Source organism: Rhineura floridana, chromosome 16, assembly GCF_030035675.1.
Source record: "Rhineura floridana isolate rRhiFlo1 chromosome 16, rRhiFlo1.hap2, whole genome shotgun sequence".
In the NCBI taxonomy this organism is placed as follows: Eukaryota; Metazoa; Chordata; class Lepidosauria; order Squamata; family Rhineuridae; genus Rhineura; species Rhineura floridana.
In genome coordinates this window covers 16,124,694-16,263,874 of record NC_084495.1, presented here as the reverse complement: position 1 = coordinate 16,263,874, position 139,181 = coordinate 16,124,694, and the positions used below count along the sequence as shown (strand labels likewise).

Sequence of the window (139,181 nt, the reverse complement as noted above, 5' to 3'; positions counted from 1 at the left end):
ACTATAGCACATGCAATTCTCCTGCCTGAATGAATAATAGGAAAAGGCCTAGCAGGTTGAACAGCTCTGACATTACAGCATTTAAATATCTTGGTTTGGTTTGTTTTAACCTGAAGAACTGCATTGCATAGCGTCAAGTTTGACTCCATTTTGCTCCATCTCTTGCACCAGAAACCTTATGAGTTTCATCAAAATCTTGGCTGAGCTTAGGATCTACGGTGTTTATTCATTATTATTACAGCATTGGCTGACAAAGGACCCATTACATCACCCATTTGGAACAGAAAGCTTCTGCAGCTGCTTGCATGGTGAGATGGGGGTTTGGGTTAGTATCACTCTTTTTAAATAAAACATTTTTTTGTTTCATTCTTTCAGGACAATTTTCTTTTTAAATTGCTGAAAACTGTATGCTAAAGAGCTTTTGGAGGAGGGCAAAAGGAAGGAACAAAATGAAGCAGTTTTATTCTTTATCTCCCATTAAAAAAAAGACCTAAGGGGGAAAATAGCCCCATTACCCTGCATATCTTCTAGTTACTGTAGTGAAGCATGAAAAGCAAAGCACACTGTCATAGTAATGGCAGATGGCATAAAAAAAAATTAAAGGAATGAGGATGGCTGAGGCTCAGAAACGTTTGTTCTGTTCCTGACCTCAGAATGGGCCATGGTCCTAATTAGTCCAATAGCAGCATACAATTAAACTGATGGTAAGGGAAATGAGTGCATTTCCTCAACTAGCTGATTTGGAGTGCCAGCAATTTATTTATTTATTTATTTGCAGATAAAATGGCACGGAGCGCTGGTGGCTTGCATCCTGTTTCCTCTGGTTGAGTATCTGTGGCTTTTTGCACATGAATATTCCACATTTGGTGAAGGAGAGGTTTCAGCCTTCAGCTCCCAACATGTCAGACAGCACCAGCACCTTGAAATAACACTTCCATTCTGAGTAGTCTAATCAAGAACTCAAGCGTTCATGGGGGAATGACAGGCAGCTGTACATTTCACCAGCTTAGATGTTATTTTGTGTAGAGCACAAAACAGAGACTCAGCACTGAATTAAATGAGAACCATGAGGAAAGGAAATGGGTTTCTGAGGGCATCTGAATCCTTAAGTTAGGGTGTAAAAAAATGGTGCATCTCATTTGCCATCATTACAATATTTCACTTGGTCAGGCTTCAGCTTTTGCATCAAGTTCATTCTGTCCACCATCAAGTTCTGCGAGGAGGGTTACATTTCAAATTGTCTCCTCTGCCATTTTCAGTAGGAACAAGAATGATTTAAAAATGGATTTGGATGTAATAAAAACTAAAGAAGACTGCCAGAGTTTACAAGAAAAGAAATGCAGTCTGGATTCTCAGAAGCCAAATAAGAGTGTATGACACAAGGGGCAGTGTGCATGTGTTCTAGGGCACAATCCAGACCACTGCATACACTGCAAATTAAACCGCATGCAAGATGAAATACACACACACATGTATGTAAAGTAGGGAAGTTTGGGGGGGGAGGTTAGAGGCATAGCCAATCAGTGGGCTACCGCAGGTGTCCTACCTAAACTCTTCAAATATCTTGAGAAGAGGAAAGGTCCATAGGTAGGTAAAGAATACCAGCAGCTTCCTACATCCCTAAGGGAGGCTCCTCCCCACATCCCTTTAAATCCTTCCGAGGGAGCTATGCCAACATCTAAAAATTTAAAGGTGTCAGGAGGACATGTGTGTCCAAAGCACTTGGCTGTCTTCCATCTGTCAGAGTTATAAGCATTAGATCGAGTAAGTTGAACTACAGACAAGAAGGCCAGGCTGTGTAGGTGGCAAGGTTTCAGCTGTACCATACTGGATCCTTGTATGCTGTGAGAGGGCCCACTTCAGCCAGCAGCCAGCCTGAGACATCTTGCTTTTAGATCTTTTCATCTTTGGCCAAAAGCTGTATCTTTAGTGTCTTCACTACAGCAAACATGAATACATATTATTGTTATGCTAGCCTGTCCCCCCTTCTAGACCTACTTTCTTGATAATTCACCTCCGAAGCTGGGGATTGTCATGCCATGGATCCACTTGATTTTCTTTTAACGTCAGAAAGCATATCTGCTCTAAAAATATGCTGAATTAGTCAAAGGCCACCAGAATTCACACAAACCAAGTTTTTAACACTGAAATGGGAAATCCGGACAAATTAAAGGTAATAGTGAAAGATGGTACAGGAGAGATGACATTGGACATAGCCTTGGTTTCAAATCCTTGCTTAGACATTGATTACTGCATAACAATGGGGAAGCCACCAACTTCTGTCCCCAGTTTTCCCATCTGCAAAATGAAAGAGGGATGTTGTAAGGGTGAATTATAAAGATCTAGAAAGCCCTTTATAGCCTAGAAGCACTATATAAATTATTAAGAATTTAATGTGCAGTCATAAACCTACTATAATGCATTCCTCTTGTGATAAATATGAGCTAAACTTACACTAATCTTTAACTGGAAAAAAAAACTGACCGCAAGGGAAAGAATCCCTGAAGTCCTTCTGTGGGTTATTTCCTCTTAGCAATGAAACACACATCAATGTGTGTGTACATCAATAAAAAAAGGGTCAATAGAGAGAAAGAATCATGTGGTTGTACTTTCCAAGCTTGTGTCCCGCATTTATTTTATCATTTGAATGAATACTCATAGGAAGAAAATACTTTCACCACTATGAATATCCACCCTTTGCTTTCAGAATCAGCAACGCTGCCAGTTTGCGTAAAATTAGTTCAACTTGATCCTATGGGAGTAAAGAGATATTTACCTTTCTACCATAAACTCTGAATGAGAGTCTGTTTTCAAGAGAGATCTCTGCAGTTATCAAAACACTGCTGTAGTTTCACCCAATGACAATTTTAGAAACATTGCAAGCACCACACCACTTTTTTTTCAAAGCAGCCAAAGGGGAAAAACACCCACATGAGAACCAAATTAGATATGATGGCAGCAGCTTGGTGCTTTGGGGGCTGGAGACATGCAATGGAACTGAACTGTATAATCTTAGAATATGGCCTCAGAACTTAAGAAACACTTCTGTGAAACCATCCAGATAGGAATTTCATAGCAACAAGAGGATACCAAAGTCCAGCAAAACCTACAGCAAGAATGGGGAACCCGAGCTCCTCCAGATGTTGTTGGACTACAGGTCTCATCATCCCTGATTACTGCCCATGCTGGCTGAGATTGATGGAAATTATAGTCCAATAACATCTCGAGAACCACAAATTCCCCATCCATGGTCTAATAGGATGGTACTTGAACCTGAGAACTCAGCACTACAACCTGCTTCCCACTCTGCAATGAATAGATTCCCTCTGAACTGGCAGGTTCTATTATTTCATATCTTCTCTGACTCAGAGTGAGGCAATGGTAAACCCCCTCTGAATACTGTTTACCATGAAAACCCTATTCATAGGGTCGCCATAAGTCGGGATCGACTTGAAGGCAGTCCATTTCCATTTTCAACTCTGCTTTAAGCCAAAGCTACATGTAAGTGTGGCTGGTTTGAAGGATATTTTTATATACTTTTAAGCATCTGTATGTATTTCTGCAGAGCAGCCCTCCTGGGTTAGATCTAAGGTCTATCTAGACCAGTATTCTTCTCCTAAGGAGCCAGAACCCTCAGAGAAATTCCTAAGCAGGATATGAAAACAAGCCAACTTGACAGAGCTTTGTTTTGTATCCGTGCATAAAAACATTCAGTTCTTACAAAGATAGTTGCTTATATAGTACCAAAAAAAGAGGGAAAACATCACACACACAAAAAAAAAGTAAGAAAAAAGAAAAGAAGACAAAAGGGGGCGCTTTTTCACATAAAGTTTGTGTATGCTAATATATAGATGCCAATTAAGAAACAATTACTACAATTTAAATAAAAATACATCTTGCCATAGCGGGGAAGACTGTGCCTAGGGGAGCTGAGTGCCTGCTCAATCTCCTGTCCATGTGCTCACTGTTGATAGGCAACTTCAAGGCCCATTCTTGTGGTTCATTATCTTTAAATCAGACTTGGACTGGATGGCCTTTCAAATAGGGGACACCTTCAAATAGAGGGCTGTCCTCTATAAAGAAGGACAAATGACCATCTTACTTTTCGTCAACTACCTGACTTAATTTTTGGTATTGGTCATTACTGATCTCTGCTAAAGGTAAAGGTGTCCCCGCACTTATAGTGCAAGTCGTTTCCGACTCTTAGGGTGACGTCTTGCAACATTTACAAGGCAGACCGTATATATGGGGTGGGTTTGCCAGTTTCTTCCCCGGCCTTTCTTTACCCCCCAGCATATGCCGGGTACTCATTTTACCGACCACGGATGGATGGAAGACTGAGTGGACCTCAACCCCTTTTACCAGAGACTCGACTTCCTCCTTCCGTTGGAATCGAACTCCGGCCGTGAGCAGAGCTTCAGCTGCATTACCGCTGCTTACCACTCTGCACCACGGAGGATCCTTGATCTCTGCTACAACAGAAATAATAAGAATGCTGTATAACAGAGATGTGTTAATCACAAAAAAGAAGATACTTCTCACTGCAGAATTGATGTGCTTCAATTCTATCTTGCCCCACTATCTAAACACTTATTTTTAATGGAGAATAAATACAAAATTGAAAACGAAATAAAATGAGAGATCTTCACTAGTAATGAGAATATGAATTGAGTAGGATACAGCAGATGGGAGGGTGGTGTGTGGGCAAGTGTCTGGTTTCTGCAGCACAGCCTACATCTGCTACTAATGATGTTAATAGACTGATTTATTTCAGTTGCTGAAGTACAGAATCCTAGTAAATTAAGTCAGATGAGTAGGTTCTTTCTTTTCCAGCTTTTAGGGGCTAAAAGAGGAAGCAGCCAGCAGCTGACTGGTGATGCCATAGCAATAAACCCATATAACATACAAAAGGGTTTAAAGTTAAGATTGCAAATGTGGTTTAAGGGTTAGGTTAAAACTTTCTCTCTCATACACACACAGTACTAACCTCAGTTTTATAGAAAATATGTGAAACTAATCTATCCCCCCAAGTTCTGTTTAAATGTCACTGTTTTAATGAAAATGCAAACAAAACCAGACATTAGGAAACAAGTGGACTACAAGTGCAGAGTCTTTATGTTCCAATTGGTGGTATCTCCCACAGTGTTTCTCAAAGGCAGCGTTTCTCAAATAATGGGCTGGGACCCACCAGTAGGCCTTGGGCAACTTTCAGGTGGACCTCAGCATCACAGCCTGTCCAGTGCCTCTTCACTTGCCTACCCCACATTCCATAGCCTTCTGGTTGATTGCTCAATGCTGGCACCAGAAGCTCCTGACATGCTGAGTAAAAGGGGCTGGGAGACAGAGAAGTCTGAGGGATGATGCAGGAAGGAACATCTCCCTCCTCTGAGAGGAGAGGACCAGAGGAGGTGCTGAAGGAAACTAGAAAGTGAAATAAAAGATTAATATTATTGTTAATAACAAAACAACTACTACTACAACTACATACATAACTTGGGAATAGAAAGGAAGGGAGTAAGAGAGGGAACCTGTTATAGGAGGAAGATGTGAATGCAAAATAACCAGAGAAGAGGGATGAAAGACCCTGGCCAGTGGAGTTGGCAGGGAGAGGGTGAAAGGGTACAAGTCGAGTGTGAAATGAGAAAGCAAAAATTTTACTTACCGTGAATTGCTATTTGCAGACCAGAGTGGAGGACTCTCTGTTGACAGGGATGATTGCCTCTCGGGGAGTGACAGGCAGGGTCCTTTCCAATCTTCTTCCTCTTTTCTCCAGGACAAGGAGCCATCCCTCTCACCAGACCAACTGGCAGAGCAAGACAACCCCTAAACCCCCACCAAACCACACACAAAAAACACCCCAAACACACAAGGAACTCAGTAATACAAAACTGTAAATACAGAAAGTCAGAGGGCCCCCTTCCACAACCCACTCCAACTGAGTGATAACTACCCAGCTCAGCACCCACGAAGCAGAGGAAGTACGAGGTGGATTGAATATTGTCCATTTCAGTCTGCAAATAGCAATTTGCTGTAAGTAAAATTTCCACTTTTGCCAGACTGGAGTGGAGGACACTCTGTTGACAGGGATGTAACAGAGGAGTCCCATTCTAGGGTGAGCTTCCTCTGCAACATGCCTAAGTGAGAACAACCCTTTGCAACACCCTCCTTCTGAACACAGTGTCAGAAGAAGACAACACATCCACATGATACTGCCTTGAAAGGGTGCGCACAGAGGCCCAGGTAGCTTCTTTACATATATCTACAATGGAAACCCACTCCAGCCTGCAGCCGAGGTAGCCACTCCTCTCATTGAGTGAGCCAGTACCCCATTAGAGGCTACTTACCTAAGGTCTCATAGGCAATCCCAATAACCTCTCTGAACCACCTAGAAATAGAAGAGGTGGGAACTTTATTGCCAGCTGATGGCCCAGCAACAAAACAAACAGGAATTCCAATCTTCCTGGGTCCTATTTAAGCAGAACAGCAGGCCATGATGGATGTCCAGGGTATGCCACGTCCTTCTCCATGAAAAGGGAGGATTGGGACAGAATGTGGGTAACACCACCTCCTAGAAACAGTGGAACACCGAATTTATCTTTGGAATGAAGGAGGGATCAGGCTGCAGCACCACCAGACAGAGTACCCATTTCCAAAATGCGTCTAGCCGAGGTGATACACTAGAAAACACTGTTTTAAACGTCAGCAGTTTGAAGGAGCAACTCACTATGGGTTCAAAAAGGCAGACCCATAAGGGCAAGTATGACTTAACTGAGGTTCTAGTTAGGAAATCTAGGGACCACCTGCTTAAGTGCAAGACTTCTCCATTAATGAAGCATTTGTACAGGGGGAGTGAAGAAAGCGCTGGACCCCCAAGACTGGCCAGAACACTGCTGAACACTGTCACCTGGCGTTTGATAGTGCTACAGCTCAAGCCTTTCTCCACTCCAGCCTACAGAAATTCAAGCAGTTACCTAACATCCCAAGAGGTAGAGTCCACTCCTGATGTGAAGTGCCAGGATAATAAAACACACTACGTCAGTGACTATGCCCTATTTGTGGATGCCCAGCGGAAGGAAAACCGGGTCTCAAGAACACCCCCAGAAACAACCAGCTGCATCAGCCACCCCTTTCAACCTTCAAGCTCTCAGCTGGAAGAGATCTGCTCAAGGGTGAAGCCCTGGACCCTTTCAAACAGGTCCATCTTCACTGGAATTCTCCAAGACTCCCACACAGAGAGGTTGCGCAGATCTGGAAACCGTGCACAGAGAGGCCAATGAAGTGTTATCAGGATCACTTCCACTATGAACTGATGCACCCTCTTCAATGTTCAAGGTTCTGTTTTTGGTGTACAAAGCCCTATACAGCTTGGGACCAGGATACTTGAAAGACTGTCTTATCCCTTATATACCCAGTCGATCACTGAGCTCTGCAGTTGAGGGCCTCCTGCAGATACCATCTTATCAGGAGGTCCGTTCTGTACAACATAGGAAATGGACCTTTAGTGTGGCGGTACCTACCCTGTAGAACGCCCTACCCTTAAATATTAGACAGTCGCCATCTGTGTTATCTTTCTGGTGCCTATTGAAGACCTTCCTCTTTCAATAAGCCTTTTAAGTTTAAACCTTACTCTAGTCTGTGTTGGAATTGCATTTTAATATGTTTTTAAACCTTTTTTTAAAAAAAACCCCACAATATGTTTTTGATACTGCTATGCGTTCCAAGATGGCCGGGTCAGTTGCAGTTCACCGCTGCTGTGCTCTGGTATTTATCTCCTAAAACTTCCTTTTGCAGCTGTTTTTCTTCTATTTTAACTTTATTTTAATCTTAACTTCATTCTCAGCTGTGAAGCAGTCAGTGCGTGGGAGAGATTGTTTTTGCTTCGGCTTTTAAATGACTGTTTTCCTGCTTGACGTGAAGCCTTCACACTTTACTTTGGCTAGGGAGAGGCCTGGCTTTTCTCTCTGCATCCCCCCAAGACCCCTTAGTTTAGGGGGGCTCTTGCTGAAGTCTTTATTGCAAAAGAACTGCTACAGTTTATGACAAGAGAGGCAGAGTTAGAACAATGTGTAAACTATCCACTTTACTGTAGGCTTAGAACTCCACCCACTTTTAATCTGAAGATCTGGACCCGTAATTTACCTTGGCTTTCCTGGAGAGATTCTAGAGGTCCACTTTAATTACATCCCCATTAAGGAGTGACGGAATATCATGCTCACCAGGAAAAAGTGTAGAGACCTGGGGATTACTCCCAGCCTGCAGAACAGTCTTCCTGAAACACAGAAAAGGCAATTTAAAATCACTCAGTTCTTCAAGCAAGAGGGGGAGAAGGAGAACAATACCGAGCTGCATAAGTCAAAGCAAGATACAGTACTACCTATGGAACCTATGCAATCTATACTGGACTGGTCAGTAGACCTTAAAGGGACAATACAAGAGCCTAGCTTTATTATGCAATCGATAGGTCTAGCCTCAGAGCTGGACTCAGCAGAACAAATGCCTACTACAAAGGACCTGCAACAGATGGCCGTGGCTGAGCCACAAGATAAACCTGAAGCTGATCTGATAGATCTGCACTATATGCAGAGACAGATCCTCAAATTCGATGGTAATGTCTCAAACCTGAGATATAAATTCACCTCCACCCAAACAGAAGCAACAGCACAAGGTGATCCCCAAATCAAACGATGGCTCTCCATGATCTGTCAGGAACTGGGTCTCATTAAAAACTTTCTCTCAGAAAACAACAATTTGTTAACAACACTGGCTGAGAACTATAAAGTCTCAGGGAGAGGACCCTGGACAAAAGAAAATGAAAACTGCAGTACTCAGTTTGGGATAACAACTAAGAAAACCAAAAATCCACTCTAAGGACGCTAATAAAGAGAGTCTAAAAAGGGAGAGCATAAAACAAAACAAAAGAACATTAAAAATATTAAAAAGCGGGAGAAAAACGTCCACCGTTGCCGGAATAAACATCTAGAGAGGCTGGTTAAACTGCTAGACAGCAACTTAAATCCAGATCCTAACAAGACAGCACAGACAACCCCAAGGGAAAAAGGGAAAAGAAAACAAGATCACATAATGTTGCCAGTCGCAGCCGATAGATGAGGAAGAAGCTGGGGGAAAACATCAAACAGAAAATAAAGCAAACAAGTCATCTAAGCTGGAAGAGAAGCAGGATCCATGGGCAAATGCTCTCTGCACCAATGTGGGAAAGTTTGATGTCGATCCCTGCACCACTAAATCGGGACCCGTACGGAACCTCAGTTAGATACACATATGAGAAATGGCTGGAATTTAGTGATGATACCACAAAAGCTGGCATTCGTCAATTGCTCTAAACCAAAGGGTGTACTGACACAGCTGGAGCTCATATTACATCTTTTACATATCCTAAACAGAGCGCTGTTAGGAACACTGAGTCCAAAGGATATAACTCTTGTTGAATACCTGTATTTTAATGGAATCAGAGCTCGGGCTATAGTCACTTTCAAAGACTGGAATACAGCTGATTACGTCTACAGAGCCAGGGAGGCTTTTCCTAAATTTAATTTAGAGATCATAAGATTTATTGAAAATCAGGCCCATCCATCTCCCTTATGCGGTGACCCAACAGTTTATCATAAAGGAAGTATGAACATCTTATCGATTTAAACCAGACTCCAGACTCTGCCCCAATTCACATCCAACCAATCCCAGGGATTATATTTGAGATACCCAGCCCCTACCTGCTGCCTCTATCAAATCCCCATTCGAAGTGCCGAAACCTTTAAGGAGCAGGTTTTGCTAAACTCATTCTGGATGTTGCCTACTGCTGACCAGGCAGAGATTTTGGAAAGACTTGATTTATTAAGAAGCAGATTAAAGGAAACACAATTTTGTTTGGCAGACGAAAAGACGGATCTAAAGGAGAGAAAGGAGAAGTGCAGCCACTTGATTGTAGATAAAACAAGAGCTGGCAAACAAGACGTACCCCAATTAGGAGAAGAACTTGCAGATGGGGTATTTGACAGTAAAGAGATGGAAGAGACAGGTGGGGATATTCTAGTAGAAATAAACCCCATGGTAATAGACATAGGCTTAAACCAAGCCAGAAGAGATCACAGTGCACCAGCTAAGTATATAACAGGGGGCCAACTTAGTGATATAAATCGGCTGGAAATGAGATATCTTGAAGAGGATGAGTTGGGAAGCAAAAATGTAGGGCTCTCCCCAAACAGACATCATTTATCCGGTGAGATCCAATGATTAGCCCGCCTTTCCTGAGCTTTCCTTAAAAGTGCTTAAGACAGATTTCAACAATGCACATACATTGTCATTAAATGATATCACTTGCAGATCACCCAAGTTAGCACACAAATTAAAACTGAAAAGCAGCAGTGGAATAGAAAAAATAAGCAGAGATACCAAGATTCCCCCAACATTCTACCACAACATCAGAGAGTGAGATCTGAAAAGCCTACGTTTCAGAACAAAAAATGGAAATGGATTGCCTTCAAGTCGATCCCCACTTATGGTGACCCTATGAATAGGGTTTTCATGGTAAGCGGTATTCAGAGGGGGCTTACCATTGCCTCCCTCTGAGGCTAGTCCTCCCCAGCTGGCTAGGGCCTGCTCAGCTTGCCACAGCTCCACAAGCCAGCCCCTTCCTTGTCTGCAACTGCCAGCTGGGGGGCAACTGGGCTCCTTGGGACTATGCAGCTTGCCCACGGCTGCACAGGTGGCAGGGCATGTAACCCCTGAGCCACCCACTGTGGGGGTGATCTTTAGCTGGCCCTTGACACCCAGGAGACACGAGCAGGGATTTGAACTCACAGACTCTGGATTCCCAGCCAGGCTCAAAGGTCCTTAACCCTTCTCCAGCAAAACCAGAGAGCTTGATTTCAGAACCAAAACACCACAACAGAAAGGCCCTGCTGTACCATATTTACAGATCTAGGGTGGATGCAACAATGACCTGTCAGGGTTCAGCTCTGCCCAAACCTTGAACCTGAGAGAGGTTCTGGGGAGCAAGACCCTCCCAGCAGATCTCCACACTGCCAAGGACCCTGTGACTCCATTAGCAGCTTGTGCACAGCTGCACAGGTGGCAGGGCATGTAACCCCTGAGCCACTCACTGTGGGGGTGATCTTTAGGTGACCCTTGAAACCCAGGAGACACGAGCAGGGATTTGAACTCAAAGACTCTGGACTCCCAGCCAGGCTCTCCTCCCCACTGTACTATACCATTACAAGAACTACTATATAACTTAAATCATTGGTTCCCAAGCTTGCTTTTTTCTATCCACTCTCTGTCCCTTTTTCCTTTTGTTTTATGTTTTTCAGATTGTAAGCCCGTGGGAAGGGAGTGTTTTGTTTTAATTGATTATAAGTAAGCCACTCTGTGAGATCCTTTTGGCTGAAGAGCAGGGTGTAAAGGCTATAAGTAAGTAAGAGATGAGTTTGACAACCCCATGTATTCCACATAACATGTTATTCTGCCCTAAGAAAAGGTACTTGCTAAGCACTAATAGCAAAATAACTGTAATGAAAGTTGGAAGGGCTGTTCTAGACTCCCAGCAGAGAAATTGTGTTCATACAATACTACCAGGGCTGTCCGATGCTTCCAAGCAGAATGAATACCAAAAAAGTAAGGCAAATGCAGCAAGCAACACATTCCATGGCAACTCACTAACATGTGGCACATGAGGGCTACATCATATTCATGGATTTGTTGAAATTTTGGAATTGTTATATATGCTGAAATGTGTTCACAGCAATATACATCTTTACCTATTGCTGGAGGCAGGGCTACAAGGTGCCAAAAAAAATGGTTAGAGGGCACATTTTTCTGTAAAACATGTGCTCATGCTTTCTGTCATATAACAGGGGTGGGGAAATTTCTTCAGACCAAGGGCTACATCTCCTCATGAACAACCTTCCAGGGACCACATGCCAGTGGTGGGTGAGGCCAGAGGCAAAGAAAAGTGAAAAGAGCAACAAATGCAAATCTTACCTTTGTACAGTAAGCTACATTCCAGCTAGGGATGGGCGAGAAATTCAATTCAGTTTGCATTTCAAGCCGAATCTATCAAATTTGCACTTTCTGAAACATGGGTGATGCCACCCCAATTTCAGTGATTACAGGCAGAGGGAAATACAGCCATGGGGATGTGGTGAATTACCATAGAACACGAGGGCAAGGCTATCTACGCCTTGTTCCTTGCTGCCACTCCTCTCATGGATGGGTTCCTCATTGCTCATCTGCTGTGCCCAATGGCCTGTGTGTGGTGTTGTTTAACGCCAGATCAGTACACAGTAAGACCATTCTCATCCATGATTTGATTGTGGATGAAGGTGCCAATTTGGTGTGCATTACCGAGACCTGGGTGGGTGAGCTTGGAGGAGTTGATCTGACCCAACTTTGCCCACCTGGATACTCGGTGTAACACCAGCACAGGCTGCAGGGACGGGGGGGGGAGGAGTTGCTGTGGTCTACAGAACTTCCATCTCTGTCACCAGGAAACCACTCTGTTTTGGAGCTAGCTGTGAGGCCTACACCTGGTGTCAGGCTGAGGAGACAGTAAACTAGGGTTGCTGCTGGTGTATCATCCACCCTGCTGCCCGGCAGCTTCTCTGAGCAAACTGGCAGAGGCTCTCTCGGCTGTGGTGTCGGAGGAGCCCAGAATAGTGCTGGGTGATTTCAATGTCCATGCTGTGGCTGCCTCTAGTGTTCCGGCTCAGAACTTCATGGCCTCCATGACGACCATGGGGCTGTCTCAAGTTGTCAATGGCCCAACAGATAGGTCAGGGCACACCCTCGACTTGGTTTTTGCTCCAGATGGAGGAAGGGATGGTCTGGAGATAGGGGGGTGGATGTCACCCCATTGTCATAGTCAGATCACTTCCTGGCGAAGTTTAGACTCATGGCTCCGATCCTTCCCTGCAGGGATGGTGGACAGATTAAGATGGTCCATGCCCGGAGCCTAATGGAATCCACTGGATTCCTGAATGCCCTGGGGGAGTTCCCAGTAGATAGAGCAGGTGACCCTGTTGAAGCCCTTGTCATGCTGTGGAACTGCAAGGCGCGTCGTGTTCTTGACATGGTTGCCCCCGAGCGCCCTCTCTGGCACTGTGGAGCCCCAGTTTGCAGCTTGGTACACCGGTGAGCTAAGGGCAATGAAACAGCCTGGACGACAGCTAGAGTGCAAGTGGCGAAAGACGTGCTGCGAGGCTGATCAGGCATGAGTAAAACATCATAACCATGCCTACTGTGTGGCAGTGAGGGCGGCAAAGAACGCCCACTTCTCTGCCTCCATCGCATCAAGTAGCAGTCTGGTGGAGCTTTTCCGTATTGTCAGGGGTCTGTTGACATCAACTCCAGGAAATGGAGTTTTAGACCCTTTGGAGGCCCACTGTGAATTGTTTGCAAGGCACTTTGAGGGTAAAGTTGCTCGCCTCCGTAGCAGTGTTGATGCCCCATCCACATCTACTATAGTCCCCAATGAGGTGTCCACTGCAATGTCTGCTGCAACTTCTTGGGAACAGTTTCACTTGATGCGGCCAGATTACGTAGACAAGGCGCTTGCAATGATGCGGCCAGCAACGTGTCCTCTCAACCCTTGCCCTTCTTGGCTTATTAAAGCTTGCCAAGGGGGTTGACCGAGTGGATCCAGGATGTGATCAATGCATCATTGCAGGAGGCAGTGGTTCCAGTCACCTTGAAAGAGACGGTGATCCGATCACTCCTGAAAAAGCCCACCCTGGACCCAGTGGTTTGTGACAACTACCAACTGGTTGCAAATACCCCCTTTTTAGGGAACGTGATTGAGAGGGTTGTGGCGCAGTACTCTTGGATGAAACAGATTATCTTGGCCCATCCCAGTCTGGGTTCAGGCCTGGTTGTGGGACTGAATTGGCCTTGGTTGCCCTGATGGATGACCTTCATCGGGAGAAGGACAAGGGGAATGCGACCCTGTTATTCTTACCTGATCTCTCAGCGGCTATTGATACCATTGACCATGGTATCCTTCTGGGCCGACTTGGTGAGATGGGTACTGGAGGCACAGTTTTACAGTTCCAATCCTACCTCCAGAGTCACTCTCAGAGAATAGCATTGGGTGACCGCCTTTCAGCCCCCTGGCAGTTGTGCTGTGGGGTGCTGCAGGGTACCATCTTGTCCCCCATGCTGTTTTTAACATCTATATGAAGCCGTTGGGAGCAGTCATCAGGAGCTTTGGGGCGAGGTGCCAGCAGTATGCTGATGATACCCAGGTCTATTTCTCCGTAACATCTGAATCAGGAGAGGCTGTGCAAGCCCTGGACTGCTGCCTGGACTTGGTGGTAGACCGGATGAGGGCCAATAAACTGAGTCTGAATCCTAGCAAGACGGAGGCACTGTGGGTTGGTGGTTCCTGAGTTCGGATAATTGCTCAGTTGCCTGCTTTGGATGGGGTTGTACTCCCTCTGAAAGAGCAGGTCCGTAGTCTGGGGGTACTCCTGGATCCATCTTTGCCGCTAGACCGCCCAGGTGACCTCCGTGTCTAGGAGTGCCTTTTACCAGTCTCAGCTGGTAAGACAGCTGCGGCCATGTTTGGACTGGGATAGCCTGAGCACTGTTGTCCACACACTGGTAACCTCCAGGCTGGATTACTTGCAATGTGCTCTATGTGGGGCTGCCCTTGAGGTTGGTTCGGAAGCTGCAGCTGGTGCAAAATGCGAGATTCTGGGGGAGGGTATCGCCAACATGTTACCCCGCTGCTGAAAGAATTGCACTGGCTGCCCATTTGCTACCAGGCCAAGTTCAAGGTTCTAGTTTTGGTGTACAAAGCCCTATACAGCTCGGGACCAGGATATCTGAAAGACTGTCTTACCCCTTATATATCCAGTCGATCACTGCGCTCTACAGGTGAGGGCTTCCTGCAGATACCATCTTATCAGGAGGCTCATTCTGCACAATATAGGAAACGGACCTTTAGTGCGGTGGCACCTACCCTTGTGGAATTCCCTTCCCTTAAATATTAGGCAGGTGCCATCTCTGCTATCTTTTCGGTGCCTTTTGAAGACTTTCATCTTTCAACAGGCCTTTTAAGTTGAGACCTATCCCAGTCTGCATCTGTGTTAGAATTGCTTGTTAATGTTTTCTTTAATAATATGTGTTTAACCATTTTTTGTTTTTAAAGATGTTTTTAAAGCTTTCTAAAATGTTTTTAATGTTTTGTTTTAATGTGTTTTAAGGTCTTTTATGATGTTTTAAAGTATTTTTAGTGTTTCTGTTTGCCGCCCTGGGCTCCTGCTGGGAGGAAGGGCGGGATATAAATCAAATAATAAATAAATAGAATAAAGAAAAGAGAGCATCCATTCCCTTACCATTGAATAACCTTTACCTATTACATTATTTTTCCATATTTTACCCATGCTGAATCACATATTAAAATATATCATTTATAAAGCACACATATTTTATAACAAATTGTCTGAATTGTAAGAATCAAATATATTGCAGATATAAAATGAAGTGTGTACCCTCCTGTGGATCACCAGGACATAGAAGATACTGGCTGCCTAGCAGCTATGAGATTATAAATCCAGAGCAGAACAATTATACTGTGCCTCATAGGAGATGATTTTCTCCTTAATAGAATGAATGCCTTTCATAATTTGTAATAATAAATCTGTATTTTACAGACTTCAGAGCCTATATATTTCCACATAAGCAGACTGAACTGGAAACAGAACACACAAAGAAGAAAGCTCTTCCTGAAAAAGCAGCCTCTTGAATTCAGCCTTGACCTTCTAGAAGCAATTTTTGGTCATGGAGCTCCACCTAGGGGAAGTGCTTGCCTAATGCTGGATGGTAATGAATTGGTATCAGATTTAAAGCAAACAAAACAGCTGTGGTGGGAAAGCAGAATCCTCAGAATTTAGAAGATAGTAATGGCAGCTACATTAACCACGTTAAGGTGTGAATCCTGAAGGGGGCAGATTCATTCATGGAAGAACCATATGATGAAGAACCAGATGGCATACCAATAGAGTTGCTACAGACTACTGAGACTGAATCTATCCAAATTTTGAGAAAAAAAATTGTCAAGAAATATGGAAAACTAAACAATGGCCCACAGACTGGAAATGTTCAATATACATCCCAATTCCAAAGAAAGGGGATCCCAGGGAATGCAGTAATTATCAAACTATTGCTTTAATATCCCATGCAAGTAAAGTAATGCTCAAGATTCTACAACAAAGGCTCTTACCATATATGGAGCGAGAAATGCCAGATGTTCAAGCTGGATTTAGGAAGGGAAGAGGCACCAGAGATCATATCGCAAACATACGATGGATAATGGAATGGACCAAGGAATTTCAGAAGGAAATCACCCTGTGCTTTATAGATTACAGCAAAGCCTTTGACTGTGTAGATCATGGAAAACTATGGAACACTTTAAAAGAAATGGGCGTGCCACAGCACCTGATTGTCCTGATGTGCAAGCTATACTCTGGACAAGAGGTGACTGTAAGGACAGAATATGGAGAAACCGATTGGTCCCCAGTCGGAAAGGGTGTGAGACAGGGGTGTATTTTATCACTCTGTTTGTTTAATCTATACACAGAACATATCATATGGAAAGCAGGATTGGACCAAGATGAAGGAGATGTGAAAACTGGAGGGAGAAATATCAATAATTTAAGATATGCAGATGATACCATAGTACTAGCAGAAACCAGTAATGATTTGAAACGAATGATTTGAAACGAACGGCAGCTATAACACTGAGTGAGGCATAGTGCTGGAATACTGGAAGAGGATATAAAATTAAGGTAAGAGCATGAAAGGAATAGGAGACAGAACAAGGGGCTAATACTCTCATCACAAACTTGCTAGGCCAACCTTTGTCAATCTGGTGCTCTCCAAATATTTTAGGTAACATCTCTCACCAGCCCCAGCCAGCCCGTGCCAATGAAAGCTGTCATCCAAAACATCTGGAGGGCACTGGATTGACAGAAGCTGCCTTAGACAAGCCACAGTTCTCTCAGCCTCACCCCCATTTGCAATATGGGACAAAAATAATGACCTTACTATCTTACAGGGCTGATACAAGAGAAGGGGTAAGACACAATATATATGAAGCTCTTATTGAAAGCACTAAATATTACTGTCTCAAGGGCTGATGGAAGATCAGCACAGTATTGAGGAAGGCACGAAGATCAGGTATCCTTACTGCCAGACCCAATCTGTGCTGATCTAGGCCAGCTGGACCTCTGGGAAAGGTATGGCAACCATCCCCCCCATGGCTGAATACCAGCATAGCCACAAGAGTGGCTGTATACTATAGCCAGCATGGATTTTTCGCATTCCACAATGTTAAACTGAAATACCCCCCATGCCATTCTGATCCTTCCCATAAGCTCATTTCAAAACAAAATCTTACAAAACTTATAGCCCTAAACTCAGAAACGCTTGCTTAACAACCCTGTATATTTTCATGGTGATATACAAACCAGTCAGAGAGAATTGAGAGTTCAAAGTCTAAAAAGAGAAAAAAACCCAGACCCCTTTTGGACTTTTTTCTGTCAGAGTTCTCATAATCTGTTGAAATTAATTAAAAATCAGCCATGTTCACAGAGTACCTGTCATTCTATTAGTGACCTTGCACCATACTCTGACCTTCATCTTCTGCAGTTTAAAAAAGTGCCTGGCTGATTTTTTAATTAATTTAAGAAATTTTGTCTTGAACTCAATGATAATGTCGGGCATGCTCAATAAGAACCATCAGTGTTCTAAAAGCCAGACTCACAGCTGCTGGGCTTGCCTAATCAGGAGGCCACACCCACACCAGACTTTGATTTCACTTAAGACAGTCATGGATTCCCTCAGAGAATCCTGAGAAGTGTAGTTTGTGAAGGGTGCTGAGAGGAGACACCTATTCCCCTGACAGAGCTCCAGTGGCCAGAGGGGTTTAACAGTCAGTCGCTCTGACTGAAGCTCTGTGAGTGGAACAGGGCATTTCCTAGCAACTCTCAACACCCTTCACTAACTACACTTCCCAGGATTCTTTGGGAGAACCCATGACTGCCTAAAGTGAAACAACAGTCTGGTGTGGATGTGGCCAGGGACAGCTCTGGTTTAAATTTGGGTGGGAGGCTACATGTGCCTGCTGTAGAATAAAATGGTGGGGGAAACGCTGAAAAGCAATGATACTGTTTGCAACGTTTTCCTTTTAGAAAGGGGCTTCCCCTCTGCCCAGTGCCCACTCACCCCCTCCTCCTCCCTTCCCTCCCCCAGGTCAGTGTTAGACTACGGGTTCGAATACCCACACAGCTATGAAGCTCACTGAGTGACCTTGGGCCAGTCACTGCCTCTCAGCCTCAGAGGAAGGCAATGGTAAAACCACCTCTGAGCACCGTTTACCATGAAAACCCTATTCATAGGGTTGCCATAAGTCGGGATCAACTTGAAGGCAGTCCATTTTCATTTTCAATCATGATTGCATAGAAATAAATCCCATTGAACTCAAAAAGTATGCAAATGATCAAGCCCACCCTCCTTTCTCCTCTCCCCTATCCCCTCCCTCTTGCCTCTTCCCTCCCCCTTATCCCCTCCCTCTTGCCTCTTCCCATCCCCTTCCTCCTCCCCATGGTCAGTTTTACCAATCTTAAGCATGACTGCATGGGAGTAAATACCACTGAAATCTATAAGCATGCAAATGATCAAACCTGCCCTCCCCTCCCCCTTCCTTCCCCCCCTCCAATCTACTCCTTCCCCTTTCCCCTCCTCCATGGTCAGTTTTACCTATCCTAACCATGATTGCTTAGGAGTAAATCCCATTGAACTCAATAAGCATGCAAATGATCAGACCTGCCTTTCCTCTCCTTTCCCTTCCTCCTCCCCTCCCCTCCCCTCTTCCTTCCTCCTCCTCCCCTGCCCACTCCAGTCCTCCCTCCCTACCCCCGGTCATTTTTACTTATCCTAAGCATGATTGTATAGGAGTAAATCCCACTGAACTCAAACATACTGTAAACCCCCCAGAGAGCTTCGGCTATGGGGCGGTATATAAATACAATAAATAAATAAACATGCAAATGATCAAACCTGTCCTTCTCCTCCCCTCCCTCTCCTGCCTGCTCCCCTCCCCATCCCCTGTGGTCAGTTTCACCTATCCTAAGCATGATTGCAGGGGAGTAAATCCCACTGAACTCAATAAGCATGCAAATGATCAATCCATTCTCAACAAACTTGCACAGGATCCCATTTCCTGCCTCCCGGATTAAAAAGCAGGGAAATTCACTAATAGGCAAAAAACCTTGCGGTTTAAGAACGTACCTATAGCCAACAGATATTTCTATCAAACTTTAAAAAGCAGGAAAATTGGGCAGTTATAGTGAATGCACCAGAGAAGCAGGAGACCTGACCTCCTCTCTCAGATAGTGTACAGCCCTACAAACTTGTCAAAATGCAAACACAATTTGTGTTGATCTTTCACAGTCCAATCCACTTCCTGTGTAGCTTGGAAGAATTTGGTAACGTGCCTCTGAGCATATGGTGAGTGGTGGCAACACCTGCTATCTCCAAAGATGGAGAATTATATTTTTGTATGTTTGTTGTTTTTCTTACTTTGCTTCTTTCCTGTGTTACTAATGTTTCTACACAGAATCTAATATAGAAAATTTTATTTCCCTCATTATTCATCCTAGAAATCTGTGTCAAATTTATTTTTATTAATTTCAAAGCCTTTTTATTTTTAAATGCTACATTAGCTCACTGCTAATTATCAACCATTCACCCTGCCCTCGAGATCAGCAACAAATGTTTTCCTAGAAGTGCCCCATGTCAGACCATTAAGGGCACCTATCAGAGCCTTGAGATTATGGAATTTCTGCTCTTGGAGGCCTATCGAAATACAAGCCAAGCAATATTTTTGAGACAAAACCTGTGGTTTTATATTTAATTATAGCAGGCAGTGATAAGGAAACAGCTAATTTTTCTTCTTCTCATTTTTTAAAAATTTGTGTACTGTTTCACTGCAGTATCTTATGGCTGCAGTTTAATTAATTGCCTGTATTAATTTTTAATTGCCTGTATAAGCCCGACAGCATAGAAGTGTTTTCAGCAGGTGTTTAAAAATCAAAACAGAAGATGCCTGCTGTGGCATATTTCAAAACTCTAGCAACAGTGAGTTTTGCTACCCACAGCCACAGTGCCAAGATGTTTGTGTTTAAATGTTTCTTTTTCCAACAAGCATTTTTCTAGATAAGTATGAAATATAAGACAACTTCTAAAGCAATAGCTCCAAACAAACCTTGAGGATTTGCTGTTATTTTGAAACCCAGGAGTGTCTTATAATTTGCCATTAGCATCTTTCTTTAGAAACAAGAAAATTCACAGCATTTTTAGATTGGCCTTTAAATGTATGGGTTTTAAAGGGGAAAATAAACAGAATTCTACATGAACCTATTAAAATTTAAAACAGTGCTACAAGTAATCTGGAAATCTAATGAAATACCAACAGAATAGATGCTTTTGCATAGGCCAATGTGTTGGAGTATAATTTTATTTATTTATTATTTGATTTATATCCCGCCCTTCCTCCTAGCAGGGGCCCATAATGTATGAAAAATAATGGACACATATTTAGTAAAATTGTCAGCATACACTGGAAGAATGAAGCAAAGCAACTGAAGAAATATGATGGATTAAGAGATGGGGGATATTTTTTTAAAAAAATATGTATTTATATACATATTACTTGGAATCAATACTTCCTTACTTTTATTGCCTTCTTTCCAACTCCTTTCCTTTTCAGTATTCCTTGATGCTTCCTTTCCTAGTATTCCACACACCCATTCTATTCAGTACTGTAGTTGCTTTAAAAATGAAAATAGTTAAGTAAATAGGAGCAGCTTCTGATGCGGCATAGGGCAAAGAAATATTATTTTGGCTTGATCTTCTTATGCATTTCTCTGAACTCTTTGAGCAATTCCAAGAACCTAAGAAGAGCCTGCTGGATCAAGCTAACTGTCCATCAAGTCCAGCATCCTGTTCTCACTGTGGCCAGCCAGATGCCTATGGGAAGCCCACAAAGCAGGACCTGAGCACAACAGCACTCTCCCCTCTTGCGGTTTTCAGAAACTGGTAGTCCAAGTCCAAAAATATTTATTGTACTAGCCAAAGGCCATGACAAATACCTTAAAATACATTAAAATGTAAAAAAAACCCATGAAATGTAAAACATACAGAGACATATAAAATATACAAAGAACAAGTTGTTGCGACCTATATTATAAAAATTTCAGACTTAGGGTCGGCTAGTACAATTTAAGAATCAGAATCTCCTTGGCAGTTTATTGTTATTTTATCTAGTTCTTTCTTTCTAATCTTTTTTGCAGCAAGAGCGAAAAGAACCACTTTGTGAGTCACATGGCTGTTGGCATCACTCAGGAGATATTGTACTAATTCTGCTAAGGTATTCCTGCTTCCCTGAGACAACAAAGGTTTCAGGAATCTCTCTCTTAGGTGTCCATAAAGTGGGCACATTAGCATGTAATGAACAATGTCCTCCACCTGAGCTTGGTCACAGATACACAGTCTATTTTCAAATGGCACCTTTTGGTAGTGTCCGTCCAATACTGCAGTTGGCATAACTTGGAAACATAGATCCATAAAAGCATTTCTTAGGGAGAATGGCATTAATTTTGTCAAGTAACTGGCTCTAAAGTGTTCCGTTTTCACAGAAGCGAACCATGGAGAGAATCTGGAGGTCTTAATTAATTGCAAATCCCTTCTGGCATCAATCCAGAAGAGCCAGTCCCTTAGGTGCCTCTTATCCATACCCAAGAGGGAATTCAAATCGGGAAGGTGGTAACTATTTAAGAGCCTATGGGACTTTAACTTCCAGTTTTGGTTATTATTCATCTCCATGTAGCACAATGCTGGTAGGCGTTCATTTGTCTGAGTGGCTATTCGTTTAAGATAATTTAACTGTAGCTACTCCACTTTTATCTTTATTGACAGCCAACCAGATTCAGTTCTTGGAAAAGCTGCTGGAGTTCCTGGTGGAAGAGAATATAGCTTTCTAAAAAATTTATTCTGTGCTATTTGCAAGGTTTTTATGATATCTATATTAGACCCCCAAACTTCTGCGCCGTAGAGCATTTGTGTGACCACTTTGCTGCCAAAAATCTTTAAGTCAGGTTCAATCAACTGTCTTCCCTTATTATAGTAGAACTTCATTAAAGCCCCTATCGTTTTCTCTGCTTTCAGCTTCGTTGCCTCTCTGTGCCATTTCCATATGAGGGACTCACTGAAGATAATGCCCAAATATCTAAATGAATGGACTTGCTCTATGACCTGTTGGTCTAAAATCCATTTATGCTTTGGATTATGTTTACCAAAGACCATGGTTTTAGTCTTAGAGTAATTTATGGTCAAATGTTCATGTTTACAATAGGCACTAAATGCATCCAGAAGATTTTTGAGACCCAAGCGAGAAAGGGAGATGAGCACCAAATCATCCGCATACATTAGGATAAAGGTCTTTCTATTACTGATTGCTGGAGAAGGGGAGTCTACTCGGGCTAGCCAGGGCAACAAATCATTAATATATTAAAAAGAGTGGGAGCCAAAAGGCATCCCTGTTTCATGCCTCGTGTTGTTTTAAGGGCTTCTGTCAGAGCACCTTTTAAGCCAATTCTAACCCTCAGTTCTGTGTTGCTGTATAGTTCTTGAATCAACTGTAAGGGTCTGCAGTCAATGTTGGTACCTTGTAATTTCTCCCATAGCCTGGATCTGTTTATAGAGTCGAAAGCAGCAGATAGATAAAGGCGGTGTAAAGATGCTTTTTATTCTTGGTATATTTCTTTATGATGTAATTTAGGGTAAAGCATTGATCTATCGTACTATACCCTCTCCTAAATCCTACTTGTTCTTCGTGAATGATTTGATTTTCTTGCAGCCAATCTGTTAGTTTTTGGAGTAAATATCGGGCATAAAGCTTTGAAGGAATGTCTAACAGGCTAATTGGCCGATAATTTTGTGGGTCATTCCTGTCCCCTTTCTTATAGATTGGAAATATTATACTTGTTTTCCACCCGAGAGGCATTTGACCAGTGCTGTTTATTGTGGTGAATAATGCAGCTAAAATAGGCACCCATCAATCTGCGTTTTCTTTGAAAAGTTCTGGAGGAAGCATATCTTCTCCTGGTGCTTTCTTTGATTTCAAAGAAGAAATAAGAATCTTTACCTTGCAAGTGGTATCTGGTTGCCACTCAGGTAGGTTAAAAGGTAAAGGTGTCCCCGCACTTGTAGTGTGAGTCGTTTCCGACTCTTAGGGTGACGTCTTGCAAAATTTACTAGGCAGACCATATATATGGGGTGGGATTGCCAGTTCCGTCCCCGGCCTTTCTTTACCCCCCAGCATATGCCGGGTACTCATTTTACCGACCATGGATGGATGGAAAGCTGAGTGGACCTCAACCCCTTTTACCGGAGATCCGACTTCCTCCTTTCGTTGGAATCGAACTCCGGCCATGAGCAGAGCTTCGGCTGCGTTACCGCCGCTTACCACTCTGTCCAAGATCTGTATATACCTCTGTCTCTACCCTGTCATTAAGCTGTCCTCCGAATATATTTGAGAAGTGCTTAATCCATGAGGAGGCAGGGACTGCAGCCTCTAAAGTAGACCTTGTTTCTTTTAGACCACGGGAGACCAGCTCCCAGAATTTACCTTCATTCCGTTCCGTTACTGCTTGTCCCAGTTCCTGCCACTGGGTTTTTATGTATGCCCCTTTCTTATTTTTGAGTAATCTTTTGTATTTCATCCTATATTTAATTAAGTCTTTCATTGTTTCCTCTGATGATTTCTTGCGGGATTCTCTTATTTTTTTTTGCCAATACTTTCTTGGCCTTTTTACATTCGGCATCAAACCAGCCATAAGCAAGTTATCTGTGTACTTTTATCTTTAGATATTACAAAGCAGGGCTTAAGCTCTGTGGCAATTTGCTGGAAGATATCTATGTGATTCAAGGATTTATCCCAAAATAATTGTCCCTTGCTCAACAAATAATTATTTTGTAGTTTCTTCTGGATAGTGCTACTTAGTCTGCAGGACTATTTCAGTCTCCTCTCACCCAACATCTCCCCAATCAAGTTTATTGTTTCAGTTGGTGATACACGTTCAAGCAGTGCGCTTAAGGACACCGATATGGGGAAATGGTCACTTTCAGTTCGTCCAAGAATTTCAAAGGTATTTACTAATGGAAATAGTGAGGCAGAGACCATAATGTGGTCAATAGCACTAGCACCAAGTTTACTCAAGTAGGTGAAAAAACGTCTAGTTTTATCCAGTGAGCTCCCATGCAGCGAGTATAAATTCAGATGGTATATAAATGCTAAAAGTTTTAATCCTTGATGATTATATTTACTGTCCATAGAGATATGGGATGTAAGAAGAATATCTTCCAAATCTATGCCCAACTGTTGTAAGAAACCTTCAGAATTTGCCCCAATTCGGGCATTGAAGTCTCCACATATAAAAATATATGCTTGTGGGAACTTCTGATATATCTGCTCCAGCAAAAGAAATAGATCTTTCCATATCTTAGGGGCTATTAACAGGTAGGTAGTAGATGGAAAATAGGTGTTTATGCAAAAAAAAGGGATCTCCTGTCTGTTTTTAATTGTAGTGACAGAAGGTAGTTGTTCTGTAGTCCAAAGTTGGCCAATTGAGATTCTCCTGCTAATTCCAAAGATATGAAGGACACCAGGCCTCCACTACCTCAACCCTTCTTAGATTTCTTTATAGCTGGCTGGCTAAATGTTAAAAGAGGGGGGTTAGATTCATAAGTCCAGGTCTCTTGCAGGCAGACTATATCATATTGTTGAAACATTTCAATAAGTTCTTTATCTGCCATTTTATTTTCCCATCCCGCCACATTCCAAGAGATTATATTCAGCCCCTTGTGCTTTGTATCTAGTCAATTGGAATTGACTGAAAAAGTTTTAGGAAGCTGATCATTAAACCTTCTGTTACTATCCTTGGGCCAATATTTGTCTTGGGTAATAGACATATAATGATTTTTCTGATTTTCTTGTCTGTAGGTATACAACCTGCTATTATTCGGGTATGTGACGGAGGGTTCTTATTTCTCAAATTCTTCCATCCCCTACTTTTCCAGGTGCTGTTTTTAGGCAGTCTTTCTCTTTCTCTCTTAGATACCCATGATGGAGAGTTGCTATGCCCTTGATAGGACTTTTTTGGTAGTCTTTTCAACTCGAATAGTAACCCTCTATTGGAAAACCTATATAATAAAGACCAAAATTTACATCGTAGCTCCGGATCCTGGAATGTTAGTTCAATGCTGCCTCTCTGTCCATGAAAGGACAGGCATTTGCAGAAAACTCCTTTTCTTAGGTCCAAGGCTACCCCCAATGTGGATTGAATTTCAGTTAAGAGTTCCGTCTCAGATCTTATTCCTCCTCCTAGTTTTCTCACTGGCCAATTATGAATAACCGCTTGGAGTTCATCCGGAGGTCTCTCCCTGGATAAGCTCCTTTTTTTAAAATAGGGATTGAAATTGCTTTTCTCTATTTTCTTTGTTTTTTAGGAGATTTGATAGCCCTCCATACTCTACAGTTTCCTCCGGACTATGTTGCTGTACCGGGCAGGTGGATGGCCGATGTATTGTATCCAAACCTTCTTCTGCGGATAACATTTATGGGCTTTGTGTGATGACACTAGGCGAAATGCTCTTATGTTTCTCTTGTATTGAAGAAGAGGCCTTGTCTGAGTATTTATCTACTATTAACAGCCTTGGATCAGAAGGTGTAAAGTTTAAAATGAAAGAAGTATTATCAATGCTGAGGGCTTGCTCATTACTGCTGGCATGAGAGTAAATTTCTGAGTTCATTTTCCAATCTTCAAATATGTCGTTTAGTTGTTGGGTTAATGTATTTTTGTCTAATTCCTCAGTATCTGGTTTATCCCTGGCATGGTGTTCTTCCTGTCCTGCACTGTCCTCTATTCCTTGGGTAGGGCAACTTGTCTGAGAGGCTACAGTCAGGATTCCCAACTCTACGAAACCAACCAATGTTCCAATAGTGGCTTTCAAACCAGATACTTCCTGCTGCAACTTATCCATTTTGTAAAAAAATTCTTTCTGCTGTCTGCTTAGATAAAAAGCATTGATCTTGTAAAAGCTCCCACAAAGAGGGAGCTTCTTCCTCAGTTTCTCCTAAATCGGGCTTACCTATGCTTTGCTTGAGAATGTTTAATATTTCTTTATATGCAGAATACTGGATTTGCTTAGGTGATGAGGAATTGCCTTCTCTCAGGTCTGAGTTAATAGACCAATTTGTTGAGCCTTCACTAAAGGAGTGCATGTTTAAGTTTCTTCTATGGGCTGTGTTATCTCCTACCCCAGTTGTTAGACACTATCTAGAAAGCCCAAACTCTCCGTAGACGGCAATTCTGAGATTTCTTGGTCCATCCGGTGCTCTTTTGCTTTTGACTCATTTCCTTTCTTTTTTTTTCTCACAGTAGTCTAATATTGATTTTTGAACTAAGGTAGATGGTGAGCTATTAAATGTGGCACTACGATATTGAGCACGCATAGTAACCATATTAAAACTGGAGAGCAATCTAGTCTTCAATGAGTAAAACTATGGTCAGACAACTGTTTTCAATAGCTAAAATTAATAAAATTACACAAATACAAATAGATACAAAACTAAATTAAAACCAAGCTCTTAAACCCCCTTTTCCAAGCTGTGCCAGAAGGGGTGAGGAAAGGTTCAGACCAAATCCCGCCTTTGTTGCACGGGTATCTGTGTAGTTACTACTTTTAAGGACAGGCTTTTAAGCAATTTATCCTTTTATTTTGCCTAATTTAAGAGATAACCTGCAGTTGAGCTGGCCAAGCTGCACGCTCTATCTGTAAGCAGCTATTCACAGCAGAACCTCCAGCAGCATGGTCTCTTCACCATACTCTTCTTCCCCCTGGTACACTGTTTATGTCACGCTTTAAGTTCTTTTCACTGCTCTCTATTGCCACAAATTCAAAGGGGAAGAGCGTCACAACTGCCTTCATGGGGGGGCGGGCAGGCAGGAAAGGTACATACAGCAGGGCCCCGCTAATACAGCGGGTTAGGGACCAGGCCCCCACCGTAAAGCTGAAATCGCCGTAAAGCGGTGCCCCATAGACTATAATGGGCCGCATCGCAAAAAAATGACACAAAAACGCCGCAAAATCGGCTTTAAAACGGGGAATTTCCCCTGCTTGAAAGCCACTACATCAGCGGAACGCCGTAATGCAGAACGCCGTAAAGCGGGGCCCTACTGTAAAGTGCAAAAAATACAACGCCAGGCTTGCTGGTGTAGCTGTTTGGCAGTCAGTGTAGGTTATTCCCCCCTCCTTATTCTCTTTCGCTTTTCAATGCCCATAAGTGGCAGGGGAGGAGAGCTCAGGTTTATCTCGGCTTTCTTGCTCTTCCTCCTACGTGAATTCAATACTTCAAAGCTTCTCCATGTTTGCTGCTACTATATGAGTATTTAGGCTAGTTAGACGGAATACCAGGCAGCGTGGTGGTAAATAATAATAAATACCTGTCTATGTGGGCTGGGTTTTAGTCTGTTCAGCTGTGAGATCTTTTAGGGAAACAAGAGTCTTTCAGCTTCCAACTCCAAGAAGCTTAAACAAACGTAGATGTTTTCAGTTTCCTGCTCCAAGGGTTTCACTCCAGACGCCAGCGTGAACCGGTTCGTAACTTATCTCTCCAGTTCCCCTCCTCTTCTTTTCAAGATAAATCCCGCAAAATGCAATGCAATGGTTCAAGGTTCAGAGAATTCAGGAGCCCAGCAAAAGTAGAGGAGTCACCCAGCTCCAGTGATAATTCCACTTGTATTAGACAGCTCACAACCGCAGAAATGTAAAATTGATATAGGAGCAAAACACTCAACCAGCTCTGCCGCCCTTCAAAAACTGGTACAGTAGGGCCCCACTTATACGACGGGTTAGGAACCAGGCCCCCGCTGTAAAGCGGAACCCATTGACTATAATGGGTCGTGTCACGCGAAAATGCCGCAAAAATGCAAAATCAGCTTTAAAACGGGGAATTCCCCCTAATTGAAAGCTACCGCATCAGCGGAACGCCGGAAAATGGAATGCTGTAAAGTGGGGCCCTACTGTATTCAGAAACAAAGTGGCTCAGACCATGGAGCCAGAGCATAGCCACCATGGCTAGAGCCTTTGATATATAAATACATGGGAGATTAAGGCTAATATAGGGCCTTCTCGGTGGCAGCCCCTAGGCTGTGGAATGCTCTTCCTAGGGATATAAGAATGACCCCCTCCCTCCAGTCCTTCTGGCATCAAGCAAAGACTTTCCTATTCCAACAAGCTTTTGGTACTGACGGTTGCTAAAGTTGGGACTGCTGGGAACTGCACTACTAATGCTGAATTTTACTATTTTTAAATTGGTTTTGAATCCTTTTTATCTAGCAGTATGGTTTTAATATTGGATGTAGTTTAATTTCATTTTAATGTAGATTCTGTATGTTTTAATTATATGTGCTTTTATCTGGAAGCCGCTGCGAGTTCCAGTATTAGAAGGATGGCGGGATATAAATAAAGAATAACTACCTAGCTAACTAATATTTTAAAACCATCACTGCCTCCTGTAGGAGTGAATTCCATAGTTTAACTATGCACTGTATGAAGTACTTTAGTTTGTTCTGAATCTTCCAGCACTCAGCTTCACTGAATGTCCACAAGTTCTAGTGTTATGAAAAACTTCTCTCTATCCACATTCTCCATACCATGCATAATTTTATACACTTCTGTCATATCATCTCTTACTTGCCTTTTTTCTTAACTAGAGCCCTAAATGTTGCAACGTTTCCACATAGGGGAGTCACTCCACCCCATGATCATTTTGGTTGGCTTTTTCTGAACCTTTTTTACAACTCTACAATATCCTTTTTTTAGGTAGGACGACCAGAACTGTAAGCACTATTCCAAATGTGGTTGCACCATTGATTTGTATAACAGCATTTATGACATCTGCAGTCATATTTTCAGTTCCTTTCCTGATCCCTAGCATAGAATGTCTTTTTCACAGCTGCCACATATTGTCAACAACATCGAGCTATCTACTGTGACCCCAAGATCTTGTTCCTGATCAGCCAGTTCAGACCTCATGAGTGTATGTGAGATTAAGATTTTTTTTTTGCCTTGACATACATCACTTTACACTTGTTTACAATGAATTGCATTTGCCATTTTACCGCCCATTCACTCAGTTTGGAGAGGTCCTTCTGGAGCACTTCACAATCCTTTTGTTTTAACCTCCCTGAACAATTTAGTATTATCAGCAAACTTGGCCACCTCACTCCTAACTTTAGATCATTTATGAACAATTTAAAAAGCAGAGGTCCCAATACTGATCCATGGGGGACTCTACTGTGTACATCCCTCTATTGGGAAAACTGTCCATTTATTCCTATTCCCTGCTTTCCGTTACTTAACCAGTTCCTGATCCATAGGAGGAACTCTCCTCTTATTACATGACTACTAAGCATACTCATATTCATATAGATTTCAGTGTTTTAACATTCTATCCATTTTCTTCCCACTATTTACACATGGTATTTATATCAATGGTAGACCCTTAGAGACATTTGAGGCTTCCAATCCCAAGGATTTGAGGAGATAATGGAACATTTTCCCATACAGAAAATAGACAAGTTTAGACATTGATGAAAAACTATTTTTTAAAAAAAATCTAATATTCAAACTGTTTTCTGCCTATACATTATGTATTACTACAAAAGATCCTGAAAAGTTTTCCTTTTATGTTGGATTCAGAGGGCTCCAATCCACAAGTTATCATTTTGCTTGTGAAATTTGAATGCAATATATCCACTAATCACAGTGAATGTTCAGTGATGGATAGCACTTCTGGAATGTGGTTTTTCCCCCCTATTCATTCCCAATTTCCTGCTACAAGATCTGTTACTGGAGTTTTGCACCAGTAGACTGCTCTATAGAAAAACAGTGCCTAGAACTCAGGAGGAAAGCAAATTCACACAACATTTTTCAGTCTGGGATTTTTACTAAATAGGTTCTACAGTGGGTAAAGATGGGGGGGCACCTTAAAGGGAAAAGTGGATGCTACCATATTTTACATGAATCATAATAACTGTCATATTGCAGGGCATTGATTTTACCAGTTCCAGTTAAGCAATATGGATAAAAAACAGAAGGGTCGTGTATGTTTGCTAGACCAACTTTAACCAATGGGGTATTTTTTTTTGTCAGATGGTGCTGATTTATGTAGTATATAGCAAATTATTGTCATAAATTTGCTTTTAAAGGGCTCCTCATTCCTAGCTACTATGCAATAACAAGTCAATGAACAAATATTAGTTGAAAAAAGTACTGCCTTCAAGCCGATGCCAACTTATGGTGACCCTATGAATAGGATTTTCATGAGGCTGAGACGCAGTGACAGGCCCAAGGTCACCCAGTGAGCTTCACGGCTATGTGAGGATTCGAACCCTGATCTCCCCGGTCGTAGTCCAACACCTTAACCACTACACCACACTAGCTCTACTCTATTAGTTACCTAGATGAAAATGACATCCCCAGGAAACCAGGGCTGCTGCACATAATATGCATTTTAAGTATACATGTGAAGTACAAATATCACAAACAGATGTTTGAAAAAATGTATTCGTCATAATCAATTGCTAGAGAGCCAGGATTACTTGTGGCACACTGTTCAAGAACAAACCTATGTTTATTGCTATGTGCCATGTGAAATGGCCCATTGTAAACTGTTTTAGGGTACCTACCTCTTTGTGAGGTTAGCAAGACTAGGAGGAAGAAAAGGATTAAGGTGCTTAATAACACAGGTGGAACAGATTTCCATGACAGTAGAAGAGAGTAATAGTTGCATGCGAGCAACTTAATTTGGTGTATAAGTCAGGGACTAAATTAGTTCTTTTTCTGGCCACCCCTTAACTACTTCCTTATGTGGGTGGAGAAGCTGCAGTGCATGCCTGTCAATTCACAAGCACATATTGTTTCCTAACTGCTGGATATTCTGCATATGTAGAACAAATCATCCTTCACTTTCAAACTGTGTGGCCCATGTGTACATTAATACCTCTCTTGCCTCATTTCAAAAAATATACTTAACACACAAGTCTGCAAATATATCTGCTTCTATTTTAAATAGCAGCCTTGTAACATATCTGGTTTAGGAGCAAAGTGGTTAAATTTTTGAATGTTTTAATCTGTTGCAGCTTTACCTATGTCTAAATTAATTTGTGATGTCTGAATCTTAGCCCTCGTCTGTGAAGATATTTCTGAGCTACATAGATTTCAACTGTGGAGAAAGCACCCCCCACTAACCCAACAAGTTCCACTGAACCTCTTGGACAACACCTTTTGCTTGTATTTTTCACATCAGCAAATCACTACAAATCTGACCCAAAAGGCCAGCAGCCTCTTATCTAATCCTTACAAATCTAGATTTCTTCCCAATTTGCCTCAACAGAGGTTTAAAACTGCTTATACTTCCGACACAAAAGGTGAGCAGCCCCCATACACTTCTTTTGGAATTATATGCGCTTCAGCAGCAAAAAAGAGAAAAAAAGGCTGTTTCCATCGGGCACAGTACCTTTCAGGTACTCCTCTTATATTTATTTATTGTTATATTTATATCCCACCTTTCCTCCAAGAAGCTCAAGGTGGCATGCCTCACAACAACCCTGTGAGGTAGGTTAGGCTGAGACTATGACTAGCTTAAGGTCACCCAACAAACTTCATGGCCAAATGGGGATTTGAACCCTGGTCACCCTGGTTTTAGTCAGACACTGTAACCACTACAACACACTGGCACACTATATCCAAAATATTTAGGTTTTTATTGGCTGCGTTTGTTTCAACTAGCTTTAAGTTGCTTTGGGTCATTTCTGTGGGGAAATGCAACTAACAAATATAAATAATAATAACATCAATACCGGCCAACCCCCGGGTGTTTTGAGTGGTATTCAATGTTAGTCCTATTTAGAGGAGACCCACTGAAGTTAACAGACATGACTAACTTTGGCTCGTTAATTTCAACTGGTTTACTCTGTGCAGGACTTAGCTGAATACAACCCACCATGTCACAGAATGCCAGCACCAGCCCCCTAGTATATTTCAATCATGAAAAGGCAGCACCTCCATTTCTAACCTTTGTCTTACAAATAATATACCAGAGGCCCCTTCAACTCCTTCAATCTGTGATGGTAAGAACCACCATTTATTTATGCTCACACACCAGCAACCCTAAATATCCTACTGCACTCCAGTTTGGGAAATTCATCAGCCCCCTACGACAAACCACCCTCAAATCTTTCTCAAATTGAAAACTAAGAAACCCCCCTCCTCAAATATTTGCCATGAAAACCCTGTCATGTTCTTTGGCTATTTCTACCCCCTTCTAAAAAAATAACCCCTCAGCTTGGAATCAGAACATTTCTGAAATAAAGGGGTAGCAACAACCATCCAATGTTAGTCACAGCATGTATTTATGCCATCTCGAGGGGAAAAAGCGAGTCCTTCATTTATTTATTTATCAGATTTGTTAGAAGCCCATCTGGCAGAGGCTAATCTGCCACTCTGGGCGACTTGCAACCAAAATGTTGTACTACTTACATGAAAAACATCTAATTCACACTATACATACACGAGAACCAGTACTTCTCAGGATAGAGCCCATTCCCATCCTCGGAGATAAGTTGGGCTATACATGTCATAAAATAAAGCCAAGGCGCCCAGAAAACTCTGCTTTAGAATGGCCTATAAAGAGTGTCAAAGCAAAGTGCGGGCAAAGACGTTGGTAGTCTCGGCCCTGCAACACTTTTCTTTTTCGACCATGATAGGGTCACCCCATACGCGCGCTGCCCACAGCAAGTCTGGGAAGACCAAGTTCAAGTCCCCGGTTCGGCCACGACGCTCACTGAGCCAGCTACCCTCTTTCCATCTAACCTACCTCACAAAGCTGCTGTGCGAAAAAAGTGGGGGATGGAAAATTTGAAGAGAGAAAGAAAGAAGGAGAACAAGGTGGATACACCTTTCTGAGCTCTTTAAAAACAAAGGCTGGGGTTTAAAAACAACAAGAAATCGCGGTTTTTAAAAAACCTGCTAAAGAAAAGTAAGCAGCCTCCGCACACAGTCTTTCTGGAGTCAAAACCTATTTCGACAATGATCACCAGCACTACCCCGTAACGCGGGCTTAAAGCTCAGACTCCACAGCCACAAGGCTGGGAAGTTGGGAAAGGACAAGCTGCTCAGCGCCCCCATGGCACGCGGGCCCGGCTAGGCCCGAGTCTTCCCTTTCCCCCTTCCCCGCCTCTTCCGATAGCCGCCTCACATCACACACGCAGGCACTCCACAGACCAGCCCGCTCCATCGCCCCCGCGCGGCGGGAGGCTCCCTCGCCGCTTGGCTGCCTGCCTTCTTTCCCCCCCACCCCGGTCTCGCTGCCTTCTCTCTCCCCACCCCGAGCCGCTGTCTACCCCCTCTGCGTCCTTCTTCCTTTCCCTCAGGCAAGCAGCCCGTCTCAACGCCGGACCGGGCTCCGTCCCTTCTCCTTAGCGGGGCTCCATGGAGCCGTCGAGGCGGTGTCGGCGGCGGGCGGCAGCACCACCACCTCACAACCCCCGCCGCCGGGACTGCTCCGGGCGGTCGTAACAGGAGCCACTCCTCAGCCAGGCAGCCCAGTCGATCAGTCAGTCAGCCAGCCAGACCTTCCCCGGGGCCGGGGACCATCCCGGCGGCGCTGGGGCGCCCTTCTCCTCTGCCCCCGTCTTCCTTCCTGACGGGCCTTCTCCTCAGGACGGAGGATGGCGGCCCCGGCGGCCGCCCCGACCCAGCTGGAAGCCGGTGAGTTTCGGGCGCTCGTGAGCGCTAAGGCTGCCTCCTTGGGCTTCCCTCGCCCTGCTTTTCACCTGGCTTTTCTCTCTTCTCCCTCTCAGAGCTCTATTACCTGATCGCCCGCTTCCTCCAGTCCGGACCTTGCAAGAAATCCGCCCAGGTGAGACAGATCAGCAGACGAAGGCGCTGGAGATGGTCGGTTTGGGGTCGGCCGGTTTGGGGGGGGGATCTTATTCTGACTTGGAAGCCCCACTGCTCAGCGGGGATGTGGAAAAGAGACTTCGACTGCCTCCCCTCACGCCCTTTGTGTGTGTGCGTGTTCCTCTCTCCCTTCAGGTGCTGGTCGAGGAGCTGGAAGAACACCAGGTAATGTCCCAGCATGTGGCCAGAGTGAGATTATTTTTTTTGGGGGGGGGAGATTGAGATGGGAGGGGGGATTGATTCCTAATGAAGATATGCCTTCTCTTTAGCCTTTAAGAAGGGGTGGGGAGAGATCATCGCCCCCTCCCCACTTTGGTAGCTGTGTAAATGCTACCCTGCGTTTTCATCCCCCAAATTCCTGCTCCATATACCAACCAATGGGGACCTTCCTAGGATTGGTATTATTGATCCCCCCCCTTAGCAAAGAGGGTGCCGCTTCTCCCCTCCCTTTCATTTCATTTTAAAATTTTATTTCTCTGTCGAATGCTTGTCTTAAAGAGAGTTCTTCCTGAACTCCAATGCTTGCTTTTATTTGGTTTTTTTAAAGGTATTGCAGTACTGTCACTCTTGGATTTCTTACTCCCCTCTTTTTTTCCTAATGGGCCATCTCACAACCTGCAATTTTGGTGTGTTTAGGAAAGAGATATTTTTCCCCCCTGGCAGTATTTTCTTAAGGAACACTTTGCTGGGGGGGGGTCTGAAAGACTGACCATATTTTGGTCAGGGAGCTAGCGGGGGCTTCTTGGGACCACCAGATCGCCTCTCTGTTTCTGAAAAACGGTTCCAGGCCAACAAAGGAGAAGCTGCATGCAGAATCAAGGGCTCTTTCTCCCCACTAAGAGGGGCAGTGTTTATGTTTAAACCTATTTTCTTTTATCTTCTAAACTTTTTTTACACCCATCTGGTGGATGCAGGTGGCATGGGGGATGGAGTCTGTGCATGAGGATGTAAGAACCAGTGGGGGACTTGTGGGAGACGGGGGGGGGGAGCTATTCTCCCCACTCCACACACACTTTAACCCTCTGTCTCTTCCTCACACCACCATCCCCAGTTGATCCCGCAGCGCCTGGATTGGCAGGGCAAGGAACACCGAAGAAGCTTTGAGGATCTGGTGAGTGAAGGTTGGGGCTTAAACTAGAGGGGGGGGGAGTGGAGACAGGTTGCTTCAACCAAGGAAAATGAGGCAGATTTATTGGGTTCCCTTTTGTTTTCTGTACCAGTCAATGGGGAAAGGAAAAGTCGTGGTTGCTGTAGTCATTCAGGAGGTGATTCCTGGTTTATTTTCTGTGGGAAGCTTTCCCTGAGAGGAACCGGGGAGGGTTATTTGAGGGCACGTACAAGGGGTTTCAGCCCAGGCCAATGATTATGCATCTACCAGGCTGGAGTTCCGTGTTTGCATATGAGTGTTGCTTGCTGATTGGCTGTAGCTTTAAAGATAGAAACTGAGGAGGGTGTTTTTTTTTCTTTCTGCAGCATTAGAAAGAAAAATACTATTCTCTCTCCCTGCAGGCCAAGTCATAATCTGTGGAAACAGAGCATTTGCTGATGCAGATGCTTATTTTACACTTTAGTTCATTGACTGCAGAATGTAAACAAATTATATTATTAAACAAGCAGTTATGTATTACATTTTGCTTATGCGTGGTCGTGATCAGTATGAAAGTGTATTGCTTTAAAGATTGAAAACATCCATATTTCCTTGTGAAATAAAGGAGTGGTAACCCTGGTTTACAAACAAGGATGTAAACAGAGAGAAAGGATCATAACTTGTCTGACATCAGCCTTTGAGCAGAGCTTAGATCTTCTTCATTGTATCAATTTGTGTTGGTGAAATGATGGTGGATAGAGATAGATAGATAGATAGATAGATAGATAGATAGATAGATAGATAGATAGATAGATAGATAGATAGATAGATGCAGGCATATAACATGAACAGGAAGCATATTGGTGCAAACTGATTTTGCTGAGTGTAAAATATGAGGTATATGTATACTTGTTTGGTTTTGATTCTAAAATGGCCTATACAGTCAAATGCTGGAGTGTGCTGCCTGTTGTATGACTATCTTTATGAAATATGGTATTAAGTCAATATTGTGTGGCTGTTTCTGTTGGTACCCTAGGACAGTTAGTATTTGCTGTCCAGTGCTTTTTTGGATTATAAAATCCTATCTCCAGTATGTGTGGTACTCCTATTTAATTTATAGACACTTCAGAGCAGGAATAGGATTGTTCCACTTCTGTTCTAAATATTACTGATGTGTTTTCAGTCTACCTTGATTCTGTAGGCAGCTTTTTCTCAGAAAGCTTGCAGTTCTGAAAATCTTCTTTTCCATTTTGTCTTGCAGCAAGGATTTGAATAATAATTAGCATTTACATATGTTTTACTTACACATCACTGCAGTTGTGAGTATTTTACAAAGTAACAGATTTCTAAGATAGGTGGATTGTTGTGTGTACGTATGCATAATTTTGTAGGTAAATAACAAAACACACACACACCATTATTACCAAAGACGTATGGAAAGAACTCTTGTAGTGAGATGGATTAGGGCACTGTCCTTCGACCTTGGGTCTCCAGATGTTGTGGGACTCCCAGCTGCCATCATCCCCAGACAGCATGGTCAATGGTCAGGGATGATGGGAGTTGTAGTCCATCAACATCTGGGAACTCAAAGTTAAAGAATATTGGATATGGGAGGTTGCACATTTCACTGTAGATTTTACTTTGAAAAATATTTACATTAGCAGTCTGTAACTGCTGCCTCTGTTGATATAGACCACTGGGCATACTCACCTGTTAAGTGGTTTCTCTTCACCTCAGATTGTGGTTTATGGTGACGGGTAATCTGAAACTGCTCACTGAGATTGATTCCATCCCATAGTTCAGGTTTGGGGAATGGTCCACCAGTGTGGTCCATGGTGAGGGGTTATGGGAATTGATTTTCCATGCGTTGGGCTTCCGTTTCCCCATCCTTGTCTCAGTTCTTATCCCATAACAAATATTCTTTTGTGGGGGGAGAGGGGAAGCTAGTAAAGATGTGCTGCTGGTATTTATCCACATATCCATAGTGGAAGCATATGGAGTATTTTCATGATGCTCATTGTGGATTTTCCCTTTTGAAATAAATGGAATTAGGTGGTGGTGGTGGGAACGCATGTAAGCAGGGAAGATGAAACATATTTAAAGTTTTGATTTACTTGGTTTTAGTGGATCCTTCCACCCTCTCCCAGCTTAATATGTTCCAGCATGTGTGAGATTAATCTTGTTTTCTGTTTTTAACAACTAGCCTGAAAATTAAACTAGCAGAGGCAAAACAAACAAACAAGCACAATTAGAATAATGTGAAAAACAATTAATGCAAAACCTTGTAAAGAATTATGTGACAGGATATGTAATTTCTTTTCATAAGTAAGCAACTGGTTTTCTTCATATTTTTGTTGATCTTATGACTTGGGGATAAAGTGAATTTGAGGGGATCATAGGCTGTTAATTGCTCTTAAGTCTTCAGTATGACTTTTCATGGTACTAAAATACTTCTGACTTTCATGTCAGGAAATCTTCCTTAGATTGTGGGTGAATGAAACCTATCAAGCTTTATAAGTCTTCAATATTGTTAACACAGCAGTAGTGATATTAATCACTGTTTGGTGCATTTACACAAGCAAATACTACACTAATGGCTAGCAGAATTTGTAACACCTATTTTACATGGCAGAATATTTCTGTAGTGAAAGGTGATCCTGAACTATTGCTGTAAGGGAACAACACTCTCAACAAATACTGTGGGTTACAATGAGAACTGATCATGTACTCGGAGCCCATTTGTACACTGAAGAATGGAAGAAAAACACTACTCCATGGCTGTGAATATGGGAAACTAGAGGCTGACACAGCCTGTGACTGGATCCTTGAATGCACATAGTTACACTTGGTTTCAAATAATTGGGAGATGCTGTTGCTTATAGTAATACGGCTACTATAAGGTGCTTGAGAGATCTTTTATTTAAATGATCAAAGTATCTTTTAAACGGTGTTTTCCTCCTTTAATATATGTTTATGCTGATCTATATTTGTTTAATTTACATTTATTTATTTATTAGATTTATATCCCGCCCTTCCTCCCAGTAGGAGCCCAGGGCAGCATTGCATTGCCGAGGTGATCCTGAGAGTTGTGGTCTGAAGATTCTGAGGACTCCCTATCATAAAACTAAAGTTAATAGGTTTCTGGTGTGTGTGTGTGCCCTAGACTTTTCAAGAAAAAGTTGAATGGGAATCTGTTGGAGATGTGTTAGGTTTGTACTTAACCATTTGTCTGGATGAGTAGCTTGCCAGAAGGGGCTCTCACTGCCCTCAGGTGTGGGTTTGTGTGCTTGTTTTTGTGGGCTTATCTGCAAAGCTGATATTAGATTCCCTGCCTAATGCTAGGCCTTTGGACTAGATATGGTAAAATGAACTCTTCTAAATCTGCAGTTCTACTTAAAAGGTGTCTACTAAACTACTCCTGACTTCTCAGCGTAGTTTGATCAAGATGCCTTGATGACATATTACAGTTAAACATTTGTATCCACCAGAATAATTTCCTGACACATCTTGAAGATGCAAAGGATATTGTTAGAACAGACCTTGTGTCTTAAGGTAAACAGTGTTCTTTTCGCAAATAAACATATCAACACAGATATTTTTGTACTTGGGATCATTGGTACCTTATACCAAGTGTGACCATTGACCCATCAAGCTTGGTATTATCTACACTGATTAGCATTGACTCTCCAGGGTTTCAGACAGGGGACGTTCTCCGCCCTACCTAGCGATGCCAAAGTTAAACCCTGGGACCTGCATACAAAGCAGATGCTCTTTACTGAGCTACTGTTACTTTCTTGTACCTGTCTAAACCGGAGTGGATGCTTTTGCTTTAGATCAAGCCTCAAATACACAATCATTTGTTTAAAATTGGGAATTAAACTGATAGTTTGCCCCTAGTATAATCTGGAGTATATATTCAAAGAAGCACTATAACAGTATGATGTGTAATGTACATCTGATGCATGTTTGTCCTAAAGTTTGTTTCATTTAGTTCTGTGGGGCTTTATTCCCAAGTAAACAAATAAGTAAAGCTTTATGTACTGCTTTTCAGATTGAAAACAGTGTTCAAAATTTAAAATGCATAATAAAATGCAATATTGTAAATCAAATCAAAACTGCAAGATTTGCATCTCACCGACCATCAGAAGACGAACAATGCTGAAATAGTCCACTTGCTCTAAAAAGCTTGGCCGAAGAGAATAGTGTTCCCCATCCACTGGCAAGAAGCAAGCAAAGAGGCCAGATGTACCTCTTGAGAAACATAGGAAGCTGGCCTATACTGAATCAGACCATTGGTCTCTCTAGCTTAGTATTGGCTATACTGTCTAGCAGTGGTTCTCCAGGATTTCAGGCAGGGAACATTCCCAGCCCTACCTGGAAATGCCTGCAATTGAAACTGGGACCTTTGGCATGCAGGACAGATGCTGGGCCACTGAGCCACGGCCCTTCCCCCTTTTGAGGAAGAGTGCATAGCAAGTGCAGATAGGACTGCAGATTAAATACTTTTATAGCATCAGAACATAAGAAGAGTTGGCTGGATCAAGCCAGTGGCCCATCTAGTCCAGCACTGTCTTTCCACAGTGGTCAAGCAGATTTCAGTGTACTCAACATACATGCATAAGCACCAGTTAAGGCAGGTTATTATTATTTCCTCCATAATGCAAATGAGGAGTATATATTTGTGTTATAAAAATCTTGGCAAAACTTCTAAGATGTTTTCACTATATAATTCGCTAGCCACCAGTGGCAGAAAGGCCTGACAGTGGCAAAGTCAGCCTGTGCTCCATCTTTCCAGTGTTCATCTGCTTCCTGTCCTCCCTTTCAGAAGACCAGAGGCAGAGCTACCCTTAAACCCAGTAGTGGTAGTGGGGTTCTGCTTATGTACTCTACTATGAATTAGAGTAGCCGTCTTGCCAAAAAGGTTGACCACCAACTGAATTACAATAAATCCTGTTTAAAGGGCATTAATGTTACCCACATTCTCTTTGCTTGCAGCTGTTTTTACAAAACAAAGGGGCTTCATTGTTTTGTTAGTCCCTTGTCTTTAGCAGGGGTGCTCAGACATATCCAGGTCTCCTAATGTCTGTCCATTGACACCTGTTTACCAGCATCAAGTGCCTTTTGATTTACAGATTAATTGGCCCCAAGCGCTTGGCTGACCTGCTCTTTTGGGGCTTCATACAAAACAAAATGCCAAGAGTGAAAACAGATTGCGCTATTTAGTTGTTGACTTTGCAGATTGTTAAGGTAACTATTGATTTGCAGCACTGCAATGATTATACTGAGCCATTGGAAGCCAGTTATCTTTGTTCCGACCTTCGTTAATTTGGTTTTCAGTCTCTTGCCTTTTTAGACCCATTCTGCATCTGGCAGCTATCTGTGACAACTCCACTGAGACAAAAAGTTGCTTATATAGGTTGCATTGATGGGATTCCCTGCCACAATATATGATTATGACCATTAGGTTAAATGGCTTTTAAAAGGACTTTGACAACCTTTTGGAGCTATTAGCCATCACAGCTAAAACAAAATTCCAGGTTCAGAGGCAGTATGAGTCTAAATACCTGTTGCTTGAATTGGTGGGGGAGAGGGGTCAGTATTGTCTTCATTCCCTTATTTGTGAACTTCCCAGAGGGATCAGCTTGACCTCTGTGGCAAACAGGATGGTGAGCTAACTGGGCCTTTGACCTGATAAGAACATAAGAAGAGTTCTGCTGGGTCAGACCAAAGGGCCATCTAGTCCAACATCCTGGTCTCATAGTGACCAGCCAGATGTCCCAATGGGAAGCCTGCAAGGAGGAAAGGATGCGCCAGCAGTCTCTCTGATCCTGATTCTTACACTCTTAGTTGTGAAGTTGTGGACGTCAATCTTTGTGCCTGGTACACAAACTTGTACTGCTTAGCTGGAAAAGAATAACTTTCTCCTTATTGAATAGTAGAAGACAGTAGTACCTTTCGCTACCTCAACTATGCACTGGGTGACCTGGAAATCTGCATCTCTCCTGCTGTTCAGAAAGTTGGGTGTAAGATGTTCCAATATTCATCTAAGTCAGGGGCAGCAAGCTTGGTGCCCTCCAGAAGTTTTGGACAACAAATCCAATCATCCCCGACTGGGGCTGGCTGGGGCTGATGGGAGTTGTATTCCAAAACATCTGGAAAGCCCATGCTGGCTGGGGCTGATGGGAGTTGTATTCCAAAACATCTGGAAAGTACCGTATTGGTTGCTGCTGATCTGATTTAACCTGTGTGCATGTGCAAAACTTTTTTTAATATATTGATTCTCATGCCTGCTGCTGCTGGCTTTACCCATTGAACAATGTAGACAGAACGCTCTGGGGGCTGTGCACTGCTGCTTGTCATATGTAAAGTTAACTTTGGAGTCCTTTTAACAACTGTGTTTGCCAACTAGTTATTAAAATAAAGAATTTTGGAGTGAGGTCAATCTGTTTCCATTGAAGTCGAGAAGGCTAAATGGACCCATAGCCAGATATCCTGCTTTAACTGGAAGCACAAAGCAAACAAGGCGAAACTTGTATTCAGATAATTTAAAAAAGCTTTTGAGTTGCATCCAGAGTTCCTTTTTCAAGTATGGGTGTTCAAAAACCAAAAGGTCGTTTAGGCCAGGTCATTTTATATGCTCAGGCATGTGGCAGTTTTGAGCGTTCTTAAACCTAAGAACAGAGAGGTTTAAGCATAGTTCCTGCGGATAGGATCAGTCCAGACGCCCCAATTAAAAAAAAAGACATAACAAAAATCTTGATATAATATCTTAGGTAAGGGATTTGGCAACTTTACACTGATGATACTCAGCTCTGTTTCTCCATTACATCTGAATCAGGAGAGGCTGTGCAAACCCTGGACTGGTGCCTGGATGCAATGGTGGACTGGATGAGGGGGTCAATAAACTGAGCCTGAATCCTGGAAAGACAGAGGCCTTGTGGATGGGTGGTTCCCATGTCCAGGATATAGTTCAATTGCCTGTCCTGGATGGGGTTGCACTCCCTTTGAAGCAGTAGGTATGCAATTTGGGGGTGCTCTTTGATCCATCTTTGTCACTAGAGCAGCCTTTCCCAACCAGTGTGCCTCCAGATGTTGGACCACAATTCCCATCTTTCCTGACCATTGGCAATGCTGGCTGAGGCTGATGGGAGTTGTGGTCCAACAACATCTGGAGGCACACTGGTTGGGAAAGGCTGCACTAGAGGCTCGAGTAAGGTCTTTGGCCAGGAATGCTTTCTGCCAGCCAACTGCAATCATTCCTGCACTGTGATAACCTGACCACAGTGGTCCATACATTGGTAACCTCAAGACTCAAGTACTGTATGTGGGGCTGCCCTTGAATCTGGTCTGGAAGCTGCAACTAGTGCAGAAAGTAGGGGCCAAACTGCTCACAGGAGCAGATTACTGTCAAAATGTTACCCCGCTGCTGAAAGAGCTGCACTGGTTGCCAGTTTGCGACCGGGCTAGATTCAAGGTACTTGTGTTAATTCACAAAGCCCTAAACTACTTGGGCCCAAAGTACCTTAAGGACTGCCTTACTCCTTATGTTCCATCTCCATCACTGAGATTTTCTGATGGGGCACGCTTAGTGGTTCCCCACTAAGGAACCTCACCTGAGGTTTGGTTGGCCTTCACCAGGGACTGCCCTATGGAACTCCCTATTAATACAGGTTCGGCAGGAGCCATTCTTTCAGGTGTCTCCTGAAAACTGAACTTTTAAAACAGGCCTTTAAATATGAATTTTCTTTTCCAACCAATGCAGTATTTATGGATGCTTTTATTATTGTTTTTAATGATGTTTTATTGGTTTTTAACTCTGTTATGTTCTTGCGTGCTGTAATCTCATCTTGATATACTTTTATGAAAAGTGTGGTTTGTACATTTTTAATAAATAAAACTTTAGAGGGTTTTTTATTGGAGATCTTTTTACCTTGCAGGCCCATTTCTTCAAAAATAGTTCTACTCCATAGCATTTTCCCAGCCTTTGATTTCTGTGTGCTGTGTTGTGGCAGTGTTGTTTAAAAGGCAGAATTTATTCAAAATTGTTGCTGTTAGGTCCAAACCCAACACGCAAGTCGTCCTGTCAACCCCAACTTGCTTATTACACCCGGGAAGAGTGCGGAGCTGAGTGCAAATGAACCCACTATCAGAGATCAAGTAACACGAGACAAAAACCTTTGCAAAGGGGACCCAATACTTACAAGCCGAAGCAGGCCAGCATGGGAACCTCGTTTATTGGTGTCCAAGAGTTTATATAGGCTTACCCCGAAGTTTACAATATCGGGTTCACGTCATAAAGTACAAAAGAAGCAATTGCTAACTGTTATAGCTTTGGGGGATATGAAAGGAGGTAAAGGGGTACAGGGGGAAGGACAAGAGTGGAAACATTAAGACTATCTCCCAGACTCTATGTCTGCATACTTCGCATGTCCTTGAGATAAGCACTATGCAGAAACAGACAAAGGCAACTATCAAGGGGAGGCCCAGCTGTAACCGGGCACCCCCTAAACTGGAGACAGACATGATATTACTTTGCTTACATATCAAAGGAGTATTGCAAGTCAAGGTTTGTGGGACATTGGAATAGCGTTTGACATTTCTATGCAAGGTTCATTTGTAACAATAAGCAAGGCCATAAGCATAAATGTGATACAGAAATGCATAGTAGGGAAGTTTCCAGCTTAAACCGGCTTTTATTATGCGAGCCACTGGAATGTAGGTAAGGGTCAGGTCACCAGGAAATAAACTGACATTTTATATCAAAAGTCAAATAAAGGCCACTTTGGTTCTATTTCCCGTGAAGCCCAAGCTGGTTTAGGTAGGACAAATGAATTATAGTTTTACAAGCACTGGGGGTTTCAATTTATCCCTAACAGTCCCCCCTTTCAGCCCTGAGAGACTGACTAGTCTCTCAGGTAGCTGTATTTCCTTGCTTGGGTTGTCAAATCGGTCTCAAAGCCATTTCCATGTAAGTCGGTTGTGGTTTTCGGGAAAAGGACAGTGTGAGCTTGCCCAAACAGACTGAGGCCAATTGCATCAAATTAGGAATACATTGCAAACAACAGCAAACAGAAATTAACAAAGCAAGTACCATAACAATGTAAAATAAAATTTTGTGCCAGTCAGGCCATGCAGAAAACCAGTCAGAAAACCCAGAGAACAAAGAGAAATTCCCAATGCGCTCTACTTCATGATAAATGTTTCCGATATCATTAATGTGTTTAATGACGTCAGCTTTGCTGTCCGTAATATGGGTACAACATTCGCTCCCTATTAACGAACAGACCCCCCCGTGAGAGCTCAATAAAAAGTCCAAGGCGAGCCGGTTTTGCAAAACTACAGTTCTAATTTGTCCTTGTTCATTTGTAAGATCTGAAAAGGAAATAGCCGAATCATTAATAAAACGTTCAAAGGCTTGAGAAAGTTCTATGAGTTCCTGGTATGTTTTGGCTGCGCCATACATTGGAAAAAATCCTCTCAGCACTGCCTCCCCTGTGCCTCTCTTGTTACGGCGGCGCAGAGTGGGCAGAGTGGGGGAAACCCGAAGCCCTGGCACCACCCTTCCTAAAGTACAGGTCCAAGAGCCTGATGCTGGTAGTTTCCTTACCGCTGAGTGTCCACAAAGCCACCAGAGTCCAGCTGGGGTTTGGTGGTCCACTAAGTCCGTGAGGAAAGGCACCAGATGATGGTCTGCAAAAGTCAGCCGCAACAAATGCTGCCAGATGGATAACCAAGTTAAGCCCTCTGCTCTGTGTGTCCCATTTAAAAATGTCCAATTACCCGGGTTTGTAGAGTAAATCAAGCCATCACACATCATACCTCCCGTCGGCTGGCTTCCGCTGCCTACACAGACTGATCTGGCGATGGGTTCGCTTAGAACCAGCCCCCCTTCTAGTTCCTGTGAGCTGGAATGTGAGGCAAAGGAAAGATATTCTTTCAACGGCAAAGGGGCCCCAGTCAAGGGGACTCTAGCCTGTCCATGTGGTGGTGTGTGTGCACAGACATAACAAGTGCCCTTCTTAGGAGCTGTCTCTTCCATTAAGGCAACAAACGTATTTCCGTCCCACCCATCGCCTATTTTAGTATTTCTTTGTTTAAACCCACCTAATGTCTTTATGTTATGTGTAGCCTGTGTTACCTGCTTCTGTACGGGTTTCTGAGCGCTCAGTTTATCATTCAGCCACGCATAGCAAGATGGTATACCGATACCCACACAAAACTTCTGTTTTTCTGTTTTCCTGGGCTGAAAAGTAATTCTATTATCTTGTGTCTGAAAAGTAAGCATGTTATACTCTGCTCTTATGGACTTTACATCCACATTAGGGGGACAACCATAGTTAGGCATAGGGCGATATTGTCTGCACCAAAGTGCGAGTCTGATGGGCCATTCAATTTCCACACGGATACAATGTACTACCCAGCTGCCTGTATAATTGTGTTGCAATATAACAGCCGCTTTATGACATAACCGTCCCGCAATGTCGGCCTTCACCATCCCTTCCTTTATCTGGTCCACATCATACAGGAAGGGATCTGGACAGTCCTGGGTTTTCGGAATTGTTCGTCCAAAATCTTTCAGATAATAATAGTCATTGTCACTGCATATTTTCACATTTGGGGGGCAACATAAGGGCCAGGCATGGTGAATCAAAACACCCGCGACCCACAAATAGGCAGACATCCTCCATTCGTGTCGGAGCATTCCTGCGTTGCTGTTTACTCGATGTCTGCGTCTTGGAAAGGGAGTTGAGCCGCCTGCCACTGACCGGTTTCTTCGTTCCTCTGCAAACGTATTTTGGGGACCTGGGGAGGTGGAGGTGCCGCTACCACAGCAGGCTTTACGTGGGAATGATGTATCCACGACTTCCGTCCTTCCAGGAAGATGGCTGCTTGTGTAGTTAAAAGGACTTGATGTGGTCCTGTAAATCTTGGCTGCAAAGAATCGCCCCTCATGAATTTCTTTGCCCAGACAAAGTCCCCAGGACAGTATGGATGCACCTGGTCCTCAAGGGGCACCGTCTTGGTGGATCCGGCAGCTTTCCACAGTTCACGGAGTCTATTCTGCAGAGAAAGATACTGGGATACAGTTCTGTGATCCCCCCCCAATAGTGAAACATCCACATTTGGCAAGCTCCCCCCTTTTGTGGGAGGCCTGCCATACATTAATTCAAACGGCGAGAGCCCTAAGGCTCGGGTAGGGCGGGTGCGCAAATGGAAAAGAACGAGAGGGAGTACCTGAGGCCACCTTAAACCTGTTTCCTGAGTATACTTAGCCAATGCCGTCTTAATTTCCCGGTTCTGTCTCTCCGTCGCCCCGGACGATTGTGGATGATAAACAGTGTGAAATAGATGTTTGATTCCCAAACCTTCTTCGACTTTTGCCAAAATCTGTCCTGTAAAGTGTGTTCCTTGGTCTGAGTCTATTACCTCTGGAACCCCGAACCACGGTATTATTTCTTTCAGCAGCAATTTGGCCACCGTTGTGGCGGTGGCATTTGTGGTTGGGAATGCCTCTACCCATGCTGTTAAAGGACATACCATGACCAAAAGATGTTTCTTTCCTTCTGCTTTAGGGAGATCAACAAAGTCAATTTGAAGATGTAAAAATGGTGCAGCCGGTACGGGTCTGCCCCCTTGCGGGGCCCTGTTTGGTAAAGCTGGGCCGTTTGCTTGGCAAATGTGACATGCTTTCACTATTGCACCACATACTGGTTGAATTCCGGGAGCATACCAGAAGCGCGTTATCGAATCCACTAGCGGATGTTTACCATAATGGCCCCCATGGTCGTGGAACCATTTCGCTGCTGTGTGGTGTAAAGCTCTGGGAAGGCATGCTCGACCGTCAGGCATAGTCCATAACTGCTGTTTCAGGATCGCTCCTAGCTCGGTCCATCGCTTCAGTTCCTGTGGGGGTATTGAAACAGATACAGGCGGGACAAAAGCAGTGGTTGCCAGCGCCAAAGTTGGCATACTTATAGGAAGCAGTGCCGCTTGGCGCGCAGTTTGGTGTGCCAGGGCATTTCCTAGTGTCACAGGATCCTGCTCCTTGGTGTGTGCTTTGCAATGCACCACTGCTAGCTGTAAAGGTTCAAGAATAGTTTGTAACAACTTTTGCACGAGTTCCAGATGTTGGATTGGTTTACCCCCTGTATTTCTACAAATGAATGTGACAATGTATAACCCCGAACGCATACCTGCTATCTGTGAAGATGGTCACCTTTTTACCTGCTGACAATTGACACGCTCTGGCCAGCGCGTAGATTTCTGCTGCTTGCGCTCCCCACCGTCCTGGGAGTGCTGCCGCCTCTACTACATCCCATTGTGTTGTTATTGCAAAACCTGTGTATCTTACCCCATTCTGGTAGTAGGAACTGCCGTCAGTGAAGAGAACGACATCCGAGTCCGGTAGTGGTTCATCAGACAGGTCCGGTCTGATCTGCAAGGTGGATTGCAAAACTTCTACGCAGTCATGGTCCGGGAAGGGCGGAGGCAACTCGGGCAGGAGGGTAGCTGGGTTTAACGGTCCACAACGTTCAAACCGCACATTAGGATCCTCTAACAGCTCTGCTTCCAGCTGTTGCGGCCTCTGCGCTGAAAACACTTGCGTGGTACCTTTTCGCAATAAAGCTGAAAGTGCATGCGAAGTCCAGACAGTAGTGGAATGACCGAGGGTCAATCCCTTTACCTTGGTCAAGAGTAAAGCCGCCGCTGTCAGCGTGCGTGTACATGTGGGAGTCCCGCGAGCCACATTGTCAATTTGCTGTGAATAAAACGCCACCGGAAAGTGACTGGGACCATACAGTTGTGTCAGAACTCCGCTAGCCACCCCCGATCTTTCATGGACAAACAAATGAAAGGGTTTACCATAATTTGGCGGTTTCAGAGACATAGACGTGGCCACACTTTGTTTTAGTAATTCGAACGCCTTTTCATTGTCCCGGCTCCATTGTATCAAATCAGGAGCTTTACTTGCAGTAAGCGCGTGTAGCGGTTTGCTCAATTCTCCACAGGATGGCAGCCAGGGTCTGCAAAACCCAATCAGTCCCAGGAACCCTCTTAACTGTCTCTTTGTCTTTGGGAGCGGACAATTCTGTATGGTGGAAACGTGCCCGGGATCCATTTGTCGCCCCTCTGGCGTTAAAATGAACCCCAAATATTTAACTTTCTCTGATAGCCACTGAATTTTCTTCGGGTCGATTTTATGACCCCTTGAATGCAAGTATAGCAGAAAAGCCTTACCGTCTTCTCGCAGCGCCCCCTGGTGTCCGTTCGCAATCAAGATGTCATCAACGTACAAAACAAGAACTGAACCCCCTTTTGGGGTGAACCCCTCGAGGTCGTCCCGTAGACACTGGCTAAACACCCCAGGATTATCGCAGTATCCCTGAGGAATTCGGGTCCAAACGAAAGAGCGCTGGCCCCATTCGAACCCGAACAAATGTTGCGAATCTGGGTGGAGAGGGATGCTGAAAAAGGCATTTTTTAGATCAATGACGGTAAACCACTTCGCGTCCCACGGAATCTGACAGATGATTGTCACCGGGTCTGGAACAACAGTGTGTAAAGGGATCACATACCTGTTTACCGCCCTCAAGTCTTGGCAAAATCTCCACCGGACTGGATCTCCGGGTTTCTTTGGGGGTTTCTTTATAGGTAAAATAGGCGTGTTGCAGGGGGTTCGCTGCGGCCGGATGACTCCTTTTGCGATAAAACCTTCAATTATGGGGCGTATGCCTTCTCTTGCTTTTAATGACAGAGGATACTGGGCAACGTTTGGTGGCGGGAGGAATGGCTTTACCTGAATTCTGACAGGGCTTACCGATCGCAACAATCCCACATCCGTATCCTCTGTGCCCCACAAGTCGGGTGGCAGGTCAACGAGATCTTCTGGTAAGCTGTGACCTATATGTTTGTGTTTAACTGTGTTCCCCACAGGCACCCCCAATACACTCATCAACAAACCCACCCCGTCAGGGGTGCAGGTTAAGGTAGCCTCCAGTTTACATAACATATCACGGCCCATTAAAGAAATAGGGCTTGAAGCAGAATAAAGAAAAACATGGTTAAACATTTTATCATTGTATTTTACTTGCAATGGTAACGTTATGCACATTGGTGTGGGGTTTCCGTCTACCCCCATTGTCATTTGCACTTCTTTACTTAACCAACTATCGGATGCAACATTTATCAGGGAGTATGTGGCTCCAGTATCCACCAGAAAAGTCACCGTTTGCCCCTGCACGTTTAAGGACAGTCTGGGTTCTTGGATTGGGAGAGAGAGAGAGAGAAAGAAACCTGCCAGAGACATAAGATTCATTAGCCCCGCTCCCAGCCCCTCCCTATCCATATTTAGTCATTGCTGGTTCACTGGGCGTCCGCCGTACTGGTCCCATGAAGCCGGTGTCTGTTGAGCGGCAGGTGGAGGTGGGGGCGGAAAATCTGCGTTCGTACCTGTAAAATCTGGGTAAGAAGGGTTGTTAGGGGTGTACTGCGCGTCCCCTGTCCTCCACGGACAGTCTTTCTTGAAATGAGTGTACTCTCCACATTGGAAACAAGCCCTATCTCCCTGCCATGAATGCCTCATCTGTCCCCTTCCTCTTTGGTTTCCGGCTCTCAGCCCCCTCGGAAAACCTCTTCCCCTGCCTCGAAATCCTCTATTTGGTGGCTGGCCTCTTATTGCAAGAGCCAGCATTTCAAAATCCTCCTTCTTCTCCTTCTTTCTACTTTTCTCCTTATCTTTGTCCCACACAAAATCTGCTACTTCTAAAATCACAGTCACAGCCTCCCCCCCCATCCGGGTCTGAAATTCAGAAAGTAATCCCTCACCGCTGGCTGCGCTTGGTGAACAAAATTGGCAATGAGGGTCGGATGGTCCAGCACGTTTTCTGGGTTCAGATTGGTATAACTACATGCTCCCTCCAACAAGCGCGACCAGAATTTTCTGGGAGGTTCGCTGGCTTCTTGTTTGATCGCCATGAATTTAGCTTGGTTGGGGGGTTTCTGTGACATTCGCTCCAAGTGTGTCAAAATCCTATCCCTATCGGTCTGCAGCTGGGCGCGGCGAGTCTGCGTCCAGTCTCCCACTGCCCAAGCTGCAGCCGTTTGCGCTCGGTCCGACCAAGCTCTATTTGTTGCCGCCTCCGCAGCCCAAGCAGTCTCCATTGTCCACAACCTGCTACGTTCTTCACCTGTCAGTACCCTTCTCAACAAATGCTCCACATCCGAGTACGTCGGATTGTGGCTTTCAAACAACCTGCCTAACAGTTCTCTAATTCTCCTTGGCTGTTCCCCGAAAGTTCCAGCCATTCTACTCTATTCTTTTAAGTCCCATTCCAACCAACTCTTTAGTTCAACCACCTTAGCACGCTGGATACCCCCGTGGCCATCCACGTACGGCTGATCATGTACAAGCAAAGGCATGTCCAACGCTTCTGCCTCTTTTCTTTTCTTTTCCTTTTTTCGCTTGCACGTGTCCATGCCCCCTGAGGTCCCCTTCTGTTTCCCCTTTTCATCTGTCTCATCATCTGATACAAATGAAAAGGCCCCTTCCTCCGGATTGGGATCCCCGCCCCCAGGAGCTGGTAGCGGATCCGGAGCAGAGGGTATTATAGAACGATTCAAGACCGTTCTTTTACTTGACGTATCGTCATTAAAATAATGAGGAGGGGGTTCCTCAATGGACAAAGTTCTCACTGCCATCAAAGTAAGACTATCCCATTTTTGTGACCCTATTTTCCATAGGAGCCAAAATTCCAATTGATCCGGGTGGGTATCCCCAATCTGTCTCCGCACTCCCAGTAGCGGAGCGGTTTCAAAGGACCCACCCCTCGGCCACCGTTCACCCGGCACCGACACTGCAGTCATCCGCGGCCACTCCTCCTCACAGAGCTCTATCATCTTTTTCTTTTTCAGGCCTCTCCTTCGCACAGGCAATTCCTCCTCTTGCCACAGCATACACATGATTCCCAAAGGGCTGTCCTTTACCGGCACACTCCCTTTATTTCCCATGATGTCTGATAACGGGTTTTTCCTCAACTGTGCTTTATCCCCAAAGTGTCAAAGCTGCCCGCTTTTATTGATAACCGAGAAAATTCTCTCGTGGCGCCTGTTATCAACTTAAGGGGTGCAATGGCAAAAAGGGGGTCCGCACAAGGGATCCCGGACGAGCCCCCAATTGTTAGGTCCAAACCCAACATGCAAGTCATCCTGTCAACCCCAACTCTCTTATTACACCCGGGAAGAGTGCGGAGCTGAGTGCAAATGAACCCACTATCAGAGATCAAGTAACACGAGACAAAAACCTTTGCAAAGGGGACCCAATACTTACAAGCCGAAGCAGGCCAGCATGGGAACCTCGTTTATTGGTGTTCAAGGGTTTATATAGGCTTACCCCGAAGTTTACAATATCGGGTTCACGTCATAAAGTACAAAAGAAGCAATTGCTAACTGTTATAGCTTTGGGACATATGAAAGGAGGTAAAGGGGTACAGGGGGAAGGACAAGAGTGGAAACATTAAGACTATCTCCCAGACTCTATGTCTGCATACTTCGCATGTCCTTGAGATAAGCACTATGCAGAAACAGACAAAGGCAACTATCAAGGGGAGGCCCAGCTGCAACCGTGCACCCCCTAAACTGGAGACAGACATGATATTACTTTGCTTACATATCAAAGGAGTATTGCAAGTCAAGGTTTGTGGGACATTGGAATAGCGTTTGACATTTCTATGCAAGGTTCATTTGTAACAATAAGCAAGGCCATAAGCATAAATGTGATACAGAAATGCATAGTAGGGAAGTTTCCAGCTTAAACCGGCTTTTATTATGCGAGCCACTGGAATGTAGGTAAGGGTCAGGTCACCAGGAAATAAACCGACATTTTATATCAAAAGTCAAATAAAGGCCACTTTGGTTCTATTTCCCGTGAAGCCCAAGCTGGTTTAGGTAGGACAAGTGAATTATAGTTTTACAAGCACGGGGAGTTTCAATTTATCCCTAACATTGCCATGAGTCGCAGATTTACATGGAGCTTTAAAAATTAAAGCTTACTTAAAAGTTAAAGCTAGTATGGGGTGTGGGGGAATCATAAAGACTTTCCCCTCCAAAGTCATTTCCAGATAGTATGCCCTGGGGTGTGTGTGTGTGTGTCTCAGACTAACTGGCCTGGTTCATATGAACTTAACAAGCCACTATATGCATGAGCTGAATATGGGTGCACAAAGCTCCTTTGCTCTTCTCTTCATGTAAGTGGCTGAACAAGCCAGGATGCAGCTTTTACCAACCATGCAGCCATAGTTCCCAGAATTTGCATGTAATGGGACACCATAGACAAGAGCTGGATCCTGGCTTGCTCAGCTGCTTGCACAAATGGAGAACCAAAGCCGCAGGGAGGGGGCTGCCAGCAGGTGCCCACTGCTTGTTATTAAGCCAGGATTTGATTGTGCAAATGTGCCCACTGAGTCATCACACTTTTTGATGCTTAGAAGACAGATGTTTTACTGCTGGTTCTTATTCATGACTCTTCTTATGTTGTTAATTATGTGGATTTTGGATTTTAAGAACATTATTGTAAACTGCCTTGGGCATTAGTTATGATTGGAAAGGCGGCATATAAATGGCTAGATAGATAATAAATCAATAAAATTAGGGTGCTTATCCTCCATGCTAATTTTTGCTGAGATCTGATGTAATGTAGTTTGTAATCTGAGAAGTTTGTAATTCAGATTTCACTTTAGCCATAAATCTACTCACTGACTTCTGGCAAGCAACTGTTCTGAATCTCAGCCCTTTCTCCTCACCGCCTCCCCTGTCTGTGAGAGAGGCAGTGTGGCAAAGTTACTAGAGAAAGCTGGATTTAGATGGTTTAACACCCTGCTCAGGCAAGCTGTACTCTTTCGGCCTAAGCTGCCTCACAAGGTTATTGTGAAGGGGAAAAAATAGGAGACCTCTGTATGCTGCCCTCAGCTCTTGTTGTTGTTAATTACCTTTGTGTTTCAACCTACCATCAAATAGTAATAATAATATGGACATAATGTTGGCTGGTCTTGCTTAAATGGATGTTGTAAGGATTAGTACCTCATGGAATGTGCTTTGAGCACTTTAAAAGTATCATATAAAAAGGTGCTAAACCCTTGTGGGAAGTTGCTATCAAGAAGAGCTCTTGTTTCTGATCTCATGTAAGTTCCATTAAAAAAAAAAACTATGGATGTTAGAATTTTGAATAATAAGAATGCAAAATTCCATTAAGCAACATACTTGAATTTGTGCAGAGAAAATATCTGAGAAGTGTTCCCAATGAAGGAAAGAATCATTCGTTTAGAATAAGCACCATTGGAAACTTTTGTTCAGAATATCTCCTTGTTTTTGGAAATGAAGGGTACAGTAGGGCCCGGCTTTGAGGCATTCTGCTAATATGGCGGCTTTCAATTAGAGGAAAACCCCACTCATATGGCGCTTGTTCCGCTTTTACAGCGTTTTTTGGGCGTTGGGCGCTGTTCTATTGAATAACTTCTGCTTTTCAGCAGGTTTTGCTTTTAGGCGGGGGTCTGGAACGTAACCCACCATATGAGTGGAGCCCTACTGTAATCGCTTTCAGAATGCAAGCAAGTTAGTTGAGTCTTCAGTATTAACTACTGATAGATCCTCTATTATGATAATTGATTGGGGAAGGTGTTGCGTGGGGAGGGGTAGGCTTGCAGTATACCTGTCATGAAGACCCAGGCCATTCAGTTTCATGGGTGGAGGGCAGGTTTTGCTTTCATTTTTGCAATATCTCCAAGAGCAGTGCTCTCCTAATAAAAAGAAATGGCAGTCGTTTATTTATTTATTTAGAAAATCAAGGGGTACGACACTTGGATAGAGAGCCAGTGTGGTGTCATGATTAGAGTATCAGACTGGGATTTGGGAGACCAGGATTCAAATCTCTGCTCAGCTGTGAAGCTCACTGAATGATCTTGGGCCAGTCACTGTGTCTCAGCTACCCCACAGGGTTGTTATGAGGATAATATCGAGAGGGGGAGAGCCGTGTTTGTGTACCACCTTGAGCTCCTTGGAGGTAAGGTGGGATATAAATGTAATAAATATAATAAAATAAAATTAATATATTGCAAGGACTACTGTTGTCCTCTGTGCATAGATACTCTTTCTAACCCAAGCTGTCAGTGAAAAATGGGCCATCCATGTCCTGAGAGGAGAAAGAGTCCATTACCACAATAATTGTATCTTACAGTTTTTTACTTTTCCCCATAGGAATGAAGGCAACTGTTCTTTTAATATGGGACTGAGTAAAGGGGTACTCTAAGGGACACCACTAGGGTGAGGACTAGGCATGTTCCCTAACTCTAGGGAGTGAATCAAGGCTATTTCTATCAGAAGAGCCCTATACTGGATTCTGGTTGTTGGTGGGACAGAATGTTATGAACTGCCTTTTGCGTTTATAGGCAGTTTTTGTAAGAAACAGTGTTTTTATACTATTTCTGCCATGTATAAATGTTAATATGTGTTTAGAATTCAAAATATACAGTATATATATGTATATTCTGTAGGTTTTATGTCCACGTGTCAGACAATTTTAAAGAAAATCCCATTTTAAATCCTTCATGCAGTGATAATCTTTTCTATAGTGGTTTTCTTAAGTGTTCAAAGTAGGTTGTGAAATTGCTTGGTGACCCTTACAACAATCCTGTTTCATTCTGTTGGTGATTACTCTTATTGTACTGGCAGTTCCTGGACTTGCCGAAATCATGGACATTACAGCAGAGTGTACTCTTGTAATAAGCCAGTTCACACATTAGATTTTCCCATATAATTACTTGAGGAAGGATCCTATGGAGGGAAAAGTAGCCATTTGTATATGAAATACCAGTAAGTTTTTATAACCTTGATCCTTAAGAATTAGCTCCATTTCCTATTTTGCCTGCATAGAGAAGGGTTCTACATGTAAATGAAAAGCTTCCATACACCTTCAACAAAAGTCTATTCAGTAGCAGAGATGGGCTTTCCCATTTCATATCTACTCGGGGTACTCTGACAGGGGAATTAAGGACTGTACAGTTTGTGAAGCTCACTGGGTGACCTTGGGCCACTCACTGCCTCTCAGCCTCATGAAAACCCTATTTATAGGGTCGCCATAAGTCAGAATCGACTTGAAGGCAGTACACATCAATTATTGGCAGACAAATTATATATAATGTCTCCCCAAACTTCAGATTTTTTATAGTTTGAATAGGAATGCTGCTTACTGATTTCAGGAATGATAAAAATAAGTTTTAAAAAAATTAGCTGAAATGAAATGAAATGCAGACATCACTTCAATATCTGATCTCATCCTGGTTAAACAAGACACCTTGGTTAGTATTAATGCTGATGCTGACATGATACTTAACTGTAGTTTAGGTGGGTGGGTGTGCAGTGGAGGAGGGGGAGATCTCCTAATAGCTTAACTGCAGTTCAGATATTCTCAGCAGGTTGGTCCCCTGATATCAGTTGATGTCATGTCAAATCGTGTTTCCGCTTAACCATAGTTTGGCATGATGTCTGAACTGCCCGACCATGGCTATGCAAATTGTTCCATCTTGAGAGTCCATGATACCCTAGAAATAGGACTGCTAGGCAGATGAAAACAGGAAGCTCAGTGGGTTTGGCATGTGATTTGAATGCAGCAATATTCCAGGTTCAGTCTCTAGCATCTCCAGTTAAAAAGGAGCTCATGTAGAAAGAATCTCTGCTTGAGACTCTGTAGAGTTCAAGTTCAGTGTTCTGTTTCTGGTGCATAAAGCCCTATACAGCTTGGGACCAAGATACCTGAAATACTGTCTTACCTCTTATATACCCAGTCAATCACTGCGCTCTATGATGAGGACCTCCTGCAGATACCATCTTATCAGGAGGTCCTTTCCATACAGCACAAGAAGCGGACCTTTAGTGTTGTCGTACCAACACTTTGGAATTCCCTCCCCGTTAATATTAGGCACCATCTCTGTTATCCTTTCAGCACCTACTAAAGATCTTCCTCTTTCAACAAGCCTTTTAAGTAGAGACCTTATCCCAGTCTGTGTCTCTGTTGGAATTGCTTTTTAAGATGTTTTTAAAGTTTTTCTAAAAAAAAACGTTTTTAAAGATGTTTTGTTTTAATATATTTTAAATCTCTTTTTCAGATGTTTTAGAGTAGTTTTAGTGTTTTGTTTGCTGCCCTGGGCTCCTTCTGGGAGAAGGGGTGGGATATACATTTAACAAATAAAATAAATAAATAAAATAGAGCTGCTAGTCAGAGGCTTGGTTCACACCTAAGAATAAGCCATGGTTCAAAGCTTTTCCAGGATTGAGCAGCATACTGGTGCATGCTGCCTGATTGCTCTCACTTTGCTCCACCTCTGGCACGAATGGAAGCAACAAGCCACATATGAACCAGGATATTAGTTTCTTTAGCTCTAGTAAACCATGATCAGTAAGCCAAAAACAAACCATGGCTTTATGGTTGCCAGGGAAGGAGCAAAGCAGGAGAACCAGGCAGCATGTACTAGTACACTGCTTGATCTGAATAAGCCATTATCCATGGCTTCTTAAATATGAACAAGATCAGTGGGCTAGGTGGACAAATCTGGTATGAGCAGATTCCTATGAGAGCATATAAGCACCTTCAAACTGTGATTTGCCTGTTTGGTGGGATGTCTGAATTGAGATTTGTTGCGGCAAGAGACTTGAAGCTTTCTCAGAACTGGCTGTACATGCAGAGATTTGTACAGTATATTAGCTCTGTCTGACTGTGTTGTATCCCAGGCAGTGGCCCTAGATGTGGTATTAGGATCTAGCCCAAGTGGCTTTGTGCTAGGCGCCGAGTCCAGGGACACCAGGTCACATATCACTAGCACCAGTTCCAAATCCAGGAAGCACAGTCAGGTCAAGGAAGGGTCTGGTTCAGGGCTGTGGAGTCGGAGTCGGGAGCAATTTTGGGTGGAGTCGGAGTCGGGAGCAATTTGGGGAGGAGTCGGAGTCGGTAGCAATGTACCGACTCCGACTTCCAAATAAAGTTTGATTGACAAGAAGCAATTTTGGGTGGAGTCTGAGTCGGACAGTAGAAAAATAGAGGAGTCGGAGTCGGAGTTGAAGGTTTGGTGTACCGACTCCACAGCCCTGGTCTGGTTCTAGCAAAGCAAGGTTTGGCAAAGCAGAGGGGAGTCTATGTAATAAGGTTAGGCAAAGCAGAGGGTAAAATCCAAAAGGAAACAAGCCAGGTGGGTAGCAACCTGGATTGCTCTGAGTGGAAGTTGAACAAGTAAGGCTTGAATGTTGCTCTGATAACCAGCAAGCCAGTGTTGCCAATAAGAAATTTCCCCCCCCCAGATCTGAACCCCAAATCCAGCAAAATCCACTAGACACCACGTCTGATAACATTTTTGCGTAGTTGTGAAACACTGTTATGAGGAATTGCATAACAAGGTGGATAACATAGTTTAAAGGGTTAAAATGCTGTGTGTGCTTGTGTGTTGTATTTAAGTTTGGAACTGCAGGGTGTGGGTGAGTTTTAGATATGAGAGAAGTATGGAGGTTTTGCATTCCTGGGGTTTTTTAGGTTTAAAAAAATACTCTGTGTGTCTTTGTTTAGTTGGCTACTCTGAGAACAGAATGCTGGACTAGATGGACCTTTCCTGTGATGGTTATAAGGTGTACTGTTTGTACAAAGGGTACCTGTTGTGGAATCACCTTTTTAAATATAAAGTGAGGTTCCTTGTTGGTGAGTCAGGTGAACTCTGTGCGTACTCATGTCATTTATCTCTGAGACTTAATAGTTCCTGATCATCATGTCTCCTCTGCTCAGGTCTGTGGGAGCCGGCTGTGGTTTGTAAGAAGAAATTGGTGGTGCTTAGGCTGCATCACTCTTTGGGTAGAATATTTCCTGCACATTTTCCTTCTCAGTAAGCCAGTTGGCAAGAACCTCCTTGTCTTTATACCTTTAAAAAACAAGCACACCAAAGCATCTGGAGACTTAATTTAAAAATCCTCCCCTCTGTGACTGGCTCATTGTGTGCTGTTGGGTACATTACTCTGGTATCCTTTCTATCAAAGGGGTAGCCCATGAGCCATGGCTTACAGCAGAAATGAAACAATAATCAAACTTCAGAGACTGTACGTAGGAACAGAAATGCAAACAATGAAAAATATAAGAAAATGTCAGAAAGTGGAAAAAATTAAAAGCCTAGATTTTGACTAGACAGTTTCATGAAAAAACATAAGAGGAAAAAAATAAAGTTAAAGTATTTGTAAAAACCATCAGATTCTCACCACTAGATTTCCCACTAGCCGCTAGACATGAAAATTTGCCACCAGACACGTGCCTAAAACTAGATTTAGTGAGAAAATCATTATCTTGGCAACAGTGCAGCAAACCCAGCCCAAGTCTTAAATAGGGTTGCAGCTTCCTCTGAGTAGCAGCCCCACCCCTAATGAGTGGAACCGCTACACTAAAAGGGCACGGGGGAGACCAGGGTTCTACTGTGGCCTCTGAATTCGATTCCTTGAGCTCTGAGGAAGGCAATGTGGCCTCACTGGACTAGGGAGGTGCTGGCATCACACGCTCCTCTCATGCTGGAGCTTTCAAGGACATGGGGATGTCAAAAGCTTATTCTGAGGGGAAAGCCTCCTCCTGGTCCAAGATATCTGCAGCATCTTCCCCTGAGAATGGGGAGTTGTAGCACTAGTTTATGAGAGACTGCTGTTCACAGCAGAATAAGAATTGAGCACAGAGTAGTTTTTGTTTTGCATTTCCTCTTAAGTTTCTAGTTTAAGTTTCTAGTTTTGTTTTTTAAAAATGAAATTATTTCTAACAATAATGGGAGGTTTTGCTGCTTTGGAAAAGTAAAAAAATATGGTCCTGCTTTTAAAGCGATGGCATGCATGGTGTGGACCCTTCCAGTGAAGTGAATGGGAAGCCTGTGTGTGCATTATGCTGCACAAAGGGCTCTGAGTTGTTTTTTTCCCCTTTTCTTAACTTACCCCAAAGAACAACTCAGTGAGGTAGGTCACATGTTTTGGGTACAGAAGGTAATTTGTGCATCTGTGCAAGTTTGAAGAGACATAGTGCATCACAGCTAGTGCAGATAGGTTGCTTTCTTTCAGATTTTACCCCTGGGTATTTTGAGCTCCTCCCTATGTTGGGCATGGGACAGAGGACCCTTTCCCCAGTTTTGCAATCGATTAAATAGCAAAGGGAAGTTTGCATTCCATATAAATGAAAAATGCTAAAATGCAAGGGAAATGGATGCTTTCCTTCCCTTTGCCAGCTAAGGAAAGGTCTTTAAAAGTACTTTTGTGTGTCCTGTTGTTTTTCAATCCAGGTGGCAGCCAATGCTCACATCCCTCCAGAGTACCTTCTCAAAATCTGTGAGCGGATTGGACCCCTGTTGGACAAGGAAATCCCACAGAGTGTACTTGGTGTGCAGACTTTGCTGGGAGTGGGACGGCAGTCATTGCTAAGAGCAGCCAAGGGTAAGAGACATGGCATTATGAAACTGAAGTTTGATTTTCTTTGTTTTATTTTAAAACATCTATTCCCATTTTACAGAGGCCCTAAAAGTGGCTTACAGAAGAGTTATGTGCTACAAAAACTAGCCATAAATAAATCAAACAATGCAAATAGCATATTAATTTATGGTTTGTAATGTAGAATGTGCAAGTATTTGTGGAAACTGTGAATAAATGGGCAAAGAAGCAGAAATAACACACATAGTCAAAGTGACATTTTGAAACAGTTAATATTGCTTCTTATGAAAGCTTTTGTGTGTCATATCTTTTTGATTAACTGCAAACAATTCCCAGAAATAGTTTTGCAAGGAAGGGGGGATGGGAACAAGCTCAAAGAAGCCTTGGCATTCCTGGTACTAGCAAGAAAAAGCAGGTTGCAGAGCTCAGCTCTTCAACTCAAGATTTTGATCAGCTTTGAATCCTGTTCACACAGACTGCAGGCACACATCATGGAAGGGATCAGCATTTGCAGCATTGCACAGAGGCAGGCCTCCTGAACTACCTGCAAACTATGGGAAACCACCAAACGTGGGTAAGGAATGACTCGCTTATAGTGTTTAAATGCACTTTTTGATTTAACATTTATAGTATGAGCTTTTTGTAGTGGAATTTTTTCTTTAGCCCAACGGCTAAAGAACTAGTTGTTCTTACAGGTAAAACTGGGGACTTTCCCCTTTACATTCATTCTCTGTTACCAAAAATCTGAGTTTTCCCCAGTTTTACCTATAAGAAAAGCTAGTTTTGTAGAAAGATAAAAGATGGAAAGGATCAAAAAGACATCTAACTTGTTTCCTGCTGCAAGGCATGTTTGTCTGGGGAAATTAATTTATTATTTAGTTTGCCCTGCCACCTTGGGAAGGAATTTCAAGATGCTTAAATACCACAGTAAGTCAAATCTTAACTGTGAGCATATTGTATCCACTGAATTTTGCATCCAAACAGCACGTTTAAAGATGACGTGGAGGGAGCGGAGAACTCTTCATGATTCTCCTGAGCAAAACCTGAGGCATTGATAAAGATAAATAACTTGCCTTAAAAATAGAGGAAATCTGAAAAACCCAATTTTAGGTATGTAATGTATGTCAAATGGCTGAGTGGGAAGCCCAGCTTTTTTTAAAAAAATTATATATTTTAAAAACATGAAAACTTTAAAAGGGGTAATTGAAATAACAGTGGCAGGAAGCTTAACAAAATTCTCAAGAGGAAGAAAAGGGGGGAAGGCGATGCCTCAGAATGGCACTGAAAAAATGTATAAATAGTAGAGTGCCCAACATGTTTTGGTGAATCCTTCCTCAGGCACAAGAATGTGATTTATTGAGTAGTACTGGTACTTTATTGAGTAGTACAGTACTCATTGGAGCTGCGGTTGGCCCCTTACACCCATCCCAAGAGCTTCTAGGGAGGCCTTGAGTTCCTAATGCTGACATTTCCTTTCGACCACCCAGCTACTATAGGAAGATATTTTCCATTTATGTTAGCAGCAAGCAGACCAGACCTGTCATTTCACATGACGCTGCTGTAACTGTTTACATGCAAATCTCTGCTTTAGTGTTGAATAGGATTGGGCTATTAACGTGTAGTAGGATCACAACAATTTAAGTCATAGGGATGATTGTGTGTTTCCTTCTCCCTCTTTTCCAGTAAATATAATCTGTGCCAGGCAGTCTACAGGATATGGACGTTTCTACCATTTGTTCCCATCATCCTTCTATCAGCATATCAAGATGCATAAGAGGATTCTTGGGCATTTATCGTCTGTGTATTGTGTAGCATTTGATCGCAGTGGGAGGCGAATTTTCACTGTGAGTTGAACAAAACTGCAGTATTCTAAAACGTTGCTTGGCTTTTTCTCTCTCTCTCTCGCCATAGAGAGTTTTGCTCTCTCTGTCAGTAGTCTTCAACTTTTTTATCCGTAGGCCAATCACATTCTTAGCCCAACTATGTCACAGGGAGGATAAAATGTGGGAAGAGGATTAACTGTGTACACTGCCTTACACTCCTTGGTGGAAAGGTGGGATATGCATGTAGTAGTAGTAATGAATAATGAACTCAGTGGCTCACAGGCAGTTAACAAAAAGGGGGGACATGCGCTGCCTCTCTAGGGTCATTGTGAAAACTGGCATTTCTGCATATTACACTTTGGATGGTGTTTTTCTTTGTGTGAAACATTAGGGTTCAGATGATTGCTTGGTGAAAATTTGGGCTACAGATAATGGACGCTTGCTCTCAACGCTCCGAGGACATTCGGCTGAAATTTCCGACATGGCTGTTAGTTATGAAAACACCCTCCTTGCTGCGGGCAGCTGTGATAAGGTAGTCAGAGTCTGGTGTCTTCGAACCTGTGCGCCAGTTGCAGTGCTGCTGGGCCACTCAGCCTCCATAACTTCCATACAGGTAAAGTAGATGGGCAGCCCCCCCCCATTTTTTCTTCTTGCCTTTTGTTTAGTAGTGAGATGCAAAACTGCATTTGTTTGACCAAATATATGTTAGATCTACCTCAAACGATTAGGAAGTTCTATCCATCAGATGGTTTTGTTTTGTGATGAGCCTATTTTGTTGATCAGCCAGTTGATAGATACAAGAAGAGATACATGTTTTTACATACTTTCTCAAGGCTAAAAGCAGTCCAGGACCTGTCTTGAGGCCAGCTATACTTATTCAGTGACTATGTGACATACGCACAACAAAATGACTGTTACTTTTTTTTTGGGGGGGGGGGTTAGGATCAAAGAATGAGGGGAAATCATAAGGCTTATTTATAGTAACTTTTTTTTAACCTTTAGTTTTCTCCAGCAAGAAAAGGAACAACTCGATACCTCACTTCAACAGGTGCTGATGGAACAATCTGCTTCTGGCAGTGGCATTTAAACACAATGAAATTTAAGTATGTATATTTCATTTGACTTATTATTTTTAGCCCACATTTCTATCTTTGGACACAGTCAACTAACTCTGGGGTCATCTTAGTGTGTGGTACAGTATGGGCTAGGTTTTGCTGTGCTAGAAACTTCATTATCTGTACCTACCTTAGAGCATTGTAGTGCCTAAAGAAAGGGATGAATAGGAAGAATAACTTGGGACCAGGATATCTCAAGGGACTGCCTTGCCTAAAATATCCCTGCCCAGCAACTGTGCTCCTCAGATGTGGCACTGTTGAGAGTACCACATGCTGCAGAGGTGCACTTAGCCTGTTCTGGGCTTTTAGTGTTGCAGCTCCAGCTCTCTGGAATCAACTATCAGCCAAAATCAGACAGGTCCCAACATGATGATATTCAGATGCCTACTTGAAGACATTTTTATTTAGGAAAGCTTTTCTCAAGGCATACTCCAGTCATTTATTGAATTATGTATTTCATGTCTGATTAAACTGTTTTGTTTTTTGTGGATGGTTTTATTGTTTTTAGAGTTTCTTGAACTGATTTTATTGTTTGGAGAGCTGCTGTTTATCTTGTATGCCACTTTTATGGCTCTATGCTGTGAAGCAGTCTATAAATTTGTATAGCAACAATAAGAAGGAAGAGCTGTTGATTCATCTCCTAACTGAAGAGTGGGCTACTGCGTGTCTTGTCCCTTTATTTTCAGGCTTGATGTTTTGGATGGAGAACATAGAAGTATAACACTCCTATCTTTCCAAGGAAATACTTTATATTGAACCAGATCATTGGTCCACTTTTCCCAGTACTGTCTGTACCCGGGGTGGAGGGATTCTCAGGCTTTGGGGCCAAATGCAGACCTCCAGGCCTCTCTGTCTGGCCCTCAGGACTCAGGCCTTGGGCCACACTCCTCACTGGTCCTTCTCCATGCCCTCCTTGAGTGTTTTTGCCAGGCTGGAACGTGTCCTTGAACTGTGATAATGCCTCTTGCTTGCCTGGATGGAGAGGTGTGCATGTGGAAACTACCCAGGGCAGGCAATTGACCAATTTCTCAGGCACAAGAACCACTCACCCACAGTGCCTCCATCTTGCCAGGTTTCAAGCTCAGCTTGTTTTCCCTTACCCATCTGCTCCAGGGCCTGCACGGCATCTCCTGATTCAGATGTTATGGAGAAATAGAGCTGAGGTCATCAGCGTGCTAATGGCACCTTGCCACCAAACTCCTAATGACCACTCCCGGCAGCTTTGTATAGATATTATGAAGCCATCTATTGTGACTTTTGCATGGCTGGAATGTAGCCAACTGTATAGTGATAAGAGTCCTATCTGTTGCCCTGCCCACTTTTATCTCTGGTCCTGCCCAACACTGGCATGCAGCCCTAAGAAGATTGACCATGAGGGAATACGTCCCGTGTGCTGAAAAATATTTCCCACTCCCAGCCTACACTGAGTCGAGGCTGAGGCCAAGAAATTTCCCAGCCCTGCTACTAAAGAACCTTTTAACCTGTAGAGTGGATTTGATCAAATTTATATACCACTCCACAGCAAGACCCTCTGATGCTGTCAAGGGGAGTTCCTTGCTGCAGCTTGAAATAGTCATAAAAAGAAATAAACTAAATTATTGCAAAGTGAAATTCTTGATGGAAACTGTAGATGCAGGCCATTGTGCATCACCATTGAAATCTTCAGTCCTTTCTGACTCTCCCAACAAGGACAGTGAATAGAATATTGCCATCTTGAAGAACATGCCTAACAGGGCAATCCTGTACATATCTATTCAAAAAGTAAAACCCATTAAGCTCTCTGGGATTTACTCCCAGGAAATTGCATAAAGAATTGCATCGTCAGTCTTCTATCAGCCAGGAGATTTTTGTCCCTCAGCTGAGACATTTGTAATATCAGATGGATGTGAAGAGGTGGAGTGCAATCTGATTGATACTGTTAGCACAATTTGCTCACCGGTCTTTCTCTAAGTCATTGTTAGGGAACCTTTTTCAGCCTGATGGCAGCATTCTCTCATGGGCAGTCTTCTGGGGACCACAAGCTAGTCGTGGGCAGGACCAGAGGCAGAAATGGGTATGGCCAGAGGCAAAGTGGGTGGAGTGACAGATGTGACTCTTTTGTACTGTAGGCTACATTCCAGCCAGACTCTACTTCTGCCAGGTAAACACATACATCTCTCCATCCAGGCAACCAAGAGCCATTATCACAGGGTCAAGGGCAAATCCCAGCCAGGCCAAAGCACTCAAGGAGGGCATGGAGCCTGGTGGGTTGTGTTTGGTCCCTGAGGTTCCCCATCCTGCTCTTATTTTTAAAAAATCCATAAAAGGTTTTACATAAAATTACTATTTACATACTTCCGTTTTCCATTCAAACATAATTCTTCAAAGTTAATCAAACAGATTCTATATTCAGTTGGATGAGGAATTTGGGTTGTTGTTGTTTTAAAAAAAGAAGTATTTTTTATATAGAGCGGCTCCCATACATTCATAGCCTTTGGGAAAAGCAGAGAATCGCCCCTCCTGGAAAAGCTATAATTTACTGGTTTTAAATATCTGCATCCAGGAACTTGATCTGACTGTAAGAACCTCATAATAGCCAATTCCATTGTCTGAATTGGAGATTCTCACGTTTGCAGGCAGTTTGGTTTTGACAGGCTGCAGACATGGTTTGTCAATTTTTTATATTACAAACTGTTGACATTGCAGAGAGGTTACTTTCTCAGCATGTTAGTAATCATGATCATATTGTGTGAGCTGCTGCAGGTTCTAGCAGCAGCCTGCCATATACAAATATGAATTGTTTTCTCAGTAGGTTTATAATAACCTTTGCACAACATAAGACATAGTAATTAAAATACTTCATATTTACATTTCAGGGATCGGCCAATAAAATTTGCTGAGAGGTCCAGGCCTGGCGTTCAGATATCTTGTTCATCTTTTAGCTCTGGTATGTATATATTTTCCTAGAGCAAAAACTACCTAGGGGATGTAAATGTTCCTTATTTAAGAAATGCTGGCTCTTGTTTTTCAAAGAGCCAAAAGTGATTCAGAAAACACAGCTAAATTGTCTAGGAAAATGTAGACTTCAGGAAGATCCTAAGCAGAACCAATATTAAATGACAAAAAAATCTAGCAAGTGATTCAGAGCTAGGGCATTGGTGGTTCTTGGAAAAGATAATTGATGGAAGTCTCAGCTTCAGGCAAAATAGGCAAGCATTAACTTTTCACAGTGTTATGTCATTAAATCTTTATTGATGCTTGGTACCGGTTGATTTTGCTAGCAGATTTGCTTTGTGGCAGTTTGTCTTATTAGGCTGTCCATGCTTGAATATTTCTCATTGAAACCTCAGGAAGAGAGGATTACTGTTATATCTTCCTTGCTGTTTAGGTTCACTTTGTCAAATCAGGTGAGCAAAGAGCTTGATGGTCTTCTGCTATTTTACTGGAACTTTTGAATGACCTTAAGTGTTACATCAAATTTTGGGGAGTTTCCAATTTGACATTCCATTGTACATTAATTCTAGGGTAATATTTTGGATACATGTTTGCATCTTAACTGTTTCATTTGCTTACAGTTCAGACCTCACTGTTCTTTGAATAATAAATGAATTTACAGCTCCTGAAGAAAAAAAATGCATGACATAGTTGACATTCTGCTCTCTTGAAACATTTATTTTAAAATCTGGCATTACCATTTGAACAACAATACTGCTTTAGGCTGCAATCCAGTATGCTCTTACCTGGGAGTAAGTCTCATTGAATCCAGTGTATATTACTTCTGAGTAGACATGTATTAGATTTCAGCCTTGGTGAATGAAAAATGTAAAGTTGCTTTTTTTCCCCTTCTTCTTGCTCCCCTCTTTTTTAGGTGGCATGTTTATCGCAACAGGGAGCACTGACCATGTGATAAGAATATATTATTTGGGTCCTGAATCTCCAGAGAAAATTGCTGAGTTAGAATCTCATACGGTAAGAATGAAACTGGAAATCACTCCAGTTTTTATTTTATTTGAAAATAAAAAACTTGCTAATGAGTTTAGGGTTTGATTGTTTTAAACAAAAGTTTGCCCTGATAACAGCTTTTATGTGTGCCAACTTCTTGGTTATCTTCAGTGGAAGAGGCAGCTTTACGCAGCTTTATTGCATGTGCAGAAAACTTACTTCTCCATTGAAATGAACAGGCAAGTCTTCGTAAACTGCAGGGCATGATGCTTGCCGTGAAGCTCAGTGCCTGCAAAGAATTCAGTTTTGGGATTGATCAATTTTTGTAAAAATGTAATGTAACAAAACTTTTGTGCTCGTTGTCGAGGGCGTTCTATAAAAAGCAGGAAAAAAGGATGTTGAGATGATGCACTATAATGGTGGGATCAATTCTGGCAAAAATATTACTGAGTATAGTTACAAATTTCCCTTTGTGTTGAAAATATTTTGCTGTAAAGGAAAGTGGTATGTGTTTGCAAATGTGTATTCGGTTTTGACAGAAGCAGCATGGCCACTGGATTCCATGACCAAGGTGCATGGCAATATGAACCAGTGTAACGACTATGTGGAATGGTGGGAGATTAGTGTACCAGTGTTTTGGGGTAGCAAATAGGATGTCCCTCCATAGAGAGCGATTACCTATTGCTTGTAATTTGAGCATGTTTGGTATCAAAATGACATCTGGCAGCTGGAAGTGTGCCACTGACCTCTTGGAGCAATAGATACACAAGTTATGTTCAGGGGTGTAGTTGTCCACGGTCTTGGGGGGGGGTCTTACTTTTTCGGGAGCCAGGTCCCAGCAGAGTCCCTATGTTTCCATGTTCTTATGAGCCAGTCAGCATGAAAGGGGAATGTGTTTACTACTGAGAAGAGTGTTCTAACTTGCTTCCTTGTCCTTTTCTGCTGATTGGAGCCAATCAGAGTGAAAGGAGAAGTCAGCCACTGAGAAGACTATAGCAGCAAGTAGATAAACTTGTAGACAATGAATTCAGTAATTCAAGCAATATCTCTGATGGAGAGAAAGGACAGTCAAATGGTGGCAGTGATTATTCTATTATCTTAGAAAGTTATGTAACCTTAGAAGGGGGTGTGGCTGTGAAGGAGCGTGGCTGTGACTGTCATGAATTATCCCTGCACTTCTGAAATGGCCCCTACACTACTGGATATGTTATGGTCCTGGTGGGTTGATCAGCATAGTGAACTCTGGCCTCTGATTATGCATAGACTTCAGTGCGTACTGCTCATGCCATCCAGTGTGCAATGTGCAGGCGAGTCACAGAAGACTGAGGTAGTCTCAGTCTTTCACTAATCTTTTGGGAGCCAAAGAGTTGTTATACAGCCATGAGAATGGTTGTATACTATCGTCAGCATGGATTTTTCACATTCCGCAATGTTAAATTGAAAATACCCCCCCCCCAATGCCATTCTGGTCCTTCTCATAAGCTCATTTCAAAACAAAACCTTACAAAACTTATAATAATTATATTCTGATCAGTGTATTAGTTTGGGAGGTGCAAATTAGGTCAGGAAATTCACTCCCACAAGGCAGTAATAGTCACGAACTAGGACAACTTTAGACAAATTTATGGAGAATGTATCAAGGGCTACTAGCCATGATGGCTATGCTCTGCCTCTGAATTATACAGCCACAAGAGTGGCTGTATACAATAGTCAGCATGGATTTTTCGCATTCTGCAATGTTAAATTGAAAATACCCCCATGCCATTCTGATCCTTCCCATAAGCTCATTTCAAAACAAAAACTTATAGTCCTGAACTCAGAAAGCTTGCTTAACAACCCTCTAAATTTTCATGGTGATACACAAAACAGTCAGAGAGAATTGAGAGAATTGAGAGAGCCGTCAGGCTTAGGGCGGTATATAAATGAAATTAAATAAATAAATAAAAAATAAAAAAAAGAGAGAGGAAAAACCCAGACCCCTTTTGGACTTTTTTTCTGTCAGAGTTCTCATAATCTGTTGAAATTCATTAAAAATGAGCCATGTTCACAGAGTACCTGTAATCCTATTACTGACCTTGCACCATACTCTGACCTTCATCTTCGGAAGTTGAAAAGTTAAAAAAAAAAATGCCTGGCTGATTTTTAATTAATTTAAGTAATTTTGGCTTGAACTCAATGATAATGTCGGGCATGCTCAATAAGAACCAACTGTCAGTGTTCTAAAAGCCAGACTCACAGCTGCTGGGCCTGCCTAATCAGGGGACCACACCCACACCAGATTTCACGTGAGACAGTCATGGCTTCCCCCAGAGAATCCTGGGAAGAGTAGTTTGTGAAGGGTGCTGAGAGGAGACTCTTATTCCCCTGAAAGAGCTCCAGTGGCCAGAGGGGTTTAACAGTCAGTCGCTCTGATTGATGCTGTGTGAGTGGAACAGGGCATCTTCAAGCAACTCTCAGCACCCTTCACTAACTACGCTTCCCAGGATTCTTTGGGAGAAGCCATGACTGCCGAAAGTGAAATAGCAGCCTGATGTGGATGTGGCCGGGGACAGCTTTGGTTTAAATTTGGGTGGGAGGCTTCTTTAACTTATATGCTAACTATCCATTCTTCAAGAATTTCCAGGCTGTACCCATGCTTTAAAAAAGATAACCAGAAAGCTAATTATTTAGAGGTAATTACTTTAGCTCCACGCAGAATCGCTTTTACTGAGTTAAGGCTTGATGTCATGCCTTCCGCTTTTCTTGAAGGTTGTTAAAAAAAAAACCTTCCCTTCGAACACCGGTTTTGTGTGTTTTGTAAAACATCTATAGAGGATGTCATTCATTATGTTTCCCAGTAGCCTTTATATAAAGATCCTGTTGATAAATATTTGTGTGAGTTTAGCCATAGGAAAATTTTTGTTTCACCAAGTGAGATTGTGTGTTTTTTCCTATCGGACGGGGAAAATTATATCTTTATAATTATATCCTTATTTCCCCTGGCAGCTAGGAATTTAAGAGCTAAATTTGTGTCTCAGCTTTGAATGATCTGTGTTGTAATGGCATATTGCTAAACAGATAAAATGATTATGACTGACTGATTGAGATGAGTCACAGAGGGAACTGACCCACATTTCAGGACACTTCATCCTAAGAGGTTTGGGACACTTAAGAGAAACCCTTCTGTGTGAGTGGGACAGGGGGGTTGTAAATAAGTTGACTGAAGAAAAGTACTGATGAAAACAATCCTTTTCTAAATTTTTAAGGACAAAGTAGTTGCTGTTCAGTTCTGCAACAATGGAGATAGGTAAGCATTTCTTCTGTTTCTCTCCCATGATGAAGATGATGTTTGTCCATAATAGTTTCAAAAAGCCTTAAACAACTTGTGAAATATGAGCAATCTTTTACAGACATTTTTTAAGAAAGTAGTTTTATCGTGAATGAACTGATCAACGTCAGATTTCTATTTGTGTGAATTTATGATTCTAAGTTTTGTTTTTACTAGGAAGGCATTCTGCCCTGTTGAAATCAATAGGAATTCCTTATTCTAGTGGAGTCAGGATTTCATGTTACATGGCTAAATAGGTTTGTATGCAATTCTAGTCTTAGAGTAAAACCATTGAAATTAATGGACATGACTAGCTTAGATCCATTCATTTCAATGGCTCTGCTCTGAGTAAAACTTAGTTGGATACAACCAATAACATATAACTACTGTTTAGAAAAAGGAACTGAAGCACCTTTTAATTAATTCATTTTTAATCACATCCTTCTTCCCAGGGTAGCAAACAATAAAACAGCCCAAGATGATAACATTTAAAAACAATCAAATATCCTCACAGCGAAATAATTTCAAGGTTTTTCAGGAACAATTATCTTTGAGTTGTTTGAGTGTGCATATGATTGTGTGACTGAACTATGTTGGATTTTGTGAGTAGGATTTATAAACTATTGTCTTTGATAGATCTTACAGGCTGCATTGGAGAGAAGTTGTTGAGTTCTATATAATTTTTTTCCTCCTGTATTTCTATTATAAGTTTGACAAGAGAGATGTTGGTTTCATTTAGCTTGTATGAAAGTATAAGACTGAATTCACATCAGGGTCATCTGACAGACGATAAGAAAAAGTAGTAAATGTTGCCATATGTTACGATATGCAATTTTGAACCATAACATGGTAAAATCATTTGCACAATCCAAATTTTGCTAAACAAGCCAAGGTACGCATGCTGTAGACTGAAGGCTGAACTGGGAAGGGGGAAAGGGCAAGGCAGAGGTATTTGAGAGTCCCACATATGTAGCTTTTTCTTCATTTTTTACTCTGAAATACAGGTTAAGGTTTGTCAGTGGAAGCAGAGATGGAACAGCCAGAGTATGGCAATATCAGCAGCAAGAATGGAAGAATATCGTGTTGGATATGGCTACCAAGATGACTGGGTAAAAGGCAGAAAAATGTTTCTAATTTAACGTATTAGCCTGCAATCCAGTACATGTCTACTCGGAAGTAAGCTCCAAGGGGTTCAATGGGACTTCCTCCCCAGTAAATATGTATTGGATTGCAGCCATAATGGGCAAAGAAATGCAAATGCTTAAAACAGAGTAATATTTATTTCTGTGGTTGGCATCTACAGATGTACACATACCCAATATTTCTCATCTCTTGTTCGCATATATATCCTTTCCAAATCCTCTATCTGCTTTCCTGTTGTGGCTTTTGTGCAACTCTCAAGATTTCAGTGGATGGGTGGGGGAACCTCTTGCTTGTCACTTGTGGAAGGATTTGTCATGGTATCCATGGTAGCGTCACGCTCGTCCAGGATTAAGCTCCACCCTTCCGATCGCTTCTCATCATCCTGTTACATGTAGCATGTGGAGCTTGCTGTTGAAAATTTGTGAAGCTACAGCACAGTACATTGTATTGGGCACATGCATTCCTCTAGAGAGGGAGAACTGGCCTACTTTCCAAACTAACTGTGCCTGAATTGATTGATATAAAGCAAGTTGCACTAGAGGGTGCTGTTGTTGCATAACAAGCTAACAACGTTTCCAAAAAAGGAACCCTGCAGTCTGTGTTGAGAATGAAACTGAACAGGATAACTGTCAGGAACACTTGTAATAGGCAAATCTTCTTAGCTTTTGGTTGTTTTATAAGCTGTTTATGTTACGTTTCTCATTTCCTCCCAAAATCTAGTAAAATTGGAATGCGTAATGCACATAGAGTTTACGTTTTCTACATTTATTTCCTTATGGGTGAAAAACATTAGATCCAAATTAGTCCTGGATGCTACAGTTTTCATATATTGTCTTGATCGGTCCAGCTTTTTACTGCCAGTGATTTAGTGATGATAATCCATTATTAAATCTCCCAGGTTTGTTTGTTGAAAGAAGGAGTGGAGAACAGGACCTAGCCTCTGGGCCGAACCTTTAGCTCTCTCTGCCCCACAAACCACCTTGATATTTCTGTGGTGTCAGGTGTCTCAACTTCAAAGGAAAGAATTGGGAGTGCATTCCAAGTGTGGTCCCGATTCTTTCCTTTTGTCCTTTGCAGCCCAGCTTGAAGATCCCTGCTGAAAAGGATTGGCAGTCAGTGCTGATCGGCAGTGACTGCAACCCTTGGTGAGATTGGCTGTGTTCAGGGAACTCAGCTGAACAGCAGTGACTTCAAACCCCACTTTCAGCAGAGATTCATTCAATCCCTGCAGGAATTGCTGTCTGTGCTGATCAGTGCCAACTGAAGCCTACTTTTGGCAGGGATCAGCTCCACTCGGGTGGGACCAATTCCAGCAGGTTTTGTATTTGGCGCCACTTTTAAAAGGCACCAGATGCAAGCCATGTTTGCCAAGGAACAATTGGGGGCATGCTCAAAGGCTCCCAATTGTTTCTTTGCAGTCTCATGGGCCACATTAGGGCCCTGCCAGGCCTAATTTCACCCTGCCTGGTTTAGATATAAATGTAGCTGCTGGGAAAATATAAATTTAGCTGCTGAGAGTTGCAATCTGGATTGGAACTACATTGCTGAAAGTGAGGGGGGAGGAATTACCCTATATATCATTATGGTACCTGTTGTTTCTTACAGGAAAGGTATTGAGCTTAGAAAACCTCAGGGAAGGGTAATCTCCTAAAAGAGTGATATAATGAATGTTCTCCTAATGCCACGTTTAGTTTCGCTCTAAGTTGGTACTTACAAATTTTACTTTGAGTAGATCTTTTTAGCATATATTTTTTCTCAGGAACAGCGTAGCGTCTGGGGAGGACAAGGTGTCCAAGCTGAAGGTGACTATGGTAGCTTGGGATCGATACGATACTACTGTTATCACCGCTGTCAACAACTTCCTTTTGAAAGTGTGGAACTCTTCTACTGGGCAGCTTCTTCACAGCTTAACTGTAAGTAGAACTTCAGTGGATTTTTAAGAGGACCTGCATTTAATGCTCTCCTGTGTGTTGTGTGCTCCTGCACTTGATGTCTGGCATTGAATTTGACTTCGTTCAGAATTAGAATTCTGATCGTGATTGTAAAGAACAGCTTAGAAACCTGTGGGGAGCATCAGGTGAGCCCAGGGATGGTGGGAGTCAAGGATTAAGGATGTTACTGGACACAAGTAGCTTGCTGCCCTGGGCTCCTACTGGGAGGAAGGGTGGAATATAAATCAAATAATAAATAAATAAACAGTTAGTTAGTTAGTAGCAGCAGCAATGGGGCATCAGAGACCTGTGCAGTTCCCCCTCTCTAGTTTTCTGTTTGTCTTTTGCCTCTGCTTTGTTGCCAGTAGAAATACTAAACCTGTTGACAGCCTGCATGCAAGAAGCAGTATATATGCAAGCTTGCTCACCTTGCATAGTATTTTAGACATCGAATTTTCCTGCTCTTGAAATGCAACTTGCTCTTTGTGTGTGAGGACGAAGACAAAAGGGGGAACACTCAGTGGAACTGAGTGTCTCCAAAACCTGTTCACCTAGGTGACCAAGAAAATGGCTAATTTGTATAAACCAAAAGATTCTTTACCACAAACATCCTAAAACAACACTCATTTTTGTGTTGATTATCCATCTGCCTTCTAACTGATTAATTAACTCATGAAAGTATAAATATATATTTTTACCAATGAATGTGCCCTTTTGAGGCACTGAAGGAAATGGTGGCTTACAATTACAAGAATTAAAGGTGCCACTCATTGTTTGTGGGGGAAGGGGTATTACTTGTGTTTCATAACGCAAGCGCGACCACCACCCCTAAAATATTAGCAAAGTTGCATAGATATTGTAGTATACCAGGTCTTTACAGATACCCGTTAAGTCTAAAAAACACATGCAGAACCAATGGCAAACTTTAATCAACTTTAAGAAGAGAATGTAACTGCAGCATTCAGTTGACAAATTGAAAATGTAAATGTTCTGAATCTCTTCTGGGGTCAAAGAATGCTGAAACAAGAAAGAATCTGTCCAGTCCCAGCAAGGATGGGCAAGTGCTTGCTTACCTGGCCAAAGAATCAATCATGCTGCTTGAGTGTTCAGGTTTTCTCAGTAGGATTCTCCATTGTTCAGCTTGCATGCTTGAGCAGCCAGATTTTCTGCCTGCCTGCCTGCCTAAGAGTACCTACTCCACGAACAAAGTCCTTACCTTGGGAAGGCAAGGATTGGGGACTAACGGTGGTAGGCAGGAGAGTGGGGGCACTTGTTTGACTGCTCTGTGCAACTTCTTCTGGACTGCAGTCAGGAGGCTGATGAGCCCCACAATCCCCTGCTGCAAATGTTTATGGGCCGCTCTAATTTGTGCAGATGTGATCACGTTTCCAGGCACTTGCTTTTTCAAATAACTTCCCTCTCTCTAAAAAGGAGGTCAGTCTACTGCAGAGATGGGGAACCTGTAACCCTCTAGATGTTCTTAGACTTCGACTCCCATCAGCTCCAGACAGCATGGCCAATAGCTAGAAATGATAGGAGTTGTAGTCCAGCAACATCTGGAGGGCCACAGGTTCCCCATCCCTAGTCTAGTGCATGGAATGTTCCTCCATTCTCCGTCCCCCCAAATATTTAGAAGCTCCTGAATACAGAAAGGTAGCATAAGTAAGACTATGCTAAAACCTTCCTTCTGACATGCTAGTTTTTTGTGTATTGGAATATTCATTCATTCATTCATTTATACATCACTTTTCATAAAAAATTGCAAAGTAGTTTACAAAACCCAATATAAAACACATTATTACAGACAACTAATGAAATAAAAATACTGTTAAATTCTCCAAAATTAGACATCAATTCAGCAACAGCAAGATAATCCATAGATTCCAACTGACATTTTAAAAAACTTTAAAACATTTTAGGGACTTTTTTGTATGCAAGAATGTTCTGTCATGTGAGCCATCAACTGCAACCTGAAGTGATACATGCCAGATATAGGCTGATCACCTCCATGAGATCAAGGCATTGATCACCTGGATATATATGTGAGTGTGCATGTGTGTGTGAGAGAGAATGCAACATGAAGCTTACCTGTGGCACGTCTACTTTTTTAAAGTATCGCTTTCTTTACATCTGTTGCAGGGCCATGATGATGAGGTGTTCGTTTTGGAAGCTCACCCATTTGACCAAAGGATCATGCTTTCTGCAGGCCATGATGGGAATATTTTCATTTGGGACCTTGAAAAAGGAACAAAAATTCGCAACTACTTCAACATGGTAAGACACGATGTGCAATATGTTCAAACAAGCAGGTCCTGTGGCAGTGGTGAGCTCTTTGGGGAGAGCCATGAGAAATATTTATTTATTTATTTAAACCATACATAGTTCTGTGTACCAGAGATCTGTCACTCACATCGTTGAGGGCAAATTGCAAATGCCCAAAGAGGATAGACAAGGTGTATGTTACTGCAGCATCTTTTGTTGTGGCTATTTGAGAGAGAGAGAGAGAGAGAGCACCTAGGATTGCTAGAAATAAATGCTGAAAATAAAAAGTATATCCTTACTACCTGTCAGAGCCTTACAGATTTGGATTGTTAGCAGAGACCATACTATGGCAGAAGCAGTGGAGTTAGGGGACAGATGGATAGTGTGTCACATTAGGATTGGGAAGACCTGGGTTAAAATCCCCATTTATCCATAAGGTTCATTGGATTACATTAGAACATTCACCCTCTAGCCTACCTCATTAGGATTCTTATTAGGATAAAATTAAGCAGAACTGTTTCTCCACTTTCTTGAAGAAGGATGGGATAAAAGACATGACAAACCTTCCTGTGGCTGCGTGGGGGTGGTATTGCTATCGTTTTGTTGTTTATTGTTAAGCTTTATAGAGTGTTTTATTTGTTTTTGTTTTAACATTGTGTAAGTTGCTTGGGGACCTTCAGGTATCAAGCGACTAATAAATCTAATAATAAATAAAACAATAATAACGTCCAAACCCATCCACAAGCTTGCTCAGAGGCCTTGGGCAATTCATTTTAACTGCTTTCATAGTAAACTGCTGCAGCCGACTTAATTTCCACAGACACAAAACATTTATTATGCAGCTATTGGAAGCACCATGTTAGCAAACCAAGCTTGTTCAGTAGTGTATAATTTTAAAATAGAACAAATTAGGAGTGTGTGGCAGATCCAGAGGAATCTGAGCCAAAGCAGGGTGCTTCTGAAGGATTCCGGGCTTGTCCGAGGCGATGCAGGAGCTGTGTAAGGTGCTCCAAACCAAAGTGGGGAGCCCACCCTTAGTGCTTCCTGGCACTTGGGCGATTTGTTGTTGTTATATGCCTTCAAGTTGATTATGACTTACGGTGACCCTATGAATCAGCGACCTCCAATAGCAGCTGTTATAAACCACCCTGTTCAGATCTTGTAAGTTCAGGTTTGTGGCTTCCTTTATGGAATCAATCCATCTCTTGTTTGGCCTCCCTGTTTTTCTACTCCCTTCTCTTTCTCCCAGCATTATTGTCTTTCTAGTGAATCAGGTCTTCTCATTACGTGTCCAAAGTATGGTAACCTCAGTTTCATCATTCTAGCTTCTAATGATAGTTCTGGTTTAATTTGTTCGAACACCCAATTATTTGACTTTGTCGTGCAAAGCTCTCCTCCAACACCACATTTCAAATGAGTTGATTTTTCTCTTATCCGTTTTTTTCACTGTCCAACTTTCACATCCCTACACTGAGGTCGGGAATACCATGATCTGAATGATCCTGACTTTACTGTTCAGTGATACATCTTTGCATTTGAGGACCTTTTCTAGTTCTCTCATATCTGCCCTCCCCAGTCCTAGCCTTCTTCAGATTTCTTGACTATTGTCTCCAGTTTGGTTAATGACTGTGCCAAGGTATTGATAATACTTTGGGCAATTAAGACATCCCCAAAACAATGTTGAGCAGTGTCTTGTTAAAAGTGAAACGAATGTCTCTAAACTTACCATGTAAGGAGGCCATTCCAGGTGGGAAGGGGTGTGGGAGGAGCTCAGTTGTGACTGACAGGCCTGGTTTGTAATCATTGGGAATTATTTTACCAAGGGTCACCAATTCCAGTGCTTTGGAGGAGGGATGTTAAAATAATACCTTTGGTCTCAGGTGTTTCTTGCTCTTTTGCAAGTTCTGAGGAGCAGTGATGTTGTGAACCAGAGCAAGGTTTTTTCTTTTGCTTCGATCCAACCCAGTCCTTCCTTCTCCTTTGAAATCCTACAGTTCTTTTTCTTTCCTATTGAGTTAATTTTGCTGCTGTCTCCATTTGACAGTTGTGTTTGCTTGCCTATTCTTATTAGAGTCAGTGGATCCATTGCTTCCCCTTAGAGTAGTTCTGATCTAAGGAGTTTCCTTTAAATCAAGTGGTTTATTTGTCTCAAGTGATTTTATTCAACCATTGTCTGCCTTAAGGTCTTAATGTCCTGAGTGTGTCTTTTACACATACAACTTAGCCTGTTTTAAGCCATTTTTATTTGTTTTGTTATCAGGTAAGCCATAGTCTACCTTAAGCTGTCATCATAGTCATCACCGACATCAGCATCATCATTGTTTTTTACCCATCCCAAAACTGTAAAGGTTGCCGTTGCAAGAACCACTGAAGCTATCCTTCTGAAATTTGGCAAGATTAATCCACTCAGAAGGATCTATCACTCAGGCAAACTTCAGCCAACTCTGCCACAAAAAAAGTCATAGATGTTCCTTTTATATATATAAATATTAAAGTAGCCCAGCACAGAAACCCCTAGACCTATTTACCTGTAATTTCACAGGTTTTATCTGCTTTGGAGAGGTTACTATTCCTGCAAATGCCATTCACATCTATCAAAAGGGGGGAAAGTTGTAGCGGTTTATATCCCAACAGTGAATTGGATGGGATAACAAAACCTCCTTTTTCCCCCCAGAGTGGACAGAGTGGAGATAACTTAGAGATTTGTCCAGAAAAGTTAAGCAATTCCAAATGGATGTGTTCTATGTGTTTACAGATTGAGGGCCAAGGCCATGGTGCAGTGTTTGACTGTAAGTTTTCCCCCGATGGTCAGCATTTTGCTTGTACGGATTCTCATGGACATCTCCTGTTGTTTGGTTATGGGTGCAATAAATATTATGAAAAGGTGAGTTGGGGGACTCTTAGTGCTTTCTTTCTTGAGCAGTGTTTGACATGATCCAGCCAGAATTAAGCACTTTTTAAATCCCGAGAATCTCTGGAAAATGTAAACATGGGCTTAAATCTCTGTTGGAGTCAATGGGACTATAAAAGGGCTTAACTTTGTAAATGGATTGTGTCCACTGTATATATTTTTTACTATTGCTGTTCTTCTCTTAGCAGTTGGAAACATTTTGGACTGAAGCCAATTACTCTGGAGTAATCTTACTAAATGGGGTTTATTGTATAGCTGCTGGTTTGAGGACTGATAGTATTTGGAATAACTGAGTCCTTGGTTATAAATGGGTAATAACAGCATGAAGAGGATACAAATCTTTTTAAAAGACTATGATAATGTGAGAAGTAAGAAATATGTGTACGAATAATTGCCCCAGGCCAGCAAGCCCTGTACAAATTTGTGTGCACACTGCCATGCATTGCCTTAAAATCTATAAAAGTTCTAGACAAACATAATAAAGTCACAATAGGAAACGGTTATAAAAAAAGCAGTGTTGTGAAGAAAGCGAGTTTTGACTAAGGCAGGTCATCCTAGACAGCATATTCCACAAGTGAGAGGCACTATTGTAAAGACTCTGCTCCATCCACTTGCAGATTAACCTACCCATTTGTGGTGGGAGATCTTGAGCAGAGTTTCCCTGACGTTCTTAAAAGATGTGAAGATATATTAGGGAGAGAGGCACACTATAAAGGCACTGTGGTTTAAAACCAGCATCCTGCATTGGATTTGGAACCACATTGAGAGGTAGCACAGTTTGCAGTAAATTGGTTATAAAATAAAGTTTGTTAAATTTCCTCTGCTGAAGAGTTGACCAGATAAATGCCCTAGGACCTCACCTCACTTCTGTGGTTTCTGAAAGGTACCACTCCCGTGTTTCATCAAAGCTTTTCTTTGTTGTCATAAAAGTGAGAAGCATGCTTGCTTTTAAAAAATGAAAGCTACACAGAAAAGACACTGAATTCTAAACTCTTGTATACGTGCAGGCCTGCTCCTCTGAAATAGTTTGAATTTTCTGGTGACACCAGGATGAAACTTTCGATTTGACAGATAATCTCTGGCCAGAAAAAGAACAGTTAACATTGTTCTGTAGTGTGTGATATGTGAGCAGAGTTAAGAAATGTTCCTATATTTGTACTGATTTTCTAAGTTTGTGTCTCATGTAGATTCCCGATCAGATGTTCTTCCACACAGATTACCGCCCCCTGATCCGTGATGCTAATAACTATGTACTAGATGAACAAACTCAACAGGCCCCACATCTCATGCCTCCCCCCTTCTTGGTAGATGTGGATGGAAATCCTCACCCCACAAGATATCAACGACTAGTGCCAGGGCGAGAAAACTGTAAAGATGAACAACTCATTCCTCAGCTGGGATATGTGGCAAATGGTACACGATCTCCGTCTAATATGGGTTGAAATGAACAAGGTGGTGTTGGTTGGAGGGTCTACCTATTTATGATTTTCTTGGAAGAATTTAGTTTAGATTTTTCCAGATACAAACATGCCGTTTCGAGCTAGCTTCCTCAACCTGGCACCCACCAGATGTTTTGGATTATAAAAATATGCTGGTTGAAGCTGATGGGAGTTGTAGTCCAAAACATCTGGAGGGCATCAGATTGAGGAAAGCTGGGGTATGGATTGACTAAATCCACAAAGGCCTCTTTGTCTTGAAGGGCGGGGGGAAGTCTACCTCACAACCTTGGTAATAAGAATTGGTCTGTTAGGATAAGTATTAAAATACCTTTAGCAACAAATTCCAGAGAGGGAGCTGTGTTAGTCTGTTTCAGCGAAAAACAAAATGGTGTCCAGTGGCACCTTAAATGCTTAAACATAAGAACATAAGAAGAGCCTGCTGGATCAGGCCAGTGGCCCATCTAGTCCAGCATCCTGTTCTCACAGTGGCCAACCAGGTGCCTGGGGGAAGCCCGCAAGCAGGACCCGAGTGCAAGAACACTCTCTCCTCCTGAGGCTTCCGGTAACTGGTTTTCAGAAGCATGCTGCCTCTGACTAGGGTGGCACAGCACAGCCATCATGGCTAGTAGCCATTGATAGCCCTGTCCTCCATGAATTTGTCTAATCTTCTTTTAAAGCCATCCAAGCTGGTGGCCATTACTGCATCTTGTGGGAGCAAATTCCATAGTTTAACTATGCGCTGAGTAAAGAAGTACTTCCTTTTGTCTGTCCTGAATCTTCCAACGTTCAGCTTCTTTGAATGTCCACAAGTTCTAGTATTATGAGAGAGGGAGAAAAACTTTTCTCTATCCACTTTCTCAATGCCATGCATAATTTTATACACTTCTATCATGTCTCCTCTGACCCGCCTTTTCTCTAAACTAAAAAGCCCCAAATGCTGCAACCTTTCCTCATAAGGGAGTCGCTCCATCCCCTTGATCATTCTGGTTGCCCTCTTCTGAACCTTTTCCAACTCTATAATATCCTTTTTGAGATGAGGCGACCAGAACTGTACACAGTATTCCAAATGCGGCCGCACCATAGATTTATACAATGGCATTATGATATCGGCTGTTTTATTTTCAATACCTTTCCTAATTATCCCTAGCATGGAATTTGCCTTTTTCACAGCTGCCACACACTGGGTCGACATTTTCATCGTGCTGTCCACTACAACCCCAAGGTCTCTCTCCTGGTCGGACCCCATGAGCGTATATGTGAAATTCAGATTTTTTGCCCCAATATGCATAATTTTACACTTGTTTATATTGAATTGCATTTGCCATTTTTCCTCCCATTCACTCAGTTTGGAGAGGTCTTTTTGGAGCTCTTCGCAATCCCTTTTTGTTTTAACCCTGAACAATTTAGTATCATCAGCAAACTTGGCCACTTCCCTGCTCACTCCTAATTCTAGGTCATTAATGAACAAGTTGAAAAGTACAGGTCCCAATACCGATCCTTGAGGGACTCCACTTTCTACAGCCCTCCGTTGGGAGAACTGTCCATTTATTCCTACACATTTATTGTGGCATATCCTTTGTGGGCCAGATCCCACTTCATCAAGTTGCAACCTTTGAACAGATAGAAGAAGCGAGGCAAAAAAAAGTTTTTGCAGAGTGAGGCCAGAAGGCTAAGCAGTACCAGAGAGAGTTCAGCCGTATTGCTATATAGAGCACAAATGAGAACCAGTCAGAAGTGTAAAAGACACAATCAGAGCAGATGTGACTCTCGGCTCATGCTTGTGCAGGCTAGAGTCAGAGCAGGAACTGAGCCAGGGATTTTCTGAGCTCGAGATTCATGAGCTCAAAAGGGAGATGTTAACCTAGTGAAGGTGCAGGGAAGACTGTGTAATCACTACTAGCTCCTCCGCTGGGTCATTACTTGTAGCTGGATCTTCTCCTTCCTCCCACATAGACACCTGGCAAATAGAGCATCTGGCAACTCTGGACTTCACGCCAGTTGTTCTTCGGCTCTTGCTCCTGAGACCTTGGGTAAGGGGAGAATTGGGGACTGAGGTAATGCTCAGGATAGGGTTAGATGAATTCTTGAGGGGGGGGCAGATGAGGCACCCTAGATGTGGGGTTCTTCAGGCTGCCTTTGAACTACTGCAGCTTCCTCTAGCATTGGAGTGGATTTTTGACTGGACCTTAAGCCTCTTCCTCGGAAGAGGTCTCTCCTGGGTCTGGATTGGATGGGATCCTGACCCTCTGGCAAGATGAAGAAGAGTATACATACATAAAACACCTGGAAAGGCAATTGTTTTCTGTAGTGAGGAAGCAGTTCCTATATTTAATTGGTGCTTTAAATGGAGGATGCAGTCTTTCAAGTCATGTGGGTCTCATCTGCCGTACAACTCGCCTGTTACAACAGCTCCACTGGCTGCCAATTTGTTTCCGGTCACAATTCAAAGTGCTGGTTTTGACCTACAAAGCCCTATACGGCTCAGGTCCAGACTATTTGACAGATCGTATCTCCCTACATGAACCTGTCCGGGATTTGAGATTTTCAGGTGAGGCCCTTTCTTGTGTTCCCCACACCTTCGCAAGCACATATGACGCGGCCACGAGATAGGGCCTTTTCGGTGGCCGCCCCTAAGCTGTGGAACTCCCTTCCGAGTGAGGTGCGATCAGCTCCCTCCTTGCCGTCTTTCCGGCGACAAGTAAAGACTGTTTTATTTCAACGGGCATTTGGGATAGAGAACGACCAGGATTAAGTGTCATAGGTTTGGTGATTACATTATATGATTTTATTATTTTAAATTGTCCGCTGTTTTTAACCTATATTTTATGGTTTTAATTTTTCTCATAGTTTAATTCTTTTTTAATAATATACTCTGTATGTTTTAATGGTGTTGTTTTTAGTTGTAAGCCGCTCTGAGTCCTATTGGAAAAAGGGCGGGGTAGAAATAAAGTTTATTATTATTATTATTTTCAACCTTAAGAAAAATAGCTGAGTTGACTACTTAAGGAGGCCTGCCTGCCCCGTTCAAGACTCTTGATCAGCACATGGTAACCTTGTCATGCTTCAGGATCTCCCATGGCACACCTTTTGGGAATCACTCCAACAAGGTATTGGCTTGTACATCTCAGATTGCTCACTTGGCGCTTTTGATCTCACGCAGGCGATGGTGAAGTTGTGGAGCAGGTGATTGGGCAGCAGACTAATGACCAAGAAGGGAGCATCCTTGATGGAATGATTAGGGAGCTGCAACGAGAGCAAGATCTGAGAGCACGTAACGACAGTGAAGCTGTTCCAAACCCTCCACAAAACAGATTACAGTATGTTAACAGTAAGTGTCATCTTCTATCAAACTTCTAGAAAAATACAGAAAGCTTTAGGTTGTTTTTTCAGATACAACAATCTTGGTGGGAAAAGTTGATTAGTCTTGTAATTTGTTTTTTTCCCTTTTTGGTAGCTTTGAGAAGTCCAAATTTGGATATAGCTTCCCCCCCAAACGTTGGGCTCAGAAGGAGTGGCCAGATTGAAGGTGTTCGGCAAATGCATCACAACGCTCCCAGAAGTCAGATGGCCACAGAGAGAGATCTCATGGCATGGAGTAGGAGAGTGGTGGTGAATGAGCTGCATCCCGGGGTTAGCAGGTAAAAGGATGTTGTAAGCAATACGCAAGCTGGGACCCATTTAAAGTTAAGTTTTTGATACATTCTTTATGTATGTGAGTGCTCTGATGTGTTTGGACTCAAACATAAAATCAACCCAGTGAAACGTCTCGTCCAGTTGTAGGCAAGAAGGCCCATACCTGTGACCCTTCCAGGCATTGGTCTGGAGAAGCTTCTTGCTCAGAGTGACTGATTCCCTGATGGCAGAAAAGCTTTGGACTGCTGCATCCCAGGGCCTTACATTGCTTATCTGTGTCTAGCCAAAGATCCAATAAGTTGTTTGCTTACTACAGTTATTAAACTTTCTTCTATACATACAAAGCAAATGCATTTCAAAGAAACTCAGCCGTTTTGTACACCAGTGGGCTGTGTTTTTGCCAACACAATCACCTCTCTTCTGTAGCTCTTCTAAAGCCAAACCGAAGGAAGGTTCAGGTACTAGCCAGGTAGCAGCTGCATATGCCAAAGCTAGTTCTTCACTTCTGCCATGCTTGAGAATGACAAAGTAGATAGCAGTGATGTGGTTCAGTGGGGAAAGCAGTATGGCTCTGAGTGTAGTGTTCACGGAGCTGCTTTGCCTTTCTCTAGCATCCCCTTGCTTCTGCTGGACTTTGAGGATGAGTGGACTGTTTGCGACACCAAGAACCACAGCAACATCCCTCTATACTCCCTCGTTCCAGGGCCCTTGTAGTAACGCAAGGGGCATCACCTGATAAATTATCCCTTCCTGGAGATGTTGCTGTTCAGGCCCCTCTAATCGAGGGGTTGAGAACCTCTGGCCCGCAGTCCCATTTTGGTCCATGAGGCTGTTTCCCCAAAACCACACCTGCCTGCTCACCTAAAGTCGTATGCGACGTGGCTGACAATGAACAAGCAGGAGCCTTAGCATGCAGTCCCAATTGTTCCTTGGCAAGGGAGACTTGCTGTCACTACAGATCAGTTGGTCGGCAGTGACAGCAAGCTCACTGGGATCAGCTGCACTATGGAGTTCCCCATTGGGAGCTTTGTAGCACAGCCGAAGTCTGCTGAAAGCCAAGCTTGAAGTTGCAGCTCTCAGCTGATTGGCAGTGACTTTGAGCCCACCTTGGATCAGTTTGCACCTTCCTTTGCAGCACAGGTTGAACTCAAGCCGTGCTACAAAGGAAAAATTGCTCACCTAATACATGGTGACATCAGGTGATTGTCAGGTGAAAGGCCCCATCCAACCTTTGGCTGCTGCTGTGTAACGCCAGGTCTGTAGTTCAGAAAACATCTCTAATCCACGATCTTATCCTGGATGAGAACGCAGACCTGGTATGTATTACGGAAACCTGGCTGGACGAGGCCTCAGCTCCCATACTTGAGGCCATGTGTCCAGCGGGTTTCCAATACGCACAGCAGCCGAGGATTGGTAGGCGGGGTGGCAGTTATTTATCGGGAGTCCTTGGTTTTCACCAGACCCCCTCTCCACGAGACCAAGTTTGTCGATTGTATGTACTGGAGGTTGGGACCAAAGAGCAGTTTAGGGATTCTGCTTGTGTACCGCCCACCCCGCTGCACAGCAGACTCCCTGACAGAGGTGCTCGAGGTGGTCTCGGCTGTGCGGTTATTTACCCCGAACTTATTAGTTTTGGGGGATTTTAACGTGCATGCCGAGGCCGCTCTCACTGGAGCCCCTCGGGATTTCATTGAAACCATGACTTCGTGGGAACTGCACCTAAGTAATATGGGTCCCACCCATGTAGCCGGTCATACTATAGACCTTGTGTTTGTCTCGGGAGAGGAGGGAAGTGTTCTGAAAATGGGGACGGTTACTTCTAGCCCTGTGTCATGGTCAGATCACTATTTGGTGAATATGGATCTCTCACTGCCACATACCCTTCGCAGCGGACAAGGACCCATTAGGATGGTCCGCCCCAGACGTTTGATGGAGCCTAAAGGATTCCTGAATGCGCTGGGTGATTTGGAGCTTACTGAAGGACACCCGGTCGAAACCCTGGTGATGGAGTGGAACAGGGAGATCACTAGGGCAATAGACCGGGTGGCACCAAAACGTCCTCTCCCCCTGAATAGAACTCAGACTGCACCCTGGTATACACCACGGTTACACGGTCTGAGACAGGAGGTGAGACGACTAGAGCGCCGATGGCGGAAATCTTGCGCTGAAGACGATCGAACACTGGTTAGAGCGGCAATAGCAGCCTACCAGCGGGCAACAAAGACAGCGAAAAGGTAGTTTTTCGCTGCCTCTATTGCGTCGGCAGAGTGTTGTCCCAGGAGGCTGTTCCAAGTGGTCCGAAGCCTGGTCGGTCCAGCTGCTCAGGAACCTATGGAACAATCAAAAGCCTCCTGTGACACATTTGCCAAACACTTTGCCGATAAAATCGAACGCCTAAAGGGCAAGATTCCGTACACCGTGGTTACAAATAGTGCTCCAGAGGCGGCCAGTTGCATTCCAGTCTGCTGGGATCGGTTTCGCCCTCTTCTCTCTGATGAAGCGGACAAGGTGTTCTCTACTGTGAAGCCAACCACTTGCTTATTTGATCCTTGCCCTTCTTGGCTCATTATGAGCTGTAAAGAGAGACTGGGCAAAGGGATCAAGGTAGTGGTTAATGCGTCCTTGGAGGAGGGTGCAATGCCATCAGCCCTCAAGGAGGCAGTGATAAGACCTGTTTTGAAAAAGCCCTCCTTAGATCCCCAAGAATTGAACAACTTCCGCCCAGTCTCTAATTTACCATTCTTGGGCAAGGTGATTGAGCGAGTGGTGGCTGAACAGTTACAGACACACTTGGAGGAAGCAGATTATTTAGATCCTTACCAATCGGGCTTCAGGCACTGGACATGGAACTGAAACAGCCTTGGTCGCTCTGGTAGATGATATGAGGAGGGCGTTGGATAGAGGAGAACACACTTTCCTCGTCCTCCTGGATCTCTCAGCGGCTTTCGATACCGTTGACCACGGTATCCTTTTACATCGCCTGGAGGGATTGGGAATAGGGGGCACTGTTTTACAGTGGTTCCGCTCCTATCTCTCTGGCAGATACCAACGGGTAGCGTTGGGGGATGAGGTTTCAGACCCTTGGCCACTCAACTGTGGTGTGCCACAGGGTTCTATCCTCTCCCCCATGCTATTCAACATTTATATGAAACCGCTGGGAGCCATCATCAGGAGTTTTGGGCTGCAGTGTCACCAATATGCGGATGACACGCACCTCTCTCTCTCATTTAAATCTTCACCAGAGTTGGCTGTGGATACCTTGTCCAATTGCCTGGAGTCCGTAAGTGGATGGATGGGAGAGAACAGGCTGAAGCTGAATCCTGACAAGACTGAGGTGTTACTAGTGGGGGATAAGAGAAGGTTGGGAAATTTAGACTTGGTACTTAATGGGGTGAGATTACCCCTAAAGGACCAAGTCCGCAGCCTAGGGGTCATATTGGACTCCCAGCTGTCTATGGAGGCTCAGGTTTCGGCAGTGAGCCGGGCAGCTTGGTACCAACTTCATCTGGTACAGAGGCTGCGACCCTACCTTCCTATACATCTGCTCCCATGAGTAATACATGCCCTGGTCTCCTCTCGATTAGACTATTGTAATGCGCTCTACGTGGGGTTACCCTTGAAGACGGTCCGGAAACTGCAGCTGGTACAGAATGCGGCAGCTCGCTTAATAAAGCAGAGCCGTCGCCGGGACCACGTCACCCCAGTGTTGATAGAACTACACTGGTTGCCAGTTGTGTACCGGGCCCAATTCAAGGTGTTGGTACTTACCTTTAAAACCCTATACGGTCTCGGCCCAGTTTATCTGAAGGAGCGCCTCCAGTATCACCAAATATGCCGCCAAACAAGATCTGCTTCACAAGACCTTCTCTCGGTCCCACCGATGAAAACAGCTAGGTTGGTGCGGACCAGAGAGAGGGCTTTTTCGATCGTGGCCCCCACCCTCTGAAACTTGCTTCCATTTGACCTCCGACATGCCTCCTCCCTGATGGTTTTTCGCCGAGCCTTAAAGACGTGGTTATTCAGGCAGGCCTATGGGATCTCTGGGGTGGGTTAGGTTTTTATACTGTATTACTGAAGGGATGGTCTTAGATAATGTGATCTTAATACTGTGATTGTTGATTTTATGTGTTTTGTATTTTATATTGTTGTACGTCGCCCAGAGTGTCCGTTAATTCGGACAGATGGGCGACTAACAAATAAAATTTTATTATTTTATTATTATTATTATTATTCACCTGTCAAAATGACCTTTCAGGTGTGGGGGAACTCAGGATGTAGCCCCCAAACTGGAAAAGATTCCCCACCTCTGCTCTAATCAAATATTTTTTCATTGCCCAAAGAGACCTTGAAAGCAGAAGCTTTTTCTCTTCCTCCACTATATCTGCAGTTTGGGGAAATGGTAGTTTTGTGCAGTGGGATCTTAGCACGTGTACAGTAGGGCCCTGCTTTTTGGCGTTCTGCTAATACGATGGCTAAAATTAGAGTAAGACCCCACTCATACGGTGCTTGTTTCGCTTTTACGGTGTTTTTTGGGCGTCGGGCGCCATTTTATTGAAGGAGTTCCACTTTTCAGCGGGTTTTGATTTTAGGTGGGGGAGTGGGGCCCTACTGTACTCAGAAGTACATCCTCCTACTGTGTTCAGTGTGGCTTACTCCAGGAAATTGCATTGGACTGCAGCTTCAACCACCTGTACTAAAGTTGTTCTTTAAGTACAAAATAAAAGCACAAAATAAAGACCATGCTTTCTACTTGACTGTTCTGGCTGAGTGAGCTCCACGCCTTACATCACATTTTCTCATCCAGGATTGTTTACCCATTCAGCTCAGTGGTGGTAGCTATGTCTTCTTTTTGTGCGTGCAGCTCTGACCACTCTGTTGAAAGCACATTGGAGTGCATGCAGAATTCTACATTTGGGTACATTTAATTCAGATAACTCGGTAAAACTACTAGCCTCCCCCCCCCCAAAAAAGAAAAAGGCTTGGAAGCCAGTATGATGATAATCTAAACATGATGAAAATCTGCTGACATGTTTAAAGCTTTAGAGAATAACCCAATTTTATTCTCTTTCTACTTAAAAGAGTTCAGGAGGAATGCCGAGCTGCCAAAGGTGACTTAGAAATCCATCTGTATACTCTTGAAAAGAAAAGAAAACCTTCCCATACTTTACAAAGGGTGAGAAATCTTGCTTGTTTTCAGAAATGCTGTGTGTTCCATGCTTGAAGCTAGCTGGCTTAGCAAAGATACAGGATCTGAATGCACAGATGAGACGGTGTTATTGGGAGAAAGGGTTGAAATACCTTAGGCACTAAGGATTTTGTGAGGAGAAACCAAGCATGTACAGAAGAGAGAGTTCCCTGTGAACTGTAGTGGAACCAGATTGATGATAAATTACATGACAAATGACTCAGAGTGGCTTTTAACTTGACTTCTGCGGTGGCGGGGGGAGAGCCGGGGAACTAGACTGTTTCGGTCACCTCATTTCTTAGGGAGAATGTTGTAAATGGTTCAGGTCCTTAGAGTGGACAGATAAGTGGATGCATATATTAATAATTTGTGAGGAAAGATCTGTTGGGGAGAACAAGGAGGCTCCAATTGTAGTGGTCTCAGGTAAAGGGAAGAATGGTGTGGAGCAAGAGGTAGGCCAGGTGAGGGGGATGCAGCACAGATAGTTCCTGGCTGTGCTGCATGCTAGCCCCTTCTCCAACTCGGGGGTATGCTGGTTATCCTATTAGCCAGCCCTAGGGCCTGCAGATAACTGCTGTTAAATATCATTCTGGTTTTAGATACAATCTCCCTCATCCACAATTCGATGGGCAGGCGAGCAAGGGAAGAGTTGGTCTTTCCCAGCTTTGGCCATCAGGGTATTCAGTGCAGTATCAGAGCAGGACTGAGGAGGGTTTTTTCCCCCCCTATAGTCTATAGGAATTCCATCTCTCCAGACTGCCTGCCTACGCTGGGCAGATGGGACAGATTAAGGATCCTGTTTGTGTACTGTCTCGCTTGCTTTCTGGTAGCCTCCCTGCCAGTACATCTGTTTATCATCCCTGACCGTTGGCCATGCTGTGTGGGCTGATGGAAGTTGCAGACTGACAGTATCTGGAGGGCCACAGGTTCACCATTCCTGATTTAAGCTCAATTGTTTAACTTTTATTGTGTTTTTTAAAAAAATTAGATTATGCTGCAGTATGCTTACCTCTCATTTAGTTGTTTGGGGTGCAGTAGGGGCAGGAAAAGAGCTGTGTATACTTAATATGTATTAAAGACCTGGGAAAATGAAAGAGTCCCTGAATGAACTGGATGTTTCAAATGCTACAAGCAAGGTTTTGAATTAAAATGCTCATTGGCTAGAGGGGCTTTTTGGGAATAATGCTTAACCGTAGTTTAGCATTATGTGCACAAGTTGACACAACCCTTGGTTTGTACGCCAGTCCTTTCCTCCTCCTGTTCCAGTGCAGCCATGAGGAGGAAATCACAAGCATCTGTTTTAGCTTTTCAACTAAACAGAGCCTAGTTACCTCTGAACTCAGGAGAGCTCTGGTTATTTAATCTATGGCTTGTTCAAATGAGCCAGAATCAAATTCTAACTTATGATCCTGGCTATTCAGCAAACTGTAGTATGAACTAGCCCGAGTTCCCTCAGTTCTGACAAAAGGAGGGATTCTGCTTAATTTTCAAGCTTCCAAGTTCCTCCTTGGGCTGCCCCAGAGAAGAGGGGGTAGCACATGGGCCTAAGGCTCAAACTGTCCATAGGCATTCATCTGCCCTATTGCACAGATTTGGTTAATCTTGGTATTTGATGTTGCAAATCTTTCCATATAATCTCAGTTTCTATCTTCCCTTCTTCCCTGGTATTGTGAAAGAGTGATTATCAACCTGGCAGTGGTCGATCTTTGCGAAGAAACCAACGCAAGCGCCAGCATGCTTACCAAACACGTTCCACTTTTGATAATCATTCGCAAGGTGCAAGAAGAAGTTCACATACTCAGGAAGACTCTGAAAGCTCTTCTGAGGTCAGGCTCCTGAAGATTATTTTAAATTCATGTTAGCGGTGGGGAGAAAATTACAATAAAAACGTAATTCATTTTAGACTTTAAAATGCAAGCCACTACCAAACATAATCAAAATGTTGGTGTTAGAGTTGTGCCGCAATTAGAGGAAGTAAGATTGGAAATGGGTTCAGAACAATTTCAGTTGGACAGATAGGAACTGGCACTGAACTGTGAACAAAAAAATGCTACCTGTATCTCCCCTTAGCTTTATTTGAATCCAGTCTGTGCTAGATATCTGTAAACATTCCTAAGAGTGATGGGCTGGCTGTTTACCCATAACAGGCCCGCAGTTAAGTGTCTGGAATTCTGCTAGTGGTGGAGTGCTCTAAGAGCAGCCTAGGTCACACCCACATCATACATTGAAAACACTGCTATACCACTTTAATAGGCATGGAGAATCCTGGGAACTAGTTTATTAAAGGTGCTGGGAATTGTAGCTCTCTGAGGTCAGCACCCTCGACAAACTAATCCTTAACAAGATTCTTTAGGGAAAACCATGACTGTTAAAGTGGTATATGGTATCAGTGTGACCTTAGACATTCAAGGAGAATGTTTTCACTTGCATGTTTCTGTTCACCTTCTGTATCTACTGTCAGGTGTATTGCCCAAAGCTTCCCTAAGTGGTTGGCATCTGATTTTGCAGTTTGCAGTGACCTTTAGACCTATGAAGAATAATTTAGAGAAGATGTGCAATAGGAGAGGCAAATTTGTGACTGTAGCAAAGTGATGGAGCAAATAGACAAAGCTTGCTCTTTTTCTCTCCCCCCCCTCTTATCTCAGGAAGATGACACAGGTGGCACAAGTGAAGCATCTGTGGATGACAATGTGGCTGCATGGCAAAGTGAAAGCAGCTCCAGGTAATTTCGCTTGCTCTGTTTTAAAGGGTAATATTTCACTATAAAAATGAATGTGGTGTCTGCATAACTATGAGGCCACCTACTATGAGGGGGTACAGTGTGCAAGGACCATGTCAACAATATTTTAAAGCTGAATAACTAATATTTGGCATAACCAGAAATCGTGTGAATTTGTCTATGTGAAGCTGGAACCTGATGCCCCTCATTGAGTGCAGTTGCCCCTCATCAGTCTCATCTTTCCACAAAATCTGAACCAGGTAACCACAGCCTCTGTTGAGGTGTATACTGTATTTCTGGCTTACTGCTTGTGTTTTGCTTGAAACAAACCATGGTGTGGGTTAAAATGATACGACAAGGCATAGTGTACTTGTTTGAAACAGAGGGGAGAAGTCACATAGGTACCCATGCAGCAACAGGAGGCACGTCCATAACTGAACCATAGTTTAGGACAAATAGTGGCTTATCATGACACAGGAACCAGGGATAAGTAAGCACAACATAAATGACAATACCAAACTTGTTTTGACCACAATCTGATCTTCATTGATCTAGTTATGTCACAATTACAGTTTCTCATATAAATAACTGTAAAATGATGCCCTACCTCTCGGCCAAATCTACCAAATAAAGTAAAGTAATAACAAGGTAACAGTGGTATCACTTGTAAAGTAAATGGAAATTGATTGTTAAAATAGTGAAAAATTGGCATTAAGAATAATTTAGACCTCATTTTTTTCAAACTTTAAATAATCAGATAGTTAAAAAGTTAAAAAAAAAGTTGTCCCTCGGAATTTTGTTACGTTACTTTTTCAGTGATTCGTCCAGTGAATATTCTGACTGGACTGCAGATGCCGGCATTAATCTTCAGCCTCCGAAAAGACAAACAAGACAAGCGACTCGCAAAATCTGTAGCAGCTCTGAAGATGAAAAGGTGAAAGATGCGAAAGGACAGGAAGACAAACGCAAGAAACCCAAACAGACAAGGAAAAAGGTCAGCAGGCTTTTTAAAGGAAGCTCAATTCTCCTCCCGCCGGGAGATGTTTTGTACACTCTGCTTTTATTGTAGTTCTGAAATGTTTCTGTTTTCAGAAACCCAGCGGACGGCTTTCAATGGATGGTGAACCCACTGAAGAATGGTTTGCTCCCCACTGGATACTGGATACCATCCCGCGGCGTTCCCCCTTTGTCCCACAAATGGGGGATGAGGTAGCTTTTCATGTATCTAACTACCTGGGATTATTGCCCCTTTAAACTGACTGCCAATGTCATGCATTACAAATAATGCTGGGAAATAATCTCCTTAAATATTAGGCAGGCGCCATCTCTGCTATCTTTTCGGCGCCTTTTGAAGACTTTCCTCTTCCAACAAGCCTTTTAAGTTGAGACCTATCCCAGTCTGCGTCTGTGTTAGAATTGCTTTTAATATGTCTTTTAATATCTTTAACCTTTTTAAAAAGATGTTTTTAAAGTTTTTTTTTAATGTTTTTAACGTTGTTTTGTTTTTATGTATTTTAAGGTCTTTTTATGATGTTTTAAAGTGTTTTTAGCATTTCTGTTTGCTGCCCTGGGCTCCTGCTGGAAGGAAGGGCGGGGTATAAATAAAATAATAAATAAATAAATAATAAATAAATAAAATAATGACAGCCTGCCCACATTCCGGCATTGTTTTAAGTCATGTTTGCAAGGATTGATATCGGATAACATTTTAAAGAAAAAGCTCCTTAAGTATTTGTAATTCAACTTTAATTATTCTAGTGCTCCCATTTGGGAGCCCCGTGCATACTCAAGAGGCACACACTGAGCTCTGCCATAAGCAGGGTGGCCCTTAGGGAAAGAGGCAGTTCCTCAGTGTGTGTTGTGTGAAGTTGGTCCTTGTGTTGCAGTGAATGGGAAAGATTCCTTGTGTAGGATTGTTAAGTGAGCATCTGTGCCCATAAGGAATTGCTGGTTTTAGGATAATTATATGCAGTGGCTTTGCAGTTTACAGTGAAAATAATAAAATGTTAGAGTATTCAAATGCTTCTTATTTCAGTAAGCTTGCCAACAAACCTGTAAGGTAGGCCAGTCCCTCCCCCCATTATAGGTATGTGTGTGGGAGGGAAAGAGAGTGAGGCTGAGAATTGGTGGTTTTTGTAATACCACCCAGGAAGTTAATGGCCTTGTTGAGATTAGGACTGAGGTTTATAACTCATGCTCTTAGCCATGGCACCACTCCAACTCTCTGTAAAGATCCCCATTAATACTTCAAGCCTACTGATTCATATGAGGGTGGAGTGAGGCTGGCTCTTTCTGTTTGCTCACTTTCCACAGCAAGGTTTCATTGTTTCCCACCCACACTAGCCATGTCCATTGTCCACCAAACCACCTATAGAAGTGTTTGTTTTCCTAGAAGTGAATGAGAAAGCCGTACCACGTACAACCCTTGGACTTTGTAAGAAGTCAACAGCAGAGGACCTTAAAAGAGGTGTGGGGAAGCTTTGGCCCTCTGCGTGTTGCTGAACTATAGCTTCCATCATCCCTGACTATTGGCCATGCTTGCTAGGGCCGCTTGGAGTTGCAGTTCAGCAACGTATGAAGGGTCAAAGGTTCCACAAATCCTGCCTTGAAAGGTGCACATAGAGCAATATATTAAGGCCCAATGAATTTTGAGTGTCGAGATTCTTCCTCTTCTTTTTCTTCTGTACTATCTGAATTAGCTATCACAGCCTTCACCAACCTGGTGCCCTCCAGATGTTTTTGACGGCAGTGTTCATCAGCCGTGGTCATGTCTGCTGGGGCTGATGGGAGTTGTAGTCCAAAGCATCTGGAGGGCTGCTCTGCCAGGTAGCACAAAAGATTGTTTTAGCTGTCTCTGAAAAGAATAAATCAGTTCTTCCTAAGGAGAAGTCTTATACCTTGAAACACGCTGAGCCTTAATACATTGCTCCTTTGAGGGCTATTCTGTTCCATGTGTCTCATGGCATGCACACATGATGCATTTTCTGTAACAAGCAAGAGAAACACTGTTAAAAAAAGATTGGGGCATGTATTAGCTTCTGTCTCATTGTAAAGATAAGCTGTTCTCAGACCAGCTTTGGAGTATGAATAGGATTGTCATTTAATTTTCTTTCTTTCAGATAATCTATTTCAGGCAAGGGCATGAAGCTTATGTGCGTGCAGTTAGAAAGGCAAAAATTTATAGTGTTAACATGCAAAAGCAACCATGGAATAAAATGGAACTCAGGGTAAGTGGAGCTTCAGAATTATATTTTGCTCTTTTATGACCCGATATACTAGGAGGAGACCTTATACCAAGTCATACTGTTGGCTCATATGTTGTCTACATTGATGGACAGAGGTCTTTCCCACCCTTACCTGGGGATGCCAGGGATTGAATCTGGGACCGTCCATGTGTAAAGCATGTGTTTTATCTCTCTGAGTTAACAGCCCCTGGCTACCATAAACACATGAAGTTTGAGGCAGAATCAGGCTATCCAGAAACTCCCACCTGATTAGCTCCCATGCTGCAGATTATACTGTGTCACAAACTGAAAGCAGAAATCCAGGAGTAGGGAATTTGGTTTGTAGGCTGTGGTCAGCTTTACATTGTTCAGTGGGCAACATCAGAAACCCCACATCTGAATTTGTTGTTTTGCCTTTTGTGGACTTGAATCTCTACCTCTACATTCATGTTCTCATTTTTTTTTCTTGCTTTTTTGTGCAAAGTAGTAATAGGGAGTATGAATGCATGAAGGTGAATGGGCAGATAGACATGCATTATGGCTATAAATATATTTGTGAGAATGGCTTAAACTCATGTGCAGTGTCACTCAGTGGTGACAAACTGGGGGGTTGTGCAGTGCAAAATGCCCCCTCCAATCCCAAATGTACCACAGTTTAATGTCTTGGTATAAACTTTGCCATGACAACCTGCACCAGTTTGTTCTTCTTGCTGCTATGGAGAGTCACCTGGTTGCCTTTGCAACACAGTGAGGCTTCCCTGTCTTCTAGGGCTGTACTGCAACACAGCAGCAGAAGACAGGGAAGCATTGTCCACACAGTGGGCAAACTTTATAGTCCCACCCCACTCCCAAAAGCATCCACAAAAAAGTGGAACACAGCCCTAATAGGTATTGTCCCATGACAACTCAGGGAACCTTATGGCTGAGTGGCCACTTTCCTATTTTATGAAAAGCTCCCTACATTTTCCAGTACCACTTTCAGGCTTGCGTCCATTTTCCCCAAGTCCGCCTCTGCTACACTCCCTTGGAATTATTCATGTCCAAGCAGCTTTTCCATTTAAGTTTCAAACCAACCTGAACCTGTAGCTACCTTACAGATGTGAGTGGAATGGCTATATCTGACCTCTGCTGAGATGTAATTGTTTGGATTATATAGGCAAAGTCAGCAGTTTAGAGACTCCTTTGGGCCAGGTGACCCCTAGGCAGAGTGAGAGTGCTAGCAAAGGGTTTGTAAGCATCCAGTGTTTATATGTATTCTGTGAGTGGTCTGGAGTAAGTTTGTGAGTAGCTGTTCCATAGACAAATGTCTTTTCCCTGCTTCTGAGTGCATTTGACCAAAAGTAAAAACCATTTCTGCATTCCTTGTTGAACCAAAGGAATAATTCATTCATCCATTTTTATTTATTTTTTACTTTGTGTCCTGACTTGATGCATGGTTTAAGATTGAATCATCCATGACAGATCCTGTGTTGTTGCTCAGAATAAGAGAAGTGAGAGGAGGTTATTTGCACTCTATTCACAGGACTACCTGTCTAACACTCTGCTTTTTGTGTGTGTGCTTCAAGTAAAGCACACATAACTAAGCTTTTGACCTCTGATACTGTTTTTACAAACAGGAACAAGAATTTGTGAAGATTGTGGGAATTAAGTATGAAGTTGGACCACCTACTCTTTGCTGCTTGAAGCTTGCCTTTCTTGACCCAATCTCAGGCAAAATGACTGGTGAATCATTTTCCATAAAGTAAGTAGCTGGCTAAAAGTCACTCAGATGCCTCATCTATCACCAGCTCTCATTCTCCCCTGCCACTATCCCTAACGCCTGACTCCCTAATAATGTTTAGGAAAAGGAACAAGTGATAGAACATCCATCACCTTGGGCATTTTTCCTGTCATTTCCAGCACCAGCCTTTTATTATACCACCAGCTGCAGCCAGTGGGTGGCATTCAATGCTACTCCTACACAGAGTTGACCCGTTGAATTTAATAGACATGACTTGGGCTCATTAATTTCAGTGGGTGTACTCTGATGCTTTTGGGAGTGGGGTGGGGCTATCTACTCTTAGCTGACTGCAACCCAATGAACTTGAGCAGAGGGTGGGGCAACATAGAACATGAAGTAGTGTTGGCCATCCGTTTGGGCAGATTTAAGAGAGGGTTAGATGGATGAATGGAGGATAAGGCTATGTTTTACCTCCACTTTTGGTGACAGTATACCTTTAGATGGCAGTTGCTGGGAATCACAAGTGAAGAGAGTGTGTGGTTGAGCTCAGATTCTTCTTGCAGACTTCCCTTGGGCATCTGGTTGGTCACTGAGAAGAGGATGCTGATCTAGACAGGCCATTGGTCTGATCCAGCAGGCTCTTCTTATGTTCTTATGAAGTCAAGTGTTTCTTCCTGAGAATGTTATTGAGAAGTAGTGGGGAGTGGCTGTAACATTGTAACTTGAGGCTAAATTCTGACTGAAATTTTTTAACGGGGCCAAACATTTACTATTCCTGTAATGAACTTGGAACAATAATCCCAGGGTCAGTGAGATTAGAAATGGCTTATGTGCAAACTGTGTCTGTGGTTGCGCTACTTCCTTCTGAAGAGCTATTTCACTTCTGTGTCACAGGTACCATGATATGCCAGATGTCATTGATTTCCTTGTGCTGCATCAGTTTTACAATGAAGCCAAAGAAAGGAACTGGCAGATTGGTGAGTGTAGGCTTGCCATCGAGTCGCTCCCTATCAAACACAATTAACATTTGGTGCTTTTAGTTATTGTTTAGTACTTGTTGTACTTTTATATGTATTCATTTCTGTAAATTGCTGTGTATATTTTTAATCGGAAAAAAACATGGAAAAATAATGCTCCTTTTAAATAATGCACATCACTGTAAGCATTTTTGTGCTTTTTTTCTGCATGTATCACGTGGCTCTCTCCAACTTTTTCTGTTGCAGGGGACAGATTCCGCAGCATAATAGATGACGCATGGTGGTTTGGAACTGTAGAAAGTCAACAGCCATTCCAGACTGAATATCCTGATAGTTCCTTCCAGTGCTACAGTGTTCAGTAAGGATGACTGTGGGGGTGGGGTTGTGTGTACTTTCGGGCATTTTTTAAAAAAACAAGTCTGTAAGAAAAGCTTGAATTCTGCAACCTGTATTTCTTTGCAAATTAAGTAAATAAATATGCTCACTGATTGATCAATACCAATAAGGTAAAGCAGTGGTTCCCAACCTTTATGAGTACAGGACCCCCTTTATAAGCTCAACAATTTTTGTGACAACCCCCCCCCCACACACACACTAATTGTAATTTTAGCCTCTGTTAATTGAAAAAATGGTGCATGGCAAAATCACATCTCTAAATGTCCCTTTCCATAAAAAGTGCTTTCTTTTCTTAATGCAAAGGTTCGTCAAACTGGTATCCCCCTCCCCCCACAACACATAGTCTGAAGATGTGCAGTCCTGTCTCCCAACACCAGTGGGTGACAGTGTTGGACTAAGATCCAGGTCCAAATCCCCACGCAGCCATGAAGCTCACTGGGTGATCTTGGTGCAGACACAGTCTCTCACCTTGACCTATGTCACAGGGTTGCAAGGATAAAATGGAAAGGAGGACTTGAGCAACTTGGAGAGAAGGTGGGATATACATGCAATAATAATTAAGTAAATAAATACTTTTCAGCTGCAATATGTGGACCCCAGCCTCAGCCAACCTGCTGAATTTTTTAATAATAATAATAATAAACAACAACAACAACAAAAGAAGTAGCAATGTGGTAGTAGTGGGGATGCTAGATTGTGAAGACAAAAGGGTGGTTAAATTGAGTTAGTGCCTTTAGGTTAGTGCCTTTAGGCCTTGGGATGATCATCAGAACTGATGACTTGGTTAACTTGTACTTGGGGAATGAGAGTGGAGCAGAAGACAGATCAGCACACATACACACACTAACACATCTGCCCTCCTGCAAGCATTTGGACACATGGGAGGGGGGAAGCCCTCAACTGCCGCAGCGTCTTTGAGAGAGAATTTGGGGGGGGGGGAGCAGAGTGTAGGTGGAAGAAAGGGGGAATGCTGGCACACACACACTTAGTCTCAGAGATGGGGAGCGAGCAAGTCCTGAGCTTCCTCACTGCTCCTTGGCTCTGTCTGGGCCAAAGGTGAGATCTGGGCAGCCTCACAAATAAGAATAATTTTTAAAAGGAGATGGCAATGAATCAGGAGCCAAGAAAGGCAGGCTGCCAGGAAGAAAGGGGGAAAGCAGCCTTTCCCTACAGCCTTGCTTCTCTTTGCTTCATAAAAAGCCCTCTCTTGCTCTGAGTAAGGGCATCAGCAACAGTGCGAGGAGATTTTATTTAACACAATTTATATACGGCTTGATTGTGAAAAACCTCTAACTGGTTTACAAAAAGTTTTATACATCCTTAACCAGTAAGGATTCACAAGGTAGCTAATGAATTATTATTATTGTTGTTGTTATTATTAGTAGTAGTAGTAGTAGAAGAAGAAGAAGAATTTATATCCCACCCTTCCTCCCAAACGAGCCCAGGGCACCAAACATAAACAGAACAGTATAGCAAGAAAAATAGCTACGTAATGCCACAATATACACTTCAACAGAAGTAAGACAAGATAAAAACTTTTTTAAAAAGTTATGCATGGTGTTTAACAACAACAACCTACTCAGAGCAGGTCCATTAAAATTAATAGACATGACTAACTTAGATTCATTAATTTCAGTGAGTCTATTCTGAGTAGGGCTTAGATGAATACAACCCTTTATCTTAACAGTTACAACAGCAAAGAACCAGCAGTGTTATACTGTCTGATAACTAGCTATCCATTGCCCCCAGAGTTTACCTGAAAAAGCAATGGGGAATGTCCAGTTGTAGCTATGCGCTAGCAGAAAGCGCTTCTGCTTACTCAAGGTGAGGGGCCCAGTTCTTGCTGATTCCTCCCACACTCTCCAGCCTTCCATGCCTCCTGAAAGACTGCTCCTGAGGGTTGGGAAACCTCCCAGAACAGTATGGGATATGGCACAGCAGGCTGAAGTAGGTTGGGGTGGATCAGCAAAAACTGGGTGCCGTTAACTGCATGAGTGGAAATGCTTTCCGTTAGTGCAAAGCCACTACTGGGAACAACCCAGTGTTTTTACTTATTGTGTAAAGCCAAGCCGAAAAAGGGGCTGAACAAATCTCCTTGAGAAGGGAATTCATGGTTATGCTAAATTTAATCCCAGGGCAAAATCAGTAGGGATTTGATGCAACACCTTTTATTAAACTGAAGAGTTTGGGATTGTTCTATGTCTGGATGGAAACCCCCTGGGAACTTCATGTATGCCACCTGGAGTTCCATCATGGAAGAAAAGTGGGATATAAATGCGTTAAATAAAAAACTAATAATTGTGTTTCTAACCATGGAGGAGCAAGGTGTTATATAGGACACTACTATCCTGCTCCCTGGAAATCCTGCCAAGCTTCTCCTTCCATTCTCTCTCTCTCTCTCTCTCTCTCTCTCTCCGCTCCCCCCCCATCATCTCCTTACTGATGAGCAAGCTCCTTATGACATGCATCAGTTGGCCCAGAAATTAACCAAGTAGTTTGGCTAATTGCCAGGGTAATCCAAATTTTGGATTTGCCCAGGAAACTCAGCTACCTCTCCGCAAGACTGCCCTCCTCTTCTCTCCTATCCTGAGTACTGGGCTGATTCCGCTTTGTTGTGCACTAACAGCACAGCTGAGCGCTCTTTATGTCTGGATATGGACAACACTTTACTACATAGCTACTGCATGTAAAGCTGCTGTAGAGCACTTTGCTGTAGCTCAGTGGTGCACATGCAGAAGGTCCCAGGTTCAGAGTCATGGAAGGTCATGCAAAAGACCCTTCTCTGCCTGAGACTCTGGCAAGCCAGAGAAGACAACATTGGGCAAGGTGGATAAACTGTCTGACCAGGAATAAGGTAACTTCTTACATTTCTGTGTTATAACCATGTAGGAAGGTGGTAATTTGTAGTTCTTGGCCTTCTCCCATATGAACTTGCCTAATCATGACCTTCTTTAGACGCCTTTCTCCAGGTGATTCCTGCTTTTGAGAACAAGTGAGTGGAAACCATAGATAGGGCCTTTTTAGTGGTTGTTTTCAGATAGGGCCTTTTCAGTGGCGGCCCCCACCCTCTGGAACTCCCTCCCACAAGATCTTCGGCACATCTCTTCCCTGAATATGTTCCGCAAGGCCTTAAAGACCTGGCTTTTTCAGCAGGCTTTCGGGACTTCTGGGGAGGCTTAATATTCTTCTGTTTTAAATGCCTCCTATTATGTATTGTTTGCTCTTATAATTTATATATTTCACTGTATTTTTATATTGTATTGTGCCATATTTATTGTATGTACGTCGCCTAGAGTGGCCACTGGCCAGATAGGCGACACATAAATTAAATTTATTATTATTATTTATTATTGTTCCTTAATCGAGGGAATAACCTTGTTTCTAGAGGCACCAACAATGTTCTCTTTCGGACCTCTTTATTCTACAAGGCATGTGGTCTGCTGTATGTGTGTGGATTTAAATGTTTTATTGTTTGTTGTTTTAATTGGGTTGGTATCCAATTGCCTGCTTTTGTTGAAGCTTCTTTGGAGACTTCTCAAGCAGAAAAGTGGTATATTAATGCTTTAAAATAATTAAAATATAAAACTTATCTTGCTGCCACAGTTGATAACAAACCATGGTGTAATGGAAGTATGATTAAACTCTCTTTATCGCATGGCTGAATGCTGCATGCAGCCAGTGTGGCGCATGGTTGAATGCAGCCTTCAGTCACTGCACAAGTAGCTGACATGTGATAAATGTGGAAATGGCCTTTAACGGCTTCAGATTAGTTACTTGAATGACAGCTTGCACCCATATGAAGCTTACTGGGCCCTGAAATAGGCCTCGGAGGCCCTGCTTTCTGGCCACCACTACTATTCTGCACTAGATCTGTGTATGTTTTAAATATTTAAACACATTTTTTGTTCTAACAGCTGGGACAATAATGAAAGAGAAAAGATGAGCCCCTGGGACATGGAGCCAATTCCAGAAGGAAGTAAATAATGTTTTTTTTCCCCTTCATTTGGGTGTCAATAATTTTATATGTAAGTACAATGACAGATGCTCTAATTGGACTCCTTCTCTCTCATCCCCCGCCTTCATTTTCTGTAGCTGCTTATCCAGAGGAAGTTGGGGCTGGAGTTCCTGTAACAACAGAGGAGCTGGCTTCTCTGCTGTACAAACCACAGGAAGGAGAATGGGGAGCCCATTCCAGAGACGAAGAATGTGTTCGAGTTCTTCGAGGCATCGATCAGCTTCTTTCCCTAGGTATTGGGGGGGGGGGGCTCAAAAGGAAATGTGGGACTGATGCTAGGAAGATCAGCATCAGTCTAGTGTTGGACCCACAACCACAGATGGAAACAGCCTCAGCATATTTATTTATTTAAAGCGTTTTTGTCCCACTCTTCGGTCAAAGAATGCTCCCAGAGTGGCTCGGAAAGGTCGGTGATAAGACAGTTCCTGCCCTCAGGTTTATAATCTAAAAGACACAACACAAGAGGAAGAGGTATTTGGAGGGAGGAGGAAAAAAGCAAAAAAGGCACTATTTCTTAGTTACATAATTCGTGTAATGACCAGCTGGAGTGAAAAGATTACATAGATATCAGTAATTCCTGTCAGATGGCACACACCTCACAGACTTTGGCATCACTTCATCTTTGTCTCCCGAAGTGTACAGTATGCATACTTTGTCTCCTAAGGCATATTACATACAGTCTTTCATGTCTTTGATGCTCTTTGTATGGGTTTTATTTTAGGTCCCTTCTTTTTTCTATGACTCTTCAGTTCCTCTTTATCTTAGGCCTCTGCTGCCTTCACCATAAGAGGTCCCTGCTTTTTTTTCCGCTGCTCCCCTTCCTTTAGCCAGTTTGCCTCCAGGCCCCCTTTCCACTCACTCGCTTTCTGCCTGGCATGCACGCCTCAGGCTTTCTCCATGTTCTCTCCCTGCCCAAGCATAGACAATTTTCCCTAGTTACGGATCATTCTAATCAGGCATCCATTCCACATCTGATTCTGTGCTCCTGGCCACATTCTGTTGCAAGATTGTGAACATTCTGTGATATCACTGCCGTTCAGCTGATGGTTAGGACAATAATAATATAAAGTAATATACTGCTTGTCATGTTACTTTTTATACATGTTTTTATAAAGCATGTATATATAATATGCCTACAGTTTTTAAATAAAGCTTCCAAGTTTTACCATTTCACTTCTGGCGTAGCTTGTGGACTTTAATCCACTTTTGTTATTATCTTTTTTAGATATTTCCAACCCTTTTGCTGTCCCAGTGGACCTTAGTGCCTATCCACTATATTGCACTGTTGTTGCTTATCCAACTGACCTCACCACAATAAGGAGAAGACTTGAAAATAGATTTTACAGGTCAGATTTTACATACTTAATACATTTATATCCCACCTTTCATCTAAGGAGCTCACGGTGCTGTACATGGTTCTTCCTCTCCACATTTTATCCTCATAACAACACTGAGGTAGGGTAGGTCCCCTGGGGAGCTTTATGGCTGAGTGGGGGTTTGAACTCTGGTCTCGCAGGTCTAGTCCAACTCCCTAACTGCTACACCACACTGGCAATTTTAGAAATTATTTCCATCCACTGCATATTGTTAAGTATCTCTACATTTCTAAAAACTGTAGCGTTAGTGAAATTGTTTCCAGTTCCATTTAATCAGGAAAATACTTCAGGAGAGTCCAAACTTATATTCAGTATATAAGACTCTTCCCTGTTAGTTATACAGCTGACGTAGGTCAGGATGTGTGGGTTTTGTCCAGTTTCCCAGTTATTCATGATGTAATTTCCTGATGCTTAAGAGAATTGTTTTCCCTGCCTCTTGTATTTTGCTCTTATGCCAGATTTGTACCCCAGAGGGTTATAGTCATAGCAAAAGTTCAACGGTTTCATGTTGGGTTCATCTCAACATGTCACCATTTACAGCAGTGAAGTAGTGAACAGTTGCTCCTCTAATTGCCTTGGATTGACTCAGCAATTGATAACAAGCATGAGATTCCCTGCCTTTCAGGTCCGATTTCATAGAGTTTCTTCTCTTCTTTTATGTTGCTGTTGTATTCACTGTTCATGAAAAGCCCATGCAGGCTTTGCAAACTGGTTTTCAGTTATAGAATGAGTATAGCAAGTATTTATGAATGTAATCTCTTCATTTTTCAGGAGAATATCAGCACTAATGTGGGAGGTACGATATATTGAACATAACGCTAGGACTTTCAATGAGCCCGATAGTCCTATAGTTAAAGCAGCCAAAATTGTAACAGATGTCTTGCTTCACTACATTGGGTGAGCATCAGTTTCTTTGCAAGCTAACATTTCCCCAATTGAGAAATATTTCTCCTAAAACTTGCTTGATCAGCAAAGCATTTCCTGAACTGTTTGGGTGCATCTGTGGTGTGTATGCTTTCATACAAGTGAATGAATAAAGTCATGGTCTAAATATATTTCTATCACGTAAATATGAAATAATCTTTTGTGGTTTTGCAACATTGCAATGCAGACACAGTGTATAATATCACATAAATACATTCTAAAATATGTTGTTGTGCTGACTTGAATATGTCTTTCAAATGCTAACTGCACCACAGCAATGAAATACAAAGGTATAGTTGCCCAAAGCTTTGAAATCCAGAAGATGGCTTACAACAGATGTATTTCAGAAAACATGCCAAAGGCATTTCATGTTTTCATGGTACCAGATGATTTCCTCTCTCATGACCTCTTTCTTCACTTACATCCTGTCCAATAAGGAGATAGATCCCATAACATGTTTTTACAATCTCTGTAGTACTTAGCTCTTTGATGGTTTTGTTACCCTTTAGGGATCAGAGTTGCACAGATATTCTGGAGATTTATAACAAAGTGAAAGCTGAAGACTTGAGCAGCACAGGTGAAGAAGAGGAGGTAAGAGAGGGAAAAGACCTCAAGACAGGTGAATTCACTGGGAGTGAATTCTGGGAAACAACTAGGAGATTGCACAGAGCACTGAAGGACAGAATGCCTTTATAATTGCTGAGTTTTCATTCAAGCTTTTTTTCTGGAAGCTATGAGTAGTAGTTGCTTGCTATTGCAAAAGATGTAAATCTTAAATCAACTGATTTGAAACGTGGTGTTGGAGGAGAGCTTTGCCCATACCATGGACTGCGAAAAAGACAAATAATTGGGTGTTAGAACAAATTAAACCAGAACTATCACTAGAAGCTAAAATGATGAAACTGAGGTTATCATACTTTGGACACATAATGAGAAGACCTGATTCACTAGAAAAGACAATAATGCTGGGGGAAACGGAAGGGAGTAGAAAAAGAGGAAGACCAAACAGATGGATTGATTCTATAAAGGAAGCCACAGCCCTGAACTTACAAGATCTGAACAGGGTGGTCCATGACAGATGCTATTGGAGGTCGCTGATTCATAGGGTCGCCATAAGTCGTGATCAACCTAAAGGCACATAACAACAACAAAAATCTTAAGAAGCCAAAATCCTAGAATTATATTACATTTTTCATTGATGCAGTATTTTCATACCAATTTTCAGTTCATATTTCCTCCTTATCGCATCCCAGCTTGTATGTGGAGCCTTCCAAAAGGCACGACAAGGGGAATCCTTAAGATAGGCCTGCCGTATCACCTGTGCTCAAAATGTCAGTGTCTGTCATATTCAAATTTGGGCTCAAAATCAGTTATGTAATGTCTTCTTTAGAGACAGTGAGATGGGCTACCTACCTCAGGCTCTTTTTAGTTTCTAAGCTCTTTGGATATTTTGAGTCACAGTCTTGTAGGCTACAAACCTTTTTACAAAATGTACCATTCCTTGTTGGTTAGCTTGTTTTCTTGGTGGGGTTTCTGATCAAGTTGATATCAGGCTAGAAAAGCATTAATTTGGCATGCTATATAGAGGTCTTCCTGCATTGCCTATTAGCCAGTGAAGTAACAACATCAAGGAGTTTAGTTTTTTTCACAGTTGGAAAGAATACATTCATTCAATTAATCTAACCTAACCTTCAAGTTGGCTTTGGTTTTTTAAAAGTCCCAACTACGGTGGAGTAACTTCTGCACGCCTTTTGAAACAAAAAATGTCATTCTGGATCTTGAGTGCAGAAAAGAGAACCTTTTTCAAGCAGATCTATTCAGTTCTCAAAGGGCTGAGATTTCTTCCCAAGGTCTTTGAGAGACAGAAAGTTACATACACAGTTTGCAAAAATACAGTGGTCAATTTTATTATACATCTGCTCTTATTTATTGTAAGCCATGCCAGCAACTTTATGTCATGAGGCAGCATACAAATGCCATAAATAAATCTTAAGTGATCTCACCTGATTCTGTAACGATTGGAAACACTTTCTTGCCATCCGTAATGGTTCTGGGTTTTTTTTAAAAAAAACTTTCAGTGTTTGCTAATTTTTCCTATGTAATAATTAAACTTTCCTTCAGGTGGCAGAAGCACATGCTGATTCAGATGGTCCAGGAACCTCATCTGCAAAGAGAACTGTGAGTGCTGTGCTTAGTTACCATTCATTCAGGGCCAGTTTGCGGATAAGAATCAGGAAATTGGCTTTTAATTGCATGACCCTGATTTTGAAGACCTGTTGGATTTTATGTGACTGTATGTAGTGCTATTGATTTCTCTTTTCTGATGTCATATTTTTTGATCACCTAGATGTTGTAAAAAATAATCCATTGATAAGCCAGAATGAATCACTAATGAGTTATCTTTCATCTGCGTCCGTGGGGCTCTTGTACATGGCTGATTGCAACAGAACTAGCATAAATTAAATGAGAAGGAATTTCAAAAATGATCAAAATGGTATGTTCCTCCCTTTTTAAAACATTCAGATAAAGCAGCAGATAAAGACGCAGCCCTCCAAAGGACATGCCGAGGCCTGGAAAGAAAAGTGCAAGCAGTTATTAAGCCTAATCTACGAACGTGAAGATTCTGAGCCATTCCGACAACCTGTTGATCTCTTTTCCTACCCTGTAAGTTTCTTTCATTCTTTTAGTTCAGGAAGGAGGAGTAAAGAATTGTACAGACCACAGAATTCCTAGCCCCATCTCTTGTTGTACTCAGCCCCACAACCTTCTCGACATCCAGTGTTTTGTTAAGCATCGCCCACGTACTTCCAACTCTCTCATTGCCGCTTTGAGAGCTAGAAACTAGCTTTTCAAAAACCTGAACATGAGATTCTTGGGATCTGAATCCTGCATTTATTTCTGGAAGCTGTGCTTGTATGGTGTGGTTGCAGAAAATGAACTGCCCATTCTTAATTTGAAGTGTGACTGTGTATTGTGTTTGCTAATTCACTCTTGCTAGTTTTAACACTAAAATCTCTATTCTTGATTTTTTAAAAAAACCTTTTGAATCTGGTAAACAATCAGCTTCTGTAAAATCCCTTAAGGGTTATTCCACACAATCAAAAAGTGACTTTTTTTTCTGTACAAATTCCTGCCCCCTTGTATAGCACTGGCGCCAAATGCATTCACTCCATGATTATTTCCTTGCTTGTAGTATCCTCAGAATAGTTCTACAGCCATAAATCACCATAATGAGAATGCGTGCACTCCAAGTGCACCCAAAGTGCTTCTCGATAGGTAGACCTTGAAGCAAGCTGCCTTTTGGATACGTACACAGACCTTATGTTTTGGCGTCTGTGGAACACTGATGGCTTCTATGAAATAGCTTTGTAAGCAGCCATATGTAATATGTATCTAACCATTTCACCGCAGTGTAGCAATATTACCCACTTAACATGACTAAAATGTTGCTTGTAGGACTATCGTGATATCGTAGACACTCCAATGGACTTCAGCACTGTGAAAGAAACTTTGGAAGCAGGAAATTACATGAACCCCCTTGAATTCTACAAAGATGTTCGCTTGATATTCTGTAACTCCAAAGCCTACACTCCTAATAAGAAATCTAGGGTAAGATGCAGAAGCGTGAGAGGTGCCTGCGTCTGCAAACTTCCAATCTGCCATGTGCAAATAAAGCATTATCAAATATAATAGTCTTAAGTTCAGCCTTCACTAAAGACAGTTGTCCTGATCTGTGTCCTGACATGCATTTCACTGTGTGCATCAATCTCCTGGATGTGTGGGTAGTCCTCCTCATTTCATTGTGGGGGAGCTCCATGTGCCTTGACAGGTGCAGACATGGAGCTGTCATACCACTACCACCACCACACACATACCCTTTAATTTGATGTCCCAATGGGCAATGAGAGCACCTGTGCCCTCAGCAAAGTGACTGGGGCAATAGCTTCTCCATCATTTTGAAAAGCTAATGGAATTGAGGCTTTATCTTTAATTCTTTGGTTTTGTCTTCACAATATCCTGGTAAAGAGTGATGTAGGAAGAACAACAGGCATTATGTTCAAGATGAGGCCTGGAACCCAGCATGAAGTTGCAGGTGCATAACAAATAGTAATGTGGTGATTCTGATTCATCGCCTCTATCTGCAAAGTGTTGGAAAGTCATGTCTCCATTTCTTTTAGTTAAAATGGACTGTAGTTCAGTGGTAGAGCACTTGCTTAGTATATAGAAGGTCCCAGGTTCAATCTCTGGCATCTCCACTTTAAAAAAAAAATAAGGAGCAGGTTACAGATGATGGTAATGACATCTGCCTGAGACCCCAGAGAGTCATTATTAGTCAGAGTAGACAATAATCGTCTAGTTGATCAAAGACTTAGTATACGTCAGCTTCCTATGTCTTTCTTCTGTGGTGGCTTGCACGTAGTTCAAGACCATCAGTAGCCCCAACAATCCTCAAATGGCAGCCCGACTAGGCCCAAGGATGATTTGCATCATAACTCAGTGGTAGAACGCATTCTTCTGTGTAGTCAGTTCGAAGTTCATTCCCCAATCTGTCTTGACTTAAAGAAGGATAGCAGAGCTGGGAAGGATCCTTCTCTGCCTTGGAGAGAGAGAACTGCCAGTTAGGTGTACCAGTAGTCTGACCTGGTACAAGGTGGCTTCCTGTGTTGCTTCCTGCAATAGGAGGTTCCACCAACCAAGGTAATTTATGAATAGTAAAAATATTTGCTTTGCAACTCTTCTTTAATTTGAAGGTATTCTGTTCATTTTTGGCATATAAAAGCCCTATACAGTTTGGAACCAGGATATCTGAAATATTGTTTTACCCCTTATATACCAACTTGATCACTATGCTCGGCAGGTGAGGGCCTCCTGCAGATACAACCGCATCAGGAGGTCTGTTCCACACAACATAGGAAGTGGGCCTTTAGTGTTGTGGCACTCACCTGTTGGAATTTCCTCCACTTAAATATTAAACAGTGCCTTCTGAAGATCATCCTCTTTTAACAAGCCTTTTGAGACCTTATCCCAGTCTGTGTCTGTGCTGGAATTGCTTTTTAAGATTTTTTAAATTATGTTTTTAAAGATGATTTGTAGATGTTTTTAGTGTTTTGTTGGTTTTCTGCCTTGGGCTCCTTCTGGAAGGAACATAAATAAAATAAACAAAAAGATTAACCCTGATTGCATAACTGAACACGGTGCATTGCCAGTCTTTCTCTTTGTATGTGTTTGATCTGTTCTCCAATATTTTGGATAAAGTATACTTGCTGCAGTGACCACATGTGATATGAATGAATTCTGTACACGTAATATTGCTGCTGGACTGCTGTTTTTTTATGGTCAATCTTGGTAAGGGCTTTATGTTACAACATAGCAAATCTGTTTCAATGAAATTTTGTGTACTTCCCTGAGAGCCCCTGGATTGAAGGGCACAATAATGATAATAATTTTTAGTGTATGTAAAGGCGACTATTTGAGGCTCTAGATTTCAGTTTGTGCTCCAGCCTGAAAACTTTGAGCTTCCCCAACGGTACCAAAAATCTGAGAGCAGGGGTTGGCTGAGCAGGCAGCAATGCTGTTGGTGCCCCTCAATTTAGCTGCTGCATGGCCTGCCTCCAAACATTACTCATCATCTCACGCTGAATGTTGAGAGATGACTGATCTTCCTTCCGCACTCTGCATTAAATTCCCAGGGATTTTACTTAACTTTTTCAAATGGATTGGCACATTTACAGTGCAACCCATCAAATATTATTATAAGGAGGCCGAGATGGTATCTGTGGTGTCTCCCACTTTGGGAGGTAGTGACTGGCCCAGAATCACCCAGCATGGTTTGTGGCTGAGCAGGGATTTTGAACCCAGGTCTCCCCATTCTAAGCTGTGCCAGGTCTCCTGCACGGACATTGACTCTAGGATGTGATTGTTTTGCTTCTTTCTCCCCCAACTTGCCAGATCTACAGCATGACACTCCGATTATCTGCCTTATTTGAAAATCATATTAAAACTATAATTTCTGAGTACAAGTCAGCAGTGCAATATCAGAAGAGGCGAAAGCCGCTGCTACGGTACCAAAAACGACTCCGGAGCAGCAGCAGTTCTTCTTCCAGCAGCAGAGCACCCAGGTAACAATTCAGGTGCTTGCTAAATGTATAATCATGAATTCATGTACATTGAGGGCTGTTAGGCTTGTGGATACTAGGGATAGGGCTTTCTTAATAGCAGCCCCACATCTTTGAAACTCCCTCCCCAGAGAAACAGCCTTATCACCACTGGTCCTGTGAAGCGACATTTATTCAAGGCTACATTTGGATAAATTGTGCTGTACTTCAAGACATCTTTAGCTTTATTTTAGGGTCTTGTATGCTTGGGAGGACAGTGTTCCCAGAAAGGCAGGTTAAAATTCTTCTTTAATAAATGATAATAATTTAGTGTACGTAATTGTGATTAACAAAACAGAGGTTTTTATTGTAATACCAAAACGTTTTGGCTTCCGCCTTCATCAGCTGCTAACATACAAACGCTGTTACCAAGGTGGCAGTTATAGAGCTTTGAGGATGGGATGCTCAGAGGGGCTTCATTTGCAGAAGCTAAGTAGTGGTGGTACTGTCCTCCAGGTTCAGGCCATGTGGTGCCAATGTGTCCAGAGAGTATATCCAAAAGTTCTCCCTTTTAGTCAGTGCTGCTGGATCTGTTGGCATCTCTATCGCTGTTACAGAAAAGTCCAACAGGCTGTGACCCTCCATGTTGAAATGTTTTGCAACTGGTTGCTCCACTTTTTTTGTTAAGATTGCCAATTTGTGGTTTCTGAAGCGTGTGCGTAGGTCAGTTGTGGTTTTTCCTACATATTGGATATGACATCCTGGTCTTTTGCATTCAATGACATAAATTGGGTGAAGTTCTGTTGCTTTCAAAACTGACAATAATTTAGTAATATGTTTGTTTTATACTGCTGCCATCCACTCCACCTTATCAACTGGCCTTTACAGCACTTTATGTACCACAATAAAATTGGTAAAATAGATTTCTAGAGAGACAGGGAGAAAAACAATATACATATTGTCTTGTAAAGCATGCTAAGCTGCAATGAAAGACACAGGAGGGACAATGTGGGCATAACTATGATTCAGACTTCACAAAAGTCCATATTAAGAATAATGCATTAACATATATATATATATATATTTGCCATGCTTTTAGCCCCAAAGGAAAACAAAAACAACTGAAGATGCAGCCTAAAACAAACTTGAATACCTCACTGCCTTTAACTAGGACTAATTCTTCAGTTTCATCTCATGGTAAGTGGATTTAGAAGCAATGACCTTTTCTACCTTTCCCACCCAAAACCATGTGCGCATCTGCGCTCCACTTTTCTACCTTGCTTCCAGCAAGCATACTTGACTCACAAGGGCACCAGTCATTTGCTGCCATACCAGTTCACCACCAAAAGCCTGGGTAGCCAGAGATGATGCCCCATCCCACTCTTAACCTTAAAATAGACCTCGTGTCACAGAGGAAGGAGTCTCACCCTTTCTTGTGCCTTTGATCCAGGTGAGCTTTCCTCCATTCCACCTTATATCTCACCCTGTGCTACAGAGTGCCAGATCTTTTCCCCAGACCGGTCAGCATCCTCAGGCTTGTTCAACAGATTTTCTACGTGCCTCGTCCCATGCAAAAATGCACAGATGAGATAGAATAGCAATCTACAGTACCTGTTGCTGCCCGCTTCCCTTCAGCTGCCATGTTTGCTTCTTTATTCCGTTTCTATGTGGTCCCCCTGCCCAAGAATTGAAAATTGTACATTTGTGCATATCCTTATGTGCACAGTTCTCTGGGGAAGAGATGACCAAGTTAATACAGCAAAGACAAGGAACCTGTGGCCTTCTAGATATTGCTGGACAACAACTCCCATCAACCCTGACCATTGTCCATGCTGGCTGGGGCTGATGGGAGCTGAAGTCCAACCACATCTGGAGAGTCACAAATTCCCCACCCATTCATTAATGGAAAAAGAAGTTTCCTTAGGGACACTCTTGTCATCAAGGGTTTGAGGCAAACTATTATTGTATTTCCACTTGGAAATCCATTTATTGACCTTTTCCCCAAATGCACCATTTTGCTTCCATTGCCAAGCTTATGTTTAAAGTTTCAGATACTACTGAGGAACCACCTGGCTCAGCTGCTGCTGAAGAGATGGAAAGTCACCCTTCTTCATCTGGCTCAAACATCCAGAATCGTATTGGAAATGATGTCGAAGCAGGAAAAAATAGGCTAGTCAGAAATAAATCCACACCAGTTAAACAAGGTGGGAAACCGGCGGAATCAAGATTCTTTCTCTTTCTCTTTGTTGTTGTTGTTTTAGGATTCCAATTGGTTACAGAGGGGCTATGATTCTTGTGCTTTGTTAAACAAAAGTTCTGTTAGATTATGTCCCAGAAAATATACTGCCCCTAATCGTGTTGGCTTGTTTGCTTTCACATCCTTCTGATTGTCTCACTTATCTAGCCACAAGGCAACAATGTGGCAGAGCTTTCTCTGGGAGGGAGGACATTCCTACTAGGTCAGCTCCAAGAATGTGCAAACCTCAAGGCAGATTACTATTTTTGACAAAAATACAGTGGAGGTTTTTTTTTTTTTAATAATTTTTATTCAAATTTTTCAAAAAAACAAACAAAACAAAGTCAAAAAAAACATACAACAAAAAATAAAAATAAAATAGTTGACTTCCGATTTGTCGCAGATCAGCTATAAGTATATAATATACATCAAACCTGTCCCTTAATGTGTACATACAGAATCCCTTTTCTCCATAGGCTATCTTAGTTAATCGTCAAATCCCAGTATCATCATTTTATTTTGATCTTTCAACAAAAAGTCTAAGAGAGGCTTCCATTCCTTAAGAAATGTATCTGTCGATTTTTCTCTAAGTAGACATGTCAATTTATCCATTTCTACTAAATCCATTAATTTCAATAGCCATTCTTCCATTGTTGGTGTTGATTCCATTTTCCACTTTTGTGCATATAATAATCTTGCTGCCGTAATCATATATAATATTATTCTTCCATATTTCTTTTCTATTTGTTTATCCATAAAACCCAATAAAAAAAATTCTGGTTTTGACTGAATGTTTATCTTTAGAATTTTTTGCATCTTCCTACCTATCTGTGCCCAAAATGATTTTGCCTTTTTACACAGCCACCACATATGATAAAATGATCCTTCTTGTTGTTTACATTTCCAACAAACATTAGAAACATTACTATACATTTTTGACAACTTTTCTGGAGTCATGTACCAACGGTACATCATTTTATAAAAAGTTTCTTTGAGATTATAGCATAGTGTAAATGTCAAGCCTTTTTTCCACATATTTTCCCATTGATCCATTTGTATATTATAACCAAAATTTTTTGCCCACTTTACCATACACTCTTTTACTTGTTCTTCCTCCATATCCATTTTCAGTAAGAGTTTATACATTTTCGCAATTATATTTTCATCATTTGTACACAATCCTATTTCAAAATCAGATTTACTTATTTCAAACCCATACATTTTCTTGTCCATTTTATATCTTTCTAACAATTGTAAATAGGCAAACCATTGAAAACTATATCCTTCCTTTGTCAGTTGTTCTCTCTCTTTCATTATATATTCTCCATGTACATTTTCTAATAGTTCTTGATAAGTTAACCATTTCTCTTTTCCAGCCATTTCTCTTCTGTAAAACGCTTCTTGACTTGAGACACATAATGGTATTTTCGAATAAAGCCTTGGTTTATATCTATTCCATATTTTCAACAGAGGACGTCTTATAAAATGATTGTTAAAGTCTACATTTACTTTTACTTTGTCATACCATAGATATCCATGCCATCCCCACTTCAAATTATGGCCCTCCAAATCCAATAGTCTTTTATTCCTTAATAAGATCCATTCCTTTATCCAGACTAGACAGCAAGCAGCAAAATAAAGTCTCAGATTTGGTAATCCCAGTCCTCCTCTTTCTTTGGCATCTTGTAGTAGTTTAAATTTAACTCTTGGTTTTTTTCCTTGCCATACAAATTTAGAGATATCTTTTTGCCATTGTTTAAAAGGTAAATCAGAGGATATTACAGGTATTGTTTGAAACAAAAACATCATTCTCGGTAATACATTCATTTTTATCACAGATATTCTACCCATTAATGACAATTGTAGTTTATCCCATCTTAGCAAATCTTTCTTAATCTCTGTCCATAATTTTTCATAATTATTATGAAACAACTTTGAGTTTTTATTTGTCATAATAATACCTAAATATTTCAACTTTTTCTCTATTGTAAAATCTGTCTTGTCCATTAACTCTTTCTGATCCCTTAAAGTTAAATTTTTCACCAACATCTTTGTTTTTTGATTGTTGATCTTAAATCCTGCTAACGGTCCAAATTCTTTTAATTTGTCCATCAATACATTAATTCCTTCCAAAGGGTTTTCTAGTACAATTATCAAATCATCAGCAAATGCTCTCAATTTATATTCTTCTTTTTTTATCTTTAATCCCGAAATTCTTTTATCTTGCCTTATATCTCTAAGCAGCACTTCTAAGACCAGAATAAATAAAAGAGGAGATAAAGGACATCCCTGTCTTGTACCCTTTTGTATTTCACATGAATCCGTTAAATCTCCGTTAACAATTATCTGAGCCTTCTGAGATGTATAAATCGATCTAATCCATTTTATAAAATTGTCTCCAAAATCCATTTGCTCCAAAACCTGAAACATAAATTTCCAATTCAAATTATCAAATGCTTTTTCAGCATCTAAAAAAATCAAAGCTGCTTGTGTATCATTTCATTGTTCTAAATATTCCAACACATTCAAGACATTCCTGACGTTGTCACGTAATTGTCTTTTAGGTAAAAACCCTGATTGATCTTCCTGAATAAATTGTTGCAATATTATTTTCAATCTTTCTGCCAAGATCATTGTAAAAATTTTATAGTCATTATTCAATAGAGATATTGGTCGATAATTTTTTGTTTTAGTTAAATCTTGCTCCTCTTTAGGTATTAATGTTATATTAGCATTTTTCCAACTATCCGGTATCTTTCCCTCTTGCAGAATAAGATTCATTGTAGACTGTAAAGGTAGCAAGAGTTCTTCCTCCAAACATTTATAATACATTGCAGATAACCCATCTGGTCCTGGCGCCTTTCCTAATTTAATTTTGTTTATAGCTTCAGATATCTCTCTTGACGTAATAGGGCCATTAATGGCTTGTCTCTGAAAGTCTGTAATTTTAGGCAAATTCTGTTTAGATATATACTCTTCTATTTTTTCAGATGGAATTTCCTGACACTTGTACAATGTTGAATAATATTGATGAAAAATCTTTTTGATTTTTACATTATCTGTCAGCGTCTCATCTCCTTCTTGTATCTTTAAAATAATATTTTTTTGACGCTCTTTTCTTAATTTATATGCTAACCATTTCCCAGGTTTATTTGCAAATTCAAAAGTCCTTTGTTTAGCAAAATTTAGTTTCCTTTCAATTTCTCTAACTGTCAGCATTGATACTTGCTTCTGTAGCATTTTAATTTGATTTACAATAGAAACTTTAGTTGGATTCTTTTTCAATTCTTCCTCTTTTTGTTTTATTTCTTCCAAAATTAATTGCATTTTCTGTTGTTTCTTTTTTTTTAATTCAGAGTTACATTTAATGAAATATCCCCTCATAAATGCCTTACTTGTATCCCAAACAATATTTTCACTTGTTCCTTTATGTAAAATGTTCAAAAAACTCTTTTAATTTCTTCTTACATTCTTGTACTACTTTGTCATTCTGTAATAAAGATTCATTTAGTCTCCATCTAAATCCAAGATTTTTTTTTTTTAAGTTAATATCACAGGATTGTGGTCCGAAAAAGTTTTTGGTAATATATCCATTTTAAAAATATCCTTCGCTAGGATTTTAGACATCCAAATCGTATCAATCCTCGAGAATGTTTTGTTTCTTTCTGAAAAATAAGTAAATTCCTTTGCGTTATCATTTATATATCTCCAGGTATCCACCAATTCTAAATGTTCCATCAATTCAAAGCAAATCTTCGGTAATTTACCCTGTGTCTCTTTGATATTTTTTTCAGAAAGCCTATCAATTTTTGGTGAGATTACCCCATTCCAATCACCCATGACACACCAATGATCATATGAAAACTCTGACAATTTTTCCATAAGTCCTGTGTAAAACCTTGTTTTATCTTCATTGGGGGCATAAATACCCACTACCAAAATGTTTGTACCCTGTAAAGTAATTTCAACCCCCACAAATCTACCACTATCATCCAGTAATACCAATTTAGGAAGCAATTGTGGGTTAATGTAGAGAACAACTCCATTTTTTTTTTTTGGTCCAGCCGAAATAAATTCTTCACCCAAATTTTTACAAATCAAATATTTGGAATCTTTCTTCTTAATATGAGTTTCTTGTAAACAAATTATATCCAATTTTAATTTTTTCAAATAATGAAACACTTTCTTTCTCTTCTGAGCCGTGTTGGCTCCATTTATATTCCAAGTTAGGTATTTGTAATCCATCTTTAAGCATGTATTTTAAAATGTGCCTGGTGCTCCTTTTAATCCATCATCTTCCTTCCCCTCCTCTGCATATCCTTGTTGACTTTGTTCCCCAGGAATTATGTCCATATCTTTGAGTTTATCTTCATCCATATCTTTTGAAGCTTTTCTCAAGAAGTCCCTTGCTTTTTGAACAGTATTCAATCTATATTTCTGTTGTCTGAATGTAAAGATCACTCCTTCTGGAACATCCCATCTAAATTGAATTTTGCGTTGTTTAAGTTTTTCTGTAAGGAAAGCATATTCTTTTCTCTTACGTAAAAGTCTAATAGGAATTTCTTTCATCACCAGTATTTCCTTACCATAAATTTTAAAGGTATTTTTAAAGTGTTGCTGTAATACCATATCTCTGGTCGTCTTCTTTATAAAGTGAACAAGCACATCTCTTGGTATTTTTTTCATTGTTGCATATCTGGAATTAATTCTATAAACTTTGTCTATTTCAAATTCCATCCGATCTTCATTCAAATCCAGAAATTTTGCTAAAGCATTAACAATTTTATCTCTGATGTCTTCACCTGATTCCTCAGGGATTGCACGGAATCTCAAACAGTGTTCTTTATTTCTCATTTCAGTCACAGCCATATAGTCCAAGTTTTTTTCTAATTCCAGATTTAGTATATCTGTTCTATTCTCCAAGATTTGTACCTTTTCTTTAGTAAAAATACAGTGGAGGTTGATACCCATTGGAACTGGTAGGATGGAAGGCAGGGAGACCAACAGTAGGTGGAGCAAGAGCCAATGAATAGGTGGGCTCAGCTAATTACAGTTTTGTCCCATCCTCCTCCCTGCTGATTTCTCCACTGCATAGAATCATAGAATAGTAGAGTTGGAAGGGGCCTATAAGGCCATCGAGTCCAACCCCCTGCTCAATGCAGGAATCCAAATCAAGCATTTCCGACAGATGGCTGTCCAGCTGCCTCCTGAATGCCTCCAGTGTCAGAGAGCCCACTACCTCTCTATTGGTTCCATTGTCGTACCACCCTTAACTGTTAGGATGTTTTTCCTGATGTTCAATCGATATCTGGCTTTCTGCAACTTGAGCCCATTATTCCGTATCCTGCACTCTGGGACGATCGAGAAGAGATCCTGGCCCTCCTCTATGTGACAACCTTTTATGTACTTAAAGAATGCTATCATATCTCCCCTCAGTCTCCTCTTCTCCAGGCTAAACATGCCCAGTTCTTTCAGTGTCTCCTCATAGGGCTTTGTTTCCATTCCCCTGATCATCTTTGTTGCCCTCCTCTGAACCCGCTCCAGTTTGTCTGCATCCTTGAAGTGCGGAAACCAGAACTGGACACAGTATTCAAGATGAGGCCTAACCACTGCTAAAGAGAGGGGAACTAATACTTCATGCAATTTGGAAACTATACTTCTGTTAATGCAGCCTAATATAGTGAAGAACAGGAGCTGACAGCTGGGGCCACCCCATGGGCTGCTTGTAATTAAGTCAGGCAGGCAGGTGAGGGCTCTTTCAGGGTAGACTGAGGTAATGGGGCGCTGCCTGACTCATTCTAATGAACCAGTGTCCATTGCATAAAGGTTTATAATGATCTGTAGCAGATGTGACATTTTGCAGTGTTTCCCCACTTTGCAGAGATGTCATTGTCCTGACTTCCACAAGCTGATTGGCTAGCATACATGTTTAGAGTAATGCCATGTACCAAACTATGGACAGTTCTTGCATGCAGGATGAAGGCCCTCATAGGATGCAAGTCAGGCAGACTCAGGAATCAGACATGAAAAGGACTTGAGAAGGATGTGCTCAAGAAGATTTATTAGCAGAAGATTTATTAGGGCTCAGAAGCATCCCTGGTATTGCAGTGCCCCAGTGATCTATTGGAGGAAAATCTCAGTCTTGCAACTTAGTTCAATGGTCCAGTACTATCTTCTGGGTCTGGCAATTGGTAGATGTCTGTCTCTTGATTCAGCAATGCACTTAATCACATATTTGTCTTTAAACAGATATCAACTCTTTGCTTCAATTTGAAATTGCTTGCATTTAGGCAAATGTAATAATACATTGCAGAACAATCCATTTTGAGGGCACATTTGTAGTTTGGTAGCAAGAGAACGTATGAAACAAGACTATTTGTTCTGTGAGTAGATTTCTTCCAGGATGGAATAACATTTCTTTTCTCTGGGAAGCTGAGACCTAGCTCTGTAGCAGCATTTATTGGCATATAGATATGTCTATTATAAAAAATGTATGTGTTTTAATATCTATAGATCAGCCTTCTGAAAAGCCCCTTACAAATGGTGATGAGAGAGAGCCCCGAGCAACAGTCAAGCGAAAGCTATCAAGTGCTTCAGAAGAGGATGAACATACTGGAGGTGAAGAGAAGAGAGAACAAAAAGAAAAACCAGGTTTATCGTCCTCAGAAAGTGGAGATTCACAATCAAGCGCAAGTTCTGAAAGCAGATGTGGCTCTGATTCAGACTCTGAATCAAGCTCTAGAACAGATCAGGACTACATAGATGGAGACCACGACTACAGCAAATCTGTGCAAGTGAAACCGAAAAGAAAAATTCGAAGGCACATCTCTAATGGGCAGAGAAACTGGCAGGGGAGAGGGACGGGAAGGAGAGGGAGATGGGGCCGATGGGGTAGGTGGAGCAGAGGGGGGCGAGGCAACCGGGGAGGAAGAGGCTGTGGCAGAGGAAGAAGAGGAGGCAGGGGAGGAAGAAGAGGCCGAGGGAGAGGAGCCTCCAGGGGGGCCTCCAGAGCCAAGCGCCCACGAATTGCCGATGATGAATTTGAGAATCTTTTTGGTGGACGCTTCGGTGAGAACACGTTTGGCGGGCGGTTCAGCAGGCCACCTCGGATTAAAACTAGGAACGAGGGCAGGCGAACCGTTTTATATAATGACGATTCTGACAATGACACTTTTGTGCACACTGAGGATCCCCTGAACCTTGGTACGTCCAGGTCAGGCAGGGTACGGAAAATGACAGAAAAGGCCAGGGTCAGCCATCTCATGGGATGGAATTACTGACAAATGGGAAACGATGGAAGTGAACAATGGCATTAAGACATCAAAGGCCTTCTACTGCAGGGATTTTTGCCAGAAAATTACTAAGCAAATTGTGTGGGGACTCAGCTTATGTTTTTCTGTGGTGCTTTTCCATTTTGCCCATATGTGTGTTTGAAGACTTCTGATTGCCACATGTTCTTGGCCAAAAGAAGCCTTTCCCATGCATTCTGTATCTGCAGAAATGCTTCCCCACACTACACCTTGAGTTTTCAGAGGACTGTGGCATTTGAATCATGATTATGAAGTCTCTCCTTTTTGTTTGTTTGTGTGTGTGTGTGTGTGTGTGTGTGTGCATTATAGAAACAGCACCTTCTTACAGAGTTTTTAAATTGTCTGTCATAAATTTCTTACATACAGTAATAACTTTTGCACAATACAGTGATCCTAAAGGCAGCTATAAAATGTTTACAGTTTCTCTATTGTGCGCAGGAACTGGATTATTTTAATCTTCCCCAGCCAAACTTTATGAATTTTTGATGAAGTATGTTCATACTTGGGTATCTTGATCTGCTTTTCCCACTGGTTCTTAATTCATGTTTTACAAATGAGAGGGAGAAAGAGGGGGTTGGTGCCTTGTAAATACGTAGCAAACCTTTAACGTATGATGTCTAACATATGCATTAACATTATTATAAAAAAATAATACTTGAGAACTATGAATATCTAGACACATAGGTGCCAAATGCAAAAGTTAACTTGCTTCTATTTTTCTGTTGCCCTCCTATTTTTATAGCATTAATAATGTTAACATCAGTGGTGAAATTGTCTCTTCTTCAAACACTGCTTTTCTAGTAGTTTAGCTACCTCCAGACTTGCAAATAATAGAAAGCAAATAATAGAAACTGTACAGAGAAAATTCTTTTTGTTTTCTTCAGTTGTAGGGCTGCAATAGGTGACATGGTAGCAAAGTTCCTCAGTAAGCTACAAAATAATCATTTATTAGGCTCAAATCTGATCATCATACTGAAGATTCTTTTAATAGATTCACTTATTCAGATAGTGGATTGAGCTTGCACAAACTTTCCTTACTAAATCGGTGAGTGTTTTTAATTTGATCCTTGAAACCTTGACAGAACTTTTTTTTACACCATGGTAATATTGCAAACTCAGTATGGACAGGCCACTGCATGTTTTCTTTTAAAACAATTGTAACATCCGAAGCTTCCAAAAAAAAAATTGATGCACCTTTGATTCAGAGATTACTAATTGGCAAAGGAGCTCCAGGTCATTGATCTCTCTTCTCAATGGTTTCCCCATTCACTTCAATGGAAGAACCCGAATGAATCACTGTTATTTTTTTGTGCGTGCTAATCTGGTTTATTCTCCCCTGTTGAATTGAACACAAATGGCACAAGTGGTTTTCTGGTTGGGTGTGATGCCATATGGTTTGATATTGAAAATTGGACAGGGAGCTTGTAACAGTGTTTAATTGTGCATCTATGTAAACAGAAATCTAGGCTTGGAGATGTTTGCCCCTGAGTGCAAATTAAGGTCCTGAAATGTGGGGTTTTTTCTCTTGAGATGAGAGTTTCTTTTTTCTGTTTTGTATAATTCACAATATCAGACATTGCCTAGAAAGATGGGCAGAGCAGGGGAAAGAGAAAAGGAAGCCAAAATAAAATAAATGGGCAAAATTTCATGTAGATTATTTTTATATAGTCTTGTAAGCAAACCTTTTGCTAGGCACGCTTAGTAACACTGAAAAATCTACATAAAATTACAGCAGGATTATTTAAATATAATATGTGTAATCAAATGCATGCATACACATATCCATATAAAAGTGGCTGTGGTATGGATCTTCCATAGTTAAAACATTAATAGATTTAAAAAACAAAAACAGTCAAATAGAAAGGCTTTTTTCAAATTGCTAAGGACTGTTAGGGCAAAAATAGAATAACAGTGTTAATGAATTATACAATATAGAAACCAAGAATTTATATACAGTCTAATTTTTAGGTGCAACCAGAGGTCATGTTTGGCACACAGTTATCCTGATCCAGTGATCTCTTCTGCCCGTGAAAGCCCCAAAGTGTGCATGGAGATTCCTTTCATCAAAACTGCTGGGTTCTGTTTGATCCTATGGATCTGCTCCCTTCATTGAAATTAGTGGGACAATCCTTTAATTCAAGAGCTTCATGTTTGCATCTGAGAGCATTCAGGGTTGGAGCACAGGATGCACATATATGGAGTCTTCCAGTTCAGTATAGCATTTCAAATGTATGTGGCAGGTGTGTATTTGAAAGGAAGCCTCTTCTCTAGCATGATCCTCCGCCCCATCCCCAGGCCAGCACGCAGTGGCGGCTGGTGGCTGCATGTCAAGGTGGCAAGGTTTAGTCCAAACGTTCAAGGAGCTGTCCAAGAACTAGAACCTGGAGCAGATTCCACCTCCTCACTGACATGGAGCCATCAGTTGCTACTGCCAGCATGGCTGTTTTAGTTCTAAGATGCAATCACCACAGTTACTCATAACTACTATGGGGACAAATAGTATTCTAAAGAACTAAACTGAGTCCATAGAAGATTTTTACTTTTTTTAAAAAAACTCTTACTGAAGCATCTCTTTTTAAAGTATTCAGTATGGGGGGGTACACCTTTTAGCAACAACTAAATATGGTGAAATGTCTTCAGTAATACCTTGTTTAGACATAATTGTGTACTGTGAAGATGACAGCAAAGCAAAATCATTTTGTGAGGATAAAAGTGTGAATTGGTTTTGTGCTTAGGAACGACAAAGAGCTAGGCGGCAGGGGTGCTACAGCAACAGAACATCTGTGTAAAGGATCTGAGGGTTTTTTGTGCGTGGTGGCTGATGGCTCCGGTGTCAGTGGGGCAGTGAATCCACTGGGGGTTTTAGTCTGAACTTTCAAGGAGCGATCGAAGGTGCTCTTTGGATAGTTTTCAGTGAAGATTCCCTCCTGTACCCATTTATTTGTTTCTTTTGTAGTAGTTTGAGGGTGTTGTGACCCACCTTGATATATGAGTGACTTTGACAGTGTGTCCTTTCCAAAGTTAAAATTGGATAGGACCATGTAGCAATATTGGCATGGAAATAATAAAAGGATTTAACTAATTGGACCCATTCTCCAATAGGCAGCTATTGGGACCTCTCTGATTTGGCCTTCCACGGCTCTACTGTATTGTACCTCCTTATTGTTTTTCTTGCACCCTTTTCAGATCCTTATAGTTGCCGCTGGTGCCCCAGTACCACCTGCCCCGTGGGAGTTCCACATGTGCAATTGCTGGACATCAACTCACCAGGCACTGTGCGGGTCAGACACTTGCAATTTAAGGTAGCCTCTTGGAGATATGGTAGACTCGCCTTCTCCACAATTTGTGTAATGCCACAAAACACTTTTCAAAATAAAGGTTTCAGATTTGAAAAATCCAGAGAATGCCACATTGAAACAGTGTAAGGAAGATCAAGAGATCTATTTACAATTACATTTTGGGATCCAAGTGGGGACCTCAGTGTTGCAGTTGCAGAAATTTAGTGAACCAACTAAGGCTTAATATAGCACCACGGTGTCTTCAACTAAGAATGACAACAAAAAAGTGTACTAGCTGTTCCAGCACAATCACTGGACAAAGAATAGCTTTAGCCTAGTCTCCATCTGCAGCGGAATAAAATGGTACAATGCTACGGTGGTTGAGTAGACTGTACTGCTTCGAGCTGCAGATGGGGAAATGCACTTTTGAATGCTTTCCCATGTCAGAAAAAAACCCCCAACATCCTTTTACCCAACGTAAATAAACAGCTAGCATGCTTCTGTATTGGTTGTCTCCTTGGAGGGAAGGGTTTCCTTTGTTGTTTTACATGGAGGAAGGTTTTAAAAAGTGTTTCCCTCATATTCAGCCTGAAGTGATACAGCTCCACCACCTCAGGACTACAAACTCATTCCCACTTCATCTGATACAAATACAGACCACACCCCGCCTTCAAGATATATATCTATTTCAATCTTTAGTGTTTATTTACTGAATCCTTACAGCAATGATCAAATGTCTAAACCCTGCTGAGGATCCTATACTTAGCCAATATTAACTGAAGATGTGGGATTCTTGCTTATGTGAGAGGCAAGTTCTCAGTTTGCTTGGTCCCTAATCATTTCAGCAGGTTTACTTGCAGGATGAATTAATGATGTGGGTATGGCTAGCTCTTCAGGCTCTTTAAGATTGATCTGCTTTACAGTCATTCAGTGTCCGACCAAAGAAATTTCCGTCAGAAAAATAGGGTGACAGAGAATAGATTGGGTGTTAGCAAATTAAGTTTTACTCAGAGTAGACCAGCAGAAATACTATTCAGTGATTCCTACCACCCTTCCCCCCCCAAAAGGCCATTAATGAGTATCAATTTTAGCTGTATATGCCATTTTTTTCATTAGTTTTTGCCTCCAAGATTAATTTCTGCACAGCATCTTTCTTCTAGGAGGTTAATGCCCTGCTGCAGTTGAGTCTTCAAATTCTGCTTTAACCCCCTGCTTTTTGTATGGTTATTTAATTATTCTCTATTTTGTTTGTTCTCTGCTATCTGCATATCCCATCCATGCTCCCTATCCCTCAAGCCTTACGATCTTGTGCTGTGAACCCATTATGTGTCCTAGTATTACTCCCAGTAATTCTAACTGGCAATAACTGAAGAACTTCATCTTATTGATGCCAAATTATGTTCACCAATGAACCTCCCAAAGGAAAAGTGCATTTAGAAAGGAAATGGTACTGGGTTTCATTAAGTAGCCACTGATCATCTAGGTAGAGTTGATTTAAGGGATTCTGTAAGGATGCCAAAGCTTTATCATATAAAGTGGCCTTTCAAAACTTGGTTGTGTTTAATTGCAGCAAATTTTTTTGTTGCAGTGAAACGCAATTACTCCGTTTTACCTGAATTCCTCATTGCTCCTGGCTGTGGTTTACTCAGTTGCTTGCCTCAGGCTGCTTATACAATTTGCCATGCGCATTTTGGAAGTGGCCTTCTAACAGAACAGTAACCGACCATCTTGAGCAATAGCCAGCATGATATATGCAGAAATATGAAAGACTTATTTTCACAGATTTCAGGTTTCCCTCCCTGCTATAAGACAAGAGAAAGCTTTGGCTTTTCACTTATGGTATTTGAAACGTTTCACCTAATGTCAAGAGCGATACTGAAATGCATCTGAAATGCATTGAATGCTTTGCTGAGCTTTTGAAGTTGAGGCAGCATCTTAAATAGTCAAATCAGCTTGAGTTTTAAAACAGTTCTCTCAAACATTCTCTGCCATCAAGAAGTAAAGGGTTTGTGACTTTTTGCATTCAATCACAAAGGCAAGTTGCACGTTCTCTAGGTTCCCAGTATAGTCCTGCTTTACAGAAATTAGAGTCCCCAAGGAAAATTTAAGATTGAGTGGCAGCCTCTCCATAAGAACGAAGGGTTCCAGCCTTCAAAGACTTGCCATAAACCTTCTGGACATCTTGTTCAAGTAAACTTGTTCCTTCTCATTACCCATGTAATCTTTAAATTTTGTTTCTTCCAAGATCAAAGACTAAAGTGTTCTAGCTTTTTTGTGGCGGGAATGTAATTGCCTGCAGAATGTTGCCTCTATTGTTTTGCAGCCTTAGAAACTCTGGTTATAGAATATTTTTCAACGTTAATCCAAATCATGCAGAGCTGTTGGTAGTGGTTGAAGTTGAGCTGAGTAATTGATCTATACCTAGTGTCACTGATAATGTATCTGGACAAAGCAAGATGTACTAGATTAGTCCTAAGAGTGTTTCACCAACTTTAACTTGCAGAAAACTGCTCCCGCTCTGTGTGTATCACAAAGTGGATGATTTTTAAAGTTATTGCATTGGATTTATAATTTATGCTACAAAATGTCATGAGAACTTTTCTTTTTGTAAGAACAGTTAAATATTTATAGGCAGAAGGCTCTGTTCAACACCTACAGGGATCAAATAGAAATCTCATAGGAGTTCTCATTATGTTCTTAAAAACATGTAATATAAATGACTGCATTTAACAAGAGGTCCTTTTTAAATATTACTATACCAGATGTTTACATTTTTTTAAAAAGGGGGGGTTTACAATGGTGATTATCAATCTGCAATGTTTTTAGCAATTATATTTGAGTGGGGGAGGGAGATCCATCAAACACAAAGAACAGTTGGATGTGTGTCGCTTAGTATATCAGATGTCTGCCCACAGCAAATTCATGCGTTATGGATCCCTGAGAAAATGTTATTGGTGCAATGCATGTTGATCAGCTCTTGTGCAAGCCCCATTGAACAGGAAACGCTTGTGAGCTTTGCCTTGGCCCACTATTTATTTTAAAGGAGTAAGTACAGGAAAGGTCCCTGTTGGGTTGTGCTCTGTATTTTCAAGCGCAATTGCTGTCACAGCCTTAACCTATAGTATTATATAAAATGGTGCTTTATAAATACATGTATATGTATGGATGTGGGTATGTCATTCGCAGACTGTTTTTAAGCAAACTGGAAACTATAATCTGCATACCGGCCATAATGCTTTGACATTTTCCATCCAAATATTTAAATATAAACTCAACATACATTAAGAATAATAGGCCTTGGTCTTTATAAGATTGTACTTCATGCCTTCCTTATTTTCCCTCCCCCCAAAAAACAAAAAAGGTGTGCAAGAGAGTAGGAGTGCTTGAAATGAGGTTGTCAGTATTTGAACATGGTGATACCATATATCTCTTTCTCTACTGCTCCCCTCCAATTGTAGTCTTAACTTGTCAATTTTACAATGGTTTGATGTGCAAACTCATGGCAAGACAGGTTTTTTTTTTAAGTGTTGTTCATCAAGCATGTTTCCATATCAAAGATAGTTTTCAGTTATTATTTTGTGATCTCACTCCTACGCTTCCTTCTTTTTCATAAAAGCATCACAGCAAACTTTGTTCAGAAGTATCAGTTTTTACAGTTGAGCTTCAGACACATGGAAACTCAGTGCCGTCTAAAAGCTCTGTATATTGTATTCTTAACAATATAAAATACTCCTCAACTACCCCTCCCCCCCAAAAAAATAGGTGCACGCAAACTGGTTTAAAGTGATATTGTCTTGCTTCCATCTTGTTTTCAGGGGATGCTCCGTGTTCATATCTTTACATCTGCTATCTCAGGTCCCTTTAAAATGAAATGCTTCAGGGATTTTTAATGCCACTTGATGTTGGCAGACCAAATGTAATATTTATATGCAATGAGCTTATTAGTTTTTTGTATTGTAAAAAATGTAAATTTGTAAACTTTTTTCCCTAGAAGTTTTTTTGGGGGTAGCAGGGAGGGGGAAGGAAGTCACTTAATGTAATTTAGGATGTTTCATTTTCCAGCTGTGGGATTATCTTAATTAAAAAGAAATTATTTGATTGTGTGTTTTTTTTAATCTATTTGTTGATGGTAAATGATATTGAATTCTTCTAAAACAACAACAACCCTAAACTAGGAGTCGGCAACTGATGGTCAAATCAGGTGCTTCCAGCCTCCTTGGTGAACAAGAGAAGCAGCTTTGGATAATTTGGAGAAACAATGAAAAGAAGGTGCACAAGTTGAAGAGGTGTTGCTAGCTCCTGCATCTCACAAGGTATGCATAGCGGTTCTTCTGTGGCCCCTGGAGGGCGTCTCAGACCTTTGGGAGTAATCCCTCCCACTGGACAGTGGACAGGGCTCTCTGGAAACTCCCATGTTTGGAAGCAGTGCACCTTAAATAGCAGTTGCTGGCTGCATGGTGAAGGTCAATAGTAGACAAAGGCTGATGCCTTCATACCCATGGACTAACGGAAGTTTCTGCTTCATCACTGAGACAAAAAAAGAACGCTCAACTACATGGATCTTCAATTTGATCTAGCATAACTATTTGTTGCCACAGGACAGGTGTGGGGAACCTAGGGCCTTCCATACATTGCTCAGCTACAACTCATCATTCCTGGCCATTGACCATGTTTGCTGGGGTTTGTGGGAGTTGTAGCAACTTCTGAAGAGCCACAGGTTCCCCATGTCTGCTGTATGAGATGCCCAGTACTGGGGCATGTAAATAGGCCTTATTACAGCTTGAGGGTGAATTAATAATAGCTTGCACACATGAAAGTTTTTGTGGCTTTGTAGTTTAATTACCATTGCTGACTAATTATTGTGATTGGACAGAATGCCTATATAAATCCTTCATGCAGACTTGGGTACTTTTCCCTATGAGTACGGTCCTCACAGCGGGTATTAGCTCCACCTATCGTGCGAAGGCAAGAATGTCTTTGAAGTCAAGACTAGGGGCGTCAGGCCCCTCCCACTCTCCAGTTCATTCTTGCCTTCGTACGAACAAGATTGGATCTTAAGCGTAGCAAGTAGCTTTTAGCTAAGTTTCGCATATTTGTTTGAAGTCCTTCCTTTCCCTGTTTGTGTTTAACTTTCCATTTAAGTTTGAGGATTCCCTCAGAGACCGCGGCTGCGGTTCTCTACGTTTCTTGGCCAATTTTAAGCCTTTTATTTTTTGAGCCTTTATTTCACCTTATCTCTCTTACTTGTTTGAAGCTTGTTTGAGGGTCCCCTCAGAGTCCGCGGCTGCGGTTCTCTTCGTTTTTGTCCGCTTTTGAGCTTTCCCCCTGGCTCTGTTGCATCCATCGGGAGCTCGCGGCTCTATTTTTTCCCTCTGCTGGGCTGTCTCAAGCAGCGTTCTGAGGAGCTCTTGGAGAGACTGCGGCTGCGGTTCTCTCCCAGGTGGGAGCTTGCGGCTTCCTGCCCTCTCTTTCTCCCTCTCTCTCCGTGACTTTAATTTCGCCGCGGAGAGCCCTTTACTCGGCGGCGACAGCGGCTTCCCTCCTGCTGCCTTTCCCGACACAGGCGTCTCTCGGCAGTCTCCTTTTGGGGTTTTTTAGAGCCGCAAGTGCGACTATCAACCCCGCGCCTCCCCCTGCGAGACTGTGCTGGGCAGCCCTTCCCCCAGTTCGTTACCAGTCGGCCGCCATTGCTTCTTCCCCCTCCGCCATTTTCGGATCATTTTTTCCCGCTCTTTTTTCCGGGCGCCATTTTTGTTGAATTCAAATTTCCCGCCTTTTTTGTTACCCATTTATTAACCAACGGATACCTTCCCTGCAAGTTATCTGTATGTGTGTTGTATGTGTGTTGTAGACAGACTTACAGGGCTTCCTTACACACAAATTTACAGTGGCTGACTTGTACTAAATTTGAATTATATTCAGTACCATCAAGGCTGGAGCTTTAATATCAGTGGCTGACTTGTAATAAATTTGAATTATATTCACTATTATCAAGGCTGGAGCTTTAATATCAGTGGCTGACTTGTACTAAATTTGAATTATATTCAGTATCATCAAGGCTGGAGCTTTAATATCAGTGGCTGCCTTGTACTAAATCTGAATTATATTCAGTATTATCAAGGCTGGAGCTTTAATATCAGTGGCTGACTTGTACTAAATCTGAATTATATTCAGTATTATCAAGGCTGGAGCTTTAATATCAGTGTCTGACTTGTACTAAATCTGAACTATATTCAGTATTATCAAGGCTGGAGCTGACTTGTACTAAATCTGAATTATATTCAGTATTATCAAGGCTGGAGCTTTAATATCAGTGGCTGACTTGTACTAAATTTGAAGTATATTCAGTATCATCAAGGCTGGAGCTTTAATATCAGTGCCTGACTTCTAATAAATCTGAATTATATTCAGTACATCCTGCCCCCTCTGTGGCCGTGTACCACGCCTGAAATCCAGCCTGCAGCACTAATCTGAACTATATTTTGTACATCCTGCCCCCTCTGTGGCCGTGTACCAAGCCTAATATACAGCCTATATTACACAGCCTATATTGTTTTAACGCTGATACCACAGTGCATCCTGCCCCCTCTGTGGCCGTGCACTTAGCCATCTGCCAGTGTATTCTATCCCCTCTGTGGTCGTACACTGTGCCAGTTCGGGTCTTTACATCCTGCCCCCTCTGTGGCCATGTACTGCACCCAAGTTAATATAAGATGGCAGAACAGCCAGGCATGTCGCAAGCAGCCAATATGATGCGAGATCAGCCAGGCATGTCGCAAGCAGCCAATATGATGCGAGATCAGCCAGGCATGTCACAAACAGCCCAGCCGCAACACTCTAAGGCGACTAAGCCTAAGCATGTTAAAGCAATGGCTAAGACAAAACATCTTTCAAGCCATAGCAAACCAGATCAGCCAGGCATGTCACGAACAGCCCAGCCGCAACACTCTAAGGCGACTAAGCCTAAGCATATTAAAGCAATGGCTAAGACAAAACATCTTTCAAGCCATAGCAAACCAAAGCGGCCATGCTATGCCTCTGTGCCAACCCCCACCACTACCACAGCAACTCAGGCACACATAAGCGACATACTTCATTCCCCTGCTGCTTCCTCTGACGAGGAAGATTTTGCTGGCTTCCACACTCAGCCTTCGCCCAACCAGCCTCCCTCCGTTTTACCGTCCCAAACATCTGCTCCAATAGCCACTCAGGCACAAACATCTACCACAACTGGGCTGCTGCCGTCCCCTGATTTCCTCTTCCAACTTCAAGCCATGCTGGCATTTTTCACCCAAATGCAGTCACCACCACAAGTTCCTGCCATACCCCAACTCAACATGGACCAACGTGCGTGTCATGAAGCTCATCCTTCCTGTTCACCTAACCCCTTTGATGTAGCCAGAGGCAGAGTTTTTGACGAAGCCTCGTATGTGGAGGAATCATCCTTCACTGACCACGTTGAAGGAGATGACTGGAGCGAATATTCAGATCATGAGGAGGATACATCATATCGCTTGTTTAATGCCTCAGACTATCAGCCCCTGGCACGCAGGGTAGTTAATACCCTTGGTCTCCAGACTGCGCCTTCAACTTCCTCCACCCCAGCCATCAAAGGGGCCAAGGTTCTCATATCCCCTGCACCTACTGAACATTACCTTCCGGTGCCGGACCCGATTGCCAAATTGGCCTTTGAAGAATGGGCTCACCCATTCCATTCTCGCCGCTTCAAGAACCTGGCTGACAGGTTTTACGCCCTAGCTCTGGACTTTGCCACCAAGTTAGACGTCCCTGGCATAGATGAACCAATCGCTTGCCTCGTTTCACGTTCTCTCTTGCCCAGGGAAGGGGAATCCCAACTAAAGGACACTACTGAGCGACGAATAGACTTCGCCCTCCGCAAAAATCACGAGGCCACTGCCCTCTCCATGCGTGCCTCCACTTCAGCCTCCATTTTCTCCAGAGCAGCTATGATGTGGCTAGATGATCTTCTAGAGGACACTAGCCCTGATCCTGTTGCCCTCAGAAGGTCACTGGTAAAGTTGCGTAAGACAGCTTTTGTGGCCGATGCCACCTTGGATACCACTCAATTGGGGGCACGAGCCATGACGGCTCAGATAGTCGCTCGACGGACCCTCTGGCTTCGCCACTGGCAAGCTGATTCAGCTGCCAGAATGAATCTGTCCAGGGCGGCCAGAATGAATCTGTCCAGGGCTCCTTACTCCAGATCGTTACTGTTCGGCGAGGAAGCTCTAAAGGCAGTGCTGGTTGATCCCAAAGACGGCCACAAACCGGTTCTGGCCACTGTCCAGAACATCGACCACAGGCCTTTCAGGTGATCTCCTTCCTTCCGTACTAACCAGCCCTTTCAAGGAACGCGGCCAGGAGGACAAGGCCGCAACTTCAGATCCTATGACCCCAATTCATTCAGGGGCTCCTGGAACCGACGCTTCCAGGGCAGAGACCTACGGCTGGCTTGTCAACTTCGACAAAAGCCATCTCCAACCAACTCAACGCCTACTACATCTAGGGGCAATGTTGGACACCCTGCAGGCAATGGTATTCCTGGCTCCAGATCACATCACTGCCATCACAAGCATCGCAAGGTCCCTGATGCAACAAACATCAGCAGATGTCATGCTTCTAGCCAGGGCGCTCGGAATGTTCATTTCTACAATCCATATTGTGCCATGGGCTCGAGCCCACACTTGGCATCTTCAATGGATTCTACTGCCCTTTCAACAGGACATTGCCAGCTCCAACCATCGCAAAGTTCACTTGACCCCCGCGCTGCGCCTGTCATTCAGCTGGTGGACGACGTCCCAACACCTCTCCAAAGGCACGCCGTTCAGAGAACCACACAGAACTGTTGTAACCACAGATGCCAGTCTCATCGGCTGGGGAGCCCACTGCAACTCCCAGTACGTTCAGGGGGTTTGGTCCACCACAGAGCAGACTCAAAGCATCAACTGGCTGGAGCTAAAGGCTGTACATTTAGCTCTACTTCATTTTCAGTCTCTGTTCCCTTTGGACCATGTCCTCATTCGAACGGACAACACGTGTGTAAAATCACATTTGAACAGACCCAGGTCTCGTCCTCTGCAGGACCTAGCCTCCCTCATCTTTGTCTGGGCAGATCATCATCTACAATCCCTGAAAGGAGAACATCTCAGAGGGATTTGGAATGTGACAGCAGACTGGCTCAGCAGACAACAGGTTTTTCTGGGGGAATGGAAACTTCACCCAGCCATTTTCCATCGTCTTCAGAGTCGGTTCGGCGAATGCTCAATCGACCTGTTTGCCTCCAGTCGCAATTGCCAACTTCCCAGGTACTTTGCCCGATACCTGGATTCAACAGCGGAAGCAATAGATGCTCTGACAATACCGTGGCCAGACGGTCTCTTGTACGTCTTTCCTCCAATACCATTGTTAACCAAAACCTTGAGGAAGGCGCGAACCGAGAGGGCACAGCTGGTTCTGATAGCACCATTTTGGCCACGCCGACCGTGGTTCTCAGATCTTCTGGCAATACCAATGATGGAGCCTTGGACACTTCCAGTCAGGCCAGACCTCCTATCCCAGGGTCCAGTATGGCACCAGGACCCTACTTGGCTCAATCTAACAGCGTGGCAATTGAACGGGGACACTTGAGGTTAGCTGGCCTGTCTGACGCTGTGATTGATATTATTTTGGCCTCGAGAAGACCATCTACCACTCGTATTTATCAACATACTTGGGTGGCTTTCTCCAAGTGGTGCCAGTTCCACCACCACGATCCCTCCCAGGCCACCATGCAACAGGTGCTGCAATATCTCCATAGCGGCTTCATGATGGGACTTAGACCCAACACTCTACGCCGACATGCATCTACTCTGTCGTCCATTCTCTCAGTGTCCTCTACTGGAGCTCCTATTTCCTCACATCCATTCATCAAACGTTTTTTGAGGGGAATCGCCCTACGCTCTCCGGCTGTTGTCCATCGGTTTCCCTCATGGAGTTTGCCGAAAGTTCTGCAGGCCTTGCAACGCCCTCCGTTTGAACCCATCAGGACTGTGCCCCTCCGTATACTGTCCTTCAAGGTCTTGTTCCTGATTGCAATCACATCTGCCAGACGTGTTTCGGAGTTGGGCGCATTGTCTTCTGCTCGACACCTCTGTGTCTTCCATAAGGACTCGGTTGTGCTGAAGACTGATCCTTCCGTCCCAAGGTTGATTCGGTTTTTCATTGCAACCAGGACATTGTTTTGCCTTCCTTTTGTCCGAATCCTACCCATCCTCTCGAGAAGGCTTGGCATTCGTTAGATGTCCGGAGGGCTCTCAAGACCTACCTGTCTAGGACCCAAGAGATTCGACGAACGGAGTCTCTGTTTGTATCCTTTCATCCAAGGTCTATGGGACATAAAGTATCCAATTCTACCTTATCCCATTGGTTAAGGGCATGTATCACTTTAGCTTATGAGTCTCTGAAGCTGTCAGTTCCAGCTAGTATAACGGCTCATTCTACCAGGTCAGCTGCCACTTCGGCTGCTTTTGCCACTAATGCTCCTGTTGCCGATATTTGTAGGGCTGCAGTCTGGTCTACCCCACACTCGTTTATAAGGCATTATAAAATTGATCGCTATGCCTCTGCTGACGCTTCTTTTGACAGACGAGTGTTGCAACAAGTTCTTAATCAGGACTAACATGTGGTCCCACCCTGTATGGGCTGCTCTGGTACATCCCGCTGTGATGGCCGGACTCATAGGGAAAATGGACCATTGGTCTCACCTGAAGGGTGATTTTCCTATGAGTACGGACATCACGGCCCTCCCAGTTGGAGGATGACTATATATTTTCTAATGTGTTATATATTACTGTTACGCTATTATATTTAAATTTAAGAGTGAAGTCAAGACTTCTAGTTCTGTTATACCGCTATGTTGGAGTCATGTTACTATGCATGGTACTATTGTGTTATTTTCCTGCTGCCAGGTCTGTTGGCCTTGTTCTTGTATTTTTAGATATTTCTCCTTAGACTCGCTGCGAATGAACTGGAGAGTGGGAGGGGCCTGACGCCCCTAGTCTTGACTTCAAAGACATTCTTGCCTTCGCACGATAGATGGAGCTAATACCCGCTGTGATGTCCGTACTCATAGGAAAATCACCCTTCAGGTGAGACCAATGGTCCATTTTGGACCACAAGTACAATTTTCATTGCATAATTTACACAGACCTATAGGGATGTCATTCTATAACATTGTCACAAATGTTAACCTGTACAAAATCCCCAAATTTCAGCTGTTACCATTTACTGCTTTCCTTCTAGAAACAAAAACCCACTGGGGGTCCAAAAATACTCCAGCAAAAAGGCCTGGGGGCAGATTTCTGCCTTTTCTTGTATAATTTGCACATGGGTAGACCTACAGAGTTATAATTCTAGGAGATTATCACAAACTGTCACCCATACGACGTCTCCAAATTTCAACCAGTTACCACTTGCCATTTTCCTTCTGGAAACGCAAAATCACAGGGATCCAACAAATACCCCAGAAATTGTGCTGCACTCACTATGCATAGGGAAGGAGCCAGCTACACTGCTCAGAAATATTCCATCTCCTCTGAATAAGCGTTTTTTGGCCCAAGGTCCTTTGATATTGTCAACCATACATATACTGACAATACAGACAAAAATAGTCTCGAGGGAGATAAAATTACATCTTCCCATTAGAAATCTCATTGGAGTACAAATATACCCAAAGTCAGCCAGTGTATTTTTTCTTTTTGGGGGCCTGGTCTACATGTAATCATACCACTTTAAACAGTCATGGCTTTCCCCAAAGAATCCTGGGAACTGGAGTTTGATAAGGGTACTGGGAGTTGTTAGGAGACCCCTATCCCCCTCGCAGAGTACAATTCCCAGAGTTCCCTGGGAAGAGGGTTTGACAGTTAAACCACTCTGAGAACTGTAGCTCTGTGAGGGAAATAGGGGTCTCCTAACAACTCTGAGCACCCTTCACAAACTGCAGTTCTCAGCATTCTTTGGGGAAAGCAATTACAGTTTTGCGTAGATGGGGCCTGTGCCTTTGAGGACAGTCATTTATACTGATAGGGCTTTTATAAATAGCTGTCTTTTTCACTCGGCTGGAGTAGCAGGCCATCACAGCTTGGCCAAGGTAAAGTATGAAAGGTTTTATGAATGGCTTCCAGCATGCACCGGAATAATTGTGACTTGCAGAGTCTCACGCATAGCACGCCATGATAATCAGCTCGATGTACTTGCTTCAAAAGGGGATCACCTGTACTTCCACTTCAAATATAATACTGGTTTCTACCAATGACTTTCCTTCCCTCTTGCCAAATAAAAAAGATAGTGCTGTTGAAATAAAGAGTTCCTCCTACGCAGCCAAGGGTCGCCTCCTGTACCGAGCTTGATTGTGCTATCACAAATTCAGCATAAGGACTCCCTTGCAGGATAATTTCCCTGGTAACATGGTGTGAAGCACTAAATACAAGAGTATGGAAAAGGATTGTTTAAGGTTCACAGTGGCAAATTTTATATTGGTTTTTCCTATCTCAGCAGCCTGAGTTCTAGTACTTTATTTTGCCATGTTTATGTTCTGTTATTCTACAGACTATATTCAACTTTGGGTTGCATTCAGTGTAGTGCTAAGGCAAATGCTCCATGAATGCAAGGATTTCTCCTGGTGCAACAGAACATTCTCCCCCTCTGTTCTCCTTGTGTGCCCTGTAAATCTGTTCTGGGTTTCCTCCAAACGCTCCAGAGCAGATTTGGGGACAGTGCTGGGTGTGCACGGGGGGAAGAGAGGGCGGGTAAGTCCTGTTGCACAAGCAGAGGTTCTGCTTGTGCAATTATTTAGTTGATTACCACCCTTTACTTCTTCTTTAGCATTTAAAGCCCTATGCTATTGGGGGCCAGGTTACCTGAGGAGACTTCCTTGTTCTAAATACTCCTGCTCAGCAATTGCATTCCTCTGTTGGGGCATTGCAAACAGTTCCGGCCCAAAATGAACAAGAAACCAGAGCCTTTGTGCTGCAGGTTGAGCTCAATGGAATCTGCTTGCAAGTGACCTCTGACAAGCGCCTGGAATTTTTGCTTTTTAGGTGGCAGTTGAAAACAATTCTTTAAGAAGTGGCTTAGCCATTTTATATTGTATATAATACATAATTTTGTGATTTAATGCTGAATTTGTGATTTAATGATTTAATTCTGTTTTTTGTTTTTCAATAGTTATGTATATTTCATCTTCAGTTGGTCTATGGCGCTGGGTTTTTTATACATATATTTCTCTTATATGCTGCTTTGGAAACATTTTTGTTGAGAAGTGGTTTATAATTCACTAACAGGCAAAAATCCTTGCTGTTTAAGAATGTATCTATAGCCAATAGATATTTCCATCAAACTTTAAAAAGCAGGGAAATTGGGCAGCTAGAGTGAATGCATCAGGGGAGCAGGAGACCTGACCTCCTCTCTGAGATATTGGACTGCCCTACAAATTTGTCAAAATGCAAACACAATTTGGGTTGGTCTTTCACAGTCTAATCCACTTCCTGTGTAGCTTGGAAGAATTTGGTAACGTGTCTCTGTACATGGGAGTGAAGGCAAGAGGGAGGCGATAGGAGGGAGGAGGAGGGGAGGGCAGATTTGATTATTTGCATTCTTTTTGAGTTCAGTGGGATTGACTCCTGAACAATAATGCTTAGGATAGGTGAAACTGACCTGGGGAGGAGAGGAGGAGGGCAAGAAAGGGAGGGGGAGGGGAGGAGATTGGATGGGTGGGGACTGGGCAGAGGGGAAGCCACTTTCCTTTCAAAAGGAAAGCATTGTGAACAGTATCATTCTTTTTCAGGGTTTCCCCCACCTTTTTATTCTATAGCAGGCACATGTAGCCTCCCACCCAAATTTAAACCAAAGCTGTCCCTGGCCACATCCACACCAGACCTTTATTGCCCTTCAGACAGTTATGGCTTCTCCCAAAGTATCCTGGGAAGTGTAGTTAGTGAAGGGTGTTGAGAGTTGCTAGGAGATGCCCTGTTCCCCTCACAGAGCTTCAGTCAGAGCGGCTGACTGTTAAACCACTCTGGCCACTGGAACTCTGTCGGAGTCTCCTCTTAGCACCCTTCACAAACTACACTTCCCAGGTTTCTCTGGGGGAAGCCACGACAGTCTCAAGTGAAAAAAAAAGGTCTTGTGTGGGTTTGGCCCCCTGATTAGGCAAACGCAGCAGCTGTGAGTCTGGCTTTTAAAACACTGACAGTTGGTTCTTATTGAGCATGCCCGACATTATCATTGAGTTCAATGCTAAATTTCTTAAATTAATTAAAAATCAGCCAGGCATTTTTAAACTGCAGAAGATGAAGGTCAGAGTATGGGGCAAGGTGAATAATAGGATTACAAGTACTGTGTGAACATGGCTGATTTTTAATTAATTTCAACAGATTATGACAACTATGACAGAAAAAAGTCCAAAAAGGGTCTGGTTTTTCTCTCTCTCTAAAAGACTTTGAACTCTCGATTCTCTCTGACTGTTCTTTGTATCGCCATGAAAATTTAGAGGGTTGTTAAGCAAGCGTTTCTGAGTTCAGGACTATTCATTTTGTAAGGTTTTGTTTTGAAATGAGCTTATGGGACACATCAGAATGGCATCTGGCCCGCTTGCATTGGCTGCCTGTATGTTTCCGAGCTTGATTCAAGGTGCTGGTTTTAACCTATAAAGCCTTACACGGCTTAGGACCACAGTACCTGATGGAACGCCTCTCCCAATATGAACCCACCCATACATTGTGCTCGACATCTAAGGCCCTCCGGGTGCCTACTCCCAGGGAAGCTCAGAGAATGGCAACAAGGGAGAGGGCCTTCCCAGTGGTGGCCCCCAAATTATGGAATGATCTTCCTGACGAGGTACGCCTGGTGCCAACACTGTTATCTTTTTCGTGCCAGGTCAAGATTTTCCTCTTCTCCCAGGCATTTTAGCATGTATTTTAAATTGTTTTTATTATTTTTAATTGTGTTTTTAAATTGTTTTTTGTATTTTAAAGTTTGTATATTTGTTTTTATTGTTTTTAATTGCTGTAAACCGCCCAGAGAGCTTCAGCTATGGGGCAGTATATAAATGTAATAAATAAATAAATAAAATGGGGGTATTTTCAATTTAACATTGCAGAATGCAAAAAATCCGTGCTGTCTATAGTATACAGCCACTCTTGTGGCTGTATAAATCCTTATATAAATCAATTAAATAAAATGCCCTGCCAAGAGCTCTCTCTCACTGGGAGCTGTCCCTGAGAGGGAAATTTGCTGGAGACAATTGAGCTGTGTGTGTTGCTTAACCCTTTCCATGCTCATCAGTTCTCCCCCTTCCCCACAGCAAATATCCTCACCCCCATCCCCTGTCTTAAGTTTCTCCCTAGGGGATTTTTTTTTAAGCTGTCTTATACTGAGTCAGAGTGTTGGTTCATCTAGGTCAAATATTGTCACCACTGATTGACAGCAGCTCTTCAGAGTTTCAGACGGGTCTCCCTCAGCCTTACCTGAAGATGCCGGGGAATCAACCTTGGGCATAGATGACAGATGCTCTACCGCTTAGCTATGGCCCTTCCCATCAGCACAGCGGGGTGGGGGTGGGGAAGGGGAAGTCTCATTGGAGAAGGAGAGAATGGGCAACCATGGAAGGGGTTAAGCATCCCTCCCCGATCCAGCCCTTCCAGGATCTCCCCTTCCAGTGCCCCACCCCTATGCCGGCTTTCCTGTTATCTTGGCCAGCCCAGGCTTGGGAACAAGCATTTGCTGAGATAACAAGCAGTTCCACCCTAGAACTCCAGCTACACGTACAGAATGGGAGTCAGAGGGGGGAAAGATATAGGAAGGAGATGGATTTTCCTCAGAATAAAGTGTATGTGTGTGTGTGTGAGAGAGAGAGTGAGAGTGAGAGAGAGAGAGAGAGAATATAGGGATGGAAACTTCTGTCAATTTCAGTTGCCTTAGTTTCTCATTTTTCCAAACTTAAATTCAAGCCTCCACATTTCTGCAGCAATTTGCAATTTGCAATTATGGTTATTATTTAAAAAAAAACACCTTGTGAACATTCTCCAGCATTTTAGTGCGAATTTATCCTAATAAGAACATTTTTGTAGACCATTCTGATGAATGTATGCATTTTTGCAAGCAATTTCTTGTCATATCATGCATTTTTGCATATTGTTTTCATTCATATTTTCATTTATATGCACACTTCCCCCTAACATATGCATTTTTGTAAGCATTGTTTGGTTGGCAAACTGCATTGAAAATTCAGATCCGTGCGAATTTGGAAGGATGGCTGTGTTCAGTTCTCATATTGTTTCAGAAAGTATGAATTTGATAGATGCAGCTTCAAATGCGAATTGAATTGAAATTCTCGCCCATCCATAATGAAATGTCATTTTGAACATACCAACATGCCTTTCCCAGAGGAAAGGTATTCCACCCACCCCTCCTGTTCATGTTAAGTACATAAGACTAGGGATGGAATCTGTTGGCTGATAACAGTTCCAAAGCATCCCATCAACTGAACAGGCTGGTATCTATTTGAGTTTGTTCTTTG

General features: G+C 42.5%; 1 protein-coding gene across 2 annotated transcripts; it reads left to right on the top strand.

Moving 5' to 3' along the window:
- The first annotated feature begins 33,389 nt into the window (after positions 1-33,389).
- Positions 33,390-119,639, top strand: BRWD3 (bromodomain and WD repeat domain containing 3). Of its 2 annotated transcripts, none has more exons than XM_061599018.1 (40): positions 33,390-33,909; positions 34,002-34,060; positions 34,237-34,266; positions 35,153-35,212; positions 59,521-59,671; positions 60,141-60,239; positions 61,349-61,509; positions 61,880-62,101; positions 62,491-62,591; positions 65,459-65,529; positions 66,451-66,551; positions 69,770-69,810; positions 70,836-70,940; positions 72,734-72,887; positions 75,045-75,179; positions 77,923-78,051; positions 79,266-79,491; positions 82,678-82,845; positions 82,972-83,155; positions 88,230-88,323; positions 90,012-90,161; positions 90,981-91,057; positions 91,871-92,048; positions 92,147-92,263; positions 94,174-94,281; positions 95,895-96,019; positions 96,893-96,975; positions 97,222-97,333; positions 101,286-101,347; positions 101,464-101,619; positions 102,612-102,732; positions 103,534-103,659; positions 104,196-104,277; positions 105,808-105,864; positions 106,210-106,350; positions 107,143-107,295; positions 109,636-109,805; positions 110,881-110,978; positions 111,833-111,985; positions 118,531-119,639. In XM_061599018.1, the coding sequence occupies exons 1-40, from the start codon at positions 33,870-33,872 to the stop codon at positions 119,295-119,297; spliced, it is 5,367 nt and encodes a 1,788-aa protein (XP_061455002.1). In that variant the 5' UTR covers positions 33,390-33,869; the 3' UTR covers positions 119,298-119,639. The 2 variants fall into 2 exon arrangements, with proteins under 2 accessions (XP_061455002.1, XP_061455001.1); XM_061599017.1 differs by having other exon boundaries at positions 111,827-111,985.
- The last annotated feature ends 19,542 nt before the right edge of the window (positions 119,640-139,181 follow it).

What these genes read in the sequence shown, in the direction of transcription:
- BRWD3 (XM_061599017.1), top strand. Translation starts at nt 33,870, where the DNA reads ATGGCGGCCCCGGCGGCCGCCCCGACCCAGCTGGAAGCCG. An exon ending in TTCTGCAACAATGGAGATAG is followed by an intron (nt 69,811 to 70,835) that starts GTAAGCATTTCT and finishes TCTGAAATACAG; the next exon opens with GTTAAGGTTTGTCAGTGGAA. An exon ending in CAAAGTGAAAGCAGCTCCAG is followed by an intron (nt 91,058 to 91,870) that starts GTAATTTCGCTT and finishes TTACTTTTTCAG; the next exon opens with TGATTCGTCCAGTGAATATT.